The sequence below is a fragment of the Abramis brama genome (assembly GCF_963993115.1).
Source record: "Abramis brama genome assembly, chromosome: 6".
Lineage (NCBI taxonomy): Eukaryota > Metazoa > Chordata > Actinopteri > Cypriniformes > Leuciscidae > Abramis > Abramis brama.
Window position 1 is genome coordinate 18700210 of NC_139968.1, and position 141639 is coordinate 18841848.

The window sequence follows — 141639 nt, forward strand, 5'->3', positions numbered from 1 at the left end:
GGAATAGGTCGCATCATGGAGGCCACCATTTTGAAAGATTTCCCTGCTGAAAACTACTCACTTAACCATCCTATTATTAAAAACTTTTGCTTGCTAAATATATTATTCAATGGGACAGTAAAAAAATTGCATTTCAATCATGTTTTTGCTAACTAAATGCTTTTGGTTTTGCATCATTCTACATCCACACCACTAGGTGTCAGTATGTCATGTTAGGCATTGCAACCAGCACAATATAAACCAAAAAATTACTGAGTGCTCCTTTTAAAGTGTATCTTTTAAATAAGATTTCCAAGATAATAAATCGTATAATGCCCTATAATAAATCCTGTTCAGTATTAATTTAATTATAAATGACACATTTCATGGATCTTCCATATAACATCTGTTCTCTTTTCTTGTTTCCTTTTATTTCTTTCTCTGTTTCTGTTTATTGTGTTATGCTTGCTTACACTTGGATTAAAGCCAGGTTGCTGTCTAAGACTTGTGGATACTGAATCTAATCACCTTTTGTTAGCAAGACTTTGTTTGATTTATTGAGAATGCTTTTTATTTGGCCATCAAAAGAAATGAACACTTTTACATTTTGTATGTTAATTGTATTTTTAATTATTTGTATATTAATTTAAAAACTTGTGTATCGTATTTTCAAGTGAAAAAGAACATTCATCTAGAATAATGGAGGGCAGGGCTTGAAGTGATAAACGTGTGATATTATTGGTTAATATTTTTGCCCCGCCCACATGGCCTTGGTTACATCAGCAAGAAATTGATGCACAATAAGACAAGGGGCAATCATGGAAAAAATAAATAGTCAATTTTGTTTTTATGTTGTGTAAAAATGTCCAAACCATCAAAAGGTCATAAAGTTTGAGAGCAGAATTCAATAAGTTGTATTTTTGGAGTAGGTGACCTGTGATATGTCCTTTCAGCATTGAGAGGTGGGATGCACCCGCCCGCTGCGTGCCTTGTCTCCACAGCGACCTCTGTGCAGACTGTCAAGTCGACTCACCATCAGGCCATGTTTGCCTCAGTGAACATTCAACGCTGTCGGTGAGTTTGAGCTAAATAGAAAAAAACCATCGACCGTTGATTGTACCCTGCGGCCGAGCCCTACCGAGCCTTGCCTCTCCCTACCACCGGCAAAAGAGGAATTTAAGCATGGACTCCTGGAGACACGACGGCGCGGCCTTCCGATGCTAGCCTCGAACGACGCCTGAAAAGTTTGACTTTGAAAACTGCAACAAAGGTCACAATCAACATTCATTGCTGTCGGTGGGTTGGACTGTAAAAGAAAGCTCACTGAACAATGAATGCAACTGTGTCCCAGATTTCCTTCTCGCAAAGTGGCACCGGAGATAAATATTAACTGACAGAGCTGGATATACTCATTTGCTCGCCTCTCTGAGTTTGTTTGTGGCTCTTCGTGGCAAAGACGCAAGTGGACTGAGAACACCATGTCAAAGGCCCCTTTAAGGCTGATGAATGTTTCCTTTGTATAATAAATAAAGACAAGACCTATCCAAACCCAGTCTAATCCTGTGAGTCTAAAATTTATTAACCAGAGCTGTGGTACAGTTGTTAAATTATTTTCATGATTTGTTATCACAAATATTTATCTTTTGGTCAAATCAACTTAGATAATTAATGTGATTCAGATAACATATTTTGAGTTTCTATTTATTAAATTAGTCTCCTTAGTTGTAATAACTCATTTTTTTCATTTCAATGAACTCAAACATTTTAAGGCAACCAGGTAACTTACTTTAAGTTAAACCAACAATAACTTTTTTAAAGGACTGTTTTATGTCTTGATGGCTAAATGTTTTCTATATTTGCAATAATTTTAGGCCTATATAACTATATATATACTTTATATATATATATATATATATATATATATATATATATATATATATATATATATATATATATATACTTTTTTAATATATATTTTTAATGTTTCATTTATAGCCATTTTTTTCACAATGACCCAATATCCTGTTTAATAAATGTATTACATTTATAATGTGTATAAAATAAATGTTTACATTAAACATTTATGGCTGATGGAAACGTAGACTGAGACTATGTGGTTAGGAGCTAAGTAAACAAGGTTATTTTGAAAACATCTTATAAAAGAGTTTTTGCAATTCACCAATAAATCCAAGGCTTGTGAGATCATAGGCTACACGTCGCGTTTGAGCTGAACTAAACCGATCACGGTGAAATCAGAGAAGGATAGCGCTCTCGCGCGCTGCATCTGGAGGCCGTATCTTAATTAGAGGCTAACGGTTTTACTGTCCGTTTCTAGGCCAATCCAAGATTATGTCACATTGCTGGTAGTTTATGAAAAATTAATCCAAATTAAATTTGTCAAAAAGCTGAAGTGGCTTATCGTGTCGGTGTGGGTGAGAGCCCCTCGGCACCTCGGTGACATTGCTGACAGAGATTATTGACTCCCGCTCGCCGTTGATTTTTTTTTTTTTTTTTTTTTTTTTAAACGACAGTCAATTCGCGGGATTAATTAACATAAGATTACGGCTCCATCAGAGACCTGCTGTGTGTGATTTCTTAAAGCTGGGCTACTTTACTTACTGTGGCGGTGAGGACGCTGGTCCTGGGGATGATTATATAGCCTAGGCTAGGCCTACTCATCAGAATTATTTGATGAAAACTGTCACATGAAAGATATTTGGAGGCTGCATTAACAAATGCGAAGCAACCTTGTAAAGTAATGCTGATGGCCGTCATGTTGTGAAGTCTAAAGACGGTTGTGATTTGATTCCTGTCATAAACATTTTCCCATTTCATCAGGCATATAAATGACTTCAAATGTAGCCTAATAGGATAACCTTAAAACACATTAGTAGCACTGTAAAAAAATATATATATATTTTCATGATTTGTTATCACAACTTTATATCTTTTGTCAAATAAACTTAGGCCTAGATAATGTGGTTCAGATAACATAATATTTTGAGTTTCTATTTATTAAACCAATCTCCTTAATTGTATTAACTCACTGCATTAACTAACATTTTTCATTTAAATTAACTCAAAAAAATTTCAAGGCGACCAGGTAACTCACTTTTTTAAGTTAAACCAAATTATTATTATTTTTGTACAGATTACTGTTGGTAATGCACTTTTATATCTAGCTAACTTCATTTTAAATAGCCCAGCTTTAGTGATTTTAACATGATTTCCTACTTGCTAGTTGGTTGCAGCCAGGGGTCGGTTGAGGGGCGGGGAATTCTCACTAAAGTGAGCTTTGATTGGACAAAAATCTGTGCAGGATGATTAACCATGCTGTCCAAGAAGAGATCGTTAAAAAACTTTAATTTGGCAGCTATTGAAAAGTGCATATTTCTGCTTTTCAAAATATTAATTTAACTATATATATTATATATAGAAGAATGATATCTGCTCCTTATGTAGTTTAAACTACCTATGGATAGGCCAATCACACTTCAGTTTGCAAATAAACAGTACAAAGTGGGCTACTAAAACAGTAGTAAAACAGTAGGCAAATATACAGTGCAAACAATGTAAGAGTTTAAAGTTCAAAAGGTATATATATATATATATATATATTTTATTTATAATATTTTATTTATAATATAATATTTGATTCACAGAAAATTATTGAGAAAAACAAACAATTAAATTTATTTTGAAGTATCTGGAGTCTTTAAAATTTTGTAACAGTGAGCAATAGGCCTATTCAATATAGGCTATAGGCCTATATAAGGTAACACAACATGTAATTACCTGAAAAAAACGTAATATGTTGTAAGTTTCATTTAGTTTGTATTTGTACGTTCTAACTCATTGTGGTGTTTTAATTATTGTTGGTTTAACTTAAAAACTTTCCTTGCCTTCATTTTTAGTTCATTGAAATACATTTTTTGAGTTAATATAACAAAGGAGATTGGTTTAATAAATAGAAACTCAAAATATTGTTATCTAAACCACATTAATTTTCTAGGTCGATTTGACAAAAGATAAAAAGTTGTGGGGATAAATCATGAAAATATATATTTTTTTAAGTGAGTTTTTAGTTTTATTGTAGGCTACTGGTTTTACAGGCACTTTGAATAGGCCCATTTGACCCTCATAAAATGGCCATGTTATAATGTAACTGGCCAAATTAAATAATCATAAAAAACAATAAAAAGAGGTAACTGAATTTCACTAGTGTTTACTAATTCTAGTGCCCCTAATGTTATTTGATTCCCATTTCATGGTTTTATGTTTAGTTAAAAAATCACAATCAAAGAACATGAGACACATTTCCGAGCTTCTAGGCTACTGTAGGCTACAATTCCTGTTTCCTGTTCTCATCGAGACATCACAAGCTTGTTGGCTTTTGTATAGGCCTAATAAACACAGAAATGACAATTCTGTTTTACCGTCGCCTCCTTTGAAGCCACTCATTCGCTCATTGTGTGGGTATCTATAATTAAAGCCTTGAAGCTTTCCAGCTCTTGTTTTCAAAGCGCCAATTCAAAGTTACAGACCTCAGCAGTATTTTGGGACAGAACGTGTTCTGTTTTTTTGACTTCTGAATGTCATTGTGGTTTCCTAACTGGCAACAGGAAAGGTGAAGAAGACTGCAGGTGTTTTGAGAAGAAGAGACCCCAGCATCAGTCAAGAGGATTAACTCGAGAATATTCGCGGTTAGACGTTTCGACCTGTGTACATACTCGTCCGTTTCCCTCAAATATGACACTATTTTGAGAAATACCGCAGTGCTTTTATATTTTCCTCATGCTTCAATGGCTTCCTTTTGTGGAGTTGAGGAACTGAAAATAATCGTGACACCTATCAGCACGTAAATTACATTAAAGTTGATGTTTAACTAAAATATCAACCTCCCTCAGATGAATTACTGAGTTATTGCTCAACGGTTTGACGAAAATGGCCGTGTTTGCTAAATCGTTATGCTAGCGAAAGCTCAGTGGAAATTATAGAAGGTCCCTGTTCACTTTCGGCCAACATTAACATTTGTCAGGTGTTATTAGCATGTGTCAACATTTGAGTTGGAAAACGTGAAGGTTCAGCGGGGTCCTACAGGAACAATGTATACCAACAGCAAAATGAGTAAATAAAGAATTTGATTTAAATAGCACCACGTGTTCTGAAGGCGAAAACATGTCTGGTGTTTTTGGGAGAAAAATAACACTGTGGGTGTTTACAGTTTACATTTACATTTACATTTCTTCTTATTATTAAATATTTAGTTTAGGCCTGTTTTTAATATTAGTAATTCCACGTGGAGCTTTTTTAGTTGAGTGTATTCAATTTCAGCCTATATGTAGGCCTAGGCCAATAGATAGACTTGTAGAAAACTTCTAGATAACTTCATTTCAGTCCTTACTTTTTTTTTTTTTTTTTAAATCCACTATTGTTTGACACCTAATTTATCTTTTGAATATTAGTATGATTTTCTGAAATAGCCTACTTCATAGGTGAATTGTCTTATAGTAGCCTAGAATAGAATATAGGCCTATGATACATTTAAATCATATATTATTTATTTTAAATAATAATAATGTCACTTCATATTTGTTGTCTAAAAACTGTTCAGAATATTCAAATAACAATATTTTAAATAAATACAAAATATATGATAGCGTGTGAATGCATACTGTTGATTAAAACTAAACAAACGCTGCCACCTAGTGGTTATACTGTGACCTCGGCGAGTGACGTCAGCGACTGGTGTTGTGTAAAACATTTATAGCCTACTTATCAGAGTATCAAAGAGTTTGTTGCATAATTCACAGTTCGACTGTTTAAAGATGTCCTTCTTTTTATTATAGAATAAATAATTAAATCTGACATTCCCTGAAAAAAACGAGATACTTTTGAATAATGTTAAAAGGAAGTATAACGTCTGAAGCTAAAATTCTGCTAGCAATAAGTTTATATGATATTGGTATAGAATGTAGTTTGTCATAATGATTTTTATCGGCATAGAGGTTGGGATGTGATTGTTTGAGGGGCAATGACCTGATGATGACCCCCATCCCGAGGTCAGTCATGTCAGGTTCCTCATTTGTAGACTGTGTGTGTGTGTGTGTGTGTGTGTGTGTGTGTGTGTGTGTGTGTGTGTGTGTGTGTGTCTTATTAGCACCTAATAATGCAGAGGGGACAATCTCCCTGTTCCAAAACACTGAGTCTATACGTGCAGTCGAGCTGATTTACAGGGCCTTTCAGGGCTGAAAGATTGAGGGTTTTCACTCATATTCTGTTCTCTGTCCTCCTCCTTTGTCTGTCTTTCATGTTTTGGATGGCGGGACCGGAGGCTCTATTATAGAGATTAGAATAGAGAATACATTCTAATGCTCCTGACTTTGTAATAAAACGGTCATAGAACAAACTATGAGAGTGTTCAGTAATTTAGACATAGGTAACCAAATAAAGGAGTTTTATTTTTCATTTTCTTTACTGTTTTTGAAAATTGATCGTTAATTTAATAATTAAATTAACGATCAATTTACAAAAACAATATATATATTTATATATGGTACAGCAGGGCTAAAGGCTCCACGGGGTAAAAGGCTCCTTAGATTTGATTTTCCTCTAAACCACTAGATGGCACAAACACTTTCCAAAACATCCGCTTTTCAAGATGCATGTATCGCGGGCAGCATCGCAAAAGTTGATGCTGCAAATTTGATCTAATATTAGATTTTTTTTTTTTTTTTTAAATGTTGTAAATTTAAGTATGCAATTAGAATCGATACAATTATTGAATCTATTTTGAGAAAAAGGTCTTGTTAATGATTTCCAAGGTAATTAAAGAAATAGTTTTTCAATAACATTAGAATATGTAAAAGTATGATATATGGGGTAAAATGCGAAAGGCACAATAATTAACATGATAATAAACAGCCATAGATTTCAATGACAGTATATTTATTGGAAAAATAAACAAACTCCTCGCCACCTCATACATTTCTAAGATTTTAAAACTAAATAAACCACTTTATGATTTATTTTCACACAAAATCTGTTGCTCCATAAATGTTCAATACAAACATATATATTTAGCTGCAATCATACACTACAGGTGTGCCTTTATCAATATATTAGTGCTGTCAAATTGATTAATACAGTTATTTATTAGTCCTAACATATCATGTATGTGTATATATTACCAGTGTTTATCATTGAGATACTATTATAGTTTTTTTTATTACTTTTTTTTTGTGTTTTCCGTTTTCATTTAATTTTTCCTTAAAGATTTTGTATTGTATTGATTTTATTGTATTGTTATTGTTTATTGTTTTGTAAATGTCATTGTAAACTTTTTCTTTATATATATATATATATATATATATATATATATATATATAAAATCACTAAAACTTAAGTAAAATTCATATTTTTCATATTTCATATTGATTAATATTTCATTCATATGTATAGGCCTATATATATATATATATATATATATATATATATATATATATATATATATATATATATATAATTTTTTTTTTTTTTTTTCAGTTAACGTAAACTAATAATTAGTAAACTAATAATATTAGTTTTAGGTAACCCTGGTCAGAAGACAAAGACGCTAGGAAAAACAAAATATCAATAAAAATGTTTTAACTTGCTTACAATTTTTTTGGAGGGTGTGTATATACAGAATTCATGATCTCAACCACTAGGTGGCAATATGTATCTGAAAAAGGCATCGCTTTACCAAGACAATGTTCATATCTTTAATAACATACTGTATATGCACTTGTATCAGTCAAAATCAGTTAACATAAAAGTTGATTAAATAGTTATAACTTTCTGATTTATTAATATTTTACTAGAAATATAATGCACAAAAGTTGTAAATTGTCACTAAACACTCTAATTTGAACTACAATCTCTGTTTGCCAAATAAAATTCAAGGTAACAAACTACTTCTAATTAATTTGCCATTAGTAAACAACCTGCATGGACTTTTCATGTGTTTTACCAAGGCTGAATCATTTACAACCAAATAACATATTGCCGACAGAGCGCGAAAAAAATTCCAACAAAATCCCTGACCATGAGACTCATATGGGAAGGTCACTGGATTCCTTTATGCATCTCACACACTGTGGTTAGTGAGGAAGATGAACCTCCAGTGGTAGAAACATGCCTGTCCCAGCGTCTGAAGCTGCCCTTTGACCCACAGCTTTATTTAGGAGGTATACGACGGAGGGATGAACAAAAGAGAAATACCCATCCACCTGGCACTGTCGGAGTCTCGGGTCCCAGATCTGTCTCAGCAAATGGTCAGTGGAACAAGTCCATTAGATGGATCATCCTTCAAAGCTCTGATGCATTTTTGATTTGTCTTTATTAATGCTTTAATTGCAAAGCTAAATTATTAATGTAATATTTGAGAAGTTGAGCAAAAGAGAGGTGAATAAATAATACATAACCCTATAGCATATCTTCACGAGAGCGTTTGGTTTGATTGAATTCTGTGCTGCTATGACTCGCAAATTTTGATCTATTGATTTACACACAGTGGCTCAACACGGCCTGAACCGAATGTTGTGTTGCTCTTTCTGTCTGACAGGTGTGTATTCTCAATTAAATAATCATCGTCTTCTTGTTTACACTTTTGACGGGTCGAGACATATACGAAGGAAGCATCCAAAATGCATGCATGAAATTAAAAATGAAACGCAGCAGCTCCAAATGAAGTCCCCTGCCTAAAAAAAAAAATGCAAAATTCAGATGAGAAATATCTGACAGTACTGGAAACTGCAAACAGGACTGCAGGTGGAGAGGTGGTTAATATTTGACTTTCGTCCTGGGAAACAAATTCAGCAAACATTTGTTATGTTTTGCAAGCAGTAGTCATTATCGTATTCAAAGACATGGACTGCTGCTTGTCAGTTGATGTGTCGAAACCCTTTTATCTTTTAAAAATAATGCAGCTATACAGTAAGATTACTAAGTGTGAGTATTAACTTTCTGCAAGTTATGAAAGAATAGGCTGCCTAGATTTTGAGCAGGATTTAAATAATAATCATCATCATGAAACACATTTAACACAAGGTTAGGAGTTGTAATCCTTTCACATTAAGGGTTACTGGAAGCTTTCACAATCAATAACACAAACATGCCACATAAAAAGCAGGAAATCACTCATATTAGAGCAAATCTCCAGAGAAAGAAACAACAACCTTTGCTTAACCTTCACTGTATTTTATAAATAAACTCTATATATTTCATATAAAAAGTTCACTCTATGGAAAACGTTTTTGCATTTTCTGTTTCTTAAAACTGATAATGAGAGTAAACGTTAATACTCTGAAGTTTATGCCCTTTTTTGAAATGCTGTTGAAACACTGTAGGCCTACACACGTAGCCTATACGTGAAATACGTTGTGGGGTTCAACCCTTCTGAAAAACACAGTAGTCCTAAAGTAACCTGAAGATAAAGTGTTTGAACTGTAAAAAATTGTATGTTCAATAAGTTATGACAACATTTTTTTTACATTGCTTTAACTCATCATAAGTTAAGTAATTTTCAGCTTTTAGTTGAAAGTTATACAAGATTCAACGAGTTTTTTAAGTCAGTTTATTGCAATTTAAGTTGAAATGACAAACATCCAAGTTGATTGAACTTAAAAATTTAAGGCAGCACCTTTTTTTTACAGTGAAGATATTCTGTAGTGTGAGCCAAGGCTTTTTAAAGTAGGCCTACCAATAAATTAGTTTCTCATGATTAAACTGTACTTTAGCAACAATAAAGTAGATATTTTTTTGCGGTTGTTATATGCGGTCATATAACATAGGCTATACGAAAAAGTTAGCCTACTTAAAGTCAAAGTTTGTGTATGGAAAATAAGAAAAAGTGAATGTAGACAAACATTAATTACTTATAAACAGACATTCTTTGAGGCGGAAGGCAAAGCTATTGTTTGAGCATTTTTCTTCTTTCTTTCCTTTTTAATCGATGGTCTGCTTTTTTAATGAGACATACGATATGCACGAAGCATGTTGGACTTGACAGGATCAGTCACCGGTGGCAAGTGTGCTGATACATCAAGGATACCACCTTTTACCCTGACAATTCTGCAAACTCAGGAGGCCAATTAACACCTTCGCAATGAGGGCCGGGAGAAGCGCGTCGGATTCCTCCCTCGTGAGCAGAAGAGCTCGGCGCGCGGCGGTGCTGGTACGCGCGTGGCTGAGAATGGAAAAGCGCGGGAAACTCGCAGGTGAAGTTCTCCTCAGGGTAATTGTGGCGAGACCTCAGGCGAGATTCGGCTGAGGCGATGCGTTTTTTCCCTTCTTTCTCCCTTTGTTTTTGCTTTTTTCTGGATGTTTACCCCATTGTGGTTCGAATTAAGTCACATGAATTAAATATTAAACGCACATCAGAAAATATTCATCTAAAGGTAAGATTTATGTCAGGGGAACCGTCTCAACTCAATTAATATTCTTCGGACTGATGGCTAATACATATTCATTCATCAAAACAATCATTAAATGAAATGATGCGTAGGTACTGAGATTTCCTTCTGTTAGTCTGTTGGTTGATTTTTATTTTAAGCTAAATGAATAGAAACAAGAGAATCTTTTAAGATGCATTAAAATAAGGGATAATATACATTACCACAAAATAAACTTCATTATCCCTACCCTGCAGCTACTTATTAATAAATTCATGTAGGCTACATTAAATATTTATTTGAGTTTAAATTATTTTGCCTTATTTGTAGAAATTAGGAAGAGACATTGGCCAGCAACAGTCATAATTCAGAAATATTTGATCAGTGAATGTCACAATTGACCAGGTTTGATAAAATCCAAAAGAAACAAATATTAAGCTAAAAGAAAACAAACCCTGTTCATATGGCTATAAGGTTTGTTGAAAACAATTATATAAATAAAAAGAAAATAGGCCTATATAACTGCACTGTAAATATATATATATACACACATTTGAGTTAATACAATTAAGGAGATTGGTTTAATCAACAGAAACACAAAATATCAAGGCAACCAGTTTACTTATTTTATTCGTTAAACCAACAATGATTTTTTACAGCACATGGCTGTCCTAATTTCAGTTTTACATGATAAAATAATCTCAATAGCAATATACATTATACTCTAATATACACAACACAGCATTTTAAGGTGGTATTCTAAAAGCTGTTTCACTGTCTGCCAGGTTCACATTAATATCCTCCTCACATCACTGGAGCAATGACAGAAATCTGAGGAAACAGACAAACCAGGACAGGTGAGACATAGTTCAGCTCGGTTGTCTTCTCTATTCTAAAATCTGACGTGGTGTGAGTTGACATGGAGGAGCCATTGTGTCCCATAAAAAGACATCTCAAGACCCTCTGCTCTTTGGATAGAATGTAAATAAGATCCTGGGGAATGTACTGGGAGAACGGCATCGGGGGGTGAACACCGGCAGCCGGGGTCGCCATCCATCATGGCGACTTGGGCCCGGTGCGGTGGACAAGCTCGGCACAGGCCAAGAAATCTGAGCCACTACAAGACAAACACATGCTCTCTCCAAAATAACAATGGGCTCCAGTGACACACGCTGCCTGCTGTCAGAGCTTCACTGCAGGCTCACGACACCTGACATTGTTATATTGAGCGTATAGTGTTACCAGACCCACAGTTAGAACAGACGAAGGAACAAATGCCAAAGATAATCGCAAGTGACAACTTTAGGAGAAAATCCTCTGGTCTTTTTAGGCAGGAGCTTGTGAAACTTAAAAGAGTAGCAAATAAGGACATTGAGAACAGTCTAAATATATGTCAGTATGGGTGTATTTTACACTTCACCTTCTATAGCCTTTATCACATATGATATAAAGGATTCTTTTGTGGATAGAAAGTGCTGTCACTTTTGACATATATACATATGTCCAAAATGTGTGTCTTCTCTTGGGTGAGGAACTTTTTTGCCAGTCAATAGCCGCTTTCCGACCGGAGGAACCTTTTCACAGTTCCTAGAACTATTGGCTAAAGTACCCGGATGTCGGCGTGTTCGCACCGCAGGAACTAGGAACGATTTTAGTTCTAGGAACTCCATTTGGAGGAACTCATTTAGGTCCTACTTCAGAGTAGGGTCTAAACCAGCACTATAGGAACTACCCGTGACGTTAGTGTACGCTGATTGACCGAACGCACGCGGAACACCAGCACCCGCCATTTTTAAAACAGCTAACTTATATGTAAACACACAGATTATAGCCTATATATTTACTCCAGAAACTAACTATACAAACATGGAAAACAGTGATAGATGGGTCTCTAAACCTTTATGCTGAAGAGAAAATCCAATGCAACTTTGAGGGGACCAAGCCAAACATGATTATGTTTATCTGCCCAGCTAGCAACACTGGACATCAACCACACGACATAGGCTAATAACCTTTTTTTCATATACTGTCTACTTTCTATAACAGTTCTATCTAATAACATATTAAACAGTACTGTTAGACAGATCGCTAACTAATGAACACAGAGAATGCGAGCATTGTTTGCTCTGGCGTTCTCAGCACCGTCAAAATAAAGGTCCGTCGCTCCGTCAAAATAAAAGTCGCCGTGCTTGCGTCACTCCCTTACCCCTCCTACCAGTTCCTATGGCCACTTGGCCAGTGCGAACGCAAACAGCAAAACCGAGTTTGGGGGAGAGTAGTTCATAGAACTGTTTAGAAGTGGACAGTTCCTATAACTAAGTTCCTGTAACTACTTGGTCGGAAAGCGGCTAATAACAAGACCACAGCTATAGACTGATGTAAATGTGTCTGTCCAGTGCCAGTTGAGTTCATTTGACACATCACAAACCCTCAGGCCCTGTTTACACCTGGTATTAAGAAGCGTTTTGGTTGATCGGATCACAAGTGGATGACTCTAAATACAGGTGTAAACGGGGTCTAAAACGATTTGAGCTTGTCCACTTTCGACCACTTCCAGAGGTAGTCGAAAACACATTCGACCAGATTGCTTTCACAGTGTAAACGCTCATGTGGCCGAATGCGTTCGAACAGCCGCAAAAGACCATCTTCTCTTCGCCTACTGACCTAACATTAAACATTATGGGAAGCGCTCCAGCCAGACGGGATTTAAACTTTGTCGGCTGAAGACCCAAGTTTGGTTTGAAGACGAAAAACGCACCAAGCACAATGTTCTCACACCACTCCTGATTTCTAACTCACACTCGCAGCGTTTGGGTCTTGCGTCTGTCAGAGCAGAAACCAAAGCTGCTGCTCTCCGTATGTTTTCCCGTCATATCCGAGAGAGTTCATTGCGTGAGCTGATTTAGTCCATTAGATCGAAAGATCTGAAAAAGCCCATACATTTACCCGCCCATAGACCCTGCCCCCGAAAAAATCAGGACAGAAGGGATTGAAAGTTGTTTACACCAGGTGTAAACAGGAAAGTCTCCCTCGTCTACTTGTGATCCGATCGACCAAAACGCATCTTGATACCAGCCGTAAACAGGGCCTCAGATGAACACATCCATACCCTCACAGTACACACGAGCACTTTAGCTAGATCGTGTGGGTGTTTCCAAAGCCATTCCCTGAGATTTTCCTGTTCATCCACCCCCATCATTCCTCAATGGTTGTGTCTGTTTTGGGGGGATGTGAGGGAAGGTACTTTAGGGTCCCTTAGTGCTAAGCCGCCGAGGTCCTCACAGCTGCACCGTGAGACCACAGATTTACAGGTGCCACTGACCCTTTCATCAGAGGAAGTCTCCTCAGCCGGCTGTTCCTCTCTGTTTCTCTCCGTCTTTCTCTTTTTCCAGTAGAGGCCAAGAATCTTTGATGAATCTTAGTTAAGGGCACAACTTACTACTAATGCTGACTGAGTTCTCTGAACATATTACAGCTAGTGAAAGTTTCCTCTTTCAGTCATCAACAGTCTCGAAGTGAGCACAACTATTCCGGAAAAGCCAATTAACCTAAAGCTTTGTGTGAGTTAGTGCGTATTAGTCTAGTAAGTAAGAACATGTTCTTCCTTAAAAAAACAACTTTGCCTTGAAAAGATAAAAAATTGTTTAGGTCGCAGAATGAATAAAATATGAAAGATGATTTTCAGCTAATCAATTATTTGAATGCACTCCTGACAAGGAATGCGCGCGTTTCTGAAATACCAATAAACGAGCGGCCCTGAACATAACAAACTTTGCAAGAAAAATTGAATTATTCAGAAATGTCATGCTTTTTGTTACGCTTTCAGTTTGTGTTGTCTTATCCCAAAACTACACAAACTTAAACAAAAAGGACAAAAAGCATGAAATATTTTAGAATGATTAAAATTTTAAACAGTTGGTAGTTCGAGTTTGAACACACACACACACACACACACACAATATTTCCATCCAGAGGACACCATATTTTCATATAAATGTCTATGTAAACCATTCGCAAGATGTCCTCTATTATAAATTCATTGAACATTTCAGTTAGGACTTTGATATTAGAATGATGAAAATTTAAAATAGTTGGTTATTAGAGAGTTTTAAAAAATACACACACATAAATGAATTTAATATTTCAGATAGGATTTTGAGAGTTTCATTTTGAGAGCCTTAATGAGACCTAAATGAGCCCTAAATGAGCCAGTGGGAAAACATGTACTTTAGGTGATAAAATGGTTCAGATTATTACCTGAAAATATCACAAAGCCACCATAATCTAAACATTTTTTGAACAAAAAAATAAAAAAAATAAAAACACTTGCATCCTCATTAGCATCCATCTTTATCCCAGAGACTGTTCTCAAGAGTAATGTGCGTGAAGACCAAGAAGACAGTTACACATTCATATATTTCAGTCCCATCTCAATGGCAAAAGAATTAATCTGAGATTGTGCCTCACTCCAAAAGATATGTAGTACAACGATTAGCTGGTATCGATTGACCCCTAGAGGACGATGGAGAGTTGATTGTCATCCACCTCTATCAGAAAACATGTTCTGAACACCCATATGGGAAAAAAGGTTGTTCCTCTTCATCCTTTCAATGGGATCAAGGTCCACTAACCTGACGTCTATTTAGGAAAATGAATCTGTTGAATATAAAAATGCTATTAATGCAATGGGCTTTGGTTTAAAATGGGGCCACGTTTTATTGATCAGAGGTCAAGTCCTTCTTCTGGAATAATGTCGAGTGCCATTTGACTGCTTTATACATGCATATAGAGATGAAAATGTGGTATGTCTAAATAGACTGATAACCCTAAGCAATATGATACAATAGTAAGGGAACAATCACAATTCATCACATCTTTGGCAATCAATAAGAATTGATAATGCACATTTTTACTTGAATATTTCTATATTTTTAGGTAATGCAAATGTCAGACTGGCTTGTATGAACACTTGAATTGAAATTGTTTCAAAAGTAAAAATTATTTGTGCCTGCCAGAAGTTAATATGTGATAAATATAGCAAGTTCTCACAGTTGCTGATTTCCATACTTTGTAAAGGCAAGCTTATCTAACTATTAAATACAGTGTGTATATATATAAAAGCCACCTCTGTCAAAAATTAGATAATAATATAGAGTGAATGCTCTCCGCACATAGTATACGCTCATCAAATACTTTTACTTCAAACTCACTAAATCCCAGACTCAGACCATTCAGAAATGTCGGTACTTAGAAACCTATACATAGGAGCCTGATAAAAATATTTATATGTATATAAATATATATATATATATATATATATATATATATATATATATATATATATACAGCACTTGTACATTATCTATTGTCATGATACTTGAGCCACAGCTGCAATCCCAAATCATGGTTGAAATCAATTAAATTGAATAATTTAAAAGTATCCATGACAGGAAACATCCAGAAATGTGTGTTATTCCTGTGATGGTAAAGAGGACCAGAGGAGCAAGCTTTGACTTCCCTATTAAGAAAGAGACACATAGTTAATGAGTGGGAAAGCCTACTCAAGCATTAGAAATTCACTGCTGGCCATTACTGCAGTGATGAAGCAAACCTAATGGAGCAGGACTCCAGGTTTGCTCATCTAAATGAAGAGGTGGAACTAGTAGTTTTTTTTTTTCTTTACTGGAGCGTCCATAATGGTTACATCTAATAGCCATTACCTCTGCTTTAGAGAGCCCAAATGTAATTATGCCCACTACATGGCAAATGTGCAATTCAATGGAAATCTTTTGCCAAAGGGCATGTAAGGGCAATCTGATATGGAAGCTTGTTTCCGCCATGGAATAAAACAATGAAGAAAGTAATTGCGACTTTATATCTCAGAACTTTGAGTTTATATCTCGCAATATAGACTTTATAACTCGTAAGTACAAGTTTATCTCTGAATTGTGAGATTTAATTTAGTAATTGCGAAAAAAGAGTATGTATTGTCAGCAAAAAAAAAAATCTTAGAATTGCGAGATTTAAATTTCTCAGACATAACCTCGATATTGCGAGAAAAAAGTATGAAAAGTCAGCTGACTTTTTTTCTTAGAATTGCGAGATTTAAAATTTTCAGAACTGCAAGATTTTAATTTCTCATATATAAACTCGCAATTGCGAGAAAAAAGTATGAATTGTCAGCTGACTTTTTGTCTTAGAATCGTGAGATTAAACATTTTTAGAATTGTGAGATTTAAATTTCTCACTCGCAATTGTGAGTAAAAAGTACGAAATGTCAGCTGACTTTTTTCTTAGAATTGTGAGATTTAAATTGCTCAGACATAAACTCGTAATTGCGAGAAAAAAAGTATGAATTGTAAACTGATTTTTTTTTTCTTAGAATTGTGAGATTTACATTTTTTAGGCATAAACTCACAATTGCGAGAAAAAAATATGAAATGTCAGCTGACTTTTTTTCTTAGAATTGCGAGATTTAGTTTTCAGAATTGCAAGATTCTAATTTCTCATATAAAAACTCGAAATTGCGAGAAAAAAGTATGAATTGTCAGCTGACTTTTTTTCTTATCACAAGATAAAAAAATTCAGAATTGCGAGATTTAAATTTCTCATATATAAACTCGCAATTGTGAGTAAAAAGTATGAAATGTCAGCTGACTTTTAGAATTGTGAGATTTAAATTGCTCAGACAAAAACTCGTAATTGCGAGAAAAAAGTATGAATTGTCAGCGGACTTTTTTTCTTAGAACTGCAAGATTTAAATTGCTCAGACATAAACTCGTAATTGCGAGAAAAAAAGTATGAATTGTAAACTGATTTTTTTTTCTTAGAATTGCGAGATTTAAATTTTTTAGGCATAAACTCACAATTGCGAGAAAAAAATATGAAATGTCAGCTGACTTTTTTTCTTAGAATTGCGAGATTTAAAGTTTTCAGAATTGCAAGATTCTAATTTCTCATATATAAACTCGAAATTGCAAGAAAAAAGTATGAATTGTCAGCTGACATTTTTTCTTAGAATCGCAAGATAAAAAATTTCAGAATTGCGAGATTTAAATTTCTTATATATAAACTCGCAATTGTGAGTAAAAAGTATGAAATGTCAGCTGACTTTTAGAATTGTGAGATTTAAATTGCTCAGACAAAAACTCGTAATTGCGAGAAAAAAGTATGAATTGTCAGCGGACTTTTTTTCTTAGAACTGCAAGATTTAAATTGCTCAGACATAAACTCGTAATTGCGAGAAAAAAAGTATGAATTGTAAACTGATTTTTTTTTCTTAGAATTGCGAGATTTAAATTTTTTAGGCATAAACTCACAATTGCGAGAAAAAAATATGAAATGTCAGCTGACTTTTTTTCTTAGAATTGCGAGATTTAAAGTTTTCAGAATTGCAAGATTCTAATTTCTCATATATAAACTCGAAATTGCAAGAAAAAAGTATGAATTGTCAGCTGACATTTTTTCTTAGAATCGCAAGATAAAAAAATTCAGAATTGCGAGATTTAAATTTCTTATATATAAACTCGCAATTGTGAGTAAAAAGTATGAAATGTCAGCTGACTTTTAGAATTGTGAGATTTAAATTGCTCAGACAAAAACTCGTAATTGCGAGAAAAAAGTATGAATTGTCAGCTGACTTTTTTTCTTAGAATTGCGAGATTTAAATTGCTCAGACATAATCTCATAATTGCGAGAAAAAAAAGTATGAATTGTAAACTGATTTTTTTTCTTAGAATTGCGAGATTTAAATTGTTTAGGCATAAACTCACAATTGCGAGAAAAAAATATGAAATGTCAGCTGACTTTTTTTCTTACAATTGCGAGATTTAAAGTTTTCAGAATTGCAAGATTCTAATTTCTCATATATAAACTCGTAATTGTGAGTAAAAAGTATGAAATGTCAGCTGACTTTTAGAATTGTGAGATTGAAATTGCTCAGACATAATCTCGCAATTGCGAGAAAAAAGTATGAAATGTCAGCTGACTTTTTTTCTTACAATTGCGAGATTTAAAGTTTTCAGAATTGCAAGATTTTAATTTCCCAGACATAAACTCGCAATTGCGAGAAAAAAAGTAAGAATTGTCAGCTGACTTTTTTTCTTAAAATTCTGAGATGTACATTTTTCTGAATAGCAAGATTTTAATTTCTCATAAACTCGCAATTGCGAGAAAAAAATATGAATTGTCAGCTGATTTTTTTCCTCAGAATTGCGAGATTTAAATTTCTCAGTTATAAACTCGCAAATGCGAGAGAAAAGTTAGATTTGTGAGATCTGATAAAATGTCGCCTTACCTTAAAATTATAATAAAATTAAATTACCTTTAATTACCTTTAATAAAATTACCTTTTTTTATTTTCAGACGGACACAAGCTTCCATTATCTGAGGACAGAAGTTGGCACAAAACAGAAATAGAAATAATCATAAATCAGTTAATATTCACTCCAAAAAATGCTGGGTTGTTTCAACCCATGTTTGGGTCAAATATGGACAAACCCCACCGTTGGTTTAAAAATTTTATTTTTATTTTTAAATGTAATAGTTAGGTTTGTCCATATTTGACCCAAATAAGTTAAACCAACCCAGCAGTTTTTTAAGAGCGTTCTATATGTTTATATATATTTTATGTACATTCATGGAAAAACAGTTTTCAGGGAATTTTTAAGCCTGGATAAGTTATAGAAGTTAACAAAATCCTAAAAAGTCATGGAAATTGGAAATTAATGGTTAGACGTATGAGAATCCTTTATAAATAATATAGGAATAAATAATATGTTTTAAAGTAATAAAGCTTAAGTGCTTTTAAAAGCTAAATCTTCTTTTTTTTTTTTTTTTTGTAGGTTGTCCTTCAGTTATGTAACTTTGTCCCTTAGATCTCTTTGAAATTCTGTAACAACAACAGAAGAAGAATCGTGTCATAAACATGTTTTTTTATCAGTCAGACAAGATGGCACAGTCCGTCTCTCTGAACTCACAACAGTCCTCTGAAGCCTCTTCCTGGCAAACAGCACACTACGCAACAGCTTTCCTTTCCATCGTAACATTGCAGGGATGGCAGCACAGGACTCTCAGGATAGGACGTAACCATTTTCAACACTTCCTCCAGCTTTGGGCCACAGAAGTCATTTTTGCGTGTTTTTAAAGAGCGGGATGGCGGGGAGGGGTGAGACTGAAAACAAACGGACCTGCTCGGACACTTTGATCTTCGTTTCCTGCCAATTATTTACGTCTGTTTCTCACGAATCTTTTTTCGTTCTCCTGCTCTTGATTGCTGCCCGCTTCCCTCACTTTTCACCTTCGAACACAATGCGATTTCTCTTTAAAAGTTTCTGTCAGGAAGCTATAAAAACACATCAGTTGCTGGCTTGCTGCTATTATTTGTTTGAAATATTGTGCTTTAAATGATTGATGACCCACTATAAAACAATATATTGTGATACATCAATGTAGAAAAATTAATAATTGGCATTCATTATGTTCCAGTACATTTTAGATGTTTAAACATGAAATAAAGTAAAATAAAATAAAATACCAATGATAATCAAAAATATGAAAGTAAATATAAACATAATAAGTAAAAAATTAAATAATTAAAAATAATTATAATTATTAATTAAAATAATTAAATTAAAAAACGATAATAATTGAATTTAAATAAGTAAATATAAAATAATCTAATAATTAAATTAATTATAATTATAATAAGTCAATAAATAAAATAATTAATTAATAATTAAATTAGTAGGCTACATATTAAATAATAATAATGACAAATAATAATTACTTATATAATTAATCATTAAAAGTATTAAAAACAGTTGTCTTCCAAATCTTACGCTGCACAGACTTTTGAATAATACTATATTAATTAATTTTAATGTTATATAATATAAAATATCTAATAAATATCTGATGGATAATGTAATCCCAGACTGAATGTTTTATCTTTGAATATCCTGCTTCACTCAGAAATGTCACACAATAAAATGGGTTGTAAAAGCCAATTCATGTTGCCTTTAAAACTAATAGTTATGTATCATGCAGAAATGAAATGGCTAATAAAACCAAAAAGCTGCAAAAGCAATGCAATGATTTGACTTTAATAGGCTGCCCGGCATCCAAACTATCTTGTCAACATAAAATGTTTGCCATATTCAGTCAAACATTAGTATCCGGGATGCATTGCTTATTCAAAAATGCATGCTAACCTTCATCACCAAAGTGTTTTTTGCTGAACTTTGCTGAAAACCCTTCGTGGGGTATGAAAAGAATGATAAAGGGGCAGGGCAATCGGTAGCAGGACCTCCAGAGAGGGGCCATTAATCTGAGGCCTCCAGTCGCACCCGTAGCCTGACCGCCGTGACCACAGGCCCGTTCCCTTGACCCGCACAGTGCAGCGATCTGCTGAAAAGGCAGGTGGTAAAATGGCCATTTTGAAGGAAAGCAGGAATGATTGTGGCCTGTGTTGCTGGAGCAAAGCGAAAGGATGTCATTTAAGACCCCCACTGCTGAGGGTCACTCCTTTACTTTCTTTTAGTCTCCAGGAAAAGCTGAAGTTGGATGCGTGTTTTCTGGCTATTGCTGTATGTGCATCAGAGCACGATCTTACTAATGTGTATGTGATTCCTATAGGGATCAGCAGATTACAGATTACATAGGGTGAATTAAGGTTAATTGGGACACTTTTTCCAGTCATCGCAGTGGCAAAAAGTGTCCCTGAATTCACCCCTATATGCACTAAAAGTCTCCGGTTAAAAGTGTCTGTCAAAGGAATGAACATAAATGTACAGTAAGTTTATATATTATGCAATGCATTTTGGAATAATTTAACATTTATTTTGAAGATGATTGTGGTCGATGATTAGACGAGCAGATTTAGTCTTTTAGATCCAATGAATTCTTAAAATTTTCTTTAAATTATTCTTTACATTTTTTGAAAACATTTCTAAAACATTTGTCCGAGGCTGAGTTGCTTTGGTTCACCATAGGAATAAAAAAAAAAAATATTAAATTAAATAAAAAAATTAAAAATTAAATAAATAAATAGCATGTTTCCTATGAAACATACATACAAACCATATATATTTAATATTTACATATTTAAAAAATATTTTTCCAGTGCTGAGATGCTCTGGTTCCCTGTGGTAAAAAATAAATAATAATAATAATAATAATAATAAATAAAGTATTAAATAGTTTATTTTGTTTAATTACATTTATGTAATTTTATATCCACTACAAATTTTGATACATTATATATATATATATATATATATATATATATATATATATATATATATATATATATATATATATACATATAATACATTTTTATTAATTACATTTGTTTTATACACACTATAAATTTCAATAGATTTTCTATAAATATCTATAAATAGACAGGTATAAATATTTATAAATATTACATTTTAATTTTTAATACATCTTCAACTAAATATTTGTAGTTATTAATAATTGTATAGGTTTTTTAGATTTTTTAACATAAATCTAAAAAAACTCACATGATTTTTAAATGAAAAAACATTCACTCTTTAGATCCAGCCCCCTTAATCCAATCACCTGTCATCAATCAACATATTAAATCCTCATTCATTCATTTCTTTCCGCTCTTATTAGTGTGTTATGCCTATTCCAGCAGATGATCTGCAGTGTTTTGGAGGGGGGTTGGGGACTTTGGTCTACAGATGAAAGGCCTGTTGTGGGGCATCGGTGGAGACGGAGGCTGGCCATCGCGTGTTTGGAGGGAGCAGTTGGGAGTCTGATGACAGAACGGTCTTTGGGAATTTAAGAGTATAGCTTGGAGTGCGCTTTTTCCCTTTGGATGACAGCTCCAGGAAGGAAGGGTTTTCTTTTCAAAGGCTGTGGCTTTATTTATATTACACATTTTCATCGAAGGGTGCTTTCAAAGGGAGATGGCTTTTTTTTTCAGTTCCCTGCGTTTGTGTTTTATCACAGACCATATGCTTGCTTCCGGAGAAGCGGCCCTTATTTCTTTAAAACTGTCCACCAGGAAACAGCAAAATTCAGTTCTTCATATATGGTACACATTGGCTCTCTCACGTACACACACACACACACACTCAGTGAGCAGTAAACACTGATTAGCTCTAGTCACAGATCTCCAAACAGCCCATCCGTCATTAGTCATTATTAGCCCAGGACGGCTAAATGATAAATTAGCTGTCATTCAAAAGAACCACATCATTTAGGACTGTATCATTCCTGACAAACAACAGTGTCAAGTGACCATTGGCCCCTCTGAGCGAATCGCACTCCCTCTGGACGAAAGCGTTCAACAGGGCAAGGAAAAATCAAAGAGAGGGCGTTCACCTGTTCCTACCTGTCAGATAAATGAAGTGCAGAAAGAAAGCCCTGATAAGTTACTGCGCTTCAAATCACTGATGCCTTCCTTTGTTGTCCTGCTAAGACTGATGAGCAGCAGTATGTAATTGAATCATGTAGCACATGTCAAAACAGGAAATGAGGTCAGAGGATATGAGCAATTTGAGGAAGTCTGGTGACTACACTTCATCAGACATGCGACCACGGTACAAAATGTACATGGTATTTTGTACTGTGGTCGCATGTCTGATGAAGTAGTCACCAGACTTCCTCAAATTGCTCATTTCCTCTGACTGTAAAAAATTATATGATCTATAAGTTATGACAACATACGTTTTTACATTGCTCTACTTTTTTTAATAAGTTATACAAGATTCTCATTCTCATATACAAGAACTCATTTTTTCAAGTCAGTTTAATGTAATTTAAGTTGAAAGGACTTAAACATCCAAGTTGATTGTACTTAAAAATTTAAGGCGGCAACTTTTTTTTACAGTGTATTTTTATTTTAGGGTTATGTAAGTAATTGTACATATACATATTATATATCTAAATCTATATAAAGCATATTATATATTTAAATAATCAAATTTTTATTTACATATATTTTTATGTGATATTTAATATTAAAATTATGTTTGTCCAACATTATTTTTCTTCTTCATCGGACATTCAACCAGGGTACAAAATGACTACCAGCTACAAAACTGTATTTTGCTTTATTTTAGGATTTATGTATATAAAAACATTAAAATGTATATACTAAATAATTTAGATTTTTTTTACATTTATGTATATATTTAAGATATTCATATATATATATATATATATATATATATATATATATATATATATATATATATTTATTTATTTATTTATTTTAAATATTGAAATACTATAAATAATATAGAAATAAAACATTTACATATTTAATATTAAAATATTTTTTGTCCAATTTTTTTATTATTGTGTTATTTTGCATTATTTTGAGGTTATAAATAAATATTTATTATATATTTAATGTATAGATTTATTTAGTGAATTTATATATATATATATATATATAGTGACATTAAATGATAAAACATTTAAATATTTTTAACATAAAAAAATTTGTCCAGCAAAAGTGTTTTTCCAGCAGCTATATTATAAGATTATTCTTCATCATATATCTAACTAGGGTACAAAAATAACATTTTCTCACAATTGCCAATGGCTGGTGAATTAATAAATATTTATTACTAGTCACAAAACTGCATTTTGCATTATTTTAGGAGTATGTAATTAAAAATGTAATTTTATAAGTTATATATTAAATGTGAAATATATTTTTAAATAATGTTTTTTTTTTCAAAAGTATCCAACAAAATGAGATTGTCTGAAGATTTGTCTGAAAATGATTTCGCTATTTTTCTACACTTATACTTTTGTTGAAGGTCAATGTGCATGTGATCGTGTACATGAGATGACCTATGGTCTCCAAAAATTTCAAGAAAACCTTCTTAGATTAACTTTTAATGGTACATTCTCCACAGAGCCAAAAGTTTTTGCAACAAATGTTTTGAGTATGTCAGTAATTTGATTCACTTACATCAGCAAAGGTATTATATTGCAGTTCCTAACAAATTACCAGCCAACTGGCTTTATTTACTCACCAAAGCCATTTTTGCTCGCATTTGGCGCTTGGGGAGTGGTAATTTTGGAGATGCATTTAATACTGTATAAAGTGTGAAAAACCCTCTGGACAGGATGATTGCACAGGAATCTTCATCCAGTTGGTATATTTCACAACTGTGCCAGACAAGGGGTCAGTCTTTGCTCGGGCCTGTCCAATCCACTGAGGCGAACTAAAATGAAAGAAAAAGTTAGCTGTACTTTTAGAAAAGAGGATAACAATTCAGACATGCCTCAGAAAAGTCTTTTCCCCTGCCATCAATTAATTACTAAGGAAAAGATGTCATTAGTAAGACTCTTGAGAAATCAAGGGCAACAAAACACTTTTTTTTCTCTCCCGTCGTCGTGTTGTTCTTCCTGTCACTGCTTCATTAATTTTCTCGGGGTAAATCACGTCAAGAGTGTGCATGTGTAAGCTGTCAGGGTGTAGATGTATCTATTCATCACCTCGGGGAGCGTGTGTGTTCCTGAAGTGGGACCCGTGGGTAATCTTGACGGGGCGGGGACGCAGGGGAGGTCCGGCACGCCTTGTAAACAAGATGCTAATGTCCGATAAGAAAAGCTCACGCCTAATGACAAATTGCTAATAACGGCAGGAGACTGCAGAGAGCGAGAAAGTGTATTGATTATCCTTATTACCCAAAGCATTCGTCTCGGGAGATGAACGGGTGAGGGAAGGGGAGGAGGGAAATTAGCCTCTTCCCCCGTTGACGGACTGATTGCTCTGGGGGCCCTGAATAGGACAAATGTGTTCACACTAAAACACAAAAACCTCAACCTTCTGCCTGCAGGACGAGGACGCAAACAGACTAAAGATGATCAAGTGAAAATACCTTCTTGTTTTTGATCGCCTGTAGATAAGATACTTGTTGAAAAGAAGTGCACTTGTAGAGTGTGTAGCTTGAAGTTCCCCTGTGGTGAAAATCAAGTTTTTTTATGTTGTTTATATGTCTATGTGGCGTTTTTAATATGCTTTAAGACAAACCATGTGCAAATTCATAAGTCAACACCATTGCTGAGTATTTTCTCAACACTCCTTACACTAAACTGCATTTGAGTGTGTTGAAAGTTGTTATTCTGTGTGTTAGTTTGTCTGTATGAGACTAGCAGTAAGCTAGATCAACATTAGAATAACATACTGATCATATTCTAACATTTCATCATGTTGAGCTACATAACATTGATTAGTTTATGTACATTTGCGTGTCTCTGTCAAGTCGAAGTTTGTCGCGGACGTGGAGCTCTCAGCATCTCGAAAACACCACGCTGATATTGATCCTCGTTTTATTTCGTCTTATTATATTATAGTCTGCTTGCCATGGTCCATAATGTTTGAACGAAACAACAACAGCGTGAGCGCTAATCCGACCTCGCTGCCCATTTACGGCTTTCCGGGAGTGACACGCTGCCAAGATGGCGACGGCCGGCTCCGCCCACTTTTGGGCTTCAAAAATGGTTTACATGGTTACTATGGTAGTACGAGCGGAAACCAGGGATAACGCGTATATTACGTAATTTTTTCAAGGTTTTTGTTTCCTGTGCGCCTTTTTATCCATCTTTCGCGAAGAATGGAGGCTGCGTTGGAGTGTTTTGATAGTATTTTGGGTGCTAGGTCATATCGCTATAGGCTACCTACACCATACAACTATACGTCAATGTCATTTCTAAATCACACGAGGTGCCCGGATAATACTAATCCGGTGCAAATAGGGCTAAAGGCAGTATAAAAAATGCGGTTTGAAATCGCTGGTGTTTCTGACGTCACAAACTACCTTGCAACCAACCACGTCAACGAGTGATCGTCAACGAGTGGATCTCTGAGCTGGTGTGAGTGAGTGGAGACAGGGCGAATTTGCATATTCATAGAAGCGCGTATACTAAATGAGGCAAGGATGTAGAGTAACATTTAAACTATTTTAAGGCATGACAAAAATATTTTTCAAGGAATTGTTTTTTTTAAATGTCATTTTGGGGATAAAATGATTGACTACAGGAGGACTTTAACTTAATTAAGCATCTAAAAACATTACATTCAATAAATATATTGTTTTAAAGTATATTATTTGCATGATAAGTCCTCTTTTAAAAGTGTGCTAAAGTCTACTTCTTTGGGGGTTTTTTGCCGTCAGGAATCAAAGAGCGAGAGGTTTGGCTAATCCGTCTTGCCACATCTAAAAAAGCTTGACTTTCCCTGGGCCAGTTCCACTATTACTCATAAACCCTGGTTGGAAAATACTTTTAGTTAATAATGACCACCCTGAGAAGTCTTGGAGTCATAGTTTCAATAAATCGTGTGTTAATTTTCAGGTTTGGTGTTCTGGTGTGATTTGGTCGCTCAACCACATCAAGTTTTGCAGGTATCTGCTGGAGATGGGAAAAATGCCTTTTTTGATGGTTAATCCACAATTACGTTTTTTTCCCTCTGAAGTGCTGACTTCTCCAGAAAGGACCAGAGAGGGCTGTCTAGGTCATCGTAGGACTGCCCGTCTAAGCAGCGCAAAAAAATGAGGTCACTCTTTTTTGCTGTTTCGTCAAAATCTGTTCCGGGGTCGAGTTGGAGACACGGGGATCCAAACCTGCTTTTGTTTCAGGGACACATTTTGTGCGGTAGACCACAAAGATGCAATAAAAGAAAACATATTTTTACAATTAAAATGATTAGTTAGGATAAGTTTAGTCATTTTTATCCAAGGCCTACATGACTGCTGTAATGTTTTATTGCAACTTTATTCATTTAAATCGAAACTGGCATGCTATTATCCATGTTAACAGTCATATAATATAATATAATATAATATAATAGGCCTTATAATAATATAATATTTATTTTATTAAGCAAATGAAGTAGCATCATTTTTTAGCAAATAGCCCCTGTTACTACATTGGCTATGTGTGTTTATTTACATTAAGATGCAATGTTTTATTGTAACTTTTGTTTTTATTGTGACTTTATTAAGCTTTTCAACTGAAACTGGTATGATATAATCCATGTTTAGATTAGAATTTATTTTATGAAGTAGGCTAAGTAGGCAGCAAGATATAGCCTAGTCCCTGAAATTTAGCTGCTTTTAGCTAACTGTTACGTGCTAATTCACATAAAGTTTCCTTTTCTTTTTTGTATTTTGTATCTTTTCATCATAACTTACTGACGACTTGTAGCCTATGTATTTTACTCGTGTTATTCAACATATTCAATTGAGATGACGTCTTCCGTTGAACAGCTTCCGTTTGTCTGGGATGTAGACTGTAATAATGGCTCCTAATCGATAACCATATTTGTCTTACAGTAAACGTGCTAAAGTATTTATGATTTATTTGATTCTCCGCTCCAAATAAAACAAAAGCGCCTGAACCGCGTCGAAGAGGACAGCGTAATGAATAGCTTTATCGAAATCAATTGATAATGCTGGCCGCGAGAGAAAAGTAGTAATGGGCGCGCGAATCAATTCGACTGCATTATCACGCGACGCACTTTGCTGTTGGTCCGGCGGTGCGCGCATGCGCGTGGAGGGTCTCAGGTGGAGAGGCGCTCTAGTGAACAGATGTATTGTTGTGATGCTGTGAGACAGATGTATTGTGATGTGCTGAAGGTCAGACCTCATTGTGTGAGTCCTGTAATAACGGGACTGAGTGACAGACAGCGCGGCAGCTCGTGTCTATTTAGTCTCTGCGGCTCCACAGCAACAGTCCAATCAACCCCCACCAAATGTCTCTCATTCAGTCCCCACTACATGTCTCTCATTCATCACAACAAACGACTATAATTGTGCCCTACAGAGGGGATACCAAAGCGGAATTGTGAATATTGCATAGCCTTTAACATAGTTTACCATTGAATAGGCCTATGAGTGACATGGGGGAACTTTGTGTGTTATTATAGGAAATAAATAGAAACATTTGCTAATTTAGTTGTTATAGGACAAAATGTAAAAATTATTTAAAGAGGCCATCTGGGGTAAGTTGTCCTCCTAACTAAAGATTTACAGAATGTATAAATTACTATTGATATCATTCTTATTAATATTTATTTATATATTTTAAAGCGTCATTAATGTAAAACACTAAATCAACTATTCTATTTAAAATTGAATTTTGACAATTCAGTTGAATAATTGACCAACCGATGTCAGACAAAGCAAAATCCCTGTAAAAATAGATTATCTTGTGACTTATTTAGGCATAAGAATATTAACATTTTTAATTGCCCATATTTTAATTGAAGATATGTCATAATAGCTATGAATGCAAATATAATACTTTCAATCAACTAACCTATAGGTTTTGATTAAAGCCTTAATGTCTTACATGTACATAATTCATGGAAATACTGAATTAAAACCCCCATAATTATTAAATGTAAAAATCTTACCCCAAAGGTCTATTTTTTTTTTACTTCAAAATAAAAACTATAACTTTTACTCCACAAATACAAAAACATGAATGTGTCCACAAATCCCTTATTTAAAAAAAAAAACTAAAAAACTTTGATATTCAACTGTAAGGTGCGCTGTTTTAGAAAATAGCACGTTGGATCCAGATGCAGTTTAAGAGTTTATTTAAACAAAACAACAGAGGTAAATCCAGGCAGAGAACACAAGATTCCAGGCAATGAACAAGATAATACAAGGGAACAACATGAACTAAAAACAAACACACACGATATAATCAAGTAGGACAACACCAGACAAAGAACATGAGAAACACTGGGTATTTATACACAGGACATTAGTTAAACAAGGTAAGGAGGGGGCGTGGTAAATAAATTGTCATGGATTAAACAAGGGTAACCAAGGGTACTAATAAGACACACCAGGGGAGACTAATCAACGTGAAAAACTACAAAGAACTACAAAACTACAAAAAATGGCACCCGACAGGAAATAACAAAAGTCCTCACACAAGACAGGGGAACACACGCTGGGATCATGACATCAACATAATATAATGTCATACGTTATTTTCCAGAGATACACAATTCGATCAATTAACCTCAAAACTGCCTAAATCTCACAAATGTTGGCATTCAGATGAAATGACTAAATTAAAAATAGCGTAGCCATTCATCAAAAGTGCTGGGATGAGATTTTGTGTCATCTATGGTCAGGAGAAAAAATTAAGGTGGGTGGGTCATCTTGCCCCAGGGGGCATTTTACCCCAATTTACCCTATATTTATATATATGTGTGTGTGTGTGTGTGTGTGTGTGTGGCATAGAAATTGAATTATTTTAATCTGTTTAAGGACCTACCTTAATAATTATACTAAACATTTTATATATAATATAATATAATATAATATAATATAATATAATATAATATAATATAATATAATATAATATAATATAAAAGTAAGGAATAATTGATGAAGACCATTTAATTATTAGAAAAATAATGCATACCTGAGGTGGTAATGCGGTCACGACGCGAAGTGGGCGCCTGTTACACCTCGGGTGTGGATTATTTTTCAATAATTCAATAACCCGGAGTCAATTATTCCGTTTATACTATGGTTACCACACCTCAAACATGTATTTCAAGACGTTTGTCAGGTTTCTGTTCTTAAAACGCTCTTGTGTGTGGGATTAATTTCTTACGCTTATAATCCCAAACCTATGTTGCTAATTCCAAAATGTAATTTTAGAGCTAAACGGAGGCTTCAGCCACTGATAGCAGTCTAATACAGTTATTATTGCAGTTAGACAGAGAGAGAGAGAGAGAGAGAGAGAGAGAGTAATTTACTCGCTAGAGAAAAATGCCATGTAGCTTTTAAGTTGTTAAACTATTTTACTGATAAAATCATCAGAGCAGCGCTGACAACACGTTTCTGTGCGAGTGTGTGTCCGTAGGGGAGACCGGGGACAGTTGCAACAGGGGATGGTTGCAACATGTCATTTTTCTCCAATCAGAAACAAGCTAGAGTAATGACACTCATACTGCACATGCACAGTTAGACCCTCCCCACACCAAGAAGACAGTAGACATATTCAACATCTGCTGCTGCATTTATTGAACAAAACTTGTTTTTGAGGTATGAAAGTAAATTTTTTCATGAGATATAATTTTGTCATACTGTCCTGAAATTTTGTATGAATTAATCAAAACTTACTTAGTTTGAATTATTCTTTTGTTGACTTCTAAGTGACATGGTTAGCATGTGTCAAAGTCAGTGTGTCTAGCAGGAAAATGATGTTCTGTCATGGCTGATAGGGTCGGGGACGGTTGCAACAAGTTATAAATTGCATGTTTAATAAAAGTTTGTTGCATTGTAAATTGTTAAATTCTTCCTGTCTGACACTGAAATATGCAGAGATTGAATAGCATCTGTAACACCTGCACACTGAATCTGTGTAGGCCTATGTTCTACACATAAACAAACAAAACTCAATAACTGTTATTTGATAAATATGACTAAATAAATAAATTATAGGCTACAATAATATTATTGAAATAAATAATACTATAATATTATATTAGGCCTAAAACAGTTAATATTTTCAGAATTCTTTGCTCATTGAGACAAAAAGCTTAAGATAATTAATGAAATTTAAGGTATTTTTTAACATGTTGCAACCGTCCCTGGGTTGTGTTGCAACTATCCCCGGGGTCGGGGTCAGTTGCAACATCTGACTTCTTCCATTCAAATAAATACTGTGAACGATATGTCATATATAATCATCTTTAAATGGTATGGGTAATTAGCAGACAGATGCAAGTTTAATATATACAAATTTGGTTGGTCTAGTCCAAATAGTCTCTGAGTAATTGAGAGAAATGCAAAAAGTGTTGCAACTGTCCCCGGTCTCCCCTACTGTATGTGTGCGCGTTTGAGCGGAAGAGAGTAACTATCTAAACGTAATTTTGTCGTTAAAAACATGGAAATAATTTGTTGTTTTTATCCTATTGTTTACTATATTTGCTTGGTCAGTGTCATTGTGAGTTTTGGTTATTTTGTTGTTGTAGTCTGTAAGGACCTTTGAAATAACTGAAATCATTTGGCGAAGTGATATGGAACTATAATGTGGTCAAGACCTGCCTGGAACTACTTGCGTTTCCCTGAAAATAATTGCACACCTTAGAACGTTCGCCAACCAATCAGATTCAAGCATTCAGCAGCCATGTATTATAATATGATATAATATAATATAATATAATATAATATAATATAATATAATATAATATAATATAATATAATAGATTGCAAAGACATTTTAAAACCATTTTTATTACTATGCACTGATGAATCATTGACAATCAGAACAGAAATATGCACATTTCAAATAAATAGGGTGAGTTTTGATTTCATGTTGACTTTAAGAACTCCCTCTATGACTTATAATAGAGCCAACTGTTTATTGTGCATTTAAAATAGCTTTTAAAGCCACTGTAAGGATAGGCTTTCCTTAGAAGAGACATTTCAGCGTCTGTTTGCAATCAGCAACACAAGTCACTTAAATCATGTGATGTCATCTCGCGTTGAAAGCGTTCAACACGTGGGAGGTATTGAGGCGGGAAACATGTTGAACAAGCGCCTTCCTCGCCGTGGTCTAGGAAATGTGGGAACAGGATGGGCAGCCGACCGCCCCATCAAAACACTGTGGTCAGCCACCACTTAAACTGCAGGCAGAAAATAAAGGAGGCCACGGGGAACGCTGGAGGTGGGGATGTGTTTAAATAAAGTATTTTCGATAAGTCGGTGAACGAGTAACGCGCCGGTGTTGTTGTTGAAACCATCCCAAGTCTGACCCTAAAACTTGGCCAGTCAGAGGCAATCACTTTCTCTCTTTTATTGACGCGGGTTTAGGGTTTTTCTCTCCTGTCGTCAAGCGTTACAGCCCACCACCGCCGTCCAGCTGTGATATTAACTGAAAACGATTAAGGTGGGACCACACGGGCGGCCCTCGGACCAGACTTTGCGATGCGGAGATGAAAAAGAGCAGTATTTTTAGGAAATCCCTGCAGAGGATGTTGGGCGAAAGATTTACTTCATCGCTGTAAAGCACATTTAAGTGCCACCTATGAAGAAAATGATTTTGATATATATCATTTGTATCCAATTATGGAAAGGGAGATTTTTTGGCGACGCCATATTAATCATGACTCTCGTGAACGCTGAACAGAGCTTATAATGTTTCTCCTGTTCGCAAAAACAAAAATAAAATAAAAAATATGAGAGATCAGTGGCTTGACTTTGATTTTTGGATTTACCTGCTGATTCTCAATGTTCATCGCAAGTATTATTTTATAAATAATAAAATTAATAATAAATATATGTAAAATAAATAATCGTACATAAATGTTAATGTATAATAATAATTACATAATTATAATTATCATATAGATTTTAAATAAAATGTACTCAAATAATACGGTAAGGTCAAATGTTCTACAGAAGGTCAAACTGAGGGAAACACTATTATTATCAATAAATATTAATGAAAATATATTGTTAATTAATTTAAATGAGTGCTGTCAAATCGATTAATCATGATTAATCGCATCTAGTATAAAAGTTTGTAAATATATATATATATATATATACTGTATGTGTGTGTTTGTAAATGTGTGTATATATATATATATATATATATATATATAGATATATTTGCAAACATTAATTCGATGTAGTTACTCATGATTAATCGATTAGACAGCACTCATTTAAATTAATATTAGAAATTAATATAAATGCTTAAATATTATTCAAAAATATATTAAATAAAAATAGACATGTCATACTATTATTATCAATAAATATTAAAGCATAATTTAAAAATAATAATAAATAGAATTTCTTTATATTATTATTTTGTCTTACATTTAATAATATTTAAATATTCAAATATTCACATATATACATCTGAATCAATATATATATATATATATATATATATATATATATATATATATATATATATATAAAATAAAAATGTATGGTAAATATTATCCATTGCTTATATATTTAATGGCAAATATAAAATTAAATATATTTTTTATTAATAAATGTAAAATAAATAAAATAATTAATTTATATTAATTTGAATATGAATTTAATAATAAATATTTAAAAACAATTACTAATCATTAAAGTATTATTAATAATTATACATTTTACATAAAAATGTACTGAAATATATATATAAAAAGCTGCTGACTTAAAAATAACTGAAAATTGCTTAACTTATTTTGATGAGTTGTCATAACTTATTAATCATATTTTTTACAGTGTACAGTAAGGTCAAATGTTCACTAGGGACAAAGCATCCGTTCTGGTATGTCAAAAGTGAAGGGGACACTGAGGGAAATATACTACTATTATCAATATATATATATATATATATATATATATATATATATATATATATATATACTAAAGACCAGACTGACTTTGATTCTTGCTTCTGCACGCAAGTGTAACGCCAACAGATGTCTACAAACACAAGCTTCTTTCCTGCTTATGGTTGCTACGCGACACGTTCTGGCCTATCTGCTTCCTCTTTGGACTATGGCTCATTTCCGTACGACGGTGCAAAAATAGCCAAACCCTCTGCACCCCTCCATGTTGTTTCTTCCTCTCTGCACTCCACGACATCGATCAAGCCTGTTCCTGGGCTTCCTATCTCTTCCTGTGGTCGACGAGAGTGAAGAACCAGCAGGCTTGACTTCGCCTTTGACCTCGTTTGATTTTTACCTGCTGTTTCCTATTGAACTGAGGCGAATCTTCACTCCTTATTCACCTGTTAAGGCGAGGATTTCTTGTTTCATTTATCAGAAACTTTTCTCTTCTACAAGCTAGACTCTTTTGCTCGAGGGTAACGCGACACCCTAAATACACCGTGTGAGAACATCTGCCTCAGCACTCCTTCACATGAAATAGGTCCACGTGGGCCTCCTTTGCGTTTTTTTCAGACCTTTATTTTGAAACCGACTCCTGCCAAGTCTGTCTTGTTGTCTCTAAATGTGTTATTTCTCGGGTCTGATTAATGTCGTTCTCCACCACAAGATGATGTTTGAAACATGGTAATCAAGATGTAATCCCCAAATCCCTGTGTGGTCAACACGACTGAATCTGGAGTTTCTCATCGCTGGTTTTTCTGCACTAGCCCTCTTGGAAAGGACGGGAGGCATGGAGCAGCGCCATGCCAGGTTCTGCAAACTGTGGCATATGCACTTTTTCCCAAGCCACAGCTAGACCGGTGCAGATTAATTTCCACTTCTATATTTTTACAGAAGGAGAAGTTAATAAACTACCGTAACCAGTTTCAGCACATACTGTATGGACAGAACCATGTAAAATATACATGCCTTTGTTATTGTAAGTGGCAGTGTTTTACTAAGCAACTTGTCCGTGATGGTTCTTGATCATCCAGGAATCTGAAATGATTCATTATTATTATCTAAATCTAGCAACAATGAATGAAGGAAAATATCCCTTGTGGACTCCACACTGGTAACCATTTCAAACGTTTACACGACGTCACGCAAAGGTTATTTTTATCGGAAAAAAATACCCTTTTTTTTTTTGGTGCACATCTCCTCGAAGGAAGCTTCAGCTCTCATCTCAAATATCTCCAGCGAACACAGTTGTTTGCCCTGTTGGTTTGCTCCACAGATATTTCCTGAGGAAAACAGACCCGTTTAAATTCGCTCTGAGGTTCAGACTCCTTTTCCCGTAAAACTCAACTTGTGCTGACAAAAAGAAAAATTCAGTTGCACTACAGATGAAATGCAGTGGTATATGAGATATAAATATATTCTAGAATTTTAAAGTGGATGTATTCATTTACAACATATAGCCTAATAAAATACTATACTTATATACTGTAAGTCTCTCTGGAATACTTGATTTGAATTGGTATACTTGATGCAAACTATATTTTCCAATAATGGCCATTACATTATTCCTTTATTCCTTTTTTATTTTTTAATTGTTAATAAAAATTATTATTATTATATTTCTTATATTATATATATTAAAAATCTTATATTTATATATAATTAAATAGTGGAAATATAATAATAATAAATAATTTTATTAATTTCATTAAAGCTGCAGTCCGTAACTTTTTTGGGTTAAAATTTATCCAAAATAATTTTTTGAGCAAGTACATAACCAGCCAGCGTTCAGAACGATCTGCTTGCCGTAGCTCGATTCAAAATGGTAAGCTTGTAATAATGTTTTTAATTCCAGTGGTACTGGTGGATTTCCGCAGGAAATTGGAGCATGTCTTTGCGTCATTACGTCACATCTGTACACATAAAGAAGGAGTCTCGGCTAGTAGTGTGTGAGGATGTTGGAGGTGGAGATTTATAGCCTTTTCTCACAGTACTTGATAGAATTAAACTTATCAATTTGATGGCGGATCCAGAAAGGTTCAAACGACAAGCAGTGACAACTGGAGATTCACCCGTTGCAAAACGCAAAAGACTTCGGAGTGGCTACAGAAAAAAAGCCGATTGAAACCGGGCCCATGCGAAAACAAGGATAATATCGGAAGGGCATTAAATGTAGTCACGCAATGCTGATGTTGTTAACAATTTGAGAACAAAGTATAATTTGCACGGTTTGACGTGTTATGATAAGCGATTGTTAGATTTAATCAGTGCGATTTACTGCAATGCTTTTTTCCCCTTAGTTGGTCAGAACAAAAGTGGATGTTACTTGTTCAGACGACATTTTCCGGTGAAAATTCTTATGTTGGTCATACTTCCAAAAAGTAGAATCTGTGATTCAGAATGACAGTTTCCACACCGTCGCGGCGACTGACAGCCGCACATTCTCCTCAGAACATTGGATTCCTCCACGCTGTGCCGTGCCGAGGCACATTGATAATTCCGCAAATAACTGCAATTGCAGATTGCGAACAGAGATGGCGACAAAGAGGAAAAACTACAGACTGCAGCTTTAAAGTGGTGGTTGATTATGATTTCACTTTTCTGACTTTAGTTAGTGTGTAGTGTTGCTGTTTGAGCATAAACAACATCTGCAAAGTTACAACGCTCAAAGTTCAAAGCAAAGGGAGATATTTTCTTTTAAAAAATCGTTTTTTAAGGACTACAACACACGGCTGGTAGGGACTACACAACATTCCTCCCGGGTTAGTGACATCACTAACCCTAAAATTTACATAAACCCCGCCCCCGGGAACACGCAAGCAACAAAGGGGATGAGGCAGTGTTGAGAAGAGGAAGAGTTGTTGTAGTAGAGCACATCTGTGAGTCTGCTCAAGCTGTCACATCCGTCTTTTCACATTTATTGCAATACAGTACGTAACACAAATGCAATAGCATGTCACTCTGTAGGCATCTTACAACAGTTCCCACAAGAGCGATTTATAGATTATCATGACAGAATATGCTTATCAATGACTTGAAGATAGTTAACTCCATATCAGCTACATAAATTCATCAACCATTCAGAAACGTCCTGTTGCATTCTACATGTTGTCACTTCCTCTTGAGTCTCTCCATCATTGTCTGACTCCAGTTTAAACATAAAAGGCAGAACACAGTTTCTGACATTTTAATGCTTGTCTGTGTGAGATAATCTGAGCGGTGAACACACACACACACACACACACACAGGAGCTCTTGAAGCTCCGCCCTCTGTGCTGGGAGCAGCAGCTCATTTGCATTTAAAGGGACAGACACAAAATGATGCGTTTTTGCTCACCCTCAGAAAGGGACAATTTTAGCATGCTATATTAAAATATCTGTGGGGTTGCTATATAAAACTTCACATACACACTCTGGGGACATCAGAGATTAATTTTACATCTTGTAAAAAGGGGCACTATACCACCACTTTAATAATAATAAAAACAACAACAATAATAATATGTAATAACAATATTATTAATAATATAAATAAATAAAAAAATAATAAAGAAATATTACTTTTAATGTTGATTCTATAATTGTTATATTTCCACTATTTTGGATTTAGATTTTTAATAAATTTATATGTATTCTAAAATAATATATAAGTAAATATGTAACAACATAATATTTTTAGATATAATATAAATACAAATAATAAATAATTTATAAATAATTAAAATAAATGATGAATAAGAAAAATTAAGAAATAGTATTTCCACAATTTTGATTAATTTATTGTCACAGTGTCTGGTTTGAGTTCCCTGGGTCACCACTAGATGTCCTCCTTCCCCACGGTGTCTGTCACATTCTGAACTACATTCCCCACGATCCTTGTTCTTCATTGCACTCAGCTGTCCCTTGTCACTAATCATTGCACTCAGCCCCATTAGCAATTCCCCATTAGCATTGTCATTTCCCTGTGTATATAACCCTGTCTGTTTTGTGTCACGGAGTCCTTGTAATTATCACGCCACTTCTGAGTTCTGTTTCTAAGTCTGTTATTGCCCGTTGTTTATGTTTATGTTTGCTACCCTGGTTATGACCTCTGCCTGGACTGGATTTTGAGTAACGGATTTCCCTCATTAAAGATATTTACTGCATTTGGATCTTCTCCTGTGTTTCCTAGTGTGGATCGTGACAGAAGTACTCCGTCACACACAAAGATCCAGCTGTATGTTCGCCAACTTCTCTGCCCCAGCCACCGAGCGGGAGAGGAGAGAGCGTTTTGAGGGAACCCGTCTGGTCATTTTTTGTGGGACCCGGGGAGGTCGCAGAGGAGTGGTTGGTCGAGAGGGAATCCAACACCACTCTCCACCATAGCCCCCCTTCAACTCTGGGCTGGTGAGGGACGGGTCGGAGCCACCGTCTCGCCGTCGCAGACGGAGAGGGGGTAGGAGACGCAAGTCTGCCAGTCCGGAGACTGATCTCACCCCAGAGGTCGTGCCTGTGCAGCCCGCTATCATCCCAGAGGCCGTCCCCGTGCAGCACGCTGTTGTCCCGGAGGCAGTGACCGAGCAGCCCGCTGTCGTCCCGGAGGTCGTCCTGGAGCAGCCCACCATCAGTCCTGCCACGACCAAGAGAGCTGTCTTCCTGTTCCACGCATTGGCAGTTCTGCATGCATGGAGGAAGCATGTCGTCCCGGAGGCCATGCCAGAACAGTCCGCTGTCGTCCCGGAGGCAGTGCCCGAGCAGCCCACTGTCGTCCCGGAGGTCGTCCTGGAGCAGCCCACCATCAGTCCTGCCACGGCCAGGAGAGCTGTCTTTAGGTTTTACACATTGGCGGTTCTGCACGCTTGGAGGAAGCACTTGAGTTCCGCTCAGCCAGAGACTGTTCACGTTACGTCTGCCCAGCCAGAGACTGTTCCTGAGCCTGTGTCTTCGGACAAGATGGCCGCCACAGAGCCTGTTCACGTCACGTCTGCCGAGCCTGTGTCTTCAGACAAGATGGCCGCCACAGAGATTGTTCACGTCCCGTCTGCCGAGCCTGTGTCTTCGGACAAGATGGCCGCCACCGAGACTGTTCACGTCACGTCTGCCGAGCCTGTGTCTTCGGAGATGATGACCACTGCCGAACCTGTGTCTTCAGACAAGATGGCCGCCGCCGAGCCTGTGGTGTCTGTTCCTGAGCTGGTGGTGTCTGTTCCTGAGCCGGTGGTGTCGGTTCCTGAGCCGGGGGTGTCGGTTCCTGAGCCGGTGGTGTCTGTTCCTGAGCCGGTGGTGTATGTTCCAGTTCCTGAGCCGGTGGTGCCAGTTCCTGAGCCGGTGTCTGTTCCATTGCCATGGCCGCCTGAAGGGTCATCTCCTCCCTGGCCGCCTGAAGGGTAATCTCCTCCCTGGCCGCCTGAAGGAGTGTCGTTTCAGCCCTGGCCGCCTACACGACCTGCTCCGCCCTGGCCACTCGAGGGAAAGTCTGCTTCGCCCTGGCCGCCCGGTGAGTTGTCTGCTTCACCCTGGTCGCCCGATGGACTGTCATCTCCGCCCTGGCCGCCAGATGGACTGTCGTCTCCGCCCTGGCCGCCAGATGAACTGTCACTCCCTGTCCCCGTTTCCCTCCATGGACCTGGCCCCCCATCCCTCCCCCTGATCCTATATATATATATATATATATATATATATATACACACTATTCAAAAATCTAAATAGTGGAAAATAAATAATAAATAAAAAGTAATATGTAATAACAATATTATTAAATAATATGAATTTAATTTAAAAAGCAAATTCATAAAAATAATTTAGAAATAAATTAATTAAATGTTGATTCTATAATAATAATAATAATAATAATAATTAGGCCTATTATTATTAATATTGTTATTATTATAATTATATTATCTTGATGATAATAATATAAATAATAATATAATTGATGATAATTTATTAATGTAATCAAAATGAAAATATATTTATAATAATAATAATAATATGTAATAACATAATATTATTAACTGTAATATAAATTAAGACAATTTATAAGAAATGATAAATAAGTACTAAAGAAAAATTACTTTTAATGTAGAGTCTAGTATTATTATATTCCCACTATTTTGCTGTTTAATTAACTTATGTAATTTAAAAATCAAAATAGTGGAAATATAATAATACATCCTGCAATAATATCATTAAATTAAAAAAAAAATCTATTTTAAAAAATGAAAACAAATAATAAAGAAATAAGACTTTTAATGTTGATTCAAATGAATAGATGAAATAAAAATGTAGACACAATGCGAGCAGCTTGAGCAGTCAGCTGGGGTGTTGCTCAGCAGACGGAGCACTGACAGTCCCGGGATAAGAGGAGGACTTCTTGAAGAGGTGGAGAGCAGACTAAGAGGGCATCTTCCTCTCAGAAGATTCATCAATGTCTTTCCAAGCTCCAGAGAACGGACATGCTGACTTGTTTTATGTGGGAAGGGCTTGGCAGGCCGGAGGGGGCCTGCGGTCTGATTGTAAAACATGGAAGAGGAACATGTTAAACGTATTGATACAGCCATGTCAGGAAATCCCGTGACCCACCACCTCCTTAGTTTCCGCTCCAGTTTCCATTAACACAGGCCATTATAGTCGGGCTAGGTTTGCCTCAGTTGGAAAAATCAGTGCATTGCAGCCAGGTGAGATTGGAAACAAAAATCCTCATAAAAAAACAAGAGGAAAAAATTTTATTCTTTAAAAAAAAAATTAGCTTGAATCAAAATTCAAATAAATTAGCATATTTAATCAAATGGAGGAAATTTGAGTTTTAATATAGCTCTGAAGATCGAAGGGGGCAAAGTGTCCTTCTGAACAGTGTGCTGCTATATAGTCCTCATCAATCAAAAGAGGTCTGACTGGAGACTATAGAGCCTTGATGAGAAGGAGAGAACCTGAAAGAAACCACTCTGAGCACTGTACCTGTACTTCTAGAGTCTGCTAGAGTCAAGGTAAAGGGCCTATTACTGCACTGCCTATTTCTTGGACGTCACTTGATATCATACCTTTTGAAGGATGATTCAATTTGTTCTTCTTTCCTCTGCCCACCAGATCTGATTTCTAGTGTGAATTTTTTTTTTTTTTTTTGTGGCGATTTGCACCAAAAAAAAGTTACTTTGATCCAACTGTGATATTCTCAGAAAGTTGTTCTTAAGACCAACAGCGAAAATGCTTTGAATTTGCATTTTTAATTAAATATTTAAATTGTAATATATTTATATATGTTATTAATTTGATTATGTGTATATATAAACTTAAATTCTATATTATGCTATATATTTAATTTTTATTATATGATGATACACACTCATATATTATATAAGCACATATATCATTAGATTGTATTGAAGGTATAAAAACTGGAGTATTGAAAATGTATACAAATATATAAATTTATGAATATCAGAATGAGAATTGTAATATGAAATGTGTTTGATTTGTGAGTTTGTTTTATGTTTTTTAAAAACCCTAAGACTTGGCACTAGCCATCTGTAACTGTGCCGTGTCGTGCGATCACAGGAGGTCTGAGCATGCGGTCAAAGATTTTAAAGGGAGGATATCGGTGCGACCCTTGGGGGTCATGTACAGCTGAACAGGCTGTACCTTTTCCTGTTTGGAGCCATTTATCTTGTCTAGTGTTATCAGGGCATCGGCCGTGTCTGTCTGCGTCCTTTTTACTACACTTTTACAAAGTTTTACACGCAAACTAAATTTTAGGGTTCCACCACATACAGTATAACAACCGGGATCCAGAGCAACCAAAAGCTGCTCTTCCCAAAACAAGGGTCGAATGTCACTGGCTTTGATGGATAGGTTCCTATTGGTGTCCCATGGGTTACGGAGGGGGAAGAGCCGGGCCCCGGTCTCCTTTAGATCTCTCAGCAGAGAGCCGAACACAATGGAGGACAACCCTCATGGAGTCTCGCTGGTCCGTACGGGTGCATGTGGCATTTGCAGGAAGCCAAGACTACAGGGTGTGGGGCCATGCTCTCTGCAAAGATCCGATTTCCACATTCTTCCCTTCTGCCACACCTAAGTCCTTAATTGTCTGGCCACAGACAAAGTATTTTGAGACCGCACCATCGCAAGCCAGCTTTTTATTCGGGACCTGGATGTTTCATTTGGGCCAGAACCAGAGGTTTGGTCGAGAACGGTCGGGTTGCGTGCAGCCGTTCTCAGGAGGAGGGAAAGAAAGAATGGGATTATTTGGGAATTCACGCCGGCGACTGAGAAGAATGTGTGGAAGACGTATTCGGATTCATCTAGTCTGCAAATGAACTAAATACACGGCATTTTCCACTTTATCCCGATATTGATATCAATCTCAATTTCAAGTGGATTGTGTAAGATGTTTTTTTCATATAAAACCCAAATCAATGCTTTGGTTACAACAGATAAAAAGATTATCAACGCCGCATACACCTTGCATGAGAAAGCCTTGTTGCTCAGCATTAGCAGCTTCCAATTCCTTTCCTTTCATGTCTTTTTCCCGCACCGCTTGTTTCTGATCAATAAAAGTCTATTTTCTCCCACACAAGGTTTCCCATTCAATACATCTGCCAGGGGTTTTAAAAACATAGAAGCATGATCCATTTATTATTGGCTGTTACCATGATCTATCTTCCCAGATTCCTGCCATTGAGAATGAGTTTTGTTTATTTTCTTTATACGCCCTTTATTGACTGCCATTGGTGGATGGCCAATCAATCATACCCTGCAAGACGTGCAATTCGCCAGCGCACATGCAGCCCGCCCTCATCGACCAATGAGAGCGGGTTTTGCTTTAGTCCAACTTACACCAGTTTATTTGACGTTGATCACGTTTTACCAGTCCAGCTGCTTTATAATTCGGTCGAATGCATAATAAGGTATGACTGACAGTACTATGAATAATGTGATTGAATATTTCATCAGGTATAATTTGCTGACCCAAATGAACAGGTCAATACTTATGTGTCAGAATGGCTGATTTGAATGGGAGTCAATAGTGAACAAATATGCTGTGTTGCTTTTGGGACCTCCTACGCTCTATCAGTAGGTTGTCTTTGTGATTGGCAAGTTTAACATTATTTCAATGAATCATTTTGTTTAAAAACACTGTAATTTGCATTGATTTATTAAATGGATGTTTCATTAGACTCCACAATTTTTTGTACAAGTATCATTTATACAGAAAATGGCGTAACGCACAAAAAAAGGATGACTTAGTTACCTACATAGGATTTGTAGTTGTAATGTTAGCATGCTAAGCAAGAGAAATAAGGTCTGTTTCCACCTCAAAGTAAATTATGACTATATTTTTTGTAATTGTGACTTATACTTGAGACTTTATGTTGTACAATTTCAATTGTGTTTTGTAATTGTGACTTTTTATTTCACAATTACCATTTCTTTCGATTGTGTTTTTTTTTTTTTTTTTTTTTTCTTGGAATTGCAACTTTTGGTTACCGTTGCTACGTCCGACAAGTCATAGTGCTCTCAACTCAACGCAGTGAAAATACATCGAGGAGCAAAGAGGACACTGACAACACACCAACAGACAGGACAGACCAGGTTACTTTTGATATGAAACAAAGTCTCAACTTTCAAATGTTTTCACTTTTTAAAGAAATTTAAATAATAATTACCGTTTTATGGCTCTTTAATGTGTCATGACAGATCACTGTAGCGCCTCAGTTAAAGCTGCTCGTGAACCGATCATCTCTTCCTTCTATTTAATTTATAGCATCAAATAAACATGAATGCATGAACACAAGAAGCACTGTTGTTTACCCCGAAAAAACGTCAGTACATATCGTTTTTCAAGTTCAAGTCCACCGACGTTAATCTACTAACTCTCCTGACTGCTTTGTTGGACAAAATGGCGGATATGGCGGATTCGGCGGATGGCGGATTATGATTGGTCAGATCGCCTGTCAATCAAACTCCCTGCGAAGGGTGAGAGAAAACGTAACCAGTTAAGTTACGGCGAAGTGATTGAATTGAGTCGGTCATAGATTCTTCCTTAGTCATTTGTCTTGTCACAACACAAGGATTTTGCATAGATTAAAAATAAACCTTAATTAGAAATTAAACCTTAATAAAAACTAAGTTGGTTTGTGTGGAACCACAAATAGATTCTTTTATTCAGCAAAGATGCAGTAAATTGATCAAAAGGACAGTAAAGACATTTATAATGTTACAAAATATGACATTGTGGGTAACATTGTTGAATTACAATAATTTCTGTAGCTGGTTGTGTAATTCACTTTAAAGTAAATCTGTTGTTTTTTTTTAAATTGATCTACATCTTCTCATTATGATTACTTATCTGAAAACTACATCTGAAATATAATAGTCTCATTCCCCCACTTCTTGGTTTTGACGTCACTTGCAAATAGGTGTATTGATTCGGTGAAAATATTCAGAAACGTGCATCTCCCGAATGTGCTTCGCAGAAGGTTCCTGGCGGTCAGCAGAAAGAATCGGGAGCGTTTTGTCCCTGTGATAAATGGAGCGTTCTGACAGGTCACTTCTCCCCCCCTCAACCCTCCCTGAACGCCACAATTTGTTCCCTACAGAGGGCGGGAGACGAATCTCTGCGGGTGACAGATTTATTGGTATCCACATGAGGCAAAACACCTCAAAGTCCCTGTAAAGGCCTCCGGACCACTGCGGAGAGAGATTGAACTCCCATTTATATCCAGTTGGATTCCAGTAAAATATTTCATGTTTCATCAGGGTCGCAACGAAGACCTGGAAGCCTGGATTTCAAAAAGAACAACATTTATTTTCGCACTAGGGCGATGAGCGCCTTTGAAGGGACTATTAAAATATTCACGCTGGTTTTTCTGGTGTGGAGGATTTCAGGTGTCTGGAGGAGCTGGAAGTCATTTTTTATTGGCCACTGGTGCTCAAAACATGAATCAGGGGCCGTTTTGCATGTGCGACGGCCCACTTCTGAGTTCACAGGTGTCCCGGCCGCAGAATCCACCTCGGAGAATGGCTCTAATTAACGGTGGTGCGGCTCTCTTGGACAGAAAGGACATGGGTGGTCCACCTCACGTTTACCTCAATCGTTCCCACCAGCCGTGCTACTCCAAAAATATACAACGTTTTGGACCAGGTTACCCGAGTCTGCCAAGCATCTCCCTTTAAGCCCAATTTACATTCAGGACCCCTGAAATACTCCGTCCAAACTTCCGTCAAACCCAGACTTCTTTGGGGAGACCACATCTCAATCTGCTGTCAGGAATTGAATCTGAGGGAGGGGAAAATGTGATTGTTTTCTTCGTAGGCCCAAATTGAAGACGCATGTTTGATTCGGGAAACCTTCCAGATCTAGACGAACGGGTCGGCTGCCAAACAGGAAGAAGAGGCTGTACAGAGAAGGAAGAAATAAGAGCAATCTTCAACGCAATGCTTTGCCCGCTTGAGCCAAAACAAATACAATCTCACGGACCTTAATGACATGATGTCAATAGTGCGGCTCTTCAGAATGAAGACTTGAGAACATGATACACTTTACTTTAAATAAGCATTTGAGGTTTCTGTCAGAGCCAATTGGAAAATGAGTATCTTTTGTTTACAAGTACATATTCCATGGCACGTAATGTTTAAAAAGAGTTTCAAATTATTTAATCTGCTTGTAATGTATGTTATTAGATGTTATAGTGAGTTAAACTGGTCTATTAAAGGAATATAATGGGTTCAATACAAGTTGCACCCTAAAATTTTTAAGTACAATCTACTTGGATGTTTAAGTCATTTCAACTTAAATGACATTAAACTGGCCTAAAAAGATTTGTTGAATCTTGTATAACATAAAAAAGTTATTGCTTAACTTATTTTGATGAGTTAAAGCAATGTAAATCATACATGACTCCAAAGTTTTTTAATATAACTTTAAGAAACAAATTCACAATTATTGGATGTGAAGTTGCCATTTTGAAAAACAAAAGTAGCCATTGAACGAAATTGTAATAATGAGATATAAGCATAAAATAACAAGAAATAAAGTTGAGAAAAATTATGATATTTGAAGTCTCAACTGTTAAATATAGTCACGATTACGAGAATTAAAGTCGCAATTGAAAATCGGCTTAATAGCTTGTAACTCTTGCAGTCTTAAAACCACTGTAAAATATGGATTTCAACAGCTTTACAGCTCAAATAATACACAAGTTTTAACAGTAGAATGATGTAAGTGCTTTGATAAAATCATAACCTTCACATTTATGCTTTTAAATCCTCCAAAAATGGGCCCCTTTCATTTTTAGTAATCGTAACAGTGATTATTTATTTATTTTACAAAAGTGTTGTTGTTTTTAGCATTTATATATCAGCAACTATTATATATCATAGTTAACTGTTTTTGAAACCATTAGGAAAGTGAAAAGAAAATTGTGGATTTCCCTATAGTGCATAAACACATACATTCATAACTTACAGCTGTTAACGCCTCCGGTAACGAGCCATGCTCTGTCCCGAGACAAACACGAGACATTATGAGTCTCTCAACATCTCCCCTGCGTCTCTGAGGTTTACAGTAAGCGCTGTGATACAAATCTCCCAGGTCTTTCCCGTCTCAAAGAAGCTCCCAGCCAGAGACATGTTATTCTAATGGGTTAATGATCGGCTCTCAAGTTAGAGTGCCATTAAACGCAGGGCAAACTGTATCTCTTTCTGTCTAACACACAAGCACACACACACACTCAATCTACCCTGGGAAGAGTGTAGAGGGCTAATTGATGAAGATTCTTCCCTATCAAAACGGCTCACCATCATAAATGCCATTCCAGTGTGTCGCACTGTTCAAACAGTGGCCCTGTGTTAATGGTTAGGTAGAAGTATTTGCTTTGCATTAGTCGGTACCTGAGCCGGCACAATAGTGACCCTTGATGATAGAGGAAGCAGACAAAAAGAGGATGACTAAATGGGTCTGAGTGCAACAGAAAGTCCTACCGCTGCTTGTCTCTCAGGAAAAGGTCAGCAAACATTTCAGCAGGTTAGACACCAATCATTCCTTGATGGCAAGATTGAGATTACGGCCTACTTTTGCTTGAATTAAGAAATAAGAAGTAGCACTTATTTAAAATAACACTTTTATAAAGAAATAAATGCAATTTTAACTAACTTTAACTAATTTTAACTAAAAACGCTTTAGACAAATATGGCGTCTGTTTTTGCAGAGTCAAACAAAACCTGGACTGGAGTATGAAAGAAAATGGAATGGATATGCAAATAAACACAATTTGTTTTTCATTCATTCCTTCTTTTTACGAAGATGCAAAGAATGTTCAGGCCTATACAATACAATAAATATTGTGTTCGGCGTTTAATGTAATGGCTAATAAAACAAAATAATAAATAAATAAATAAAATGTCATTAATTTTCCATATACAATGGAAGTCAAGGTACAAGTACATTTTTGGAGGATTTAAAAGCATATTTAAAAAACTTGCATTTAGTCTTCTGTGAAAATTTTTTACTATTAGTATTATTATAATTTCAATTGTTTTAGAGTTTACAGTGTTCCATTGTAATTGTGAGGTAAAACTTTTAAAATGTTGTACAACTGGTTATATCTTTATACACAGAAAAGATTAGTAAGTTTATTAGTTTTTAAAAATCATGTTAACACTCATATTGTTTATGTCTTTGGGCTATATATTGAAATGGTGAGTATTTTAACATTTACAAATTGGCCCCATTCACTTCCATTGCAAGTGTCTCACTGTAACCCAGATTTTTGCTTTTATAAGTTGTGAATATGAAAAAATATAGGCAATCACATTTTCAGCGCATAAAATCTCAAGTTTTTTTGATTGGTTTTAAATAAAATAAAACCATATTGTTTGTTTAACTCAATATTTAGAGTTTCTGTTGTTGAAACCAATCTCCTTCATTGTATTAACTAAAATGTTTAATTTCAATGAACTCAGCATTTTAAGGCAACCAGGTAACTTAATTTTTTATGTTTTCTGAACCACATTAATTAGCTAAGTTGATTTGACAAAAGAAAAGTTGTGATAACAAAATATGAAAATATATTTTTTTACAATGTGGCTACCACACAGTTTTTCTATCTTGCACAATGTGAGCTGTTAGCAGTATAAGAAAAAGTGAAAATATTATCAAATGTGAAAAATATTAATAAGACAAATTTTCATTAAAATTATATTTAAGTGCCAATTGCTTCCTTCCACTAGAAGATTCTGCAACCAGAACTATATGTTTTATATACTCTTTTAAAAAGCAGTTTATATATCCCTTAACAGATTCTCAATACAATCAACATGAAGTGCTAACGAGGAACCAAATAATGCACAAATGCGTGTTGCATCCAACTCCTGAAGCCTCATAAGAGGGCACGTCATGCCACCTTCCCAGCCTGATGTATTGATCCTGGGCTGTTATGTGCAATTAGCTTTTATTAGACCTTACAGTTGACACAAGCAGATATCATTGGAAATGACAGAATGGATTTACAATATTGGCAGGGTGATAATTGCCCTTCTAGGGCTGTGCAAGTCCTTGGGAGGCAACAAAAAAGGAATATCTTAATGTTTCCCTGATGTGAATTGAGGAGACTTAAGAGGCTTCTAGTAGCTTCCTATCAGTTCTGAGTCATTAGCGGAGTGCTGGATCGGGCTATTGTGAGGATGTAAGATGAGGCTTTCGTGCTCCGTCGGCTCAGGTTTTCCGTTCTGCTCTGCTAGGCGAGGGGTGGGTGTACGGAGGGCTATTGCCCTGCGCAGGGGTCAGGTAGAGGCGACGGGGCGGCCTGTCAGAGGAGCTCATTCAGCTATGATTTAAAACAAACATGGTGGTGTTCAGCAAATTGAAAAGGATTTGGCCTGTTGAGTTTAAGGGGTTATTACAAATAAATAAATGTTAAAAGCGTTATTTATTTAAATGTTATTTATTTATTTTATATTTAAACAATGTTATTTGCATAAATCTTTATCGTATTTTTGCAACTTTTTTCAGAATTGAAAATACAGCGAGGACAGAAGATAACAGGGAACTGACTGGAAATCTGGAAATGTGTCAGCTCAAAATGTCTTCAAATGTAAAAACGGTTCAAATATTCAGCATTTCAAATGTAAACCCCAGACAAAAGTTAAATACAGCCTAAATAAATATGAAAAAAACTTTTAATTGGTTATAAATAAAACAAGCTGACTGGTCAATGACCAGCGAATAACACAAAACATTATTATATATATATATATTAATTTTTTTATTTTTTTTATTATTATTTTATTTTTTTTGCACGCTGTGAGCTGCAAAAGAAAAGTAAAAAAGTATAGTAAAATTTTATTATAATATTATTACAAAATATATAGTGCTGTCAAAGCGATTAATCGCAATTAATCACATCACATCACATCAATCATATTATATAGGCCTATTATAATATTTGTTTACACAAAAATTGTTGACACACACAAGTAGGCTACTGTCCCTCTTTACTTAATATCTATCTATAAGTTACAGAAACGTCTGTCTGTCTGTCAGTATGTCTGTCTGTCTGTATGTCTGTTATTCGCATATCTCTCGAACCGTTAGTCCAATGGATTTCAAACTTGACAGGTGTCTTGCTACGGGCACGAGTAAGTGCAGTGCCAAGTTTGACGTTGTTTGGATTAGAAATGCAAAAGATATCGTTAAATATATCGGTAAAAGAAGCACACACTGGCTTTTGCTCTAGCCGGTGGCCACTCCCCCTCTCACACTGACATGAGTGAGCACAGCACAGCACAGGACCAGAGACAGAGAGGGTTGAAGAAAGCAGCGGAGATTAAGGGTGTATTCACACCAGGAAAGTCCGATAGTTCACTTGCTTTGGTCCGGACCAAATACAATGTTGATTTTTTTTGTTTGGTACGGTTCGCTTTCACACTGCTCTTTTTGCAAGTGAACCAACATTTATAAACAAAACCACACGTGTGCTAAGGTCGTCTATTCATTCAAGGAATTCTCAAGCAGGGAAAAGCAGGAAGTGCAAAAACAGGCTCAGCATGGAGATATTTCATAATGCAATATTTGTTCTTTTACTGATTTGGTGTTATTTTCTACAAACGCAATATGAAGAAACTATAATGAGCATCATATGATACAATCTATACGATGTTGTAATTAGGATTTTGCGAAGACGAAGATGTGCTGCAAGACGGTTCTGGCGGAGAGAGCACGCTCTTAACTGATAAAGTTCAAACATTATTAAAAACAAGTGAACAGTCAGTAATAAAATAAGAACAAATACACAAATTACAAGCAGAGATAAATACTAAATAACGAAGTTACAAAGTCTAACAGTAGTATTCAGGTAGGCTACAGAAATTTTTAAGCCTAAATGTAAAATAACACTATTTGTTCACTGAAGAAATTAAATATAGTTTTATCTTTATTAAAGTTGTAGTTTGTTATTTTATTAATATTAATAATAACACAGACAACAGTAGGAATATTGGGTGTCTGCTGTCACTTTAAGACCGAATGCATGGACCGAAAAAAATTACAAACATCAACTATGACATATTACCGAGAAAAACTTGCCGAGACGGTTAGACGAGTTTTTAACATCTTTCTGTGTGCATTGGTGTCCGTTCCAGGGCAAGGAAACGCAAAAGAGGAATCAATTCGATGTTCGAGGGCTGTCTGAAACGCGTCTCTCTCTCTCTCTCTCTCTCTCTCTCTGCGTGCGCGCACTTCGGGTAACGCGTGAGTCCCGATTTTCACCTCTTTTGCGTTTAAAATTGTTTGAACACGTCCAAATGATAAACTTTCACTCTATGATGGTTAAATTTAGCAGTTAATCCGCGAATCACATGCTTGCCGAACCGTGTGGCAGCTGGTCCGGACGGATCACAGATTAATGTAGCCTATAGGCATTTCATCACCCCAAATTACATAGTAAAAATCTGCCCCTGTCAAAAGAGGCGGAGTGCTTTTTGCAATTGGGTCGGTTCATGTTCACATCTTAAACGAACCGTACCAGAGTTCGTTTGGAACCGTACCGAGACCACCTCTTCAGCTGGGTCTCGGTTCGGTTGTTTGGTCCGCACCCGAGTGCGATTGCTGTATTCACACCTGCCCAAAAGATTCGCACCAAGGGGGGAAACGAACTAACGAACTGTATTTAGTGTACCTAATACACCCTAAGGGTGCTTTCACACCTGCCTCGTTTAGTTCGGTTGAATCGCACTAGAGTTCGTTTTCCCCGTTGGTGCGGTTCGTTTGGGCAGGTGTGAATGCGGCAATCGCACTCGGGTGCGCACCAAACGCGGACCAAACAAGCGTACCGAGACCTCCTGGAAGAGGTGGTACGCTTTCAAACGAACTCTGGAGCGGTTCGTTTGTGGTGAGAACGTGATCCGACCTCGAACAGAACCAACTGCCAAAAAACTGCGCATTTTTGGACTAAGCCAGTTGCCGTAGTCAGCTGCGCTGTGCATTATAGGATGAGGAGAAATGTTTGTTGACAGTTTTTCAGCTCGCGGACAAATTTGGAGTTTTTAGGAGGTGCGGAGCCTGATAGAAATTATTATTAACAATATTTTCGAACCGCATCCTCGGTTCATTCTCAAATATTATTGTTTGTCTAAAGTGGTGTAGACAAACTAATAAAATATGACCAAGCATACAATCAGCCCACGCAGTCGTCTCTCCATAGTAAACAGCGGCGTGTTGTTGTCTGCACGTTAATTCTGACCAAACGAAGTGCAGTTATGGAAATGCGTTCCGAGTGATGTGGATGTTGTCACGTGACTGTATTTTGGTTCGTTTTATCAACTCATAAACTGATTCGGACCAGAGCGATCAGTGTGGTGTGAAAAGGAACCAAAACGCCTTAAAAATGCTACAAAGTATAATTTTTCGCCCTTGGTCCGGACCAAATGAACCGGACTACAGATGTGAAAGCACCCTAAGTAGTTTTCTCGGAGTTCACTGTGTAGCCTGCTCCCTGAATCGTGTAGTTCAATTTTCCACATTTATTGTACGTCATAATGTCAGTATCAGTATTTGCTGAACTTTTGCTGTGTAATTGTAACAATGAGCACTCAAACACACCAAACAAACAATTACTAAAAACACACACAAAAACTGATTTTGCACGGGCATTTTGCACTAGTACAAATAAATTGTAAGAATATGACTAATAGGCTGCTGATAAATAAACAGTAGGCCTACGAGGTTAAGCTATTAAATAGCAGTCCCAAACTCGTTTTTGTTAATACAATCTTGGTATGAGCCACCACAGTCATTTAAAAATAAACAAAATAACCAATAAGTGGCATTATGGGGTTATGGAAACAACCGTTACCATGGTGATACACAATACTTACAAGAACTGTTAAAGTGAGTGCAGGCTACGAGCGCAGTAAAACAACTGACAGTAGGCCTACGTGAAATTTCGTTTTTCTGAGGTGAGAGACTTTTTATTTCGTATCAAGTTATGAAAATAACGATAGAATAATAACACTGACATATAGCCTGACAACATCTCATCTGACCGCAAATACTGAATCTGGACAACGCGGTTTTCTTTTTCTAATTTAAAACGTAACTACGTTGCATGCTTGTAGTTTATTTTGCGCTGTATATAATGAAGCGATATACAGCGCGCTCCGCCGCAGTTGCGCGTGCAATTGAAGAGTGCGCGCTACTGCAGTAAGTTATAGCGGCTGACAGGACAGGAAAGTCCGTTTTTCAGCATACACTTAGGCCTACGTCTCTGGTAGTTCCTATTGTGCTGGGTTCTCTTAAGTAGTCGTGGTTCGCCTCTAAACACACCCACGCAGAATATTGTAAGCGGCTTTTTTTTTTTGGTAATCGCGGTTTTGAACGATTTCGTAATCGTGGCACCCTTACTGGTAATCGCGATTAGAAATTCGATTAATTGTGCAGCCCTAATACACACACACACACACACACACACACACACACACACACACACACACACACACACATATATATATAATATATATATATACATGTATTATGTAACCAAAAACGTTTCTGTTAGATAAGATTAATCGCGATTAATCGTTTTGGCAGCACTTAAAATATAATATTACTAATACATTTCATATATTTAAAAAAGCTAAAATTTTCACTAAAATGTTATTTTATTCATCAAATTCATTAAGCTCAAACGCAACTGTGAAATGTGACGAAATGTGAGCCCGATTCGAACCTAGATTTCCCACATGAGCACCATGTGTCAGCTCAAAATGCCTCAAATGTAAAAATGAATACGTTTGCCATGTCAAATGTATTATTTTTGCTTTGCTATACTCATCGCCCCCTTTCGACATTTCAAGCATGTTGTTTCATATTTACAACCATAATGTTATACTTTTAGCCATTCAGATAATAATAGAGCAATGACTGAAAATAATGGGGTGGGGGGAGGCATGACTGAAAATGTGGGCCTGATTCGATCCTTGATTTCCCACATGAGCACCAAAACTCAATGTGTCAGCTCAAAATGCCTTCAGATGTTAAAACGTTCAAAACATACCTCATCCATTTACTGAAGAGTGTGATACAATACGTTCCAAACACACGTTTTACATTTGCAGCCGTATTGAGACCTCTAGAACTCTAGGATCAGGATCAAACCCGATTTCCCATGTTGTCGTTTAGAAAGTGTCAAACTGTGTTTTGTTTGCCTCTCGTGTGCTTTGTTTTGGTTTTCGTGGCGTCCGCAAACACCTGACAGAACCGCGAGTACTATTGTTCCACGAAGCTCTTGAAAATAGAAGCATATAGGAAGCAATGAACAATGACTGTTGCTTGACCCGCTAATGGATCCAGCAGCTTGTTTTCTCTCGTTTTTCTCTTCCTCTGCCAGAGAAGACGAGGAGAGAAACCGAAGAAAACATATGGGGTTTAATTAAACACGGACAGTACAGATCCGATCGGACAGGAGCTGACATTCCTTTTGCTGGGAACATGCGTGCTGCAGGGGTACAGTGCAGGAATGCTAATGCAAACACGTCGTAGGTAGAAACACGAAACAAACACGATAAGAGGACCGTATGACTCAGAGATGCCGTGGCACACATCCCAGCCCTTTCCCAGGCTCCGGGTGCTGTTTACTCTCCCAACAATACCCGACAACACTCGCTCTCAGTCTCGACTCTCATCTCGGCCATCCCCTTGTTCTTACTGTTCATTGATGACAGCCACAGAAGGTCAACAAAACGACACACACACACGCTCGTTTCACTCATCTAACACTACACAAAACAAAGCGTTAGCACTGTCACAGCAAGGAAATATCTACCGAATCCCAACATCCCACGCCCTTTGGCTTTTTTTCCATCATCTCCTCATGTAGGTGCATTTCAACGGCTTTGAAGCGGAAGCGTGAGAACATGCTCATCGCATTTTACGCTTCAAATGTCAACATTATATCACACGTAAGGTTTTTAGGCACTATTAGAACTACTTATCGACAGGGGTTCGGATGGAGCAGCGCATCAAGTAATGACCCATCAGTTGACGAGCTTTGTTGTCTTGTACAATGAAATATAAGTGGGAGAGCAAAAGGAAATAGTTTTCACTATAGCAATCATGTCAAATTTTAACCTTGGAATACAATAGATTAATTAAACTATTATCTTGGTGAATTTGCACATTTCCGCTATGATTTCATGTTAAACATAACTCTGACTGGTCGTTGAAAGCAAGTTAAAATTAGCCAAAAAATGTAATAAACAAATATGGAAGGGAGATGTTGAACATTTTGAATGATGGTCGTCCCAAATCGGTGGAAATGGGTGGTTTGTTTGGGTGCAGATTCTGTGACCTCAGCACGTGTCCAGTGATACTGCCACAGATTTTTAGCAGAAAAAGAAATGCGTCCAACCTCGTTTTTACTGAATTATAAAACCACATCATTTTGGACAATGATTTTAATAGTACAATAAAATTGAAACTATAGTCATAAAAATATAAGGCAGCATAAGGCTTAGAGGCCTAAGGCCTTAAAGCATAAGTGCTAGATGGCAAAGTCACCAATGTGACTAATTAAATTACTACTAATAATAATGCTATATAAATATACATACATACATACATACATACATATATATATAGCCAGTTTTGTTAAGTATCCTCGCAACTAAGTTAAATTAAGTTCAAAAATTAACATAAATGGTTGTGAGAAAACAAAAAGAGTTAATCCTTAAAACTGCAGGTCTTAAAGTGACAGTAGCCTAATAAACCTGCTGTCTGTCATTAAGGATAGTCAAAGAACAAAAGAAAAAGAGCTCTTGACTGAATAACTTTTGTAGCTTTAATAAGGATTAATCTATATTTAATTTATAATTTATACAGTTAAAACTGTGAAGTGTTTGATAACTTCATTTGATTTCTGTATATATCCGTTAGACCTACCTAAAAATCTTAAAGCACTGTTTACAAGGTTACATGGGTCAAAAACATGAAAACAATAACTTTTTGTGCATTCTGAACTGGTCTGACGGGGCCAAAAGAAAAAAATGAGCCCTGATATATTGAAGGGCAAAGATAAATGTGTCATTTATTATAATGGGTTTATGTGAAGATTGTTTAAAATTCACTTAAATTACAAGTTGTTAAACTCTAATAAATGTTCAAATTTATAGCTTTCAGTTATACTGCTGAATTGATCAAATTGATGATACTGGCCTTCATCCATAAAAAAAGATGCCATTAAACAAATATTTAAAATACTGTTTCAATATGTAAAAGATTAAATATGAAATTATTACAATATAAAAATATATTAAAAGCTTTATAGGTGCTATTAATTACAAAATTCTTTAATCAGTTGACAGCACTTTATATATATATACACATGCCAAGATTTTTTAATTTATTTCAAAATTATTTAATATGTCTGAATACATATATATTTCGTCAGTTAGGTAGAAGAAGAACAAATTTTGCAAGTCACCACATCATTTTAGCAGATATAAACATGTCTCATGACTTGAATAGATTATTAAGCATGTCTGGCAGTGCAAGATGCCGGTTTCATTAGCTCCTGAAGCCCTCTTCACCACGATTGAAGCCTTGACCCCAGCCCTGCTACACTTAACCATGTTTTATTCTGCTGTAAAGACCTCTGTGTTTAGTGCAGGGGTCCATCCAGCATCGTAAAACACGGCTGAAGGGAAAAAAGAGAGCGGGGACAGGGGTTAAGTTGACAAATCCCCCAGCTTTGAGCCTCAGCGGGCCGGTAATCTCTCTGGTAAGCAAAGAGCTCTCAGGTACCCCTTGTGTTATCAGCGCACGTCCACTTATGGTAGTCAAGACGGCCTCACTCTGTTGTCTTCTCCCTTGTAGCTGCTGTGGGACAGTGACATGAGGGTCATTAGGTCCCCGCGCTTCAGTCAACAGCCCTGTGTTTGCCAGGCCACTTGTCCCGAGACTCTTTATCTTTTGTCGCCAAATTTAGATGGCATTGTTGCCCCTCAACTTGCACGAAATTGCTCTTTTGTGTAGAGCGCTGCAGATTAAGTGAAACCGAGAGAGAAAGAAAAAGAGAAACATTTTTCATTTTGAAGATTTAAATCTGTCTAAAGAGATCATATCTTCAGAAATTATAATTTTAGATAGATAGATAGATAGATAGATAGATAGATAGATAGATAGATATAAAGTCTGTCTATCTATCTATCTGTCTGTCTGTCAGTCTGTTTATCTATCTATCTATCTGACAGACAGATAGATAGATGGATAGACAGACTGATAGATAGATAGATAGATAGATAGATAGATAGATAGATAGATAGATAGATAGATAGATAGATAGATAGATAGATAGATAGATGTATCTATCTATCTGTCTGTCAGTCTATCTATCTATCTATCTATCTATCTATCTGACAGACAGACAGACAGACAGACAGACAGACTGATAGATAGATAGATAGATAGATAGATAGATAGATAGATAGATAGATAGATAGTCTGTCTATCTATCTATCTATCTATCTGTCTGTCAGTCTGTTTATCTATCTATCTATCTATCTATCTATCTATCTGACAGACAGACAGATAGATAGATAGATAGATAGATAGATAGATAGATAGATAGATAGATAGATAGATAGATAGATAGACAGACAGACAGACAGACAGACAGACAGACAGACAGACAGACTGATAAATAAATAGGTAGATAGATAGATAGACAGACAGACAGACAGACAGGCAGACAGACTAGATAGATAGATAGATAGATAGATAGATAGATAGATAGATAGATAGATAGATAGATAGATAGATAGACAGACTGACTGATAAATAGATAGATAGATAGATAGATAGATAGATAGATAGATAGACAGACAGACAGACAGACAGACAGACAGACAGACAGACAGACAGACTAGATAGATAGATAGATAGATAGATAGATAGATAGATAGATAGATAGATAATCTTTATATATATATATAATAAATATATAATAGATTAATATAATTATAAATAATACAATTTATACATTTTAATAAATAAATACATTTAGGCCTCTGTAAAATCACCTATAGTATATGGAACATAATACATATCGGAAGTTTGTTTGCATTTCTATTTATTTACATCTGTGAATAGGGGAGGGCCTGTCTGTGACTCCATCCTGGAACATCTCCAGGTAAATCTAAATGTGTTATCCCGCTGAACACGCGTGTCCGGCCTGATAGCCACACATCATATAAAACATGCTCTCTGCGCGCTGCTGTTCGGCAGAAGCAGTTCAAAGTTTGCGGCCCTGTATCAACCTGCGCTCTTTTGATCTTGCATTTTACCACCTGTCTTATTTCCATTCAGTCATTGCCTCGGACGGCAGTTCTAACTCTCTTCACCTCCGGTTAATCATTCCTCAGTCCTATCTGTCCGCTCTGGCTTATCTATCTGTGTGTCACTTTATAACTGGCTCTTATCAATCTTGTCGAACTCCACGTGATCTGGGCAAACCTATCAACCTCAGAAGTTTTAATATTGTTGAGTAGGTGAGATATGCAGGTTTAGTGCAGGTCACGGTGAGGGGGGGGGATGAGGGGTGAGTGGCGTGTGTGAAAGTAAAGGGAGAGATGTCAAAAACACCTCACGGAATCTGGATGAAGCTTATTGATGAAGCTTAAAAAGTTTGGAAGAATGGAGATGTCCTGTGGGATATAGTTGCTCATGTGGATCACTGTTGCTAGAAATTCTGTCCTATGTCCACTAGTTTTGAGAGTGAATTAGGACAGCGGGACTCCAGTAAACACTTGGGTAAGTAGTATATTTGCTATGATGGAATGACATTCATTCATTTTCACTGTAATATCATTCAGTGGTATTTAGATTTTATTTATTTTTAAAAAACAAGGATGTAGGGTGTTATATATCGCATTCGCATGCAATAACATAAACGGCATTTTAGGCTTTTTATTGTGCCGTTTTGTTACTGATAAGCCGGCTGAGAAGCGGAAAAGAAGCGGAATGTATTAGGCTAATAATAATAATTTTGAAGTAGCACTAAGATTTTATTATTGTTATTATAGAATAATAGCCTATTTAATATTACATAATATGATAGTCTATAAAAGGAAAATATTTAAACTTTCATGAACGGTGAAATGTTTGAAATATAAAGGTGTGTGAGATCGAAAGGGAAGGAAACTAAAAATCGAGTTTTTAACGGGTGTAAGAATGTGTGTGAGTTTGTGTTGATTGTCTGGCGTATGTATGTAAATACTGCGTATGTGCCAAATTTTCGTTATTATGCCGATGTATGTTATCTTGTCATATGTTTTGTCTAGATGATTTTTAGGATTTTATTATCTCTGTTGCCATGATAAAATCACTATAGAACTCACATTTTTTAAAAGCGTTTCTTTCATCATTTTTCGCCAAAATATTTTAGGCCTACATTAAAATACAATTTAAATGAAAGAAATATAAAATTACTAAATGTTTAAATAGCCTATATAAAATAAAACAAATGACAAAACTATTATTTTCATTGTACAATTTCATACACAAGACATTTAGCCTACTAGTATTTCTTGTTCTTTCTTTTTCTATAAATTCAACTTTAAAACACCACAGAGCATTTAAAGAGCATGTTAATGCCATTAAGGAGGCTGTGATCGCGAATAAATTAAAAAGTCAATTTTAGAACAAATCTTGTGTCATTTTGTCCTGCGTTCTATTACCGTTCCTCTGCATCAATATTTTTTTGTACACACAAATATTTCACCCTCCGGTACATCATCACATACCTCCCGGTGCTGCAGTTATCAGCGCTGCGTGTCTCGTAATGTTCAATTAGTTTAGTTTGTCTGTGTTTGCAAGCGAACAGAGAGCGGAGGCGCTGATTCTCGGGCTCGATTCTGATTGGACGAACGCGTGACGCCAGCGCACCGAACTCAGCGCTGATTGGTCGACGTGGTGTCAGTGCGGCGTAACAAAGCAGCGAGGAGCCGTTTGAACTTCACAGATAGAGCGACACAGAGCGCGCGGAGGAGGGGCTCGTGCGAAGTTCCTGACAGTTCGCGCACTCCAGTTTAAAGACCAGCATCACAGTCGCTGCAAAGACCACCCGAATGAACTTACACAGCTTGTGAACAACTAGCAGAAAAAAAGAGGGGCAGTCGAACTCAAGCAGTCTAGTAGATCCACGCGCACAGGATTAGTTTCGGACGTTTGGACGGTGTTTTTGAGAATCTCTGGTGTTCCTCTCGCGCGCAGGCGGAGCGGCGCGTGCTCATCATCGGCTCAGCAGAGCTGTCATGCTGCCTAAAGTCGAGTCAGAATCTCTGGGACTCGCTCGATCGCATGGGGAACAGGGGCATATGCCTGGAAACATGCAAGGTAAGCGGCATAGATGTCAGATAATGTCCGCCATGCACCTTCCTTCACTCATGCACATAATATTACGCCTCACCAATGTCAGATATTTTTACGAACATGCATTGCATTACATGCCACACATATAACTTAAGTTTAGCATTAGAACTAAATATTTGCGTTTACTTTTACTATAAATTACTCGCACTTAAACCGCGTAAAGATACATTTGGAAACAAAGTAAATTGCGGTGCAACAGCAGAGCGTGAATTATTTTGAGCTTAGTGAACTCAGACAAACTCAACATGATCTGCATCACCTGCCAATGAATTTGCTCTTAGTATTTACAACAGAAGGGGAAAACGAAACCATAATAATGACTATGACAGAGCTAACATTAATCTGCTAGTCCAAAATAGGACAGCCTATGTCAAGCTGCACTTTTTAATAAAGGTTCCAGTTAGGACAGAATAGATTTAGAAAACCATATCTGTACTGGAACCAATACACATCTGAAGAACCAACCCATAATGCAACTTTTTAATCTCCAAAGAATCATACAGCAACTCGAGAACCCCGCGACAAATGATTGTCTCGTAAAGAAGAACGTTTATTTTTTTTCAAAGAGCGTATTTACAGTCGTAGAAAACAAATTGTATCTCCACGGGCATATAAGTGTCTGGAACACACCGATTATGCTCTATTATTATACTCGAGCAATATTTTTAAATAGGCTAGGAGAGAAATTCCAAATAAAAAAATTCCAGGTGAGAAATTCGTGGAATGTTCTGCAGTTTAAGAGCTTTTTTTATTTATTTAAATAATGTATTTTCAAATTCAAATATTTAAATGTTGTTCTATTCTATTTTACGTTGCTCGAGCACACGTTATAAAACAAAGCCAGCGTAAGCCGTTATGAATAACGATTTGTTTACAAATCAAAGAACGTGTCAGATCGGCACGTTTCAGTCACATTTTAAAATTAAATAAAAATTATGGAATTATCGACGAAATGAAAATGCTTCAGACGAAATGCTCGTGGAAATATTTATTTTACATAAATGTCAGCCGTTTAAAAAACACACTAAAAAAAAACACTTGTTGCGCTTCTGCAAAAATAAATTTTTGCACATATTGAACTCATGGGCATATTAGAATAATAATGAGTAATAATAAACGAATCCGTTCTGTTTTATAGCTTAAAGTTTTGCTTTACAGTAGCCTAGATATTTCTTTTTCAAATTAAGTTCTTTTTTTCCCCTTCACATTTCGGTTGACGTCAAAAACACTATGTGGAAGCTGATGGTTCTATTTAGAACGCTCAAACTGCATGACTTCGTCCATGTTAATGCTAATTAAAAGATGAAGATGAATTGAAATGAGAACATATTTATATTCTTTATAGAGAAAAGAATAGTCTCAGATAGACAAAAGACATAGGCTATAAATGTTTTGTTGTGGTAGCACTACACAATACTCGTGTATTTACATGTTGTTTTGCTTTTATTCGCCTCGTGGCTAAACGTTCCACTCCAACGCGAGACAGCAGCCTCTCTCTCGCGCTCCCTCACCAATTTACAAGCCATCATGAATATTAACCAGATCGAAACTGAAGTTTTGCCCTGTCTGCGACCAAGACCCGATTCAAAGCTTCGGCTATTTCCCAGAGACCCAAAACTGCATATACTTCCAGAAAATTCACTCTTAAGGCTAGGATTTTACAAATCTCACCATTTGTGATTCCTCTACTTTTGTTACTTGTTTGCAAAACTGCAGGCTATACGTTGAAGGTATCGGAGATATATAAAAAAGGAACTATTAGAATATTTAAAATACAAATATGTGCTTTACACGCCTAAAAATAAAGGTTCTTCAAGCGTTCAGGAATATTTTCTCTGGGTTTTTGAGCTAGCTATATGGTTGTTTAGATATTTTAACAGTTCTTGACTTGTTTTTTAGGTTCTTCAGATGAGTGTGCATGTTTTTGGGTTCTACTAGAAAAGTAGCCTATCTTTTTAAATAAACATTAAAAAAGTTCTCCCATCACTTTTTAAAATAATTACAAAAACATATGTGTAACATGGATTCTGTGATGTGAATTGTTACCCAGTACTCATGTTTTGATTGTGATTTTCAGCCCCCCACTTTAAAATGATGGACTACTCTTACGACGAAGACTTAGACGAAATGTGTCCAGTGTGTGGAGACAAGGTGTCCGGATATCACTACGGGTTACTGACCTGTGAGAGCTGTAAGGTGCGTAACATCAGCTGTTTTTAACTTCTCAACTGGTGGGTTGTCGTGACCTACAAACGGGTCCCGGGTCTGTTCTGATAAGGTGGAAAAACAATTCTAAGTGCAAATAAAAAGCGCATCGATGCTCGAACGAACTATATCATTTTCCATTGTTAGAGCAGCAAAATGAATTGCTTTGTCTGTTTTTAAACGAGAGAAGAAAACGCTTTCCACAACGCTTTTGTTGTTGACCTCAAAGGCCACTCAAGTGGTATTTTGAAGCAAATTCATCTGTTGACAATTGGCAAAATGTTGAAAAATGTCAAAAAAATTGTTCTTGAAAACCATATTTATTATTTAACTTGATTTTAGGGACATATTTATATAAATATATGTACAGCATATCTATAATTGTAATGTGTTGGGTTGCCACTTGATGTCCAAAACCAGTACAACTGATCTAATGTGCTCCTGTTATTCATTTTTTAAACCAAGTTTGTAAAAGTCCTGTTTTTTATTTTATTAAAAAACAAAATTAGTGTGGACTTTTCCGAGTTATTTTTTAGCATTATATGGGATGGTGTTATGCAGGCTGCGTATTGAGTAAACAAAGAAAATGTTCTAAATGGATATTTTGGAAAACCCAGAGTCTTTGACACACACACACACACACACACACACACACACACACACACACACACACACACACACACACACAGTACTCTTAAAAATAAAGGTTCCAAAAGTGTTTTTTTTTACAACAATGCTATATAAGAACCATTTTTGGCCTTTTAACTTTTTTTTTTTATGGCTAACTAAGCCATTTTTTTAACTTGTGTAAAGATCATTTTAATATAGAGAACCTTTTTCCACTATAAAGAACCTTCCGTGGAATAGAATGTTAAATGTTCTTCATGGAACCATCAACGTCAATAAAGAACCTTCATTTTTAAGAGTGAAGCACAACATGAGAAAATGATTTGCCATTTAAAACCATCTTTTTGAGTTTTGACAAAGATGATATTATCATTTAAAAGAATTTAAATGTAATTTTAAATTCCGTTTATGCTTTTAATATGCTATATTTAAAGTTTCTTACATATTTAATTTCAAGTTTGACTTGTTTTTATGATATAGCCTACATTCAAGGTTAAGCACTTTATGTTACAGCCATGTGTGTGTGTGTGTGTGTTATTTGAGTTCTGGCCAGTATTGATCCTTTTAGTTTTAAATGGGCTGGTCTCCCTACGGTGTTGATCAAGAATAAGTTAATGCCGTTCTTCGTTTGATTCTCTCCTGCCCTGAAAATGAATTCAGAACAGTTGCAGGTGGAATCTTGTAATCCTACGGCTGTAAATTATGGATATAATTTATTGGATTTTTTTTTTTCAGTTTCTTTTTTGCTTCTGCAGTATGAATAATAGGATCAACAGGAATTTATTTGGTAGACATTTTGATGTTTGCATGCCCCTGATTGGATGTTCAAATTAAAATATATGCTTTAAAGAGCAAAATTAGTCAAAGGTGAAAAACGCTACCAAATCTGAGTTTCCTTTCGCACTGAAAGGTCTTGTTTTCTTCTAGCTTTTATGGCTTGCACAGCCTCTGGTCATAATTACTCCAAGAGGAGCTCAAGGAGAGACTTAAAATATGTAGTATTAGTATGTCACAATGCTAAATGCGGGTGAAGGGGATCTTTATATTAGCCAGGATATCAAGCGGGTCACTTAAAGTATTTTGTACACTCTCTGGTCGGCATCTCACATTTCTCAATCTGTTTCTATCCAGCCCCAGCCTGTATTTCTGTTTGTTCATGTCAAGTGTGTGTGTGGGTGCACATGTCAGTTTTTGTGTGGGTGTGTGTGTTTGTGTTTATCCAAGTGAGCATCGACTGCTGAGGGAGCGTTTCTCTGCCCGTGGCTCTACTTTTATACGTGTCTACTTGTGTGGCAGTGTGTAACACCTCTTTTTTTCTGTGTGAATGGAATTTTTTTCATACGTGTGTGTGGGTTGTCTGTGGCTGAATAGCACATTAACAAACACCGGAGGTCAGAAGTTTGACATCTTCATTCACCTCTCTCTGCAGGGCTTCTTCAAGCGCACGGTGCAGAACAACAAGCGCTACACATGTATAGAGAACCAGAGCTGTCAAATAGACAAGACCCAGCGGAAACGCTGCCCCTACTGTCGCTTCCAGAAGTGCCTCACTGTCGGCATGAAACTGGAGGGTAAGAAGTCTTTTTAGTTCATCCATGCATTTCTTCCTCTAACTGAACACAGCTTTAGCTCTTTAAAGAGCATTTCTGTCATCACTTACTCACCCGCAAACCCGTAGGATGTTCTTTCTTCTGTGGAACACAAAAGGAAGGATGTTCTCACTGCTCTTTTCCATTAAAAAAAATGATATGACCAATAAGGTATAAAAAAATGTACATTACTTTATCTCATCAAAATAAGTTAAGCGATTTTCAAGTTAAAAAAGATTCAACTCATTTTTTTTAGTCAGTTTAATGTAATTTAAGTTGAATTGACTTAAATAGCCAAGTTGATTGTACTTAAAAATTTAAGGCAGTAATTTATTTATTTTTGACTAAAAAAAGTGGTACATATGAATTGTGCACTATATTCCAAGTCTTCGTACAGGAATAGACAAAAATATAAGTCATTATTCACTTTTTGGAGCTTGACAGGAAAAGAGCAGCGTGAACATTCTGCTAAACATCTTTTTTTTTTGTGTCCACCTGAGGAAAGAATGTCAAACAGGTTGGAAATAACACACAACCAACTACCATCTAAGAGTTCCACATGCTTACTACACGATTCTATCCTCTTAGTATGTAGATGTACGACTGTTAATTGTTTAACTGCTGGAGGGCAGAATTTCTAGCAGTGTCGTTTTATAGCTAGCTGGCTTTGATTTGCTACCGCATGCTACCAACAGGATACAAGGCCCTCCAGCGCACTGTCAGACCCGTCCAAAGAGATGAGCGCTCGCTAATACTCCCCACAGGCTTCTTCTGATTGCTAAGGAAAGCTGCAGAGATGGAAAATGTTAACCAAAATGCTGTTTTGAATACAAACCGCAGCAGTAAGCTTCATGCATATCGCTTGAAAACAGATCTACTGCTAATGGAATTATATTTATTAGTATAAAAACGTGCATAATCGCAAAATTTTGCGTTGCACTGATGGCTGATTTATAATGTAATAATTTAAAGTTGTTTTTAATATTTCAAAAAATACAATATATTAGTAACAATAATAACAATAAAAATAATAATCATATATGCCATTATTCAGGGGCCTCAGGCCCCATGAATGTTAGTGATGGACCTGCAATCCATGACTTATGACATCATTTTGTCACAAAATTTATCATGTACTGTATGACATTTTGTTTTTTTTAAATATATTTTATATATTAAATAAAAAAAATTAATAAAGCTGGACCCCCCGACTAATAGGTAAGCTATAAATTGTTATCATTATTATTATATGTATTTTTTTCCAATTCTTAAATCTGCCATCAATTTTATGACAAAATGATTCATTAGTGATGGACCTGCAATCCATGACTTATGACATAATTTTGTCATTAAATGAATGGCATTTTTAAGAATTGATGGATAATTTTTAAGAGTAATAAAGTATAGTTTTCCTATAAGTTGGGGATCCTGCGCGACATGTAGTGATGGACGTACCGGAAATAAATGCTTCAGTTTAAATCTTTCTTTATGTATTATCTGAAGCTTTCAGCAAACAGATTTGAGTGCAATACTCGCCATAATTGTGCAAGTAGCAAAACAAAACATTCATATCTGTGTGACACAGACAAGTGGCCTTCCATGTCTCCATGGAAGCTCCATTATCAATACAGATAAGGAAAGGCTGCTGTTTTAAAGTTCTCAAAAAAGCACGGGAGAGCGTGTTATGTCTTCCTGGGAAGGCCTGTAATTATCTTCCTTTATATATTTGTGGCTCAGTTTCAGATTAAGAAAGAGAATCCGAACTTTCTGACCATCATATAATCAGCATCGAGCTGAGGAAGTGAAAAGAAAGCTCCATAGCCTTGCCTGTGCGCTTATTCATTCCATTCGAGCCCAATGTTGTGCACAGTGGAGCGTAAAATAGTTTAGATTTCATCAAGCGTCTGTTATCCATATTAAGCACCTTGATGAATCTGACAATCTGGCACGGCTTTACTGTGGATATTTACTCCACGGTTTGCATTGCGCACTTTGTCATTTTTTGGGGCTGAGACTTGTTTGCCATCTCCAGCCTCTGGTGGTGGCGGCAGCAAGCTGTCCCATTACTTATGCATAGGTATCATAGCTATTCATGTGTGCGCATGGAACGACGCACCTTTAGAGTAGAGCTCCGGCGGACATGACAAACTGTGTGTCAGGAGCCGGCCAAGGGAGGCATTCATATGCCTGTGATAGGACAGGGATTCTCGCCCAAGCAACGCTTAATATTCCTGTATATTAAACACACATAAATCAGACAATAAGCAGCGCTCGAATCTGCCCAGACGGGCCCCCGTCTACAGAGACGCAAAACACGCACAAACAAACAACATCTATGGACTGCCAATTCAAGTAAATTAGATCAGGCAACTGCTTTTATTACCAAGGCAATTGCTTTCCGCAAGCCATTTGAATAAGTCACAAATTGGTTTTATAACTCATGTGTACACATACACAGACTTGCTCGATACAGGCTACAAACACATACAGAATAGATATACAAACTCACACAGTTTACATAAAAGAAACAGGCTGTGTTCGAAATAGAATACTAGCCTACTACATACTGAATACTGAACAATGTATACTATCATTTATACAAATCGTAGTAGGTGCATTATTCTGCAATAAATTATTGTTCCAAAAAGTAGTATGCTATCTCATCATGTTTAATGTTGAAAATAAATGTTTATTTTGCATTTTGATCAAATTTCTAGTATACATCTTTGGAATCCCAATTAAATTCAATAAAAATTTAAATTGCTGCTGATATTGTTTTAGGTTAATTTATCACACTGTTGCTGAATTCAGAACAGCATACTAGTATACTACTTTTACCACATCTTTCTGTGGCAAAAATAGTAAGAGTAGTATGCAAGTATGCGGTTCTGAATTCAGCATAGGAATTGAAGGTCAAGATGAACGCATTGCATTGTGGGATATAGAGCATGCTATTCAGGGTAGTGTGCTTTTTTTGTAAATGTAGTAGGCTGTTCTTTGCACAAAGTATATACTACAACAATAGTAAGAGTGGTAAGGTAGTATGCTATTCCGAACATAGCCAGAAACACAGAATGTCATTATACGCATACTGAAAATTATCTATAGTATAAGTATGCATACTACATACTGCAACAATAGTCAAAGTAGTATGCTGTTTCAAACAGCCATAAATGCATAGAAGGTTATGCATACTGTGCATAGGATGCATACTATATGCTGCAACAATAGAAGTAATATAGCAGTATGCTATTCTGAATATTAGAAGAAATGTAGTATGCGATTGTATGCATACTATATACTGCAATAATAGTACAAGTAGTATACTAGTTCAAACACAGAAGATCATTCTATCATTCTATTAGTAATATTGTAGTATGCTATTTTCAATATAACTAGAAATCCACATGCAAAGCAAATGTATTAGTTTATAGAAAATTTGCATACTATGCATAGTACACGTATTATATACTGCAGCAATAGTAGTGTGGTACTATTATGAATACAGCCAGAAACACACATAAATTCCCTTGTCTTGTGCCAAAAAAAATCAGTATGACATGCATGTAAATAACCTTGTTTAATTAGACGCTGTGAGAAAAAAAATCTTATCAGAAGACAAAAAGGAAGAGGGGGAGGGTGTCAGACAGAGTGTGTGTGTGTGTGCGGGTTGGGGTACGACATGCATTCATGATCTGAGTCGCAGGTCTAATTGTGATTTCCCATAAGGGCCGACTATTAGTTTCCAGATCATTAATTACCCTGTTGCTTGGGAATCATTAATAGTTAAACTTACCACAGTTTTTCTGATTGGATACATTTTTAACAACCACATCACCACAAAATCACCACCCCCACCCCCCAAAAAAAGAAAAATCTCCTACCAAGTTGCCCAGGAATAATTCTCGGATGTTACGAGAGCTGTCAGCGGGATCGCTCTGGCAACACTTTGCCTCCCCTCTCTCACCAGATCAATCAGATCACACACATAGTGACAACCACACACACACTCACCGCTGTGACAAAGACCATTAAAATCACTCCCAAGGCAGCTGTTGGACGGGGGGTTTTCTTTTAATTGTTTAATTTTTTTAAGATCCACCGTTCGTGAGATATTACGGCTTAACGAGCACGTTCACGCTGGTCAAGTCGCACACGCGTCTACAAACGCATGCTCTCCGCATATGCTGTGTGTTTAACACCCTGCTGGATCCTCCAGCCATCCACCTGCCTACAACGTGGAGCATAAAAGAGGAATAATTAAGCATAAATAATTAACATGGGACCCAGCAGACGAAAGTGGAGTCTACTGCCCTGTGGCGGGGATCAGAGTCACTTCCGGGCAAAAGGCGCTCTCTTCATTTATTTGCCATAATGATGATCTCGTCCGCTTGACTTTGTCTCGCTTCAGTTTAATATTGAATCATTAGCATCGTTTCTCTCTAAATTGTGTCCTCTGGCTTGATTATGCTGAGTTCGCTCTAGGTCTGGCTTTGAAAAAACGGGTCAATTCACAATTCAAATTCACACATGAAATTTACACCGATTGCTTTTTGCAAATAAGCAACTGCCCTAAAAGCATGTGGCCAGTTTAATGGCTTCTCTGCTGTGGTATAGATCAATTGAGACTGCGTACCAAACTTCAAAACTTCTTTCCGATGAATTAATAACCATCTCATGTTGTGTTTTACCTTTTATAAGCTGTGAGGGCCGATCGAATGAGAGGAGGTCGCAATAAGTTTGGCCCCATGTACAAACGAGACCGGGCACTCAAGCAACAGAAGAAAGCCTTGATCCGGGCCAATGGACTCAAGCTGGAGGCCATGACGCAAGCCATGCAAACCGTCCCAGCGGACCTCACCATTACCTCTGCCATTCAGAACATCCATTCGGCCTCCAAGGGGCTTCCACTGAGCCACCATCACCACCACCACCACCATCACCACCACCATAGCTCCACAAGCGCAGGCCTGCCACCTGCAGACTTTGACCGCAGCCCCTTCGTCACCTCGCCGGTCAGCATGGCCATGCCGCCGCACCCTGGAGGACTGCAGGGCTACCAGCCATACGGCCACTTCCAGAGCCGCACCATCAAGTCAGAGTACCCCGACCCCTACACAAGCTCGCCGGAGTCCCTCATGGGCTATCCGTACGTAGAAGCCTACACGGGCGGATCGCCGCCCAGCTTCCCTCACCTGGTGGTGGAGCTGCTCAAGTGCGAGCCGGATGAGCCCCAAGTGCAAACCAAGATCCTAGCATACCTGCAGCAGGAGCAGGCCAGTCGAAGCAAGCACGAGAAACTCAACACTTTCGGCCTCATGTGCAAGATGGCCGACCAGACACTGTTCTCCATCGTAGAATGGGCCAGGAGCAGCATCTTCTTCCGGGAACTGAAGGTACGTGACGCTTTCGTTGGTCTGAAAAGAAAGTCAAGTTTGGTGGTCGTAATCTTCAAGTGATCTAAATTAGCATTTTACATAGCGTTGTGAATCGGCATGGATGTCTGTTGGCCTAAAATTCAGGACAATCTGGGAAAATACCAGAATTAAGTACTGCAGTTTAGTAACAATATGAGACTTAAGGACCGTTCACACCAAGGGCGATAACTATAACGATAACAATAACCATAAAGTTTTAATAATCGCTCTTATTCTACGGGAACTACCCGTAGACACAGAGGAACGAAATTGTTGGAATCACTTTCAGAACTGATGAATGATTAAGAATATTAACAGCCAATCAGAATCTTTCCTCCTTTAAAGTGGCAGATGAGGTGCGTTGGTGTGGATGCTAATATACCTATCGTTATAGCTAGCATTTTTGGTGTGAACAGGAATTTACTCATCAAGTACACTTACACCGTGTCCTAACCAGATGTGACGTGACACCGTGACGTGATAAAAGGTATCTTTTCCATGTTAATCAGAGTTTTTGTCCTAACCAGCCAATCGTGCCAAGCGTGGCGATACGCAACGATTCTATTTTAGAAACGGCAACATACAAAGCATGACAATGATAATCTCAGGCATTGGTTATGTGCTTTATTTAATGTTAAAAGCATCTAATGTGCGTTTGAATATCATTTTGCGTGACCTTTATAGCCATACTGAAAGCGACAATGGATAATTCAGATCTTGAAAACAAATTAAAGGATTATTTAAGGTTCAAAGTGTCAACTCAATGTGAACAAAAATCTGTATTCTATGACAAAGTCTTTCAGTCACTCGGTATGTATTTTTTAATTATGTTAAAATTGTGTAATAGCTATTTATGAATTTGATTATGTACGTATTCAGAGACTCCGCCCACACGCTCTTCTGATTGGCTGTGATTTTTTGATAGATATTGTCACGTTGCGTAAGGTGTGGACAAACAAATTGCTTGTCGCTGGAATCTTATCGCAATCACGTCTGGTTAGGGCACGTGTTAGAAGAATATCATGTTTTTGATTAATCTTATTTACGGTATAAAGCATACATTTTTCTCAACACTACAGTGCACTAGTTGAAGTATTAATATGAATGAGACAAATGTTCCCCTTTGACAGGACAGCTAATTAGTTTTCCATAAATAATGTCTCAAGGCTATTTGTGAGGACTTTTTGGGATGGCCTGAAAAATACATAGTGTATTTGTGTTAGTATTTCGAATGATGTATTGACACACTGATCTATAATTGACGATTTACTACACCAGCTGAAGAGGCCAGTCTGGTGTCATTCATTTTTTATTTTCACTTGTTTTAACCTTTTTTTCTCTATACACATCTGCCTGACAGAAATATTGATGGGATTGAGAAGACTGTGAGGGTTTTAGTAACTCGTGCATGTCTGCCTTTGTGAAAGATTTTGGTCGTGAGCATGCTGTATTTTACCCGCCCGTGACATGTTTTGATATGCCACTGGGAAATCTGACAGCACCCAATTCAAATCATTCATTTTGTGCTCGTACAGCTACAGGCACCTTATTGTTTTCCTCTCTTTACATTCAACAGCTCATGAGATGGACTAGAATGCATTTATACTGAGGATTGACCATGACTACATTTGAAATATGTAGTAAATTCTGACGTTGTTAATACTGTTGATACTGTCAAAATAATGTCATGTGAAATAGAAAATAAATACTGTCATACAGTACATTTCAGAGAACAATAACATTTTTGCTGTTTTCACACTAACAAATTTGTTTTCATCACCAATTCACCATCAATCAGATATTACATTTTCTTTAAACTATTAGATTTACATATAAAACTTTGTGTGCACAGTTTTTCCCCCAACATAATTAAATTATGCTGTTTTCAAAGCCGAATGTTACGCTCTTCCCTCTGCTCTTACCTATAGAGCTTTATTATCCATTCTCGCGCTCTTTAGCTCAAGCATTGTATTCCCACTTTAGCGTGGATTAGCATTTGTGTGTGGCTAATTGCTGTCTGTATCATTTACCTTTAATTGTGTTTGCACTTCACCTTTCGCCACGGTGGAGTAGCCTCTCCTTGATGTTATGACTACTTTCTCGCCCTGGCTAATTGTTTTGCACAATAGATGTTAAAAGAGACAAGGGCGTAGCTGTCGAATTTGACATTAGCAGTCGTAGTGTGGCGGTGAAGTTGTAATTAGCGCAGCTCTCATGTGCCCTCGCTAAATCATATGCTGGAGCGCTAACAGAAAAACCACAAACAAAAAAAAGGTAGCACTAGAAAGTCTGAACCCACTCCTGACTCTAATTAGCGAACACTTGTACAGCTATTGTTACCCACGGAGCTTTGTGATGCTGATCGAGGTTTATCCCACATAACGTTGTGGTTTTAACAAGCTTCATCTATCAAGAGCTCAAATAAAGCTGGAACATTAAGGCAAGAGATATATATTCAGATTTAATGGCATAGAAATGGAGTAAATGGATGCTGTGAAAAGCCTCCCCTCACATTTATGTAGCTATATTTCCTAGAATGTGAATTTAGTGAGTTGTGGATTTCTCCAAAGGTGCTACAGATCAACATGCAAATAAGTGAAATCTACAATTTCAATTTCACAAGCATTAGCAATGCTAAGCTAACAGTTTAGTATGGTTATACAGCGGCACCCGTGTAAACAATTGCTGCTGGCATATGCTAGCATGTTCATAGCACAAACACACTCACACTCCAGCTCATAGAAAGCTCATATATGTGTAGTACATCACCCAACAACACCACAGACATCAATAAATGCTTTATCTACAAGATTAATAGATAAAAAGATGTTTTGCGAATATTCTGTGAGTTAGTTAATGACAGAGCTGTGGTGGGTAGCATATAATAAACACAGGAAATACAAGTGAATATAAGGCTTGTCTGGGAGGGTGGTAGTCGGCTATAAATATATCTACATTTACTGTCCTATTATTAGCCTCGTAAGAACAAAAGAATTTCTCCCGTAATACAGCCCGGTGTGAAACGTCTGCCAAGTGTTTAAAGATTTAGTTTCCATAAGTTAGACTTGGTTACAGCTCTCATAAATATTTGGTCATGATGGGATCTTTGAAGAGAGCTCACTATTGTCTTCAGACACATGAAAAAAACAAAAAAACATGAGAGGAACATTCCGATAGCCATTTCTCACACTTGGGCGACAGTGAATCTGTAAAATTTAGGGGAAGAGGAAGAGGTGAAAAATTAGCTTAGCTACCAACCGACCACAGACATGACATATTTTGCAAACGTTTTAAAGAAAACTTTTTGCTTTTAACCCTGTAAAAGCCTGACATATGAAATAAACGTTTTTTGTTTTACTTTATAGAACTATGAGTATCATATTTGATACATCAAACTTTTCCTCCTTATATACAGTAGTATGATATAGGAGTAAAAAAAACCCTAAATTTTCTTCAATTACGCATGAAGTTTATTTACTTAATAATTTTAAGGCAACGGGTTTCCTCACTTTTTTTAAGTTAAGTCAACTGAGGAAATAAGATGACATTCTGATAGCTTGTAATGTAAATCGGTAAAATCTTACAGTTTAACTTGCATAAAATACATATAAATATCAGTTTGTCACTAATATGTCTTAGTTAGATGATATTTAAATGATTAGTTTTATGATCAAAGCTCTATAGTTTTTATTGTGGGGGCAAAACATATAATGCAATTCAATACAATGATGATCGAGAGATGTGACGTTCCTCAAAAGCCTGAAGTATCAGTTTTGATATTCATATTTTAACATGATTTTTCTAAAAAAATTAAAATAAATTATACATGTAGATAATCAAGTACACCCAAGTTGTTTCAGTCCAGCAAGTGTTTACTTTGAAATATTACTAGAAATATACTAGATATTCTTACTTGATAAAAATCTGTGAAGACTTCACACCAAAAAGACGCGCACCCTGACTTGAAGGTGGAGGTATTGATTGAAGGGCTTTTGATTGCCAAAAAAGTATAAACTATCGATCAGATGACAGAAGGCTTGTAGTAGACTGTGTACAACAGGTTTTTCAGCAAAGTTTTGATCAAGTTTAAAGGCCTTTTCATTTTGAGTACAGTTGGCTTTATAGGGTTAATGAGCAAAATGGCAAGTAAAACTACACAGTAAAAAATGATATGATCAATAAGTTGACAATGTGTTTTTATGTGGCTTTAACTTTTTAAAGTTAAGCCATTTTCAACTTTTTTTTTATAAGTTGTACAAGATTTTTTCAACTCATTTAATTTAAGTTGATATTACCTAAACATCCAAGTTGATTGTATTTAAAAATTTAAGGCAGCAAAATGGTCTCCCAGATACAGTAGCTCGCTAAAGAAAGCAATGTTGTACATAAACTAATTGTTCTTTGTGTGTTATGAAAATCCTAAACTGCTGTTTTATGTGTGCGTTTGAAGGTGCGTGCCAGCAGCATCCCTGTTGTCTGGCTGGTTTGTCATGTAAGGGTGGGAGTCATGTTTAGGGGGTTGGGGGGGAAACAGATGCAAGCTTCCCAGTGTTTGCATTGACAATATGAGCTGGTATGAAGCCGGTGTGCGTGCTTGTCCTCCCCTGGCTCTGTCCTTAGCTGCCCGGCCCATAACGTGGAGAGTGATTCACATCCATAGAGAGATCACCCTTTCATTGTGGACGGCGGGCTATTGTTTGACGGATAGGATGCGTGCACTTAGCTTTTCCTCAGCACACAATGGCATTAAAACGCACAGATTCACCGCAGGCTTAATCGTTCTTGTGAGGATTCCGCGTAATTCATGCGTCTTACACAATGTACTCGGGTAAACTTAATCACCGCTGATACTGTGCCACAAAGCGACCCCAAATGGACTGCCTTAAATTTAGTCCTCCGAGCTGATAAAAGTCAACCGTGCAAAACTTACAATACCCTGACATGTGGCGCCAATATTTATTTTTATTCTTTCACGGCTGCTCGGGGACATTTTTTTCTCTCTCTCCTTCCCTCGTTTCTCTCTCTCTCTCTCCCTACAGTGAATTGAATGACAATACCAGGCCTGCCATTAAGTAAAGCAGCACTGTATTAGGGCCTTGTTCTCCAGCCTGCACCCAGCCGTGAGGCTCGTGCTTATTGAAAAAGCAGCTGTGAGGGGAGAGAGGACAGGAGATAGGGGACGTTCTCTCACTCTCAGTGTTATAGTCTCTAGATCACTGAAGCTATGTTCAACTGCACTGGGCATTTTATATATTTTTACAGTATCAGCTGTAAAAAGTGTTGCTGACTTAAGTACAACCAACTTGGACATTTAAGTCATTTCAACTTAAATTACATTAAACTGACTTAAAACATAAGTTGAATCTTGTATAACTTATAAAAAGTTGAAAATAGCTTAACTTATTTTGATGAGTTAAAGCAATGTAAAAACATGTTGTCATAACTTACTGATCATATCATTTTTTACAGTGTTCAAAATGGTATATAATACATTTTATTACATGGCTTGGTTGAATTCCAATGTAGAATGCGGTCTGTTATTTCTTGATAACAGACCGCTGCGAAGTATAACACACCGTTGCCATGAAAAACGGAGCGTTGCTATGGACACAGGATTCTAACCGTAGAGACGGAACGGACTATTTTCTTTAGCGGAAGCAATACAATCGTTTTTAAATCAATAAACTCCTTTTTAAATCAATATTTTGTGTCAAATTATTGATTTATTTGGTAGGTAGCCATGTAATAAGCGGTTCGCGTCGGGGTCCTGATCAGCCTGTCGGGGTTGTATTCGCTATAACAACCGCCTCGCTCTACATTATCCCTTACATATTATGCAAATTATGTTACACAACATATTTGTATAATTTTTTTAATTTTTTTAAATGAAGCTTCTAAACTTCATAGTAAAATTGATTTAAATATGTTTTTTTCCCCGCAGGTATTCCATGCTTTCAGGAAAAATCCCATATTGTGTCTATAGCACTTAATATATTCTGTGGATTTAAATGTATTATTATACAGTGGCCTCAAAAAGTTTTTGGGCTATTAAGTCACTCTCAAAAAAAGTCTGAATTTCATTGTATTCGGTAATAGAATCAAAATATCCAACCAAGTGGCATCTGCAAACAGATTGTGAAACGTTTTGCTTGAAAACTGTGTTTTCGCTCTTTTTATTTCAAATAAATGCCACTTGGTTTGATGTTTTGTTATTCTACTTTTTTTTTTTTTTTTTTTTAAGAAATTAATACTTTTATTCAGCAAGGGTGCATTAAATTGATCAAAAGTGAAAGCAAAGACATTTATAATGTTACAAAATATTATTTCAAATAAATGCTGTTTTTTATTTTTACTGTCTATTCACCAAAGAATCCTAAAAAAACTGCATCACAAAACTGCAAATCAGCATATTAGAATAATTTCCCAAGGATCATGTGACACTGAATATGTTAAAATTACATTTAAATTGTTATAATATTTCACAATATTGCTGTTTTACTGTATTTTTGATCAAATAAATGCTACCTTGGTGAACATAAGACTTCTTTAAAAAAAAAATCATGTAGTGCAAGTGCCACTGCATATTAACATATAACGCTGTATTAATTTTATATTGACTGCGAGAGGATTATTTTCACCCTCCATTAATATTTTCACGCTATGCAACACTTTTTCTCATTCATTTTCTTGTTCTGTTAATCCGCCAGTCGACATTTCAGAGCTTCAGGTCAGACACTGTCATTTCCGAGGCCGTTGTATATCTGCAGAAATTAATAAGGCGTTGCGGTCGTGATCTGTGAACTTGTGCACGATTTATACCCCCCCCCACCCCAGCTTCATCTCCACATATACTACCCAGGCCGGCCACGGCGTCTCCTGCCCTCCCCGTGACTCGCAGACGGGCCTGAGGTCAAGCCAAGCGAGTGTCCTGTGACAAACAGCCTCGGTCGCGAACGCACCGCCGGAGATTTGTAACCGTGTCCCTGGTCCGCCGGATTTGAATTATTCCGCTTTACATCGGCGTGTGGCGTGAGGGGGGAGGGCCTGGGGCGCACGGGGAGGGGGGGCGAACAAGCCCCAGAAGCGGCACCAAGGGCAGGGGTGCGTGGTGAAGGACAGGGGGGGGGAAACAGGTGGGAGGTTAATGGCCCCTGGACCGGATCCACCAGCCGCTCAGACTTGATATATGGGCTTTGGGCCTGGTGCAGGCGTAGGCTTTCAAAGATATATTATTTCATTTGAGAAGCAGCATTCTCGTCCCTGCATTTGTCCACTGATAGATGATATCCCGTGGCTGGGCAGCAGCCACAATTGGAGATAGCGTGTGAGTTTTCGTAAGGCTCGTTCTTGTACATATTTTCTCTCTCTCATATTCTCCTGTCTCTCTGCTCGGCTGTCTTTTGGCAGGCTGCGTTTATTCCTAAGCCTGCTATTTCAGTGGTAACAATATCTGTTTGATCAGAAGAGATGGGCAGCTGGAGAACGTCCACAAAGGCCTTTTTTCATTCATAAATAATGCACAAATAGACAAAAACTCCATGTCTTGTCATGAATTCTGGAAGAATGCGGTGTTTTGGCACTTCATAAATATTGCAGCGGTGAAGTTGAGGTTTTAGCCCCCTGAAGATACCAGAAAACGTAATAATAACATGGACGCACGAGGTGGATCACGGGTTGTTGGCGGAGAGAAGATGAGCGTAAACATTTATTAATTTATACGCAGTCATGAATCATTACAAAGGTTATAATTACAAGATCATTATTTGCTTTCATCAATCAATTGTCTTGCATATTTGTCCGATTCGCTTGGTTGTAGCCAAGAAGCGCTCACTTAGACAGCAAGAGAATCTTACTGACATTGGAAGCGTCCAATCACTATGGAAGACCATTTCTGCCTCAGAGTCAACGAATAAAAAGCTAACCGTCACTATATTTTGCATAATTACTTTATTTTGTATTTTAAACTTTTTCTCCTTTTGTTTAATTACTTTGAAGCAAAAACAGACTTAAAAGCATCCAAAAGTACTGATAATTTCTCATAAATCTCACTAGCGCTCAAAAAATTTGGGGTGAGGAAGATTTCTTTTGAAGAGATTAATACTTTTAATCCTGAGAAAAGTGAATCACAGTTTCCACATAAAGCAGCACAACTGTTTTCAACATTGATGATAATCAGAAATGTTTCTTGAGTGCCAAATAATCATATTAGTATGATTTCTTAAGGGTCATGTGACACTGAAGACTGGAGTAATGATGCTGAAAATACAGCTTTGCCATCATAAGAATTAATCACATTTAAAATATATCCAAATAGAAACAGTTATTTTAAATTGAAATAATATTTCACAATATTTCTGTTATTACTATATAAAGACGATGACTTATCGAAAATCTTATCGACCCCAAACTTTTGACCAGTGGTGAACTTACTCAAAAATGGCCTAAAACAATAATATCAAGATTTTACAATTCCAGTGACTAGTTCTTTCTCAAAAGTGCTCATTGTAGCAGCCTGGTACCTTTTAAACATGACTCTGGTTCCTGGAGGACTGATAAATGTGCATCCTGACTCCCAGAAGTCAGCCAATCAGATCTTAAAACAGCATTCACAGCTCTCTTTCACGGGGCATTGCATACGGTGCTTCCTATATGGCAGCTGAGGTCAGCTTCGTCTCTTTCTTTCTCCCTGAAAAATGCTTCTTGCACCCTCAAGGCCTAACCGGGCAAAGGAAGGAAGTGCGTCGACTTGTTAAAAGGAGAGATTTAGGGTTCGAACTCCCCTCAGGGCCTGTGGGAGACTCCTGGGAAGGGTTTGGAGCGGTCGGAGAAGAGTCTGTTCATCCACTTGTTGCTTTGATGAAGGATAAAAGCCTGTCATGAACTTCTAGGTCCTGCCCAGGAGCTGATGGACTTGTACCGCTGCTTCCATTCCTTCTGCTGAGCTCTGAAATGGGGGAAAAAAAGGAGAAATATAGAAATATGTTTACTTTTCTTTATCTTCAGAGTGGCTTTGGTATTTGTAAGCACTTTGCACTCCAGAAAGGGACAAATGTTTGATATTATCTTGTGGCGATTAAGGTAAAAGCCTTTTTTATTGGCCGCACTGGATGCTTGTTAAAACCAGGATGTAGAGTGAAGCCCCAAAACACCCCAATCAGACCGAGCCGACGGAAGACAATCTGCTCCGAAGAGGCTGATTTAAGCTAACAAATCAACTCAATCAACATTTTCACCCCTTATGTACTAGTCGAAAAGTAAAAACGGCTGCGCATTTGCCCTCATAGTTGCTTTATATCAAAGTAGCATCTTAATATCAGCCTTGCTTTTAAATGGCACGAGATCAGCATTCATGAGATGTTTCTTTAAAACATGCTTCGATTTATCTCTATTTATCATTGTACAGTAGTTGGAAATGCCATAAAACAACCATCAAAAAAAAAAAAAAAAAAAAAGGATATATTTAATAAATATATATTTAATTTTATTATATAAAATATGTGAAATATTTTAAATAATTATATTATTAATATTGCTTTAAATTGTATTATTTAATTTATTATATGATACTATTACATTGCTTAGTCTTAATGCTGTAGATGTAAATGCATACAAGGTCAAAACAAACACACACACACACACACACACACACACACACATATATATATATATATGTTAAATATTTAAAAAATACATTTTACAGTATATATAGTGTGTGTATATATATATATATATATATATGTATATAAAATAAAATAAAAATATATATATGTTTGTGTTTTGCTTTATATATATATATATATATATTTATATACACATATATATAATATGTATAATGTATATATATATAATATTTTATATTTTATATATATATGTTTGTGTTTTGCTTTATATAGCGCATATATATATATATATATATATATATATAGAGAGAGAGAGAGAGAGAGAGAGAGAGAGAGAGAGAGAGAGCAAAATATAAATAAAATAAAACAAAATATTTTCTATTATTATGTTTTAATTTTTTTTGTTGTTGAGTTTTCTTGTAGTTTTAATGCTATGCTCATGTAACTCATTCAATTAAAGTTCATGATGTGAAACGGTCCAAATGTCACTCACGGTTTAGCCTTTTCCCCTGTATAATTATTCTCTTCAGCCGTGTATATCTCACACTTGTAAATGTAATTTGCACAGCAGCTGTAATTTTGCACCTGTTTTACGTAATGGGTTCGAAACGAATCCATAAAACGCAAGCGCCAACTGAACGTGTAAACTTTTACATGCACACTACAAAAGAGCATTTGTTGAATTCGGCCAGATCTGCCGTTGTCCCGTCCTTCAGTGTTTAATTAACTTGTGGTAATCAGCGCAAGAAGGTGTGAGGTTTCTAGTGTCTGCTCTCAGCCTTACTCTGTCAGCAGTTGTCTACGACATCTATTTTTGCTTTTTATTTACAGCTGTCTATTCCGGACGCGCTGAAAGGTCCCAAAGACAATAGATAAAGACTGCGGTCAGAAAGACAGGGAGCGCGCGGGCTAGGCTTACACTTATATTTAACTGCACTGTGTGAATGGATTTGCTCCTGATGAATGGCATGTGCAATTCAGCTGGAGAACGTTATACGCAGTTGAGAAGAAATGTTCACCAAGTCGTCAAGAGAAAGACAAAGCCACCTGTTCATTAAACCGACTTATATCTTTTATTTCTGCCTCACAGTGTAGGTTCAGTCTGAGACATTGGCACCGGCTGGCACTTTTAAACGTTTCCAAACACATTACATCAATGAGCGTAACTTGCAGAATAGTTTTTGTAATTACATTCTTTCTTTATCCTGATCCCCTGATGAAGATGAAAGGAAGGTTTCATGATTTCTGAACTACGGGAGAGGAAAAACTTTCAAATTCGCACCAGGCGAACAGTCAAGTAACCGACGTGTTGACAGCAGTTTTAAAACTGAGCATTGCATTACAATGGTGCAATGCCAAAAATGGCAAATCGCACTATAGGGACGTAATAGTTAAGACAGTAATGCTTCTGTCAGATTGAGTGAGCAGGCATTTGAGTTCTTTCTATACCTGTTTGCAAGGCTCAGTAAAGGAGGGTGGTCTGCAGCTGCAAGTGTGAGACATTTTGGCATGAGACCCATCTGGTGTTATCCATATATGTCACACATTACAAAGTTTTGGCTCAAAATCAAGTCATAATAATTCTATGATCTGAATAAAAAGGCTATATTTGCTATGGAAAAATGGCAAAAGAAAATAAGTTAATATAGTATAAATATATACTGTAAAAAAAATATGATCAATAAGTTATGACAACATATGTTTTTTGTTTTTACATTGCTTTAACTCATCAAAACAAATTAAACAATTTTAAACTTTTTTAATAAGTTATACAAGATTCAACTTGAATGTAATTTAAGTTGACATGACTTAAACATCCAAGTTGATAGAACTTAAAAATGTAAGGTAGTATATAAATATATATATACAGATATATACAGTGAGGAAAATAAGTATTTGAACACCCTGCTATTTTGCAAGTTCTCCCACTTGGAAATCATGGAGGGGTCTGAAATTGTCATCCACTGTGAGAGACATAATCTAAAAAAAAAAATCCAGAAATCACAATATATGATTTTTTAACTATTTATTTGTATGATACAGCTGCAAATAAGTATTTGAACACCTGTCTATCAGCTAGAATTCTGACCCTCAAAGACCTGTTAGTCTGCCTTTAAAATGTCCACCTCCACTCCATTTATTATCCTAAATTAGATGCACCTGTTTGAGGTCGTTAGCTGCATAAAGACACCTGTCCACCCCATACAATCAGTAAGAATCCAACTACTAACATGGCCAAGACCAAAGAGCTGTCCAAAGACACTAGAGACAAAATTGTACACCTCCACAAGGCTGGAAAGGGCTACGGGGAAATTGCCAAGCAGCTTGGTGAAAAAAGGTCCACTGTTGGAGCAATCATTAGAAAATGGAAGAAGCTAAACATGACTGTCAATCTCCCTCGGACTGGGGCTCCATGCAAGATCTCACCTCGTGGGGTCTCAATGATCCTAAGAAAGGTGAGAAATCAGCCCAGAACTACACGGGAGGAGCTGGTCAATGACCTGAAAAGAGCTGGGACCACCGTTTCCAAGGTTACTGTTGGTAATACACTAAGACGTCATGGTTTGAAATCATGCATGGCACGGAAGGTTCCCCTGCTTAAACCAGCACATGTCAAGGCCCGTCTTAAGTTTGCCAATGACCATTTGGATGATCCAGAGGAGTCATGGGAGAAAGTCATGTGGTCAGATGAGACCAAAACCGAACTTTTTGGTCATAATTCCACTAAACGTGTTTGGAGGAAGAAGAATGATGAGTACCATCCCAAGAACACCATCCCTACTGTGAAGCATGGGGGTGGTAGCATCATGCTTTGGGGGTGTTTTTCTGCACATGGGACAGGGCGACTGCACTGTATTTAAGGAGAGGATGACCATGTATTGCGAGATTTTGGGGAACAACCTCCTTCCCTCAGTTAGAGCATTGAAGATGGGTCGAGGCTGGGTCTTCCAACATGACAATAACCAAGGAGTGGCTCTGTAAGAAGCATATCAAGGTTCTGGCGTGGCCTAGCCAGTCTCCAGACCTAAACCCAATAGAGAATCTTTGGAGGGAGCTCAAACTCCGTGTTTCTCAGCGACAGCCCAGAAACCTGACTGATCTAGAGAAGATCTGTGTGGAGGAGTGGGCCAAAATCCCTCCTGCAGTGTGTGCAAACCTGGTGAAAAACTACAGGAAACGTTTGACCTCTGTAATTGCAAACAAAGGCTACTGTACCAAATATTAACATTGATTTTCTCAGGTGTTCAAATACTTATTTGCAGCTGTATCATACAAATAAATAGTTAAAAAATCATACATTGTGATTTCTGGATTTTTTTTTTAGATTATGTCTTTCACAGTGGACATGCACCTACGATGACAATTTCAGACCCCTCCATGATTTCTAAGTGGGAGAACTTGCAAAATAGCAGGGTGTTCAAATACTTATTTTCCTCACTGTATATACTGTATATCAAAATTCACTATATATTAAAAAGAGAATAAATACAATTATCTATTATATGTAGGACTAAACACTATGGAAGCTTGTTTCCGCCACTGAATAATAAATAAATAATAATAATTGCGACTTTTTATATCACAATTTTTCTCAGAATTGCGAGATATGAAGTCAGAATTGTGAGAAATAAAGTCGCAATTCTGAGAAATAAAGTCGCAATTGCGAGATATAAAGTCGCAATTCTGAGAAATAAAGTCGCAGTTGCGAGATATAAAGTCGCAATTCTAAGAAATAAAGTCGCAATTGGGAGATATAAAGTCAAAATTGCAAGATATAAAGTCGCAATTGCGTGTTATAAAGTCAGAATTGTGAGATATGAACTATTCTGAGGTAAAAAAAAAAAAGTCTGTCTTTTTTTTCCTTAGAATTGGACTTTATATTTCACAATGAGTTTATATCTCACAATTCTGAGAAAAGATGTCAGAATTGCGAGATATAAACTCGCAATCATGTGTTCTAAAGTCAGAATTGCGTGATATAAAGTCGCAATTGCGAGAAAAAAAAGTCAGAATTCTGTCTTTATAAGACACATTTGCGACTTTATTTCACGCAATTCTGACTTTATATCTTGCAATTCTGAGAAATAAAGTCAGAATTGCGAGATGTAAACTCGCAATTGTGAGATAAAAAGTTGCAATTATCCTTTAAAATGTTTTATTTTGTGGCGGAAACAAGCTTCCATAAAACACTGTTTATTGAATACATTCATTTATATATTTGCTACGGAAACATGGTGATGGAAAAAATATGAGATAGGAGATGGGAAAAAATACATTTCTATCTTTTTGCGTTCACTTGAAAAAAAAAAATTAATTCGCCCCAATAAACTTTGCGTTCGCTCGCAAAACGTTTTCTGTACTTATCAAACGCACGCAAAGTTTCTCGGGGGGGATGAAAACATTTTGTAAGCGAACGCAAAAAGCATTGAACAATAACTTTTCTCCCATCTCATATTTTTTTACTTCCCCATGTCCATTTAGGGCCTCCGTGATATATAAAATATAAAATAAATAAATATAAACATCAGAACAATACCACTTATGACTTACTTAACAATTGCATGCAAATGAAATGCATTGATACATAACTATTTCGAAATAGGGCGTAAAATGAATGAAATGCCTGAATGTCAATATACATTGAAAGATCAACTCTTGTTTTCTGCCTCAATAAGAGCAGATGTGGAGGCGGTTACTAATGGCGATGCGTTAGTACGGGAACAGACAAACGCATAAAGCCACTCTGGTAGGCGACTGCATCTCCCAGCTAAATAATACAGGAGCCCCCGGCCTACCTGGACCCATTTCCCAACAGAGCCAATCAAGAGTCATTTCCTGTTGTCTGTCAGCGTGTCACACAAAAGCCATAAATATTGACAGCTGTCGCCAATAAAGACACCCATAAATCGCAGAATTGAGGGGAAAATACGGCACGGGGGGAAATAAAATCAAATAAAAATACGGCGATCATTCTAAACGCGAGACACAGTGTGTGAATATGTGTGTGCGCGCAGCGTGCAGATTGAGAAGCTCGATCGATTCCGGCTCGACGTGGCATGCACAACTCATTGTGGATTTGGAGAGCATTATTTTCTCACTGACTCGTGGAAGGGGGGGTTGGGGTAAAGTAGCGTAGTGTGTGGTACTTCAGAGAGCCTCCCATGACTGCATGTATATTAGGAGTCTAATGTTCAGCTGAATAATTGATCAGGGCTGCTGTGTTTTTTTGATAATTAGTTGATAGCTTCTTAGCTTTAAGCCTTAAGATCCATTGGAAGAGACTTTTATTCACTCTGTGAATTATTTGAAACAACTGCACAGGTGGACTTAAAGTGTGCTGATAAATGGCCTAAGGTTTGAAAAAAGTTTTTTTTTTGTTTTCGTTCGTTCTCATAACCTAATTTCATCCTTTCATTCTCTCTGGATTGTGCGGTTGCTCAAGAGACTTATTAGAGTTTTGCAAAGCATGCAGACCACAAAAAGACTGTAGAGTTTTATTGAATATCAGTTCATTAATGAAAGGCTGCCAGTTTCCTGCTCATGAATTTATCAAATTAATTAGTCTTTAATCATAGCGTCTAAAGGTAACAGAAAACTCTGCTAAGGAAAGTACAGTAACGTATAAATATGCACTTTGCAGTTCTTTATCAATTACTACAGTGCTCTAGCCAAGTATGTGGCGGATTGTTTTATATTGATGAAGACCAGATTGTAAGAACCTGATTCAGTTTCATTCTGAAAAGATACACACCAAGTGTCCTTGAAGTTGAATGTGACTGCTGGCAGCTGAACACAGCACAGCAGGTGTAGATTTATTTCTTTTCCCTTATTTTTTTTAAAATCCCAGCAATAGTAGAGCCTAGTATACACCTGTATAAATATATATTTCGGCCACTGCAAAGCCGATATCGGTTAAGCACTAATTAGAAGAAGCATTTATAGTCCCATTCATTTCGTGATGTCCTGTGATGTTTGATGTCCCACTAAACCCTGCTGAATGCCGACGTGTGTTGTTTTTATTGTGGGGCTGTGATCAAACTCTGGGTGTTTCACAGGTCAGGAGTCACACTCGGGAGAGTGTTAATGCGGTCACCGTGGGAACTGATCAATCTCTATTCCTCGTCGCGATCGATCAAAACACCCCTCCTCCAACCCTATCATCAGCCAGTCACTCCGTCGAGTTGCTCGCTGGCCACTTGCTAGCCTTGGACGAGTCCCAAACCTGCTCACCTGCACACTAACACATGAATTATGAGCATCTGTTTATCCCCCCCTCGCAGAGACACTCAGAGTAAGAATACCACGAGGTCTTCTCAAATATAGCTTCTACGAGGAATGCAAATGTTTTCCCAAAGATATCTCAATTTACATTGCTGTCAGGCATACGGTGAAAGCCTACATAATCTATGCGTCCCATGGACTCAACATCACTGGGACAAGATTACAGCATGGATAGTTAGCATTGCTGAGAGTCGGTTTCTGCGTCCAGCCTTTCTTATACTGCGGTAACACACCACACGCAACACATCTAAACATTTGGAGCACATTTTAATAATGTTGCGGTTATAAATTAGCCTACATGTTTGAAAACCACTGCGATTAGCCATTTCGTATTCATATATCTATTCAGTTTACTTACCCTCGTGTCATTCAAAGCCCATAAGATTTTCTTTCCTTTGTTGGACACAAAAAAAGACATTTTGAAGAATGCTGTTGTCCATAATGAAAGCATTGTTTGGCCAGGGTCCAAAAAAGTGGTCCATATGGCTATAGCACTAAGTCATACGATAGATTTTCTTGTAAGGAACATACCGAAAATACATTTTTTATTCAGAAACTTTTTTTGGACTATTAAAGCATTTTTTAAGTCCCTTGTTGACGATATGCTTTAATTTTATGGAAAAGAGCTGCTTTTCAAAACATCTTTTGTGTTCCTCAGAAGACAGTCAGTCATACAGTGTGAATACGATTTTAGGTAAACTTAAAAACTCCTGCAATGCTCTTTCACTGAGCTCTATCCCATATGAAGCAACGTCGGACTCTAAAATAAGTCCGGAGGGAGAGCGAGATGCCAGGCAGCTCCCTCAGAGGAGCACGGGTATGAAGCAATGCGGCCGCAGCGGCTGGTGGCCACCTGCTCAAAGTCCCAGCATGCTTATCAGACCCCCTGGCAGCGAGAGAGCAAGAGAGCAAACAGAGGCCCTGCCATGACAAACAAGCCGGGAGATTTCCACAAGATCAGGGAAAAGTGAGGCCAAATAAACCAATCCAGGCCCCTTCAGTCTCGAGCATCCAAAGCACGTCAGATCAGCTCCCACGGGACGGGGACTGACTCTGGGGATTCGGGGAAACTTATATTATCTCCCATGAGATTAACTGTATTTGTATAGGTTTCCAAATACTGTTAGTGTTGATAAAGAGATTAGGGAATTTGTTGGAATTAAACTTAGGCACATACCTTTTGGGCTCGGACATGAGTGATACCTTTAACTGTGGATTGTTGTGGACAGATGCGATAGTACAAGGGTGTCCAAACTTGGTCATGGCGGGCCAACTTGCCTCAAAAGACCTGCCTGGAAGTTTCTAGTATGCCTAGTAAGAGCTTGATTAGCTGGTTCAGGAGTGTGTAATTGGGGTTGGAGCTCTCTTGGAGCAGGATTAAGGTGCGTTCATGAAATTTCAGCGAAATATCGCTGGCAAAAAAGCATAAATTGTCCATTGTCAAGAGCGTATCTATGAAGCACAGCTCACACAGAAGCCACTTTCAAACCAAGCAGCTTTTGCTGGTCAACGTGGCGAATCCATGTGACCGACTTAGACATCCCACCCTGCAAAAACTCATTTCTGGGAGATGGCACAACACCCCATTTATACTAATGGCGCTTTTCCACTACACAGTACCAGCTCGCCTCGGCTCGACTCGACTCGGCTCTGTTTGGTTTTCCACTGTGTAAAAGTTGTACCTGTACCTGCTTCCAGGTACTTTTTTTCGTACCACCTCCGGCGAGGTTCTAAAAGCGGGCTGAGGCGAGCTGAGGCGATACTAAAATGTGACGTGAAAACACGACAGATTGCTGATTGGTCAGAGAGAATCGTCACTATTCACTGCGTCATCATTGCACGCGCCAGACGGAGTATCCTGAATAAAAAAACAGCAAAAACAAAAATAAAAACATCCAAAAACAGCATACACTCGATTTCCTCCATTGTCCTGTGTGTGTGGGTAGCGGGTGTGTCTCGCACGTCTCGCGTAAAAGATTAAGTCACGGCAGTTTCCTGCGGCGTCGCTATGACGACCAGGTACTATTGTGGAGGTATCTGCAATGGAAAACAGAGCGAAAAGCGAGCCGAGCCGAGCCGAGTCGAGTCGAGTCGAGTTGAGCTGGTACTGGTAATGGAAAAGCGCCATAAGGCTCTTTAGCCTTAGACCTTTAGCAACAACCTAAAACGCTTTAGAAAATAATGATCTATTTTGTTTCTTATATAAACTGCATTAACACTAGAACTGCCATGGCGGTCATTTTGACCGTTTTGAATTTTATATCTGCAATAACTTTGTTGAAAAAATAAATACCATCCTGCTGGTACCTGACTTTTTCTAAAGGTGTCTGTATTTTCATCTAAAATGTTTTTCATATAAATTACATATAAGGCAAAAAAACAAATTAACATATTTACCTATTTCGGCCATAGACGGTCATAGACGGTCATATTGACCGCACGGAATTTCGCAGTATTTTTATAGGCTATACCAATATACACAACAATAAAATGTGGTGAAAAATACACTAAACATATTCAACCACAAATCATTTAAATGTAATGATATTCAGAACAGAACAAGAATGAAAAAATAACTATAAACAAGCCAAAATTAAATACTTTATAAGTGAAAGTGAAAGTAAGCGGCGTTAGGCTCACGTAACTCTCTAATTAGAATCAAAATGTTTCAACATTTGCGATGTATTTGGATGGTAAACTATTCTTTATTATAGGCTTTGTACTTCACTCACGTTCCAATATCGACGGAAAAAAATCGCCCTCTTCATATGCGCAAAATGGTATGAATTGTAGGCTAGGCTACTGACAAACAGAGCAGTGGAATTATATTAGGTTGACTATTTTATTATTATATTTTATTATGGCTATAATGAACAGGCTGGAATGTCAAGATTACAATGCTGGAATATGGTGTGTGTGTGTGTGTGTGTGTGTGTGTGTGTGTGTGTGTGTGTGTGTGTGTGTGTGTGTGTGTGTGTCGGCGGGCGCGGGCGCGATGAAAACATAGGCTACTCCGTCATTCTGTTCAGGACATCTACGGTTATTTTTTATTTATAAATGTATAATTAAACTTGTTTAAATGTACAGTTTGGTGTTGTTTTGTTTTTAAAAGACATCCTAATACAATAAATACATTAATCTCTCAATTGTGTATTTATCATTAAAGATATAGAGTTTGGAATCTAGCGGTCAAAATAACCGCTTGCGGCAGTTCTAGTAGTTATGGAATTCTGGCACTTCTAGTGTTAACTATGAAATACTGTAAAAATTCACCAACAGAAGGGAAACATCCAACATCAACTAATATTTGCCAGCCTGACAGAGATGAAGTGTGCGTACAAGCGCATGAACAGATGTCCACAGACGACGACTCAAAGCTCACTGCCTGACGGCACCATTGAAGTGCACTTCAAACCTCACCTGTAGTTTCCCGACTAGCCACACTGATCCACATCCAAGAGGTCAAAAGATTTCAGATGGGATTTATTTTCCTTTTACCTCCTCATCTTTTTTTTTTTCTCCCATCCTCGTATTTATGCAAATGTGATTGTGGGCCGCATACTTGCAGCCTGCCTTTAGTTGTAAATAAATAATTTGTCTCATTCTGTTCATTAATGGGCACTCAAGGAGATTCTATTAATCTGTTCATTAGGGCACTTCAAAAACAACAAAAAAATACTTATTAAAAGCAGTTCCAGCTGCGTAAGCTCGTTACTCGTGCCTTAACAATGCTTGTGGCACTCTACCAAAACCATGTGGGATAAAGAAAAAAAGCTCATATTGGCAATTTGGACTCTATTCTATTATCACCGGTCAACCCTTTCAGGCAGTGATGAATAAATATTACTTTTGGATATGCAACGAGACATATTTGCACATCATTTACATTAAAAATAAAAAAAATAAAAAAAAGGCTGGAATTCTTTGCACATAATCACTTTACATTCATTTGGAAATTTCCGTAATGCCGGTGAGGGTCTAAGGATCTTCTTTAGGACCACTGCGGGGGGTTCAGCAATTGATCGCTACATTGATCTAGCAATGCCTGAATGAACGTAAAGGAATTAAATTGGTTTCTTGGAGGATATGAATTTTTTATCATAAGAGAGAAAGTAAAAGCTCTGATTTTGAAAAATTGGAAGTGCAGCACATGAATAAACGCAAGTTTTAGGTGTTTTAGATGAGCACACCTTTTGTATCTGGAGTATGCAAGAAGAATTTGTGAATTGTGAGATTTCAGTGTAGGTCAACAGATTTGATGTTTAATCGCTGCTTATTCAGTCAGTTGAACAAAAGCTGTCTGAGATTCCTAATTTAATGCCTCTAGACTGAAATCAATAAGTGTGTTTTTCTTTGGCTGACCTCCAGGTATTTTTCCAGCACCTTACACGACCTGCTCATCTAGATAAACATTAACACATGATTGCAATCTTATTTTTAGCATGTCATGATTATACAGCTGAATTTACAATCTGTGAGTTTGCCGTGAGTATTGAGTTTATTCCCGGGATCCATGGTGGGAAAAAAAAACTAATCACAAAAGCTTTACGACATTGAAGTACAGCGTATTTCGCCAATGTTGCTGGTGTTTTTGGTGGTATACATATTATGATTTTAAACACAATGGGCCTCATTCACTAAACTTAAGTAGAATAGCTGTTTGTAAAACTAAACAAAAATGCATTGTTTCATGAATAATAAACGAAAATGTCTTAAATGTTTGATAGATACTGTATATTTAAACAATGAAAATGCTATTTTCTTTGAAAAATGTTTGTAAAACACCTCCTTTATAAACTGACAAATTCAATTCAGAAATAGTTTCAATAATACTTACAAATATTAAAAGTAGTTTTACGAATAATTTACACAAAATTAAGTCCATGAATGCAAACTTTGTACGTATTTGATAGCAATTGTAACAACGAAGGTGCTATTTTCTGTGAATTGCTCGTAAAAAAAATTGTCTGGAAATTGACAAATTCAATTAATTAAAAAATAATAAAAGTTATTTTACAAACTGTATACAAATAAATTCTTTATGCTCATGTTTCATGAATGAGGTGCGATGAACGCAAACTTTTATACGTATTTGGTAGGTTTTGTATATTGTAACAATGGATGCTCTACTTACCGTGTAAATTGTTCGTAACAATATTTTTACACATTTATACAGAAATTTGTTCTGCTCGTGTTTCATGAAAGAGGCCTAATAAACACAAACCTTTGTACGTATTTAAGATGTAACTGTGTAGATTTTTAGTAAAAAACGATAGTGAATTTTACCAATGACTATAACTGGAACAATCGGTTATCGGTGCCGATTAATCGGCAGAACCGATTTACCGGTCGACCTCTATTAATTTGTTTAATTCAATTCAGCATTAGATTTAAGAAATATTTTTACAAACGATTTACACAGAAAAACTTTGATAGCCATTGTATATTAAACCTACAAAGTCAATAGCTCCAGTGTTAAAGGACATAGCTTGCCTGTTGTAAGTGCACATCAGAGCTGAGTTACACATAGCTGTGACAGTGCAAAGGGAAGCGAGCTGACATGGAAACAGCGGTGTCAGACGCACTTTAAAAGGTCAGAGATGCCTTCTCTGTCCATCTGACGTGTGTCTGGCAGCGGCCCCAGTCTGCTGTGTCTTCCCCTGCTTTGACTCGTCTCTGTTTGATGACCCAAACGCGCCAGGCAAAAGAGGCTCATGTGGCGACAAGGCCTTTGATGAGAACGCCTGTCAAAAAAAAAAAAAAGACCAAATGACAGGTTTCTTTGTAGAACGGGCACGTTTGACTTGCTGGCAGATACATGAGATGTGTTAACAATTTCCAATGCATATATTGGCTACTTGGGCTTAAAAATCAGTCCTAGTATTTGAACCTGGAGAATTTATACTAGAAATTAGGTCATGTAGTATTGACTATACAGTAAATCAGTTGATATAAGGGCAGTGATGCCAAATAAGAAGAGATTTTATTGGTTTTCTGAGGCTTTTGCTTTGCCAGATTTGGAAATACATTCTTTAGATTGATTTTGCAGCATTGTTATGACTATGAGTGCAGCACAAACAAGAATCACGAGCAGTCAAAACAATCCAAAACAGATATCGATGGAGTCTCTTAAAGCAGTAGAGGCATTTCATTCACGTTATCGCTGCCTTGAGAAACCGCAAGTATTATTTTCACGTCCTTAGCTGACTCGCTGTCCTCACAGGACTTAATATTTGTTAAGTTTCAATACATTTCTGTATTTTCATTTTTCATGGGTGATTTGGGAATCAAAACCATTTCATATGTTGTTCTTCGAATGTCTGCACAGAAACATAGCAGTTTAAAGAATAGTCGGACAGGGACTCACTTTCAGTGCTTTTCCTCATTCTTGCCAACATTGAACTCAAAGAGCTCTTTTCACCTCTGTGTTTAATAATTGACCGAGGGGGCCATGAGAACCAAGCAGGGTGACAATGAATGCGTTGTTGGAGCTGTTCTCTTCCCATCCGAGAGCATCTCAACGTACGTGCTCCTAACTGTGCTACACTGAACATGCTACTTAATCATGAGGGATAAATGAAGCCGTATCGCTCGACAAACAGATTAATTAACAGAAAACTGTGACATTCGGCGAAGTTCACATGAGAATGACCTCCTGCGACCTAAAGACCAATATTGATTTCACACTGGTTGTCCGAATTACAAACGGCGAGACACAAGAGTCAAAGTTTGAAATAACACTCAAATGACAAATGGACACTTCGTCTGACCGAACAACAACTTTTGTGACTTAAAAACAACGTGAAACGGCATTTGCAACCCATTTTAATTCTATATGGTGTCATATTTCCGATATTAAATGAGAAAATTTAACAATTGAGATTATGAAAAGTTTCTTTATGACATGGTTGTTGGGGCGGAGTTAAACAATAAGATGGCATCAGCCGAATAGGGAAGTTGTTTCAGGACTTTTTCCCTCTCAAAAAATATGCTTTGATTAAGTGTTCAGTATGTGACTGGGAGCAGGTTATAGGGTACATTTTTATTCACTAACTTTAAATATGCTAAAATATGTATTCAGATTAGGACAATTGCTACAGGACAAACACGATTTACACAAAAAGGTTTAAATCCGCCAAGTATTTTGCATTTTAAGGCCCGGTTTTACAGACAGGGATCAGGCCTTAGTTCAATTAGGACATTTAAGTAGCTTTTATAAATGTGCATTGGAAAAAAAAAAAACAGGTGTTCATCTAGCTGAAGGTTAAAAAGTATCTACGCATTCTTACGCATTTGTTGGTCTCTCCTCAGGTTGACGACCAAATGAAGCTTCTCCAGAACTGTTGGAGTGAACTCCTCATCCTGGACCACGTTTTCCGGCAGGTGATGCACGCCAAAGAGGGCTCCATCCTCCTGGTGACGGGGCAACAGGTGAGTGTCCGCTCCAGTCTCCATTCCTCCCCGTAGATCTCATCAAGCCTTTTTGCCAGTGTGGATCAACATCCTTTAAAGTGCTATCGACTGCCCCAGCCACTCCATTAAAAATAGATTACGCTTAGATATAAACTAATGTGGCCAGAATAATCAATTGTACACTTCTTATCAAGTGCGTGGCAAACGAATAAATAAAATGGTTGGTTAAGCATGCACGAGTCATCGTGGTGAAGAAGGGATGAGAGACACAGAGAGACGGACGAGGAGGGAAAAGCAGCAGAAGATATGTATGATTTACCTCAGTCATCTCTGAGGAACAGCGCTGGACGGACGCCTCAGGCTCAGCTGAAGTTTTCTGCACACATGGACCTTTAATTCTGTCTCCGGCTCCAGCACATGCACACACACTTCCAGAAGATGTTTAAACTGCTTATAAATAAATATGCTTCTGTCTGCCTGTCAGTAAGGCATGAGTTTAATTTTTAATTCTATGTTTTCCCTCCTCCATCTCCTGCTCAACAAAGTGATCTCCAACTGTAGTGACAGCTCAAACACTGGGACTCGTGAACTGCAGAACTATTCCAAACAGTTTTGAAACAGAAGTGAATTGTATTGTAGGTGATTAATGATATGATAAATATGACAGGGATATGGAGAGATCATGTAAGGATAAGAGCAAAGTTCAAGAACTGATATCTGTTACTTTTCATAGCCGTGACCTAGTGCCGTGACACATGCTCTGGTCAATTTTACAGTGAACAATGCGACTTCGAATCCAGCTCCTGACAAGTCAACTATAAGAAAGAAAAAACACAAATTAGACAATTGTTTAAAAATTTTAAATTGTTTTTTTCTAGACATTAATGGGAACAGATCTCAACTTAATTTTACAGCTCTATACTTTTTCCAATGTCAGCAATTGTCTCATTTATTATCTTTCCCAAGGAACTCTTGGAGAAATTTCAGTAAGAGCACAACTGAAAACAGACTCAAACTCTACTTGAGGTCATAATTTGATTCGTTCGGTTGGAGTGAAAGTGGTTTCTAGCCTCCTGAGCCATGAAAGAGCAACCTCTGAGCAATACAATCTGAGCAAGTATGTGATGTGCCACATCTGGAGATCTTTGAGAGCTCACCGTACTCGCTATCTTTGATTTGTCTGGATTGCGAGCGCTCTGCGTAGCGTCTCTCTCTGTGTTTGATTAGCGAGGTCTGACGGAGGACTGGGGGCAGGGTGGAGGACCTTGTTTGCATATTTTGCCTAATGAACAGCTGGTGCTGAAAAAAAAGCCTTTGGGGAGGGAGAAGGCAAAGACTCAAACAGTTCATTACTTCCTATTATTCCAGATCAGACTACTGACAGCCCGGCCACACAACACACTCGCGCATGAACACAGGCTGGATTTATGCGTAACAAACAAACACTCCGCCAGTTACGAAAGGAATATTGTAAATCAGTGGAATATAACCTCAGTATACTGGCTATTAGTAGAAATAAATGATTAGATTCATACATTTGCACTTTTTTGTCTACTAGCTACATATATATAACTATAACAAGACTGTCATCTGAACTGCCCACTGTCTGTCGTCTTGTTTGAGGGCATTTGTGTCATTGTTACTCCCTAGTGTTGATATGGCAGCAAAGCACTGTGTGGGATCAGTCCTAAAATGCTGCGACACATGACACTACATGGGCGGCTTTCCAATATGTCACAGACATACATCTCCCCCTCCTCTCCTTTTTGTGCTGTATCTGTCTCTGCTTCTCGCACTGAAGGTCCCAGGCCTTCAGAAGTACCCAGATTATCATAATCATATTCATACAGTGCTCAGTATTTTCAGCCTTCACTGATATTTACAATGTCCGAATGAATTAGAGAATATTACCACAAACTGCTTGCCAAGTGTCGTGTCAACCCTCATTATGGAACAAAAATGTTACACCTTGTTCAAATCACATAAATTTTACAATTTTTTGTAGGGTCTCCCCCCTGAATCTTCATAGTCTGTATTTTACAAATATTTATAATATTATTTAAATATGTATAACTTTGTACTGCATTCATGTTTATGTTGAATATTTTCAGTTTGCACTATTATTTGTATTATTTCTTAGTGTCTATTTGTGATCCCATCCCGCTACTTTTACTTTTATCTGGTTACTAACGCTTGGGGCACTTGGTGAAATCCCAGTTAATTGACAACTTCAGTAGCTTCATACGGGCTTTGAAGAGATTCACGAAAAACAGCCGGTGAGAAATGCGCAATTCTCCAGCCAGGACTTTAAAAAATTCCACTCATCATATTTACACAATAAATAAATTCCAAACCGCCCGCGTTTTTAATTGCAAATCCAGCTCAGAGGGAGCTCTCCTTACGCTTAGGAGGCCCGTAGTCTACCTTCTTCCAGAAACCCTGGCGCAGTCAATTATGGTAATGAATTGTCAATAAATATAAAAATTTAATATGGCCTGCTTACAGTGAGTGGCAGCTAAGGACTTGCCTCCAAGACAAATTTGCTGCTGCTGCAGATATTAAGTGCACCTGAAAGGGGAGGAGAGGGCCACAGGGGTCCCGCGCAGGGTTCGGCCCGGTAGCCTGAGGGACCTCCAGGGGCCCCCCGCTCACTCACGCCTCGCCAACCCCACCCGCCCTCGTCTGGTGCGGGACGCTGAGGTCCGAGGGTCTGGGCACCAGGGATGGAGAAACGTGCAGCTCTTCCCCGTTCGGTTTGATGCTGATTATCATTCAGACCTCGGCCCAGCGCACTGTCCCTGCTGTGTGGAGAGGAGCCTGGGAAGGAAAGAAAGGGAGAGAGGCGTATGAAACGTAGAGCTGCCAGAGCTGGTTACATGCTTACCTCAGCCGGTGCTGAAAAACTCAGACTTGCAAGGTGGTGCCAAGTGCCGTCTGGCTCCAGTCTGATTGAACTTTTAAACAAAAAAATAGAATTTTTGATGAACGAGGAACAAGGCTGAAACTCTTATGTGAGTATCCAAACAAATATGAGCACAACTTCTCAAAAATAAACTTTTTTTCTATTTCCCTAAAGTTCTAAATAAGTAATTCAATAATTGCCTCAAATTGGCTCAACAAATGGCGTGCTCTTGGGGCAAGGCTGTCTTGTTTGTCCAAACAATGGCAGACGGGAAGAGTGTTCTAAAAACCTGATGGAAAACAATCTTTCTTTTAATGTCACAGACCGTGATGACGCATTTCCACTGTACGTTCCTAACTTGGCATTAAATGACAGAAAACAGTGTTTCTAATACTGTAACAAGGAATGAAGAAAAATTTGACATCTTTCTCACTTCTGACAACCGTAATCAATCTTTCGATGTTTTTTTCTCTTTATTTGGATAGTCATAGAAACAGTTCCGTGACGTGGAATGCAAAAATCCTATTTTTTTTTTGGTTTCCATTCACCACTATATAAGTTCACCCGACTTTCGCTTCTGAGAACCCTGGTAATGTGAAAAGGGTCCATCTTAAAATTATTATTTGCAGTTATATTCATTGTAGTGTCTGTACCTGAGATGTTTTAAACCTTCAGAGATCTGCCATGTTGCTTGTGGTCAAACCTCTATTGTTTGTGTGTGTGACTGTGAACACTGTTGCCCCTTCTCTTTAGGTGGATTACGCCCTAATTGCCTCCCAAGCCGGTGCCACACTCAACAACCTCTTGAGTCACGCGCAGGAGATGGTGAGCAAACTGCGATCCCTCCAGCTGGACCAGAGGGAGTTCGTCTGCCTCAAGTTCCTGGTGCTGTTCAGCTTGGGTGAGTACAGAGAAAGGGATGGAGGGGTGGAGAGAAGCGGGCTATGGCCTCTGTGCATTCTCCAAATCTCACTTGCTTGCTTGCTTCCAAGGTTCTTGAGGGACCTTGAGATAAGCCACAAGACCGCTTCCTCTTGTATGATAAGACCATCATTATGAATGCCACCATCTCATACCCTATCCAGCCGACTTTGCCTTACCATTGATGCCTGACTAGGTCTGTCTGAAACTGTTATTCTCTGAAAATCGTGTAGCTCAGAAATCTTATTCGCTCATCAATACATTACGTCACTAGTTTACTTTCATCTAAGTTGCAGATTCAATTTGCGAAAAAAAAATCAGTTTATTGCTAAAACGCTCTACAAATAAAGCCTTGTTTCAATGTATTCAAAAGAAAACATCTACATTTTAATGGAAAATCGGCCCAAAATAGAAATGGAAATCAAATTTAATAAATTGTGGTTTAGAGGGCAAAAGAAAGAAAAAAATCAAACTTTTTGGAATTTCCAAAATCCAATTTTTGGGATGAGTTTTTGATTATTATTTTTTAGATGAGTTTTTGTTCTTTCTTTTTTTTTTCAGTGAATGTATTCGTACAGTGTGTTTCCAGCATACTTTGTGCATACATTTTTTTTTTGTTGCAATTTTTTATGTGCATTTTGGAAATTTGATTTGAATCATGATGTTTCCATCCAGCAATTTTTATGCAATATCCTAAAACTTGCATAAAATATGGAAATAAAAACCTGGCTAATGACAATAAATGATGTTTGATGTTAGTGGTCTTAACCTGCCATATTTGAATCATGACATAATTTTCATTAATTCTTATTCTTAATTATTAAATAAAATAAATGTAAATATCTGATTTAAAAGAAAATCAGATGATATATTAAAATAGATACCGTTAGCTTACTGCACTTACTGTAAGTGCTACACGAATTGTAGTTAAACTTATAATTTGGAAACTTACAAAACCAAGGCCGCTTTATTGGAGTTAAGAAAATCAGGAGGTCATTTGCTCCAAAGTTGTGCATGCTGAGTGCATCCAGTTTTGCTTTTAAAACTGTCAGTAACCTTCAAAGCTTCGCTTCTGTTAGCCTGCTAGCTTTACATTGAGGTTCCACGGCTTACAGGTCAAGGCAACTCTTGCCGCCAATTCACAAAAGACACAGGTCGACACCATGAAAGACCAACATGAAAAAACAGAACAGGGTGTCTGTTTGGCCCCAAAAGAACATGGAATATTAATACATCCGCTTTGACATCACCATATCAGTCGCGATTGTACCATCCTGTGGTTCCAGAAAAGAGAATACGATGAGCAGAGGGCGTGTGTACTTTGAACTCTAGCCTCTCCGTTTGCTGAATCCCTGAACTACCTGAAACCATGAAGCCAGGCGTAAGCATCCACGCCAGCTCCCCAGCCACACCTAGAGAAGATTCCTCGCATCTCACCCAGACCAAAGAGCAGCACTGAGAACACATGAAACTCCAGACCTCTCAGCCTTGCTGTGTTGATCAGGTTAGCGTAGCTGAGGTTTTGTGGTTGTGGTTTGGGGGGGAATCTGGAGTGTTGGTGTAAATAATTTGGCGGAAACATCATCCATAATAAAACTCTCACCTGAGGGGAGTGTATCGCCCCAGGCACTGCCCCGTGCTAGCAGCTAGCCCCACCCATGCTGTGTGCCAGGCCCTGAGAGACTAAAAAGACTAAGAGACTAAGCCTAGAGATCAAAGATGGCTCCGATTAATAGTATCCTGTGGGTGAGGGGTGGTGCGGCGGGGGGCTCTATGTACAGACAAGTGCATGGATGAGAAAAACACTTTGCCAGTTGTTATTGAGAAGCCAGTCAGAGGTTAATTAAATGAAGCATGAAAATCCCATGGTGCCTTATGAAAACTACTGGAATTATGGGAACTTATCTTCTCTCCGTCTCAGCCCACTGCTCACTCTTCAACCCTTTACAAGCGGAGAACATGTTTCCACTGAGGAAAATGTGGATTTTTGCACCATATCTAGTAAACGTACGTCATGAAGGTGTCTAAACACATTCCTCCAATGTTTCTACAACGTTCCTTGTTAAACATACACTGTTAAAAGTTATATGATCAATAAGTTGACAACATATGTTTTTACATTGCTTTAAATCCTCAAAATAAGTTAAGCAATTTTCGGTGTTTGGTGTTTCAAGCCCCTAACGGCGCCTTCCAGGCAGCGAGGGGATGGGTAGGTTTAAGGTTGAGGGTAGGGTTAGCTGCCTCTAAGGAGCCATTGGGGACTTAAAACACCATCGAGTGCAATTTTCAACTTTAGCAAGATTCAACTAAATTTTTAAGCTAGTTTAATGTAATTTAAGTTCAAATGACTTAAACATCCAAGTTGATTGTACTTAAAAATTTAAGGCAGCAACGTTTCTTACAGTGTATAGTCCGCACATTCTGTTGGCACCAACTTGAGCCCGTTGTGAAATCTGTGTGGGGGAGATATTTTGCCCTCGCGCGAAATTTCCAATTGCATGGAAATAAATGCATGTAAAAAATCGTACATTTAAAATGAGAAATGTTATATTTAAATTCATTTAAAATATATTTGTATAAACTTTTGTCTTCAGGCCAGTGTGGCAGCTCTTGCCGTGATACTACAATTTCATCCTTTATGAAGCCTGTTTTAAAAAAAAAAAATAAAGCTTAAAACAGAATCAGTTATCAGGTAAATGTGCTGTTAAGCCCAAGGCCACACACACAAGGTCAGCAATTGGAGTTCTTCTAGCCTCCGTGACATCAAAACATCAAATCCACTGGATCAGCCCTCTTACACTCGTTAAACGTAGTGTCTCTGTATTGCATTTACAAATGAAGCCTGTTAATGGAAATCAAAATCGCATTTACTCACGCCGTTCCACTCCCCACTGCTCTAAGTTAGTGTCTGTTCACACTCAGCATGGCCAAACCATCGCAATTTGTCACTGTCGGGACAGCCCAGGGGGCTCTTTGTAAAGCTAAGTGTCAATAAAGAGGAGGTGAGACATGAGTTGACCCGGGAGCAGTCACTTGTCTCCTCGATTTCGCCGGCTCGTCGAGAGGACCGATTGCAGTCAGCCGATCACTTCTCACGCTTTTCCGGCAGACGAAGCGTCTCTATCTTTCCCGCTGTCAGTCTCCATGTGTTGAATAGGTGCTTGGGCTCTAGCAGGAGCTGAAGGCTTTATCAATGGTTAAATAATTACGACCAAGACATTGATTTCCTCAATAGCAGGAAAGGCGCTGAAGGGTGAAAGATGTTCTTGTGGAGTTTAAGGGGGGTAGAGACGATCGTAGAGTCGAATGCCAACATTTCAGTTGGAGACACATCTACGATTGTCTCGCCCACAATAAACTCCAAAGAAACATCTTGCTAACATTTTACTAGCTATCTTTAAATGTCATATTAAAATGGTGGTAGTTACTGAAAAATTAGGAGACATAACGTTAACTCAAGCACTCAACCAGCATTGTAGGAACAATTTTAGATCAAATGGTGGAACTCATGAATAGACGGTTCCCCGAAAAATATTTTTTTTTATCATATTCATCCTCATGTCTTTCTAAACCGGTCTTTCTTTCTCCCGCAAAACACCAAAGTAGTAGTTTTTTTGTTTTGTTTTTGTCCATACAGTCAAGTGGGGTTCAGTGTTGTCGATTTGGACCCCATTGAGTTTCATTGTAAGGATAATAACTGTTGAGATATTCTTGAAAAGTCACCCAGGTTTGAAATGACATGAGGATGATTTTTGGGTGAACTATCCCTTAAAAACGTTGGGCATTGAACAGTGTTAATCTTTACACAGTTATTTTGCAGATTTCACTAGTGGCTCAATGGATCACAAAACTCACAATTTGGGTCATATTAGGGTTTTTGAGTCACACATCAGATAATTTTTCAGATCAGCAAGAAAAATAATATAAAGATAAATACAAGATAGAAAAGTCACAAATAAAGGAAGGTTTAACTGTAGTGTTCAGGTACAGAAATTTAATAATTAGGCCTAAATGTAAAATAACACAATTGTGTTCACTGTGTAAATGAAATATTTGTTCTTTTGTAAGCTGTGTTTTGTTGTTTGATTAACATTAATGACGGACAGCTGCAGGTATATATAGGCTGCTGTCACTTTAAGACCTAACGCAGGGATCCAATATAATGATACACATGCGATTTCTTTCTCAGCTGTTTACATTCACTTAAGATATAACTGACTGTGTTTACGAGAATACATGCCTAGACGTGTGATCATTTTGTGTGTTTGTGTCCTTTCAAGTGCAAGGAGATGCGAAAGAGGAATCAATTCGTTGTTCGCGCGCTGTCTGAAACGCTCCGAGATTTCACAAGAGTTCTTTCCGCGAACGTTGACCGACAGAAAACGGCTCGGCCTGAAATTGACTTCTGTGTGAGCGGTGCTTTGTGCATTGCAACACTATTGACAACTGACTTTTTTTTATCATGAAATTTCGCAAATGTGATTGCGCCTTAAAATGGCATCTGATTTTAGAAAAAACGTTAAATATTAAACTAACTTAACCAAAATATGCAAACTTGTCGTATTTACATCAACAGTATTTTTAAATTAAAATGATTGACATTTTTTCGTCTCCTCTTCGCGCTCGTCAAAATGTGTTATCTACCCTGTTATCCACCCATGGCAACAACACTTGACTACAAGATGGGATGCATCTCAAGTCCCTGAGGCTTGGCTCTGGGGGTCTCGTCCAAACACCTCTGAACAACACACCATATAGTCACGGCACGCAGCTCTTTCCCCTTTACTCTTGCTTTAAAGCAGCAAAAAAGGCTGTTCCCACATAGGTAAGCTCTAATTAAGCCAGCCCGTCTTGTTTCCTTGATCTGAATCGATACGTCTACCCTTGTGCAAAGAGAGGGGAGATCAGTAATGCATGCACAAAGACTCATAACAGGTGCAAATATTAATTTCCTGAAACAGACCAAATAATTTGGAAGTCGGTTGGGATTGATTAACATTCGAGGGCTGGTACGGTTCAATATTTACGCCTTGGAGACCCCTGGCCGGGGCCAAATAATGGTGCATAAAACTGCAGCTATGTCTTAATTAAATGCAAGATAATAGGGGCAGGTTTTTCTTGTGAGCCAAGCAGTTTGGCACTGACGGGCTGTAAGTCATGTGGAAGATGTGAGGCCCGGGTCTAATCAATACACATATAAAGCAAGTGCATGTGTGCGCGGACACCCTTTGAAAACACATTGATGTGGCCGTGCACATGTAGAATGTGTATGAAGACGTTTATTTTCAGTGATTTGTGACAATGTGCGGCAGCCCTTCCCCGATCTGACCGCTCACTTAACGTGTTCGCTTGTTGTTGTCACCAAACACGCTCATTTAGATTTCGCTCAAAGGTGAAAACCTTCCTGATTTTTTACAAATATTGAGCAGAGGAGGAAGTAGCCCATGCAATGACCCTAATATTTAAGGGTTATTTCTTTTGCCCACTGTCCTTTCATTCCACGCGACAGAAATCAAAAGCCTCACTTCTGCCGCTTTGGCAAGAGGCAGTCAATGAAACGGCACCCTCATTAGGAGCCTTAAGAGGCTTTCAGACTTTATCAGGCTTTAAAAGCCGCTGATATCTGTCGACACGGTGCAACACAGTGGGCTCTTGCTTTTAAAGGATGGCACTTTACCTTTAGCCCCAATGGCTTTTGTCACGCATTCAGTCAGTTCGCCGAATTCCGGCCATTCCGCTCTGATTTCGACACTTTGCTTGTGTGTCACGGCTGCAATTAGCTTTTATCTCTTTGGTTTTTGTTCTTTATCTGTTACTACAGATTACTTTATGATTATCTTTAAATTGCAAACAACTTTATGTGTGATTGCCGATCGTTAGCTATTAGCGTGGTTATCTGAATGTCTACAAACGCTTCAGATAAGTAACGTCGCCAAGTGTTACGTAGGGATTGGAATCTACATCTATGGATTTACTCTTGATAAAGTCAAGATGAACTCTTTTTGGGTGTATTACTCCTGACAGATAGAAGTTTCCCATTGTGATTTTATCGTTATACTTGAAGCTCAAATCTATAATCAGATTTAAGCCCAGACTTTATAATTTCAGTTTCTGTTGAATGGATTTAAGTATGGTCAAATGTGGTGAATGGTATTAAGAGAGTACTACACTGTACAACAGCATTTTAAAGTCATGTTAAAAAAAAAAAAAGAGGAAAATTTGAGAAAATAGGCCTTTACGTGAATAAAGTCATTCATTAATAACATTCAAAAGTAATATTTTGAGTATAAATTCGAAATTCTGAGAAGTAATCCATGTTTTATTTAAAAAAAAAATTATAATCATTATTGTAGCGTGGCAGTAAAATGTCACCATTACACTGGTAAAGGGTCAGTTTTTATTTTATTTTATTGTATTTAAGTCTCAGTAATTGTGTGCTTTTGTTGTTGTATTAGTTTTGATTGAATATTTTGACGGCTTTATAGTAATGATAATACTTCATCTTCAACTTCTTTTAATTTGCCTTTAATTTTAGTTTACGTTTTTCATGTAATATTTATACTTTATTTTCTATTTCAATTTGAATTTTAATAGTTTTAGTTAACAATAGCAACACTGGTATATGTAACTGAAAGCACAATCACATCACCCAAAATATTAGCTGGAAAGGTAGGACTGAATGATGTGTTTTCCGATTCCAAGTCATACACGCTCCAGTTTACCAGCAAAACTTCACCGCATCAGAATACAATTGCATCTGGCACTAAAAAACCCGCCTCAGGTGAAAAGCGTATCCGTGAATTGTTTGTAAAAGTTTTCCCCACTTTCAGAAAGAGCAGGCCAGCTGGATTTTCCTTCGACAAAAGGCCTGGATGAAGTGATTGAGAATACACTGAGCTATAGGTACTTGTTTTCCTTCTCCGTCTCACAACTCTTGCCTCTGTCCCGTCGGATTCCTCTCTTCCTCTGCCTCTGCCAGAGCCTTATTACAAGCTGTCAGTTTATTATAAAACATTAGGAAAGCAGAGGGACACTTGCTGTAACTGTCTTATCGATCTGGGGGATAGATTCTGTGATTTAACACCCGAGCCTCCCATATTTCCACATTTTCAGCCTCCTATTAAACCCTGTGCTTTCCTTTAGCTATTGATGTATCAACATTAACTGTTACAAGCAACAACAGAAAATCAATGAGCAACTTTTATTACTGGCTGCATAACACGCTAGCTGGCTCACGCTCCAGTACTTAGCAGGCAGGCCAGACCCGAAACATGCCCCACTCATGTCAGGTGTTTCCTAAGTGATATCTGCACTGGAAATATCAATCATATGAACTCCGGCTGTTCCTGCAGATATTTGCCCCAGAACAGAGCGCTTGGGTGCTATTTTTATGATACCTGGCCTGCGTTGCTACAAGATTCACCGCTAACAACAACTATCAATATCCGTAATGTGCCGGAATTTTGCATTCGATTTCATAGCTCGCACTTTTAGCGATCACTCGCAGCTTTAACTAGCAATACACAAATTCATTTCAAAGTATAATGAGCTAGCGTGCTATAAAATAATAATAGCTCGCCGTTTCTGTCTATCACATGAATCGAAAGGGATGCATTTGAAAAGGAACGCCGTGGCAAAAACAGATCACCCTTAAAGATTTATGAGACCTGCGGTCCTGCTGGGACAAACATATACAGGCTTTGTTTTTCCGATCAATGGGCTGAAGTTCATTATTCACCCTCACCGGTGCCGTGCTTTGCGTTTTTGTGCATTGTAAAGGGGCCCTGTTGTTGTTGCCTGTGCATATCTGAGTTTTTTTTTTTTTCTTACGTGACCTTTTTTTCTTGAGGTCTCTCTAGCTTACTAGCTCGTCTATGGCTGCTAATATTGCACCGCGGGTGCATCGCTTCCTTATTCCATGCCAATTAAAGCCTGCGATTTCTCAGGGTATGCCACGAGATCCTCTCAGGTCTGCCCGCGAGCCCGGGACCTTCTCTGCTGAGCCAATCTGGCCGAGGAGGCGCGAGCCGGCGCTGCCGTGGTAGGATGTGTCTATTGATCAGGGAGCTGCCCGGTCTTATTTAAACATTGCACACAAACACAGATAAGGGCGTTACACAATCTCCACCATACACTCCCCCTCTCCCCGGCCTGTCATCTCTCAATCGATTTCATAGAAAGAGTTCTGGACATATAAAAGTGACCCGGTCACAGCAGAAGGTAAACACAGGCCCTTCTCTCAGCCCCCATGAGCCCTCGGGGCAAACATACACTACACAGCTGAGCAGACATGCCCCTTGAAAATAGTACTGTCTGAATAGTTTGCCAGCTGTTTGTGTGATTTGTTATATATATATATATATATATATATATACACACACAGGGCTTGACATAGGGATGTACCGGTATGAAAATTTCATATCACGATTATAGTGACCCAAATTATCACGATTATCAATATTATCACGGTTTTGTTCAAATGAGATGAAAATGTTCAAAAAGAACTGATACGCACACTGAAACCATTTCAACAAGTTTTATATTTGGAAATCAACAAACAACAAATAAAATTTAAAACTTCTTTTTGAACATTTTCATCTCTTTTTTTTAAGCATACACGTTAAATTGTATGACCGTTGTCAATAGCAACGCATTATAACAGCGCACATCTCTTGTATCACTGCGGACGCGCTCTCTCGTTTCATTAAAATGCTATTATGAATGAGGTTAGTGGATAATTCAGCAGCATTATAGTGAGAACAAAAACCATTTAGTTTTGAACAAATAAAAGATCAAATGTTCCACATTGCTCTTTGTATTGTTATAAAATACACTGATGAAAAACAAATAAATGTATTTACATGCTATTAAATGAAAAGACATTTATTTTAAATGTATAGCGCAGCTTTTTCATGAGGCAACAACATTTGATAGATAGGACAGAATAAAGACCATTAATAATCTTAATCTTTCACTGGGCAAAAGTATTATAGGCCTAATATGAAAGGCTTCAATATAGATCGCCAGAGAGGCTTATGCACATCCCGTGCGCAGAATGATGCGCTTGAAGCAACATGGAGTCATTGCGTGCAGCACTTCGCATTAAAAAGTGCAGAAAACAAGGGGAAGAGATATTGATGCTTAGTGTATATCTAGTGTCATATCCATGCAACAGTTATATCCTTTTCTTTTAAAGGTGCAATGTGTAATATTTCTGAGGATCTATTGACAGAAATGCAATATAAGATCCATAACTATGTTTTCAGTGTTGTATAAAGACCTTACTTAATGAACCGTTATGTTTGTATTACCTTAGAATGAGTCATTTATATCTACATAACCGCGGGCACCCCCTTCTATGAAGGTCGACATATCGTGACGTCATGTTTCTACTGTAGCCGACAGCGAACAAACAGCGCTACAGAGTGCGTTTCGTCACTAACTTGAATGAGAAGCAGCAGAAAAAGACGCAGCAGAATACTCAGGTTGTCCCTGACTCTGCAGACGTGGAGAAAAACATGCTGTCTGAACGACGCCTCGGACATCGTAACGTTAGCTATTTCCCCTTACCTAGCTGCTTTGATGCTCTTATCCATAGCTCTTATCTTATACTAACTAGCATGGAAACAGGCTATGGTAAAGTCAGTGAATAAAAGACTAACACAATGATGAACAAGTAAAAATAATCGCAATAACATGTGGTTTTACTGAATAATTAAGTAAATATAATTTAATATAAAATATAATATAAAGAAACCTCATTGCTTGACTTGCTACTCTCTGCTGACTCAGACGACGACATCTTCCGATCCTACGTCGGCCACCGTAGCTTCTAATTCGAGTTTGCAATTTGAAGGATTGGCCTTGAGTGACTGACTGTTTGCAATTCGCAAACCTCACCACTAAAAATCACACACTGCACCTTTAACAGTTGTAAATTTCAGTTACTGTGCGCGTGAAGAACAATTCATAGTGCTCTCTACTCCAGTGTGATCTAACAGACACCCGAGAGAAAGACTCATGATTTAGAAACAGAAATAAACGGGGACATTTTGACATTATTTTGTGTGTATTTCTCTGTTTAAAAATAACTCAATTTAGTACTGAGAGTCGGCTTTATGTGCGCGCACTTTGGGTTTGTGCACAACATCTGCGGGAATGTGTAAAATATAAAAAAAATTAAAAATTCCACGCCGAAATTCAAGCCCTGTAACAGCAACAATATTCATCAGGAGCAAAAGGAATGAGTGAGTGAATGGAGGCAGGTTTGTGTGTCAACTTGCTGTCAGAGAGAGCTGTCATGACAAATTTTTTGGAAAATTAGTATTGGAAGCGTTTTAGATATTTCAGTATCGATGTGTATGTATCGATATATATATAGTGTCAACTGCATGAAATTACAAAAAGGCAAAAAAGCAAAACGTATATGCATAATATAAAAAAGTACAAAAAATTTAATAATTTTTATTTTATTTTTTTACATTTTTGCTGTACCTTATTTTTGATGTTGACATTTTTGCCTGGAACAATGGTCAATTGTACTGTTTAGTGTTATTAAAAAAATTATATTTTTTTGTTGCAGAATGCCACAATTGGCCAATCAGAGCTGCATAATTAGAATTGTAACGTATTATAATACATAAAAACTGTGATCACAACAATTCTTCAAATAAGTAAACCAAGTCATACATTAACATTAAAAGTGATCTAGATTTAAAATTGATTTCGCAGACACAACTTTAAAAGTTGTGACTCAACAGATCAAATATATACTGAAATCAAACATCTGTCAAAAGCAGTATCACAAAGACATTCATGTGTCCAGTGATGATTCGTGGCGCACGAGAGAGCAGCTAAGCCCTAAAACCGTCCCCTGTAACCGGAGAGCGCTATTAAACGTGACGTCACAAATGAGCCGACAGGTGCTGCAACCCTGTGTCTTGTTCTCCTTTTTATCCACCTCTCCTTCCTCCCCTCATCATTGTATTTAAAGCAACAAAGCTGTGGAATGCCTGCACCGCCTTCTGATTGGAAAAAAAATGCCCCATCATCAGTCTTCCTGTAACATAAACCTGCGCGGATGGCATGAGGCTGGACGGGTGTCACACTTCAGGGACAAATATAGAAATGAGAATTTATCTAAACATTGTCTCACTTGGGGGAGAATGGCAGGAGAGACGTGAGGTCACTAAGAGACACAGGCAATGGCCGTGTGTTGTCTGTCAACAGTGGGAATGCTGGGAAGTATGGGCGAGTGGGGTGTTGTCTATTCCTGGTGTTTTCCATGCTTGGAGACTGTCTTGTTCTCGAACTATTATGTTTCTGGAAGGGTTCCATTTTAATGACTGTATAGACAATGTGACTGAGGACAGGAAATGATGGAAAGGAGGAGAAGCTTAACACGTTAGAGCATGTAGGGGGTGACAGCATTACCTTTAAATGTTAGCACCATTCGTGTAGATGTGCTATTATTCCCATTCAGCTTGCTCAGCGAGATTGTCTTTAAATTGTTCCTCTGCCATGACAGTAACTGACCTGAAAGAGAAAAGAAACGTTAGAAGTTTATGCTAATACTCGCTATAGCACCCCTTAAGGCATTGCTGAGAATGCAACACATACGCACATTTTGAAATGTGACAACACTGTGGTTAGCTAATGCGTATATGCGTAATGCAAATATATTCAAAACATATATGTGGCATATATATCTACATATATTTGTCCAGAGAATATATTAAGTGATTTATATATACAGTATAATATGATTGAGTGCTTGATCATAGGTATTTAATCTCTGAGCACATCACATCTCATGATGATATTTTATTAGTTTTATCCAGCTTGCCAGTAGTTAAGTTAAAGCTCCACAAATTAGCTTAGCTTTGACAGGAAGCTTACAAACACGTCATGTAACGTTACCCTCAAGGTAAAGACTGCAGCTTCTAAGCGGAATTAATTAATCCAGAATTTACACTTAAAATATAGAAGCAGATTTAGTATGCGAGTGAGAGTGAGTGTGTGTGTGAGAGAGAGAGAGAGAGAGAGAGAGAGACAAAAACGGAGAAAAAAAGTTACAAATTCTCACATCACAGTTTGGGTCAACACATACAGTATTGCATGACTAACACTGTAATGATCAAACATGAATATAAAAAAAATTAAAACATAAATAAAAGGAGGAAAGAAATCATGCTATGGGTTAACTGTCCTTCACTCAGGAAATATACATCCCCAGGCACTGTGTTGAATTATTAATTCAAATTTGTAAAAAAAGAAAAAGGGGTGGGGTGGAGGAGGGAAACGAGAGATATTGATGGAGTCTTGGCTTTAATGACCTCATTAGGTGTGTGGTTTCCACTATGGGCAGGATCTGGTCTGCAGGTAGAGTTTTCGGGGGGATACTTGACCCCTGAATGATTTTCTGTCACTTTATTATAAACAAGAAGAGCTTGACGCACCTCCCCAGTTCTGCGCATGTAATCACAAACTGGCATGAAAATGTGTTGAATACAAATATAGAGATGCTCAGAGGCCATAGTGCTGAGATAAAGACGGACTCACAAAGGAGTCGACAGAGTCTCAGAAGCCTGTTTGGCTGTTCAGAAATGATCCGCCTCTCAAAATGATAGATATAAATAGATAGACAGACAGACAGACAGACAGACAGATAGATAGATAGATAGACAGATAGACAGATAGATAGATAGATAGATAGATAGATAGATAGATAGATAGATAGTCAAACGTATAGACAGACAGATAGATAGATAGATAGACAGACAGATAGATGGATAGATAGACAGACATAGATAGATAGATAGATAGATAGATAGACAGACAGACAGACAGACAGACAGACAGACAGACAGATAGATAGATAGATAGATAGATAGATAGATAGATAGATAGATAGACAGACAGACAGACAGACAGACAGACAGATAGATAGTCAAACGTATAGACAGACAGACAGACAGACAGACAGATAGACAGACAGACCGACAGATAGATGGATAGATAGACAGACAGATAGATAGATAGATAGACAGACAGACAGAAAGACAGACAGACAGACAGATAGATAGATAGATAGATAGATAGATAGACAGATAGACAGACAGACAGACAGATAGATAGAAAGATAGATAGATAGTCAAACGTATAGACAGACAGACAGACAGACAGATAGACAAACAGACCGACAGATAGATGGATAGACAGACAGACAGACAGACAGATAGATAGATAGATAGATAGATAGATAGATAGATAAACAGACAGACAGACAGACAGACAGATAGATAGATAGATAGATAGATAGATAGATAGATAGATAGATAGATAGATAGATAGATAGACAAACAGATAGGTGGAGTAAACACAGCAAACTGTTGATGAACCCGTTTCAGTTATATTACCTTCCAAACGCAGAGAGTTTTATCATGATCATTATCGTTGGTTCAGCCCACACCCTGAACCTGCTAGCTGACAGTGATTGTGCCAAAAGATAAGCAGATGTAAATATATTTTCCCTCACCTTAAGAGCAGACAGAGTGCCTTTCAGCTAGCATTTGTAACAAGAAACGTTTGCCCCAGCTTCTCGTGTTTATTTCATTACACCTAAGGCGTTTTATACCCTCCCTCCCTACATCGAGTGTGCGGCGTCAAAACCATCCTTGGGCGAATGGGACGTCTCTTCTACCTGCTCAGCGCCTCTATGAAGGGCTTACATTTGACTTAATATATCCCCAACTGTACCAGTCCTGTTTGATTCCCTTTCATAGCAGTCCGAGGTGACCAGGGACGAGCAGACTGAGCCCTTCGCGTCTCTCCTGGCTTTACATGGCTCAGTCAGGAAGAACAAACCTCGGAGAAACAAGTGATGAGCTCACTGATATGCAACATTATGATGTGCTAAAGAGAATAAAGTTTGGATGATTTAGCTTTTAAATACTTCCAAACCACCTAAACAAAAGTAAAACACACTGAGTAAATATTATCACCATTGACCAGGTGGACATTGGCCTTGAGCAGAGCTTCAGGGGCTGGTTTAGATGAAACAGTGGTGTTTGGAGGTCAGCGGAGTTCATGCACCGCCCCATTTCCTGATTGGTGCGAATCTGGAAGAAGTTAATGATGAATAAAGATGAAATTTTGACATGCTTGGCTGACTATATGATTACAGCATGCTGTAAACCCAAAGGGAGGGGGTGTTCAGATACATTTTGCCCTTTGAAACTACACACTTTGCTCCAAAAGACTCTTAAACTTTTGCAAATACACATTACTGTCCTGAATCACCCTGCTTTTAAACAATATTTGTTTCTGATTAGCTTCCAACAGGAAGTCATTCATTACACTGACATTGGTCTGCTAGGAACATCAATGGATTCATCATTTGCCTTTCAGATTTGGCATTATGATTTAATTGCTCATTGACTAAACAATTAGAGGTGAAATTCCATATCCTTGTATATCTTCATTTGCAGTATGCATACTAACAAATTGTAATCAATATGCCATTACTGTAGTGAGTTTGCATACTATATGGCGAATACAGATTGGATGTATTTGTGCATCCATGCCAGTATACAAATGAACCTCACGAGGGCTTTGGGGGGTTGCCGGCATGAATTTCTCGTGGAATGATCTTTTTTCACTTAGAAAATCCTTTCTAATTAAGAAGAGTCCCAGCATATCACAGGGCGAGGGGTGGTGCTGGGGGTGTCTGCGAGTGGATATGTGGGGTCGTCTAGCATGAGCGCTAGTCAAATGAACAATGTATTCCTCAGGACCTAAGGGTTTAGAGGCAGGCTACATCCCGGCCCTAGTGCACACTAAGGCTGTTTCGTGAAAAAAAAGAGAGAAAAAGTTGATAATTAGTCCCACAGTGGCTAAATGTTGAGATAGAAAATAAGAGTGCTTACCATGCGATGCTTCAACCTGACTAGATAACTGCTGCTTGTACGTTTTTTCTGCGTTTTTCAGTCTCTGTCAGCAGGGCATGATTAAGCGTTTCTCGTTGCGGATAAATTAAACAAACATGTTAATTCTCTCCTCGCAACCGGCCTCTCTTTTGCTCGGGGCGAAAGAGATCAAGCCATTGTCATCGATCAGTCGACTCTTTTAACCCCTCCCCATGCTTCGGTTTTAATGTTCAAACGTGGCCACAATAATAAGCAATTATAATTTGACGTTTTTGGTAATGTCTATAATCAGTCTGAGAAAGACAGAGCGCAGCTCCCTCACAGAAAATATGGAGCAAGAAAACAGTAACTTTTGGAAGTTCAGTGAATCGGTTCATTCAGTTTTAAAAAAAGTTTCTGAAATTAGAGATATTTATTGTAATTAGACCAGGCAGACAGACATACAGACCGATAGAACAACTGACAACTGATAGATAGATAGATAGACAGAGATAGACAGAACAGACAGACTGATAGACAGACAGACAGATAGATAGATATATGATAGACAGACAGACAGATAGATAAATACAACAGACTGATAGATAGATAGATAGATAGATAGATAGATAGACAGACAGACAGACAGAAAGACAGAGATAGACAGAACAGACAGACTGATAGACAGACAGACAGATAGATAGATAGATAGATAGATAGATAGATAGATAGATAGATAGATAGATAGATAGATAGATAGATGATAGACAGACAGACAGATAGATAAATACAACAGACTGATAGATAGATAGATAGATAGATAGACAGATGATAGACAGATAGATAGATAGATAGATAGACAGACAGACAGATAGATGATAGACAGACAGAGAGACAGACAGATAGATAGATAGATAGATAGATAGATAGATAGATAGATAGATAGATAGATAGATAGATAGATTCAGACAGACAGACAAAGATAGACAGACAGACAGAACAACATACAGACAGATAGAGAGACAGACAGACAGAAAGACAGAGATAGACAGAACAGACAGACTGATAGACAGACAGACAGATAGATAGATAGATAGATATATGATAGACAGACAGACAGATAGATAAATACAACAGACTGATAGATAGATAGATAGATAGATAGACAGATGATAGACAGATAGATAGATAGATAGATAGACAGACAGACAGATAGATGATAGACAGACAGAGAGACACAGATAGATAGATAGATAGATAGATAGATAGATAGATAGATAGATAGATAGATTGAGAGACAGACAGACAGACAAAGATAGACAGACAGACAGAACAACATACAGACAGATAGAGAGACAGACAGAAAGACAGAGATAGACAGAACAGACAGACTGATAGACAGACAGACAGATAGATAGATAGATAGATAGATAGATAGATAGATAGATAGATAGATAGATATATGATAGACAGACAGACAGATAGATAAATACAACAGACTGATAGATAGATAGATAGATAGATGATAGACAGACAGACAGACAGACAGACAGACAGACAGATAGATAGATAGATAGATAGATAGATAGATAGATAGATAGATAGATAGATGATAGACAGACAGAGACAGACAGACAGACAGACAGACAGACAGATAGATAGATAGATAGATAGATAGATAGATAGATAGATAGATAGACTTCATTGTTTGTTTACTTCTTTCCACAAGGGCTAAATTGTCTGGAGCTGGAGAATTGTAATTGGTCATCTTTGGTTAACCCCTCCCCCTCCCGTGTCCTGATTGTGCCTGCTGGTGTCACCCAGGGGTCAAACATCCTCACCAGCGCCATGAAGGACTCACAGCTTGTTCTACAGACCTCATTACATTGCTGCTGCTACAGTCACTTCCCCCTTCTCCCCCCCACCTCTTTTTTTTTTTGTCGGCCAAGGCAGTCTCGATTATTTTTAGGGAAAAAGAGAGCAGGCAGAGAAGTGTCAGCTGGCTCATTAGATACGGCTGGGTGGGTCCGAGTGCTTTCACAATCGTTCGGACCCCAGCAGTCTCCATTAGGAGGGACTAGAGCGGGATGACCACGCTCCCGTTCAACCCCGGGTCAAAGGGATAAATAAAAGATCACATGAGGTGGCCCCTCAAAACCTGATTAAATAGAGCCACACGCCAGGGATTCATTAGCAGCTCCCGCCGCCACAGATCATCTGAAACACAAGAACACATGCAGCTCATCTCAACACGTTAGCACACCATAAATTAAAGACATGACAAGGAAAATGTCCACATTTAGAGCATAAAAATTCTGATGGAAAAACTAAGAGTACATATGCAGGGGCTTATTTCAAAAACATAAAAAAATCTTAATTATTCCAAACTTTTGACTGGATTGCTTTCACAAATGGCTTCGTAGCCTTTGTTTCTGATCCTGGTGCATTTTCCTTGTGAAAACGAACCGTACCAAGAAGAAAGTGAAGCATTGTAACAAATTAAGTCCCTGTTATGGAACAAATCAGCCGATCTACCGGTGTGAAAACGCCCTTAAGTAACTATACAATGGTCTTTATCTCATCTTTTTTTCAGACGTCAAGAACCTGGAGAACTTCCACTTGGTGGAGAGCGTCCAGGAACAGGTCAACGCCGCACTGCTGGACTACGTCATGTGCAACTATCCACAGCAGACGGACAAGTTCGGCCAGCTTCTGCTGCGGCTGCCAGAGATCCGGGCCATCAGTCTGCAGGCTGAAGAGTATCTGTACTACAAACACCTGAACGGTGACGTGCCCTGCAACAATCTACTCATAGAGATGCTGCACGCCAAACGTGCCTGAGGACCTTCTTGTCTCGACACATCGCGCACTGCTCCCAGCTCCACCTCAGCCCAGCGTCATCACCAGACATAGCCTTCGAAAGACCAGATGCGCATGGGTTTGCGGTGGGACGGACGCTTTGGATCTTATGGAGAGGGCACGGTAATACCTGAAAGCGGTTTGGCTCGAAGGGCAGATGCATTTCTGATAAAGAAATGAAATGAAGTGTTATAATGACCTCTAGGCCGCGGGTTGTCGAACCATGACTGTCGGTCGATATTTGTTCTGTGTGCAGCTGATCGAAACGTCCACTTTACACTCAGACTCAAGGTGGAGGGTTTTGGATTACTAGGAAGGAACTGGGCTCTCTTTTAAGACTGGTTTGCCAGCATTGACCCAAAGTTTCCATTAGGACTGGCCATGTGGCCCTCCTCTGTCTGTTTTAAGGCACACAAGCTGGGCTAGAGCCAGTAGGCGGAGGGAAGACGGACAACCAGCCGTTGCCTGCGGAAACCACAAAGACTTTATTCCAACCCCTCACCAAAAAAAAAGACGCAACACATTTCTTTTTTTTTTTTTTTCTAATTGGCAGTCGTTTCTTCTTCTTTGTCACTTTGAGGCTGCTTTTTGCCAATGTTTTCTCTCCAAAAGTGGAAAAATGGTGAACGTCACAAATCCTGTCGAGAACATGTCCGTGTATTATTTCATCTCAAAATCATAAGAAAGAAATGAGAAATTATATTTTGCTCAAAGAAAACGATGTCTAATATTTGGATTTGAATTATTTAAATTGTACTGCAAATGAAGTAATGAATAAAATGTAAGTAATTCATAATAAAAAAATCATTTTGGAGGTACATGTGCTGAATTGTCATGACATAATTATTAAAAAGTAAAAGATTCATAATAAAGCAAAATTAATTTTATTAAATAATTGATACAATTTTTTAGGTAAATTATCATCACATTACATAAATACATTAAATAGCTCATTCATAATAAAACAGAATTTTGGGGGGTAAAAATGCTAAATAATAATTCATAAATATTAACTATTTTATTAATTTAATTAATGCAAAACTTATAACACAAAAATAATTTCTCATTTTTTATTCTTTGATTTTGGGAAAAAAAATGCTTAAAAACATTTACCTCACAACACACCTTTTTTTGTAACATTTTGCAATTTGTTCATCAACAAATGTGAATGTAAATAAAGTGCAGTCTCAGAGCCAGGATGAAGAAATGCCGCCTCCGTCAACACAAGACCAAAGCCTGCAGAGAACAAAAAAGAAAGAAAGAAAGAAAAAAAAAACAACCTTAACTATCAGTATTAATAATTTGTGATGTCACAGTCATGTGAGTCTTGCCTTATTTCATTTCCATGCTAGCTAACCGTGCTGATGTGAATTACGATATGTAAAATAAAAAGTACATATATATATAAAGTATTAATGTTATACAATTGAAAAGAAATGAGGTGTTTACATTCATGTGGGAGATAACTGTGATGCGTTCAATTGCAAAGCAATGATTTCATATAAAAACGAACGTTCAGCAAAGATTATATTCCTCTTGTTTGCTTTCTTAGGTGTGTACAGTTTTCATCTTTCTTGACCAGTACTTAATTATGTCGTGAGACACTAAATCAGAGAGGAATCTCACTTAATACTGAGTTTTTACTTCTTTTTTTATTTTATTGTGCTGGCTTGTTTCTGTGGGCACCTGTTTTTACGTTCTACGTTTGAAATGTACGTCACTGGTTAAGCTTAATTTATTGTTTTGGTTTCATCCATGTGTTCCTGCACAGTGCGGTGGGGTCATGACTAAATGTATTTGTTTACTGTAGCACGTTTTTAAAAATGTAGATACGAGATGCAGTTATGGAGCTAAATGGTGATTGAGTGATTCACATTAAACACCCATCAGTCCTACCACTGTAAAATATCAAGAGCTGTACATCTGGTGTGACTGACTGGTGCATCTTTTCTATCGTGAGATTTCAATGAATGTTTTCATGATAGCATCTGTGTTCTATACCAAAGACAGCGTCTGTCCTTCACTTGTACTTACCTGTTTGCTTCACAATGAACGGATGAGAGCTTTGATACTTGGGGACTGCCGTTGTTTTTCCTGAAGCCTTCATTTGACTGTATTATATAAAATTGGTGTTAAAGTCAACATGAAATCAAAATGAATCCAATTTATTTCCTTAATACACTATCTTGGTCTTGTGCACAATTTATCAATGCGTGTTATTTCGTACAAAAAGATTTTTCTTCGTAATCGGACTGCCATTATAGGGCAGAAAATTATGTTAAGAATTCAATTGCAAAGCAAAACAAAAGCAAACGAAAGCAAAACAAACAATTGAAAGCGAAACAAACGAATGAAAGCAAAACAAAAGCAAATGAAAGCAAAACAAACAGTTGAAAGCGAAACAAACAAATGAAAGCAAAACAAAAGCAAATGAAAGCAAAACAAACATGAAAGCAAAACAAAAGCAAATGAAAACAAAGCAAAACAAAAGCAAACGAAAGCAAAACAAACAAATGAAAGCAAAACAAAAGCAGTTAATAATCAAGATTAACATTTGCATAATAAACGGTACTGTAATAATAGAAACCTTACTATTAACATACATCAGGATGCTTTTTTTTAAAACAAACTTGACCTTCATTTCCCCATAAAATCTTCTCAAAAGTGGGTGCTGCTGGTTTATAAAGGGAGTAGTTTCCCACAATCCATTGCAAACTTACATTCAGCTCCATTTTGGCATGTAACGGACACTTTTTAAAACCAAAATGTCTCGCTTTACATGTATCTGATTGAATAACCTGCTGCACATGGAAATATGTCACAATAAGGAAGTAAATTGGGTCGTAAATTTCATTTCATGTTGACTTTACTAAATCTGAGGTCAAAAAGTATCAACACAGTAAAAAACACAGCTGAGGTGACTGTTGTAACACCTGAAAATAAATGTCATGTGTTGATTTAAAGAGCAGTGAAAATGACCACCATGGTGACTTGATATCCCAATCATCAAATGCTTTTTTTAAATTTTTTAGGAAAGTGATCTTTCTGACATGTTACACACCTTATCGATGTAAATTCTTTTAGACAACAATGGTGTAAAAAGGTTTTTTTTACAAGCACAACTGCTTTGATCAACATTTGCTGCATGGCATCTACGCCCCCATTTGTACATTAAGCCACTTCTTTATCGATTCTAGGGAAACTGATTTGTATTTGCTTCGTTTTGTGACTCTACTGTGTTGTGTGTGATCAGACCGACAATCTTAAAAGGAATCCAGTGCCCCTCGTTCCCATTTTGTTCCCCATCACCGGAAGTCCTGCAGCTGCGTTGGATATCTGCTTACCTGCCTGAATGTCTGGATTGGGATTCTCTTGTTTGTGCGCTGGAAACCGCAGTCAGACCGCATCTCTGATGTCACCTCTTGCCATAAAGAGTTTCCATACAAGCTCTTGGAATCTTTCCATCATATTTTAATAAATTACTATTATGCCAACAGTCGTCATTTTATTTCAATCTCTGGCAATAATCCATGATCAGTGACCAACAGTTTCTTCCTGATACAAAGATGAACAGATTCACACTTGATACAGAGAATATTCAGATTCCTAATCAGATTCAAGAAAACATACGCAGAAGAACACGTACCTGATCCTGCTACACTCTCATTCAAATATAGTGTGCAGACAAACTAAAAATAAATGAACTGCGAAGAATCATTTTAGCTTATTCAAGATGAAACCTGTACAAAATAGAGTAAACCATTCAAAGCATTAAGTTAGTTTTTCACAAATTAACATATTTAGATTGTAGTTTGCTCACTTCAAAGCATGTACACAATATGTTGAAACATTAAGGATATCATTTACAGACTATCTGCACTTTACCAAAACACAAGATGCAGAGAAGTTTCAATGAAGACACATGTCGGCGTTCTGCTGAGGTGAAATTCCTTCGGCCTCCATGGGTACATTCAGACTGCATTCGTTTGGAAGTCTGCTTTTAGGTGTCTTTAAGTTCTCCTGAAAGAATAAGAAATAAGAAAAAAAAGAAATTAGTAGAAGTGCACTTTTACTTTTAAAAAGAGTTACACTTTTTATGAAAATAATATACTTTAAAAGAATATTCAAACTGGGATCCGCATGTAATGTTTTCAGACACTTAATTGTATGGTAATTGCAATTAAATTAAAATGTATTATAGTTCAAATTTATATTAACTACAATTCCAAATGTGGCCAAACTTATTCAAACTTTTAATGTAATATCAACAATATGATTTCCACATTGTTAGATATTTCTCTGTATATAAACCGAACCAAAATGTAATTATTCTCACTCACACAGGTACAAAACGGCATTTCCACATTATATAGTACAGTTCAGCAAAACTGACCATTGAGTTGTACCAAATTCTTCACAGAAACAGAATCGAAAATAGACTGTGTAGACAGCATATATTCGGGCAAGAGCCCTAAACCAACACGACCGCACGACGTGCTGAAGCCCGTTATTTTGAGAGGCGCCTTGCTGAGAGACTGTGAGAACAGACTGTGGCAGATTCATTCAGACCGCTTCAATCCATCAATACGCTAGTCAGTCACAGACAACAAGAGATTAACTCTGGATTATTTCACCACAACGATGAGTAAATATATCCTGGAAGTAAATCGCAATGGAATGAAAGCCGTAATCAACACTTTTCACTTAAACAGACCCTTGTGAAATAGAAGTACACTTTAGCATACTTTCTTATCTACTTTAAAATAATATACTGTACTTAAGAGCAAACTGAATGTTTTATTCGGACAATTACTGTAGTTGAATTGTGAATTGCAATTAAAATGAACATATCAGTTTAAATTTATATTAAATGCAATTAGTTGAACTTAAGAGCATTTTTTTTACCACTTGAGTAGGACTTAATCTTTATATGCACTGTCATAGTTACTTATATTGTTGTTGAAATATGAAAGTGTACTGCCGAATATACCAATAAGCATTTATGATAAACTAAAAGACTTTAATGTAATTTCTGTCATGTATTTAAATATACTTGCAATTACAATAATGATTATGTATCTAAGTAGCATGACAAAAGATCATTTAAAATTATCGGCCACCATATCGGTATTGATATTAACATTATCGGCCCTGAAAAAACATTTGGCCGATATATTAAAGCCGATAAATAATGGATTATTTACTTCAGCTGAGACACTTCGGATGCGCACTGTTCAACATGATGGATTTTAATTGCTTGAAATATGATTGGAATCACTTCAAAAAAGAAAATACAAATAAGCGCAAGTTTGTCATATAGGCTACATAAAATTATATATAAAATTAACATTCTAATTTTGTGTTTGGGACATGGCTTTTAATGGTGAGATTTTTGTTTTTGTAATCAGGCTCTCAAAAATTATATAAAAACTTGGTTTTAGATTTATCGGCCAATATACCGGTTATCGGCTTTCAAATATAAAGAATTATCGGTTATCGGTATCGGTGCATCCCTAAATACAATGATTTAAAATGTAATTCAAAGTAAAGATTTTAATTTGTCATTATTACAAAGTGCACTTTCTAAAAGTGCACTTGAGTATGTTAATAAACAGTCTTGAAAGTGAACTATTTAAGTAGGCTACACTTAAGTGGTCTTTTATTTAATTAATATTATATTATTTATTTTTAAATATATACTTTTTAAGATTTGAATTACCCTACAAGTGCACATTCAATCCAGTTAAGCACACTTCTCTTTTACAAGGATTAGTCCAGCCAAAAATGAACATTTTGTCATTTACTCACTCTCGTGTTGTTATAACTTTCTTTCCATGTGAAAAAAAAAAAAAAGAAAATTGTGTTTTTGTCTATAGAATGAAACAACATAATTTCTAAAACAACATCACTGGACCCAACTGACTTTGCTTTTCACAGGTTTGAAACGACACATGGGTCAGTAAAAAGTGAGAGAATTTAGAATTTTAACCGTAATTGTAATATTCATTAACATATCATTAATTATGAAGTCCAGCTAACATTTTTAAGTACAATCAACTTAAGTCATTTCAACTCAAATTACATTAAACTGACTTTTAAAAAATAGTTGAATCTTGTATAAAGCTGAAAACTGCTTAACTTAACTTGATAAGTTAAAGGAATGTAAAAAATATATGCTGAAATACATGCTGTCATAACTTATTGATCATATCATTTTTTACAGTGTACGTATTTAATAATATCAGCCCTGTGTCTTTGATACAAACAGTAAAGGCCTATAAATAATCAGCATCCATCAATAAATAGACATCAGACCATGGTTATATGTAGCGAGAAACTTTTAGCTCAGTTTAAAATAATGCTCGGAGGCCTTGACCCAAACTTCCCAACTACTGAAATGGACGAATTAATAGATGCATATTAAATAGGAGCAGTTAGATTGTTATGCTAAACCTCACCTCAACATGCAAAACAAATGTGGTGGGTTTGAAATGGAACACAGCGAAGGTCACCGTCCTTTCATTTAAATGCATGTATTATACATAAGTTTATATATAAAAAAAGAAGGACCACAAAAGCACTAATGTGTATTTTCAATCCTTATTAGTCATGAGGAAAAAGAAAAAAAAAGAGAGATAAAAAAAAAAACTCTTTAAGCACCTGGACCTCGCTCTCAGCATTCCATTAATTACTCAGACAATGGCAACAACTTCAGAGACAGATTTTTCAATTTCAGAGAGAAAAAGAGGCAGACAGACAGAGAGAGGGAAGAGAGAAGAGAAATGAAGGCAGGGAGAGGGGGAACGAGATAGATGGAGGGAGATGGAGAGAGAAACGCATGTATTCAGGCTCTTCATGCTATACCAGCACTTAAATCCAACGGACCTCCCATAAAAAAGACTCAAGGTTACGTCCGATTGAAAATCCTCACAAACAACCACTTCAGAAATCCATTTAGAGCCAGTGCTAGAACATCTAATTCAAACATGTTGTCCTGTTAAAATGGTCGTGTAGTTCCTCTAAAACTCTTTTTCTGCTGCTGCCGTTTGTAAAGGCGATTAAATTTCCACATTCTGAAGCACAAAGACATAATTACACAGGATCAGAAATGCAGCCCAAACAGAAGGTCAGACATGAAAAATGACCTCTTATTGTCATAAATGATAGGCTGTTTTGCCAAGAGTAATTTGTAACAATACCTCCGCTCGCAGTTCATCGAAACGGCCAATGGAACACGGCCCAGATAGGAAAAACTGGTTTGGTATATAAAACTGGTATGTATATATAAAAAACTGGTATATATATATACATACATACCAAGAAGCTCACTTATCATTTCTTCTTCAAAGAAAGTTTTAATTGTCATAATTTCCTCACCCTCATGTTGTTCCAAATCCGTTTGACTTATGATTATGAAGAATGATAACGCTGTTTTGTGTTTTTTTTTTTTTTTTTTTTTTAAGAAAATAAATACTCCATAAAGTAGTTCATATTTATGTGTTATTGGTTACAAACATGTAAGGACCAATGTTGTTTGGAATCATAAACTAAAACTACTACAACTATTAAAAACGTTTTTGTTCATTGAAATTAATCTGAAATAAGTTTAGTATATATTAGATGAAAAACTTAAGGAAAGTTAGAAATGTTGGCAACTAACTGAAAAAAGTTGAAGTTGAAGCACAAAAAATGACTGGAAACAAATAAAAACTAAAACTGAACAAATGTTTTTATTTGGTAAATTAATAGATTTGTAAAATATTTTTAAAATAGATTTGAAATATTGTACACAAGACACATCAACCACTTTCATAGTGAGTTTTTTGTAATTTTTTGAGTTTGTCTCCATTCACGTTTACTGTAAAAGAGAACAAAGCACTCAGGACAATCATATTTTATTGTGCTTCTTTGTCCTTTTTAAAGCTTCCCTGCTGCCTGTATTTTATTGCAAGGAAAAGGGCAGCTTGAACATTCTGCTAAACCTCTTCTGTTGTGTTGCACGAAAGAACAAAGGTCATACAGGTTTGGAAAATATATGAGCTTTGAAATTAAATTATTTAAGATGCTATTTCATTACAACCCAGTTACTTATAAAACATACTGTATATCATTTAGACAAGTAAATCTGGTTAAATATTTGAGGCTACGGTAACATGCTAACTCTAAGCAGACTCTGTTTCACTAAAACGTCTTTAAGACGACAACTTCCAATCATTTAAATTATAGCAGTATTACTGCAAAATCTGCAACCTATAATAATTGAATAAGTGGTGCAGTTAAGTGCTTCTGGTTGGAATGAAGGCCAGACTCAGAGTGAAACATCGCTAATGAGATCCGATATGCCTAAAACACTTATCAACGTGCCTATGAATCCAAGAAAAATACTTTCTAAATGACAAGCCAACAAACTGAAACCAGATAGCTAGCCACTGTATCATGAACCAACCCAAATTCTCAGAAGTTCAAATATCTTTTTTTTTTTTTTAACTAATACCATTATTAAATAAAACAATAAATCAAGGCTAAAATGTGCTGCGTTCGTTTTGAATTGCAATTGGGATTTGGTGGGTTATGGATATCGTTGTTGGCGAAGATACACAAAAAGTACACAAACATATTCTGTTTTAAAGGTCTTCCTGGATCTTCCCTTTTAATATAAGGGGAGGGTGTATCCAAGGTCATTTCCTGATTGTGCCTCCTCCAATGAGGTGCAAGATTCAATACTTAAGTGCTTCTTTGTGTTCTGACAATGAGAAGTGTCAGAATTTTCAATACATATGCTTGGAAATGTCACCCAAGGTCGTATGAGCACGGCAGGAGCTCAAGCAGACAAACATGAATATATAACGAAATCAAACACAAGGGATGACATGCTCTTTGTGGACACGGCTACAAAATCGTGCATGCTGTTTAACATAAATTTACAGCTACACAAATTCAATAATAACAGCCTGGAAAAAGCTGGTGAAGCTGAACTTTGCAGGTGTTGAACTTGTTCAGAGACTCATCGGGTCCCGCTGTTCAACCTTGAATTGTGACCCGCTAATAGAACGCTCAGGAAATAGCAGAGATTGGGAAGGTTCACACCGAGGCACAAGCAAAATCAAACTCAATTAAAGCTGCAAGCAGCATTTATCGGGGTTCAAGCAATTAAGGCCTTTAAGGCCTTTAAGCACAAAAGCATCAAAAGCTATTACGTTTTATTTAGCAAGCACGTAACCACTGGCATAATAGATGGAAAAGACCATTTACAGCCAATACAGGCAATGTACCATAGGAAATATATGGTTTTCACAGCTTTTTAACAGTTATATCGCCACCTATAGTCCGATCTCCATGAAATTTTGCATGCTTGTTAATGATGTTACGTCACATACTGTAAGCTCATCAATTTTTGTGAAGTTCTGAGTTTTCCTTTAGGATTTATAGGCTTTTGAGTGTATTTTGCCACGCCCCTTTTCTAAATGACCCTGTTACATCCACCCAAATGCAAAAGTTCAACTTTTTTTCGATAACTATTGATCTAGAGAGTCCAGAGAATTGTCCTAGACTGGTCTGGTTCCGATCGGGCGAAAAACCAGGGACTAGTTCGCAAAAGTAGGTTTTGGACAAAACCTAAATCGATATTAGAGATAGCCATTTTGTCCGCTTTGAGCCAGGGAGCACAGTGGTGTAAGACACTTGAGTCTAGGGCAAACAGTCTAAGAGTTATGAGCGATTTCGTACTTTTGGTTGCTGTAGCGCCACCTATGGGCCAATCGGGGTCATACTCTGATAGGTTGTCTCCAAATTGAGGCCTACCATCTGGCCAGGTTTCAAGTCTCTAGGCCTTATGGTTTGGCCTGCACAATGTGTGTTACAAATCCTTACAATTACAATAGGGTTTCAGCATTTCATGCTTGAACCCCTAATAATGCAACGCTGCTACACACATGCTACACTTGTCAAAACTCCAGCTATCCGTCAGGCCTGCAGGCCGATCACATGTGGCGAACAAATAGGGATGTATGTTTGGGAACAGAAAATTAAGTCAATGACACCGCTCATAATCAGATGATTGTGGCATAACAGCAACAAAACTAAAACAGATTAACATTGTTGTCATTTATAATGTTTATGTCTTGTTCCAACTGGTTTGAATTTTTTTATTATTTTCTGTGGTAATCAACAGCATGCCACGGATGTTTCAGATAAATCGACTTATTTTGAAATTAACCTGGATTAACCTTCCAATGCACTAATGCAGCAAATAGTATCTCTATCATTTTTATCTTCTTCAAGACAGCCAGCAGCACCTGCTCGACAACTTTAGGACGTTCGCCAGACATACAAGATATGCAATAGTAACGCATTAGGATTTTGGTGAAGAAAGAGCATTGAAGAACCTTTGGCCGTCCGCCTTGCCTTCTTCTGATAAACAGCTGCTCGTACGCAGCAGATAGTTGATGGCAAATCAGCAGTTATTTAGTCTGCCAGTCGATCCTTGGAGACCGTTCAGTTCCTCTACAACACTGGTTCCCTGGCAGCAGCTACTTGATATCAGACAGCCTGTGTACGCCAAGTGAACATGACACGCTCTGAAAGAGGGCCACATCAGAGGGCCGGAGCCTGGGACCATCAAAGAGAGCACGGAGGGAGCTCCGGGGGGAGCGCTGGTGTGCATCTGTTTCAGTATGCATCAGAGAGGAGGGCTGCGTTGTGTCACCTGCAGAGAGAACCAGGCGAAGCCCGTCAAGCTGTCGTTGACCTGTGGCAAGATTGCCGGTGCCTGCCGCCACTGTTAGCGTGTGTGCGCGTTCGCAAAAGGAGAAATCGTATCTGCTTAACATCAGAGAGCCGAAGGAATTCTGATTGACACTGTGTGATGTGTATACTAACAGGCTGTAGATCATGGGCAGATGTGAAATACCTCTCCTGAGAACTGTTTACTTATTTCTTCAGGGATTTTGTTTTTTTTTACATGTGGGCCAGATTCAAACCCAATTTTCCCACATGAGCACCTTGGCTTAATTTGACTCGGGGAAACATGCTAATTGCAAGGCAAAGGCTCTGACATTTAAAGCGATAGTCCACCCAAAAATCTTTGTTTACTCATCCTCATGTTGTTCCAAACTACTATAAATGCATTTCGTCCACCTTTTTTGTAGAAAGACTTTGGACAGGACACTTTTCCTACTGAAAATCCTGGGAACATTAAGCAGCGACCTAATGAAAATCAAACATAACAGTCCAAAAAGTTTAGCTCCACCTTCTTCAGATGATAAATGCTATAACTCTGTTGCAAATCCTATTGACCTAATTATTTAGGGGCCGTTCACAGTTTTTCACCCCGCTTCGCAATTTTCCATTGTTTTTCCAATTTAAACATGCACATGCAAACTTTTGTTGCGCTCACAACTCGCGTCTTGTACAACATTTTGAGCATGACAGCAATCTTAAAACTTGGAGCTCAAAAAAAAAAAAAAAAAAACGCCAAAATTAATTCTGTGTGAATTTCTCATTTTGCAACATTCTATACCATTATTCCAGAATGCATTGCAATAAATATTCCTCCAAGATCACTGGACAGGACAAAATAGTTACATTTCATTCAATGTGGAAATATGGGTAAAAATATATATATATATATATTATTTGACCCAACATTTGTGTTGTCTTTAGCTTAGCAACATGCTAATGTCAAACTGTTGAAATCAAATGTGAGTCACAGTCTCACAGATGAACGCTATTTGTTTGCATGCACAGTTTCTGACAATGCAGAATTAGTTTAAGGTTACATGATCGTTAGCATGCTACATTCAAAGAGACTACGCTAAGGTTTTGGTTTTGATATTTATTAATATCAGTTTGTCTAGTTTGATGCTACAATCCAATTTTTTAAATGACTCAAACACACAAAAATCTGAAGATAAAGTCATTTCCCAAGTGTGTGAAATACGCGAATTAAAACAATATTTTTTGAAACGAGAGACATTTTTATGAATTTCTTTTGGCTAGCGCTGGACACACATGGGGAGATCAGAAAACAAATGCCGTCTTTGATATACACGTCAGATTCAAATTTGGCACTCATGAATAATGAATGCGTGTGGTGGGGGAGCATCTTCAATGAGCCAGGAGAGAGCAGTGGTAGAGTCTGGCACACGGCTCTAATGACTTCACCCAGAGACCACCATGAGCCTCTGCGAGTCATTTCACACCACTAACAACAGCAGCGCGCTATGGGAGCGCAAGCTGTTTAATTAAGCATTAGACTAATCTGCCTCTATTGAGCCAAACGTCTGTAGGACTCTGAGAGGGGGATATGAGATTTTAAATGTTTCGGGTCAAAATGAGAGCGTGGTCCCGTTCTCTTAAACTGCTGACCTGCATTTCAGTGTAAACAGGAAATTACCATCAACATGAACGGAAGCATCTTCTTTGTCTCACACGGTTAAAAAAAATTATTTTCATGATTTGTTATCACAACTTTTTTTCTTTTGTCAAATCAACTTAAGATAATTAATGTGGTTCAGATAACATAATATTTTGAGTTTCTATTTATTAAACCAATCTCCTTCATTGTATTAACTAAAAAAAAATATTTCATTGAACTCAAAATTTTAAGGTAACCAGGTAACTTACTCTTTTAAGTTAAACCAACAATATTTTTTTTTACAGTGGTGTAAATGCAAAACGGACAGTCCTCCTTAAGTGACCTGGGGTCAAGTGCTACAATGAAGACAAGAGAGATCAGCAAATCTCCAGTCTGTCCCTCTGACCTTGTATCGTATAATGTTACATGGTATTAGGGTCATATTTGATACAAAGGTCAAATAACTGTCTAGAAGAGTCAACATACTGTAGATCATGTAAGCATATAAAAAATTACAGATATACTCAGATCTAATAGATTTACCTGCTCAAAAGTTCATCTTAGCATGCGGTGCTTCTGATTTCAAGCTCTGTCTGGGTGGGTGGACTAGGGTCAATACAGGGCCTGTAGGAAGTGACTTCATCAGTGAAAAGATGTCAGCTTGTTTTCCTTTTTTCTTTTCCTGTTGTGTTCTGATAGGAACTTCCTCTCCAATGGGGGTGGAAGTAGGTGTCACTCTCCAATCCACCCACACCACAAGGGGAAATGTCCATCACACGCCCGACCAGCCTGACGATACAGTCAACACCAAGGTAAAGATGAGCAGACTTTAGATCCCACGAGTGACGATTAATTAACATTCTGTCTCCGTACGGATGACACCAGGATGACCGTTTCCATTTTTCTCTTTTTTATCTCCAAATGTTTCACGTCCATTCAGAAAAGTAGCGCGTTTGGAACATGCCTTTATTGTCATTTCTGGGTGAACTATCGCTTTAAAAGACACCGCAGATGGTGCTGTAAAGGGAAAAAGGTCTCCACAACAAACAGTTTCTGTTGTTCACATATGTACAGTAGCCTCCCTCAATGGGCCTTCGTGATCTAAAGCTGCCGATGTTTGTGGTCTGGCTTCTTTCTTCCTGCAGAGTTAGTCACAGGAGCTCAGGTGGCCGTTTTCATAGAGTGACATAACAGCTCTGTGCCTCTCTTCCTCTCTTCGCTGATAGATTGGTAGGAGCAAGTGTCCTGCTGGCGAAGCCCCCAAGCCACAGGAAACCTCATCGGTTGCAGTGTCTAACGAGGATGTGAGCTGTGGTGATGGCATATTAACGCTCGGGCCCCAATGGACAGCGAGAATAAAAAGACAACACGGCGATGACTCAATACGAATTGTTTCAGGTGAAACAATGGTCTCTGAGACTAGCCGTTCAAAGAGTGTGGGAGAGGTGAGTCCATCTGCACTCTGAGGTTTGAAATATTTGTCATTGTTTTTCAGCTAAATGCCTCTTTATTTTGGTGTATTGTCAGTGGGATTGAAGGTTCAACGCGTTCAAAGCTTTTTTCCAGTGCTCAAATATTTTAAAAGTTTAATATATATATATATATATATATACATACATATTCACACAAAAATTAAAAATATGTAAATATTGAATAAATTAATAAAAAAAATAAAAAAATATATATATTTTCAACTATTTTAGCTCAAGGAATAAATGTATGTATATATATATATATATAGTAATAAAAAAATGGATAAATGCCCAAAAGGTTGAGCTGGTCCATGTTATCTATCGCTCATCAGCAACAGAAGTAATCTGAGAAAGAAACTTTAGCAGAGGCCTTTGAGGAGTTTGCCTCATTGATCCAATTAAACGATGCTCCCCAAACAAGCTCCGTTTTGGCCTGATTTTTTTTATAAATGACGTCACACCAGTTTGTTCTTTGATTTCGCATGAAGTATATCTGACCTTTACTATGGTGTAAGGTCAATTACTTCAAATTTGCGTTTGCAAATTAGCGTCAATTACTTCAAATTCTTCACACGAATTGTGATCTGTTCTGTGGCCTAGTGGACCCTAATACCATTCCCTCAGCTTATCCTGTCCTGTATCCATCATAAAAATGGCACACAAAAAAATCAACAAATACGATATCAAAATTCATGGTATGGTATCTGATTTAAATGCCACATGCAAAAAGTTATTTAAAAGTTTGTATTTAAAATAAAATGTTTGTCATTCTCCAGTCCTTCCTCTCTATCGGTGCCTTTTCATATTAACTTTTGTTCTTTTGGCACAAAAACTGTTTAATTAGCTTTGACTGAAGCACGATTGACCTCTCGTGTGGCCGGGGGAATGAGTCCTGACAGCACTGTGCAGGTGTGAAGTTAAACAGGAATCAGTGTAGCACCTCCGCTGGTGTGTCAAGAGGCTGCAAGTCAGGAGATCCCCATGGGGCTGAACAAGTGTGTGTGTGTGTGTGTGTGTGTGTGTGTGGGAGAGAGACATGACTAGCACGAGGTCCTGTGGCTGACAGCAGCTCCCCTGCCAGGATGTGTAACCTCACACGGCCAAAACAGGAAGCCCTGCCACTCACTTAGTGATTGACACACTGGCGGAAGTTCATAAAGGTTCCAGAAGGGCTGTAGTCCATGTTCAGGGGTTGGTGACTGGGCCACCTGGTACAGTGCAATGAGGACGAGAGTGCTCTCGTTACATATAAGAGCATACTTGCCTGTCCGCCAGTCCTCCTCTGGGTCAAATAGTGCTGTGATAAATACTGTCTTAAATACCCTCATAAAAAGAAAAGTTATATGTAAAATAAAAAAAAATAAAAATCATAAAATAAATCAATAATATTATTTCTCTATTTATAAGCATCTCGACACAGCAACAGCCAAATCTGTTTTGAAAAAACTAAACAAAAAGCAAAGCAAAACAAATCTAAACTACAGAAAACAAACGAATAAATAATGAATAAAAATAATTAATTCATAAAATAATGGTGGAAATAAATAAATAAATGGGGGGAAAAAACCCAAACAAAAACCCCGGCAAAACAAAACAAACAAATATTTTTTCTATTTTTTAAATTATTTTTTTGCAAAATTAGCTAATGAGTGAAGCAAACCTTGTTTAAAAAAATAATAAAATGAAAAAACAAAACAAAAAGCAAAGCAAATCAAAACAACAGAAAACAAAAAACAAAACAAAAAAAGATAAATAAAATTAATCAATAAAATAACGCTATAAATAAATGAAAAACAACACAAAAAGCACAGCAAAACAAAACAAAACAAAGAAAGCAACATTAGCTAGACCTGTTTGAAAACATAAAGTGAGAAAACAAAACACAAAACTATGCAACAGACAAAAGAAAATAATAAACATTAGCGAAGGGGTAGAGAGACTGGCAACCTGACTGAAAAACAAAACAAGTGAAAAACAAAAGTACAGTGAGGCCTTTGAGAGTCAAAAGAAACTCAAAAGAGGCTTTTTAAGCCAAATGAGATCAATATGTGGAGATCTGATCGGGTAAGAGCGAGAACAGGCCGTCGTCTCACAGCTGAGAGCGATCATGACTCTTGCATCATGGGATGCGTCACTGTATGACACAATGCCGGATCACACTAAACTGCCAATTATCAGCAAGCCTCGCCCTCCTCTCCTCACTTCTCTACACTTCTAACTGATTCACACCTCTGGGAATCTGGACATTTCCATGTAAAGCCTCAAGTGTGAATTAAATTGTGCTATTAGATTTTTGTTTACAGTGTGAAAATAAGCAATGATCAGAACACAGTATTTCAGACCACCCAAACGAACACAAAAATATGTGAAGTTGAAGTATGATGTATTCAGGGGGAAGTAATTATAGGAATTTGTAATCAGAATCATGTTTAAAGTATGATAAGTGTACTACTAGTCTGACACTATAGATACAGACATTATTTCTTTGTCGGCCACCAGAGGGCTGCTGTCTTTGATGATCGCTCTGCTTCCTCTGAGTGTAACATGTTTTAAGTGAATATGGTTATTAATTACTTATTATAAATTATAGATTTTTTTTACCATCCGAGTGATTTCAAGATACTTCAAGGTTGCCAACAACGCTGAAGAATAACTAAAATGCTACAGTAGTGCTAGAAAAAGTAGTTTTCTATTCTGTAATCTGATGTTATATTATACATAAACCAATAATTATTTTAAAAATCCAACCTGAAATATATGTAATTTTTGATAGTAACTTGTAGTGGTCAAGATTTTAATTCATCCCAGTTTTAGATTAATTCAGTTTTGTTCACTGATTCATTATCCCTTTCTGAAGGTTACAACATTAGTGAGTCAGTGAATCGTTCACTTTACCAATGTGTTATTTTACTACAAAAAAGGTAGTTCACTTTAGCACCGTTTTAAATTGTGTAGTTTGAAGCTTTACTAGTTTCAAGGTAGCTTCAACATTGCATGAGAAGAAACCAAAGTAAAAACAAAATAGTATTTATCGGCACTGGTACAGATTTTTGAGCTCGGTCAAAAGGGTTTGGTATCATTTTAGTGTCAGGGGGAGCAAATTGATTTTCTTTTCAGATGTCAAATAACCTTGGATCCTTATTGATAGATGGGTGCAGAAGTGGCGTGAGGCCTTACCTGTCCAGAGAGGTGGACACTAGTGTCAGGACATCGCAGGTCTTCATTCAGGTTGTCATGGACACAGAGGAGGGACAGATGTCCTGGAAGTCACATGACAGTCACAATTAATCAATGACCCAGAAAGGCAACAGACAAAAAGATTTGTGGTTAAAATATGCAAGATGTTACAACTAAACACCCGTTGCAAATTATAAACTGCTTGCCAAACTGGATGTAACTCTTCCGTTCGAGTGTCTTGCCAAAAAAAGCTAAACAATCCATCGTGCAAGCTAATATTTCACTGCGCATCAATAAAGTACAAGCTATATTTTTAAAACCTTTATCAAACGCCCTTAGAAAAAAAGACACAAAACATCTATATGGCATAAATTCCTCAAATTTATGGCCGACTTGTGTTTAGACGCTATGATAGTACTGTAGGGATGAGCACAATCTTTGCCTCCCATCCCAGAGGGCTCAGTCACCAATTGGTGGGGTCTTTGTGTGCCCATAAATCTGGGGACATTTCATAATACGCACTGAGTCATCAGGCCAGTGAGCGGCATGTACAGAGTACATACCAGGCTTTGCGCATCAGTGCTATGGTTTTATTCAAGAGTCGCTTACTATTAAAGTGAGAAGTCAGATAAGTGCTAGAGAAGCTTATCCTTCACAATAAACAAACACAGACTTCCACATTCAAAGAACAGTCGAGTTGTGTAAGTGGAGCAGACGTGTGAGAGCTCGGCTTCACTTTAAGTCAAATCTCCACATTACAGTACAAGGCAAGCAGTAACAGATCTCTTTGTATGTGTGAAATTCTACATTTGAGGATGTCCCAAAGGGAGGTTTCACCAGATTTAGCCAAGTAAACCCAATTTTGTCCCCAAAGAATAGCCCCCTCAGCACACAGAACTGTCGTGGTGGGAAAGCGGCCTGCGTCAGGATTAATCTCCTGCAAAGGAGGGTGGGTCGGGGCAGCCAGAACTCATTTGGTGTGTTGCTATGAAATGGCTGCCCATCAGGAATATCTTCATCTATCACTGTCTCATCTACATGGGTGGAAATGGAGGGATGAAGGGCTGTAAGGAGAGAGGGAGGGTGAAAGAGGCGTCCAGAGGAGAGAGGTCAGTGCATTCAAGGAGTCCATCATTCTGATGTGTCAAGCGTCTCTTAACCGAGTTTGTGGAAGTGTAGGTGTGTGTTCAGCGATATGAAGCTTAGCTTCACCATGCTGTTCTGAGAATTTTTGTGACTAATAAAATGTGAGAAAACAAAAAACAAAACAAAAGGAGGATACTACGAGAGGCACTAAATACAACGGCAAAAATAGTGATTGTTTCCGAATAGGTTTCTAAAACACTCCCCCCCTCTGCCATCATTCTGGGCTGTTACTTTCTCAATTGACAGTCTTACATCAGCACTTTAGAAACTTCAAGGTTTCAACACTGGCCCAAGATCTCAAAGTAGTTATGATAGAACAGTACCAGCTGAGGTAAACAGCTAAGGGTAAACAGAGTGTAAAACCCAGAGGCAGATTTAGTTCTGGACCATCTGTTCAATTCATTGCGATCAGGCAGGCGTAATGGCAGATATCTGAGTGCAGAAATAGAGAATGAAATACCTGCAGGTGCTCAAGAGACAATGAAAAGCTCAGTTTTGCAGCTGTTTCTTATCCGCTGTTATTGTTATTGGTGGTGACCAATACTGGATGATTGAGAAAAAAAAAATTTAGACTAAAATGTTATAAAACAGATCCTGAATGCTAATTGGTTAATAATGGAAGCTTGTTTCCGCCAAAGACTAAAAAACCAAAAAGGTAAATGCGACTTTATATCACAATTCTGACTTTTTTTCTCACAATTGCGAGTTTACATCTCGAGGTATAAAGTCGCAACTGCAAGTTATAAAGTCAGAATTGCGTGATATAAAGTCGCAATCGTGTGTTATAAAGTCAGAATTGTGAGATTTTTTTTTTTTTCTTAGAATTGGACTCGCAGTAGCAAGTTTATATCTCACAGTTCTGAGAAAAGATGTCAGAATTGCGAGAAATAAACTCGTGATTCTGACATCTTTTCTCAGAATTGTAAAATATAAACTCGCAAATTGCGAGTTATAAAATATTTATATCTCGCAATTCTGAATTTACGAGACGCAATTGAGAGTTTACATCTCGCAATTCTGATTATATTTCTCAGAATTGCGTGATATAAAGTCGCAATTGCGTCTCGTAAATTCAGAATTAGTGAGATAAAAAAAATCGCAATTATCTTTTTAAATGTTTTATTCTGTGGCGGAAACAAGCTTCCATATTTAATAGAGCATTCTAAGCTCAAAGTGTACGCTAGGGCATGCGTAGTGTGATGTAATTTCATTAGCATGTTGGTACGCAAGCAGCCAGATTTTTCTAACCACACATACTCTGTACGCTCAGCTTGCAGTGCCTTGAATTTTTTTCCGCTAATTAGTTTGTCTACAAAGTGGCATCACTGTCCCTGTCCGTTGTTTCACAATTGAAAAAGAAACGAAACAACAACAAACCACTGGAGATGCAATAACAACAGACAGCCGCACTAAAGAGCGCTTGTGTGAGAAAATTAAGAAATACACGGAACTCTAGTTTAAACTAGTACAAAGACATTTTACTGTTAATAACTTTTGTAGAGAAATAGAGCAGACACTGGACAAGGGTAAAATTTTCCATTCAGCATGTGTCAGCCGTCTGGGTTCGCGCACGCTATCAAATGAACTTTGAAAGCTGTGCGTTCAGCTGTATGTGTACGCAAAGCATCCACTTAAAAAGTTTAAGTATATTGTGTTATTTAGCTGCGCCAAAAAACAGCTATGAAGCAAACCGCCAACAATATATAAAAATAAGTTCTGTGAGGTCTTATTGTACAAGGGACTATTGAGAAATGAGTAATCGAAAAAGTCTCTTAAAAAGTCTCATCTGTTTCTCAGCCTGATTTCAGTTCCTACATCTGCAAATGTCAATGTATGGACCTCAACATAAGCGGACATGAGGTATTCAATAATTTCAGAAGACCTGGTAAACCTTCAGAGTTGTCAGGAAGTTTTTACTTTCTGGAAATATCTGACTACGTTGTCTCGGTCTGCTCTCTCCAACTTTGAGAGAAGCCAGGCACTACAGGATAATCACAGTTTAATAGGAGCAAATATTGAAAGCAGGAGCTGACCAACCAGATCCCCTTTCCTAGTGCTCTCTCCAAGTGCGCCCGAGAAAAACGCTAGCACATGGGTACCTAAGAAATCGATAATTCCATGATATATCAATTAACGTGGAAAAAATAGAGGAAACTGTCGTATTGACGTTCGTTCATTGTTTGAGTTGGAATCGTCCAGTCGAAGTGTTGGAAACGCAGCTCTGTTTAAAAATCTGACAACCTTGTTCAATTCATGTACTGTATACCGATCTAGAGTTTCAGCATGAAAAATGAGACAAAGAAACGTCCAAGACGAAGTCCAGATGAATGTATTGATGTCCTTTTTGTAATGTACAATGTGTTTTTTACGTACTTGTTCTTTAGATGAACTTGTGAGATACGCTTTCCCTCTCAGGCGTCCTATTTGCCATGCAGAGCCGTTGCATGCTGGAAGAGAGAAATGTCCATAGACTGGGGCCTCTTTCTAATGATTTCCCACACCTGCACATCTGCTGCCGTTTTAATTAATACTCTAAGGAGGTTTGTCACGAGTAATCAAAAACATTGTCACTTATGAAATCCTTCATTATAGAACAAAAATCAATACTTTACACGAGTAGAATGAGGGCGCTCATAAAGTAGCCCACATCACAATAAAAAAATATAATTAAGAAAAAGCAGGATAAAAGTGTAGAAAGACTTTATTTGGGGCGTTCGCCACTCCAGGGTTTTTTTTTTTTTCTGTGAAGCAGCAACACGTGGTGAAGGGCTGGGCATCATTTTCATGCAGGCCTTGGTTCTTCAGCTTCATATGGGTGGAAAGGGGGGGGGGGGGCACGACAAAGGCAATAGTCGCATCAGCTCTCTTCAGCTCTGCAGCATCACCACAACCTCTCTCCTCGCTGATTTATGGCTCACCGCTGACCTCTGAGGTCGTAACATGGTGATGGGTGACTGGCTCTCAACGGTAAGCTACTGGCACTTGACAAAGTGCCGAGAGCAGAATGAATTTACTCCTCTTTTCCTCAATCATCAACAGGCGCACGCCGGCTTTCTGCCCTGACCCCCTCTCATCCTGACTGCTATAACAAGATCTCCCATCTCATGGAGGAGCGAGGGAGAGGGAGGCTGAAAAATTTACTGTCATTCCTACTTTCCAATGAGCTCCGGTGAGCACTTCTTTCACCTTCAAGTTGCTTCGCGTGCTGGGGATAAGGAGGGGAGGGATGGTTGGTTGGGACGGGGGCGAATGCACTTTGATGCACCTGTCTAACTTTGGGTCATTCACTAGAGGTACTTCAATCTGCGTTTGCTTCCATCAACTTGATAACGGCACCTGAAAGCAAGTTAAATTTAATAAGCAAATAAATCTCCATAAACGTGGACGTTTCACGTACCTCGTTCATCAGCGGCGTCCACCATGGATGTGCCAGTTAGCCGCAAACAAATACTTACTAACGCATTCATTAACGACATATGCAAAAAATCCATTCGGTTACTTCGCCTTTTATTGTCGCTACACCAGCACTAGGTGGGGGATTGTAAATTTAGGCAATATAAAATGCATAATTTCCTAAAGTAGGGTTTTAAATTATCCGGCAGTGCAAATGTTGGCCCATTGTGGCAGGCGAGACACAGTGGGTTATAATTGAAAATAAAAAAGCCATTTAAAAGACATTCAATAAGCCACTGGGAAATTGATCAGGCTATAAAATCTGTCGCTACCGGGGCGAGAGGCTGGCACTCTTGCAGAGACGCTGCTTCGGTCCTGACACAGCACTATCCCTGCAGGCTTCACGGTCTGCATGCCGACATACAAACAAGGGACGCCGCGGAAGTACACTTCCCGACGGAGATGCTTTCCCTATGTCCTCAGGCATGCATTTAAATTGTGCGAAAAAACAACAACAATGCTGTAGTACGTAGTGGAAGCTTCAGACTCGCTCTAGAAAAATTGGGGGAAAAATATTTCCCTCAGTAGCGAGTGGTAAAAAAAATGACAGAAGAGTGCAAAACCGGGCACAAGTGCACGGGGGAGAAAAAAAAATACCGCTCCTGCTTCTTTAACTTTCAATTCTGCCAAGCATCTCTGCTTCACAGCCCCTGGCTATTGCCTTTCTCAATCTGTCCCTGGGGAGGCAGGAGTTATGGGCCCTGTCGATTGAGGAGAAAGGGATGTTATTCCCCTGTCACCCTCACCCGGTCCGCCAGCAGCCCTGCCCTGATCTATGGCCACCGTGGCGGGGTAGAACTGTCTTGATGCACCATTGGTTTCCAGTGCTGTCACCCCCACCCTGACGCTCAAACTCATACTACCTTTACAACCCCCTCACGAACCTTTAAAACAGCCCCCCCTCCATGAGTCTTGTTGGGGAGTTCTCAGAGGGCCAGGAGTGTGACACGATGAGTTTGAGGAGGTCACCCCTAAAGGGACATGGTCTAGTTGGCGTCAAAAGCGGGATTAAGTGACACCTGGTGGGTGTTTACCTGAGATGGGAGACTGCACAGTGGTGTGGACAGTTGATCATGGCACTGAGAAACTGTGTCTAATGGAGATTGTGATCTTTGAGGATTTAACGTAAACTGTGGTGGGTGTAGAACAATTTCACAAAACTCATTTGAATACAAATTAATCATAAGCTCTGTTAGCGCTTTTCCAAAACCTACTGGTATCTTATAGGTAGCTAATTTCAAAGGAACCATGCTACCCATAATCGAAACTCGTAACAGAAGTCTTTGTAGGCGCCAACTCTGTTTACCCTTTCACACGCAAGTTTAAAATATTCTAGCTGACCTCCCAGCGTAAGTTTTTTAAGGCAACTGTTATTTTAGAACGCATCACCTTATTATTTCCAATGGCGACGCATCATGCTTGTCATGTGACAGACCGTAGCCACAATAGTGCTGTATGGCAGATGTATTGCTTTCATTTCCTTTTTCCTTTTTTATTCAAAATATTCACAAACTTGTAAGCTATGTTATCAACTACCTGATATTCTGATTCTCAAATACGTGTAAGTGAATGTGTTTTGTCGTTTAAACCTTTATAATGCTCATGTTAGCTGATCTATAACACGCGATGGGCGCCGCCATGTTAGTTTGTGCCGCAGTTCAGAGGATAGTATCTGTCGTATTTATTACACGCTAATTCATCCACTTCTCCTGAAATGCATGAAAGTATGTGGCCGATGAAGTGGGAGAAGAATAGAGTAAATTGTATAGTTACTTACACAATGTGTCATCAATTTATAATTAAAAGGATTTTTATTGTGTATTTTACAAAATGTAAATGTATTGTTTTGCTAGTACTTATGTGTTTTTAAATGCCTGAAACCTAAAATCAACATTATATGGTTGAAAACACTGAATAGTTATATATTGAGCGCGTCCATCTCTGGCTCAGCGCCAGCCAAAGCGCAAAAGCACATTTGAATTCAGCAGCTGATCATGTGACGCACTGAACGCTCTAATCACACCGGTGTGATCTTACGGGTTAAGGGTTATTAGTGCAACACACTCAGCACACAACCTGACTAACAATCACAGTCATTAGCATGCTGCTATGCTAATGAGCATATACACCACTACACTAGCACACACTAGCATAACATATTGGGTAAAATTACACTAATTACAATATGTATATACAATTATATTATTACAAAGGGTGTATTTTTAATTAGATATTACATATTAATACATATAGATTTTGTAATCAAATTGGAGCAACTGGGAACTGGAGCAGTATATCGAATCTGAATGCAAAAATTTAAACGAGTAGACAGACACACCTCTCCTTGTAAGTCCAGGAGCATTTTGCTTCGATATAAATATGGGGGAACTGATGTCAGATCTCCATACACATGAGAAGACTAAAGGGCACGCTTCCATTTGACATGTGTCGAGAATTAAGAAAAGGGGTGGAGAGATGGAGGAAGGCCTCGGCCCACGAGATGTGAGATGAGATGGAAAACGTACCCTCCGTTAGCCTGCAGGCGGAAGGGTGACGCTCGGCCGACTGAGATGCGCATAAGCGACTTTGGATGTGAACTATAAAGCAAAGGATGAAAAAAGCTGAAAAAAACTGGTGCAGGTGGTTGTGAGACAGTGACCCCGCGGGGGATGATCTGACTGAATAAATAGACAGATTAATAAATAAATATCTTTTAAAAAAATGGAAGACTGAGGAGGGCTGCCATCTATCAAAGATCCTATTACCATGAAACCTGAAGCCATATGTATAAGGCAGCCAGGATCCTAAGCAGATACAACTTTTCCTTACAATTTGTTATCTCTGACATTCATCATGCCAACACACACACACTGATACACAAGGAAACTCACACACCGGTTTGAATTATGAAAAGATTTGTTTTCTCAAGTCTACTCAATAGATATTGACTGGTTGTATGTAATCTTCTATTTAAAGTAAATCAGTAAAATCAGTTGCATACAATCATCTGGACAGTGTGATCACAAGTAGATTTATCGGAGGAAATAAAGAGTTAAAAAGTGGGAATGGGATGATTTTTTTTTATTTCCTCAGAGAGAGAAATGTAAACGGAGATCTAACCACAACCATATTTTTGTAATCTGTTTATTTGGGTATTTATATGAACAATATGTAGTTGTGTATTCAGCTTGTGCAATCAAATGACACGGTCTTCATTCAGGACAACAACAAACATCTTATATAAAATGTCAGACAACTCAGTTTTCAAGGTCATGTGTTGTCAATCTTTGTGAGTGTGTGTGTGGTAGAGGGAGGGAGGATGACAACAGATGGATTCAACTTCGCTAAAGATCCACTTGTAACACTGGCAGAATTATACGCCGATGTGTTACGTTGCATGTTGGTATGCAATAACAAATTATAGCATTTCAAATTTGTTGTGACACCAAACATAAACTTTCATTTGCAATGCTGGAATGTAGGAATGCAACAACAAATTACTGGCACAACCATATGCTGACTAATTGAGATATATACTTATGACTTATATTGAGACTTGTAAAAGTTTCATTTCAAGCAAAATGACCATCCCTGTTTTGTTTTTTTATTAATTTATTTTTATAGATATATACAAAGAATAATATATATATAAACATAGTCATCAGAAAGTATTTATAAGAGCAGTTACTATATATACATATATATATATATATATATATATATATATATATATATATAAAGTTTTTGTATTTTTTAATATTTTCATTTGTATTACCATTATATTATATGTAAATATAATAATAGTAGATTCAAATTGATGAACATTTTGACTTCTGCAAAACAATTTCATAACAGCATTAATTTATAAGAACAGTAATTTTTAAATAAGAAATAGAGTATCTCTAATCCTTCATTATAGGAATAAAATGATCTGATTACAGTAACATTATCTTATTAATTGATTCGTTTATTAATTGATCCATTTATTCATTCAAAATCGCAAAATCTCTTGGGTAAGTATTACTTTGCGACCGTTAAATTTGTATAAATGTGTGTAGTATGAATATAATCCGGATGTACTACATTCGCCATGTTGTCACTGTCATGTGACCTACCAGCGTCAGTTGCGTCGATTTGCGTCTCGCAACTTCCTTCAGCTTCTTACAGAATTTTTTACAACTAAAAAGGAGTGTGGAAATGAACTGATTTTATCAAGCTTTTCAAGTTGCCCCTTTAGAACTGCAGCCTTTTGATTGACTTGTATCTCCATTCTTGAGGTCACCTATTTAAAAGGCGGCAGAGAAAAAGAAGAGGAAGAACGAAAGCATACAAAATAGTACTGTCCCCCTAGACCTTCAGGTTTATTGCTGAATGTACTGAAGATATAGCGTAAAATGATGAAAAGGACAGCAAAAGAAGAAAACGACTTCAGTTTAAACTTGGTCAAAACTCCTTTGTCGCGCTTCTCTTTTCCACAAACACTTGTCTTTTCCTAATTCCTTTATGCAAATAGCATGTTCTCTTTGTCGTAGTTGGCAGACTGAAACAGTTGCCTCAAAGGAGAAAAAGACATGAATTGATCAAAAGTGAACAAACGCTTTCTCTCACGCTCGCTCGGCTTCAAGAATTACTTGACCCTGAATGGTAGAGACACAACAATCAGTTATATACAATCAGGACATACGGCAGCATTTATTGTGGGTTTGGCCCTATTTGTTACAACACAAGGCCTTTCACAGTTGGGCTCATATGCGTATGAGCGGCTCTCTCCCTCTTGGTTACATTATACATAAGTTTCTTCTTAGCACTTAGTCGTGTGGCTGGCTGACTGGTTTAAAAAATTGCACGGCATTAAAAACAAATATTCAATCATGGCCCGCATCGCAACCGATTACGGCAAGAGTCCGGGCGAGTCTCGTCAAGATGATTAGTTGCATCGCTCATATGCACGGGACGGCCCCTTCTGCATCTGCATATGGTCTGCGCACACACAGCAGGCTAAAACTGCCATTTCATTCCTCTCAGAGCGAATTCACCTTGAGTAATGGGCTGGATAATACCAGCTGCCAATCAACATGAATTAGTGCACATGTGATTGTGCTCTCTGATTGGTCATAATTAGTCAGGTTTTTGTGCAAGAAAAGATAAGCCAGGGGAAAAAAGGACACATGATAGTAAATTAAAATCATTTTTAATAGTATTTTTTATTTTAATAATATTTTTTTTTTTTATTAATTGTATTTTTATTTAAATTATTTAATTAAATACAGAGTATCAATGTGGTAAAGTAAAATATGGAGTGTGCATTTACTTAAAAGTTATAATTTATCATTTTTATTTATAATTATGAATACTACAGTAAATATGGAGTATACATTCTTAAATTAATAAAAGTATTAATTTACATTTTTGTATTACTTTAACTTAATTTTTTTAATTAAACATAAAGTGCCAATATAGTAGTTATATTATAGACTGACCAACCAGAATGAAGAGGGATGTGTAATAATAATAATACAATTTTATATATTATTTACAAAATGACTCTTTTTCCTTCAATCCCTCCCTTCTCTCTTTATGAAATCTCTCACTTTCGTGAACTCCCTTTGAGATTA

General features: G+C 37.4%; 2 protein-coding genes and 1 long non-coding RNA gene across 4 annotated transcripts in view; 2 read left to right on the forward strand and 1 right to left on the reverse strand.

Moving 5' to 3' along the window:
- LOC311084161 overlaps positions 1 to 1537 on the forward strand; it is a 22970-nt gene extending 21433 nt beyond the window's left edge. Inside the window, exon 5 of the long non-coding RNA XR_014606445.1 lies at positions 470 to 1537. This is a non-coding gene — a long non-coding RNA (uncharacterized lncRNA). The remainder of the gene's footprint in view (positions 1 to 469) is intronic.
- A 56259-nt stretch (positions 1538 to 57796) lies between these two features.
- On the forward strand, positions 57797 to 115659 carry nr5a2 (nuclear receptor subfamily 5, group A, member 2). Of its 2 annotated transcripts, XM_084116678.1 has the most exons (8): positions 57797 to 58060; positions 59522 to 59644; positions 61758 to 61876; positions 63942 to 64083; positions 68803 to 69497; positions 92732 to 92851; positions 96489 to 96636; positions 114156 to 115659. In XM_084116678.1, the coding sequence occupies exons 1-8, from the start codon at positions 58006 to 58008 to the stop codon at positions 114401 to 114403; spliced, it is 1650 nt and encodes a 549-aa protein (XP_083972804.1). In that variant the 5' UTR covers positions 57797 to 58005; the 3' UTR covers positions 114404 to 115659. The 2 variants fall into 2 exon arrangements, with proteins under 2 accessions (XP_083972804.1, XP_083972805.1); XM_084116679.1 differs by lacking the exon at positions 59522 to 59644 and having other exon boundaries at positions 57816 to 58060.
- Positions 115660 to 140628: 24969 nt separating this feature from the next.
- The window catches only part of LOC311085861 (adhesion G protein-coupled receptor D2), a gene marked incomplete at its 3' end in the record, with an annotated part of 45743 nt that continues 44732 nt past the window's right edge, over positions 140629 to 141639 (reverse strand). The window contains exon 24 of the mRNA XM_084118478.1: positions 140629 to 140661. Within this exon, the coding sequence (XP_083974604.1) occupies positions 140629 to 140661 (33 nt within the window). The remainder of the gene's footprint in view (positions 140662 to 141639) is intronic.

Coding starts and splice junctions, on each gene's coding strand:
- nr5a2 (XM_084116678.1), top strand. CDS start 58,006: ATGTCCACTAGTTTTGAGAGTGAATTAGGACAGCGGGACTCCAGTAAA. Junction 58,061..59,521: donor GGACTCCAGTAAACACTTGG/GTAAGTAGTATA, acceptor TCTCGCGCGCAG/GCGGAGCGGCGCGTGCTCAT. Junction 59,645..61,757: donor TATGCCTGGAAACATGCAAG/GTAAGCGGCATA, acceptor TGTGATTTTCAG/CCCCCCACTTTAAAATGATG.